Source organism: Thunnus thynnus, chromosome 6, assembly GCF_963924715.1.
Source record: "Thunnus thynnus chromosome 6, fThuThy2.1, whole genome shotgun sequence".
Lineage (NCBI taxonomy): Eukaryota > Metazoa > Chordata > Actinopteri > Scombriformes > Scombridae > Thunnus > Thunnus thynnus.
Window position 1 is genome coordinate 27508103 of NC_089522.1, and position 132064 is coordinate 27640166.

The following is a 132064-nucleotide window of genomic DNA, read 5'->3' on the forward strand; positions in this document are numbered from 1 at the left end:
AAAGTGCTTCTGTTTGGTCATGATATTTAGTCATGCCTTCTACTAAGACATCAAAGAGCTACAAATGCGGCATCAGAATGAACCCAGAGAGCCACAGGTATAATGACAAGTACACCTCCGCATTACTGCAAATAGCTGCAAATGTGATGATAATTGCAGCCAATTACTTTCATGTTGCCCCTTGCTGTTTTGTACAAGCTAAATATATGGAGCCTTTAGCGGGAAGGCAAAATGGCATGACTGTAATGTTATTCATCTCTGTGGCTGCAGCAAGCAGCAAAGGTTTAAAAGACAAAGACAAAAAAAAAGACATCTGGATGGTGGATTATCTTTGTTGCAACCCAGTGGATGTCATGAATGTGAGATCGCTGCATTACAAGTAGAAGGAGAAGGTGAAAAGAAGGACATGAGAAATTCGAGAACACCTCGCTTTATTTGAAAGACGTGATCTAATCTGACGCTAATCTCATATTACACTCGGTTATCATGTTTGTTAAAGGAATTGTTTGACATTTTGGGAACTTATTTGCTTTCATGCTGAGAGTTAGATTAGAAGATCAATATCACTTTCATGCCCAAAGCAGCCAGGAGACAGTTAGATTAGCTTAATTTGGCATAAAGATTGGAAGCGGGGGGAAACAGCTAGCCTGGCTCTGTCCAAAGGTTAAAAAAATCTATCTACCAGCAGCTCTAAAGCTCACAAAAACTTGCATCATATATTGTTTATTTAATCCAAGTTTATGTGCTACAAAGGGGATCCTTTTTGGTTTGTCTGTTCTGAGCTAGAAACATGGTGGTGCAACATGTCGGCCTATGTGGAAGAGGACCCACTCTCTATGTAGATATAAAAGGCTCATTTTATGATAATGAAAACACAATTATTCTTATTTTCAGGTGATTATACACTAATTAAAATGTACTTATGAATATTATATTCCATATCTGCCTATGGATCCCCCTAAATATTACACACTGGTCCTTTAAAGGTCCCCTCTAGGCATGTTTTAAGATTACTCTTCTTTGAATAATAATTTGTGTCTGATATGTAATTTTTAAAATATCAATTACTTTGTTAAAATCCTTAAGATTGCATCTCCTCTTTCTCTGTCATTAAAAAAATCCAGAATCTATGAATATGCAAATATTGTTCATTTCAAAAGTTTAACTGCCGGATACAAGATGTCTCCTACTTCACTGTAAAGTCAATTCTAACTGTATGTTTACTGGAGGCTTCAAGTTTCCACCTCACACTTGTTTAAGTTGCATATTTGACCACAATTGTCTCCAAACTATGTGTGATGTCACCAATCATGCTCATAGGTACACGTCTTTAACTCAGACTTAAGATGAGAGGAACTTTCCCTATGAACAGGGGCATTTACTGTACACCCACCTAAAAATAGCTACAGATACGTATCACTGCACATTTTGCTGAGCAAGGCTGCAGCCAATCATTTCACAGTGTTTTATGTAATCTGTGCTGTTTACTGCACACAAGAGATTTGTGTTGCTTGACTTTAGCCAGAGAACAAGCAACTATTTTCCATTTTCAAGCCAGGAGGCCTGGCAACGTAATAAACTAACTATAAAACACTACCAAACCTGGAGAGAAGTGCAGCCTTAAGGACAAACTCTGCTGTCTTTCAATAACCCCTGAGCTTCATGAAAGGGTATGAAATGATGAGTGGCTACTTAAAACACTGGTAGCTAGCTGATCAGGTGCACACAACTACATATATGAAGCAAACACATCAATGCACATTATTAAAGTGTGTCAACAAGCAAAAACTGTCAGTATCTCTAAAGACAAACATAAATGTTAGTTAATGACGTTAATCACAGCTCCACAGGGGGTGTTTGCATTGAGAATGTCATGTAAATACAGCAACATAAGTATTATTAGCAAAATTAACTTAAAGTATAATTTATACATTTCAAAAAAATCACTTTAATATAATATATCATTGGATTACTGATGCATTAATGTGTAAGTGGGATTTTTATTGTTGTAGTTGGTCAAGCTGGAGTTTTTTTTATAGATACCAACCTACCAAAACACCTCTACACCATTGGATATGTATAGTCTTCTCTTCATATTCTACTCTTTAGATCCAAACTTCTGTTTTGCTGTCAACGCCGGTGATGTCAGAATGCAATTACAGCAGTCAGGCTCAGCATACATCACAGGTATCAGACAAGGTTGATGCGGCGTGTAACCGGATCTCACCATTTCAATCAGCGAAGCAGCTGACGCACAAGCACAACAACCACAAAACAATTTAAACAGACCCCCACAAGGACATGAGCTCCAACCGGGTGCCATAAAAGAACACTTTGAAAACACAAACGTGTGCTCTCAGGTTATTGATTTTATAATTAGTCTGTGTAATGGCTTTCTGGTGACGTCAGGGGACGACAGATACGTGTAACCTTCTGCAATCCCCCGGCTCTGTAGCCTGTGGTAGAAAGACATCAGGTGGTGGATGACAGGGCTATTAAATTTCCTCATGTAGGCTTTACGAAATTATGTGTTCCCGTTTCTGTAACATCATTACAAATAACCTTTAAAGAGACTTTTTCCAATTTTGCAAAGAGTAATTTAAATAGGGTTAATAGTGGAATAGCGGTGAGAAGAGCAGGGAATATCCTCTGTTGCTCATTTTCAATAAACCCAGCAGCTAAAAAGTGTGCAGGGATGAGCAGTAAAGCTGACTGAAACACTATTCAAGACTGCAAGATTCAGTCGTTTCACCACCATAAATTTAGCTGCAGTCTTTTGCCTTGCTACAAAAAACATGCACTGTTCCAAGGAGAAAAGAGACGACAGAGATGTTATTCACTTTTATGAACAGCATTATTAAGCAAAATTACATTTCCTGAGGTGTGATTTTTCTTCTCAGACTTCTTCCCTGACAATTTTGGCATTTCTTATTATGTTTTTACAAGATAAAAGGATAAACTTTTGATGGCAGTAACTAATCCCTGATTCTCATGAATTAGTTAGCTGTATAGTTATGCTCACTGGCACTCAAGGTTTTTTTTTTTGTTTTTTTTCTGCAGTCTGGGCTTCAGTTTACACTCAACAGCTCAGTTGTGGCCCCAGGAGATTATTTGACAACTTATTCTAATGAGTTCTCACTCACTTTCAGAGCATGTGGAGAAGCTGTGCCGTATAATATTCAACACAAAGTATTTCAGTCAAATGAAAAACAAAAAAAAAAAATCATGAATGTGCATTGCTTTGCAGTTTGGTTGTTTGCACCAACAGGGAGAGCATCTTCTGCCTCGGTGTTATTTTGACAGTGTTGCTGAGCAGCAAAACATACGGCATCTCATTTGCAAATTGCCAGGTGTGCGACTCTTTTCTCAGAAGACTCTATAAGATATGCATGAGATGGAAAATGCTGCTTGTTAGCTTTGATAGTCTGATCATTTGAACTTGTAGCTCAAGTTTTCTCCTTCGACTGTAACAGGATAGGATCATCAAATGATGCAAGCAATGAGGTAGGTAATATGTGGAATAAAATCTCTGTGCAGTCAGCAGCATTAACATACTCAAACACACAGATAACCACGTTTCTACAATGTCTCATTTATTCACAGTCTCCTTTTCCCTGCATTGACTGTTCTTCCCCTTTGCCATCCTCACAAAGAAAGCTTCTTTCTCTTGTTGTTGTTGTACAATTCTCACTGGAACTAAACGGACTGCCACCTGCTGCCAGCTGCTCTGGGACACAACATTTTGTTCCTCCGCTCCTCCTCGTCGTGATGGAGACGAGCCGGCCTGTGGTGCTGTCACTCACCTCGATCCCTCTGTTTGCTACACAGAAGCTGCGTAGGGACAAGAAAGCCTTTGAACAGCTGTGTGCAGACAGAAGCGGCTTTCTTGGGGGGCTCTGAAGACGCCCTGCTGTCAAATGGCACAGCACTCATATTTGACACTTGACAGGCCAGTGTCTGTCAGCGCTGTGTTTGATTAGATTCGGTGTTCCTCTTAAAGCGTCCCCTGAAGCTGACGACGTGACAAAACAAAACAAGCTTGTGATCACGGGCTCGAGCCCTTGTTATTCTGGATGATGACGGTGATGTAGCCCAGCGTGCACCTTGCTATTGCCATCTGCTCCCTCTTTTCTGCTTGCCTGACAGGAATAATGTTTACATAAAAGCACTGTGGCTCCTCTGCTAACCACTCCATATTAACGTGGCGTTGGCAGCATGTCAGACACAAAGCATTACAGTGCAAACAGTGTGACTTTATCACATTGTGTGACTGTTTATCTATGCAGAGCAGGAGCCTATCGAACTGGCTGAAGATTAAAATGCAGGAGAAAAATGTAACGAAGCAATATAATCACAAAGGGTTTCTCTTCAGATCTTGCAGTCATCCTTCCTTTGAGTGGATTTGACAGCTGTGACAAGGACACGGGAATCCTTTATTATCTGTCTTCTGACATTAGATCCTGTTCTTCCTCAGTGGTACTTTATTTGAGGAAAAGATAAATATTGATCTCAAAGGCTCCAGCTGAAAGAATCCCTTCAGAACAATCCATCTCAGTAATTCAAACCAAAGTAATTTGTTTTTTGAAACGTCAACAGAGCAGCACCTATTCCTCTTCAAAAGCAGAATTCCTAATATGGACTCTGTACTGTCAAATCAAACAGCTTTTGATGTTGTTACGTAAGACAATTAAAGGGAATGTATGAACAGTATCAACATAAATAATTTCACGGAGCATTAATATATTTATAGCACTGCGGTGTAATATTGTGATGATATAATGGTGGTCAATAAAAGATTAATTCATTGTTGTTCAAAGATGTTGAAGACTGTAAACTGCCCCATTGAAAAAAAAAACCCACAACGTGCTTCAGTTATAAATATTTCATTGTTTTCACTTGCTGATGTGTGATTCCAGTAAAGCAGCTTAAAGACTCCGTCATCACTAAAATGGCTGATGTTAGCAGTAAAATGGTTGATGGGTGAGTCAACTTCCTGGTCCCCGTTTTGGATCACTCGGTTTTGTCAGAGCCTGACAGCAGTCCTGCCCAGGCAGGTGCTTTATGTTCATTTCCCGAATAATTCAATCCGCTGATTAATTGCTCCCCTCAGAGTAAAAGGGTTGGGACGTCAGCACAAGGCCTGCAGGAATTCAAATCAAACCACATTAACATCTACTGAGAGTGACTGCCAATTTAAAGTTGATATTGTCTGTCTTTCCTTGTGGGGAAAGGAAGCAGATTATGCTGGTGTAAATATGTCGTGTTTTTTTTTCTTTGAAGTGTAGGTTACACATATTTTCACATCTGAAACATGCAAATGCACACTAGTGGTACGCAGAGTTGTGTTGTAGTCATTTGAATACTCTCTTTGATAGTATCTAGAAATACTCTCCCTCTGAGATTCAAGAAGGAAACCCAAGTGAGGGTGATTTTTATTCATCATATTTTGAAAATAAATATTTAAATCGCGTCATCCAATAATAATCACAATGTATCTTTAGACATCGGCACAGATATCATCAACAGAAAAATTAGCTTAAGTCATTTTGTGTTAAATTGTGAGGGTCCATCTGTGTTTTTGCACAGGCTGATGTGGAAAAGCATTTGCAAAACTTTGCTAAAAAAAAAAAAAAGAAACAGAGCACAGCTATGGGAAATTGAGATCAGGTTGTTTTTTTTTTGTTCTGGAAAACCAGATGACAAAAAAATGCATTACATAAATCAGACATTGCTGCATGAACAGCTGTGTATTTGTCCCTGGTCACACATTTATCACAGTGTTCATTTTAAAAGCTGAAGGATCAAAGATGTCACATGAAAAAAAAGACAAAAGCTCAGCATGAAAGGTTACTGCTGACATGTCATGCATAAATGATAAGGACTGTAACAAATGGCAGCAATAAACATGTCAACTCAATGGCTTGCTTCCTAAATTATAGCCTTATTCATTAGTCGGCCGTGATCATTAGTAAAACAGTAATAAACTTCTTCGCGATTGTAAGCATTCAGAAAGGTCAGTCTGTGAACAACATTAGTGAGGATTGTCATATTAGAAAAATTACACAAATTTACAAAGAGCCTCCCTTAAAAAAATATTACAAGTCAATCCGAAAAATGTCCCTGCTGGCAAACACTGCATTAATTATACTCACAAAAATAAGACATAGAGGACTAATAAACACATCCTAGTTGGTGCTGTGATCAATATGTGACCTGCATGTCAGTGATCTCAGCGTCAGCGCTCTGGTGTTTTCTGAAACCATTGTCCTCGTTCGTCATTGTGCTATCGTTAGTCTGTGCATAACCAGCCCTCTTTGTAAACACGTGCACAGTTTTCCAAACTGCTACAGTCAATCTGGCAAACCAGCATCTGAGCCATCTGGCCAGAATAGAAATTTACTCCCACACAACGATCGTCTGTCTTCTCTCTACCACCCGGCAGTGGGAGAAGTTTCTGGTAAACACTTCACATTACATGGACGGGGAAGGAGGGAGCCTGAGTGGGGTACCAGTGAAGGGCAAAGAGAGGAATGTTTTACTGTAGTGTTTTTGCAGAGTCGCATTCTTTTAACTGCGTAATAGTCACACCAGAGAGGTTATAAACGTAAATGTGTTGTTGTTGCTGTCACTGACGAAGTTGATTTGGCACTGCTCCAGTCTGGCAATATCCCCGAGGTCCAACTCTGATAATAACTGAGTTGGGTCAGTGTTTGTTGTTAAAACCTTCTGTTTTTCATGCTGCTCCTCCACATCCTCCTCCTCCTCCTCCTCCTCTCCCGCTGCCTTCTCATCTTTGCTGTCCTCATCATCCTCCTCCTCTTCCTCTGTGATAGAGCAGAGGCGGGTTGCACACCCGGTGTTGTCGGCAGGCGGTCTATAGTGGCACTGCCCGTTCAGCAGCCTCCTCAGGGGCATCAGGGGCACCGCTTCCTCACCCAGCAGCTGCTGCTGGCAGTGCCGGAAGTCACTCTGACGCTTCAGCCGTTTGAACTCGCTGAAGGCAGAGGTTGCGTTCTGGTAGAGGCTGTGGGCGATGGCCTGGGCCTTTTCCGATTTGCTAACTAGGACGGCATGACACCGAAGCACCACCGCCATGTTCTTGACCTGGTGTCTGTAGATCCAGGCCAGTATTTTGGGCCGGCACGGGTCAGCACTGCAGTAGGTGATTCTGTTCAGAGAGTAAAGATGGATGGGTTTCTTTTTCCCGGATTTGTCGGCACTCATCCGGATCCCTTGTGGTCCCACTGTTAACCTCATCTTGACACTCTCTTCCCCATAGTTGCTCCTCGCCCAGATCTTGGCCACTGCCTCCTGGGTGCAGCCGTCTCCCTTAGCCGTGATGGTGACCACACTTCCCAGGTAGCGCACGTTGTAAACAGGCTCCTCTTTGTTCAGTTCCACCTTCTGCCGTTTGGTATGAAAGATGCTGCCCACCCAGTCGAAGGGGCAGTCGGGCAGCAAGTCAGGACAGGAGCGCAGCAGGGAGGAGAGAATGGATTGGTAGGTCAGCCCCGTCCCCAGGCTCTTGGGTTTACTCTTGGCCTCGTCCTCCACCAGAACAAACTTATTCCTTCTCCAGGGCAACATGGTACGAGAGGAGTTGGAGCGAGTGAGCCCCTCTGCCGCTGCGTTTGCTCTCGTCAGTTCAGGCAAGAAGAGTAGGAGAGCCGGTGTGCGTACGAGAGTGAGAGGAAGAACAGAAGAGAGAAGCTGCTTTGTGAAGCACAGAAGAGAGACTGAGGGCTGCGAGCCTCAGCCTGTCTGTTCCCCTGCTCGCTCCTCCTTCCTCTCCTCCTCCTCCTCCTCCTCCTACTCCTCTTTCTCCTCTGCTGTCTGCACCATGCAGCGTTGATCAGTGCAGGAGCCTTAGCCCAGTGTTCAAGCACCCTCAACCCCCTCCCTGCTTCGTTGTTTTGCTTCCAAATGGCTCCCTACCAAAGCATTATTTATCCGTCCAGCTTTGCACTGATGTATCACTGTATTGATGTTTCTGGTAAATCTGAGGAAGAGGGTACATCGCCCCGTCATTCTCTGTCAGGGGGCTTATGTGACTACTTGTAAATTCTGGTAAAAGTCAGTGAAGTCCACAGAATTTAATTAAGTCTTCTTGTTTACTGCAACATTTAAATGTCCATAAAATGATCTTGTTAGTAGTGATACTTTTACAGATTGAACATATTGGTCCTCACTGTGAATTTACAAATTGTCTTCATCTTTAAAGAAGTTAAAGGCACAACCTGTGATGCTGGGCTCTGCTGTTAAAAGCCAAAACACAAGCTCAAAACCTGGTATTACTGTAAATTTGCTTGATTGGATTGGATAACACTGGATAACAAGCAAATCCAAGTTTCTACTGTTCTCTCTAATGCTCTAAGAGGTTTGTTTACACCAGTAATTTCACTTGTGAAAGACACAAAAGGCAGAATTTACATATGTGGTACAATTTCTTGAAATATATATGTGATGAAAATACTTTGAATATGTGGTCAGAATAATTACAGATTGGACTTCCATTAGAGATGGATGACATTATTCAATAATTCAAGAGCAACTCAAAGAGCAAGTTACAGCTAAAGAGATTCAGAGGATGAAACATAAAATATGCATTCGAAATAAGGAGTCCCAGTGTATTTGTAACGGAAAATGTATTCTACACACTTCTAATTTTTTACTGAAGTCATGTACCTCGTTGTGATGGTGAGCATATAAGTGTGCTGGCATTAACATTTAGCCTCTAGTATAGCTCTAGACTCTTGTTTCATATTTAACCAAGATTTAACCAAGATAAACAGGTTGAACCATAGACTGTTAATAAAGATATAGCAAGATGTAATGTCACCCATTGGTTTGTATTGGAGCCAGTTTGAAGCCGAGAGTTGCAGCTTGTCTGTTTGAGCTTCCAAATAAGGAGTGCAGGATGTTGCCATTCACACTCTGGAAACATGCCTGCTACTCGAGACTGAAGTGACTGCTAGCTTACTGGGAACACTGAGCTGTGCACATTTGGGCTTGTTAGCTACTTTAGCTAAATTGTACCAAAAGGGCAGGCATCATAATCAAGTAAGATTAAACTTACTGAAATATTGCGTCAATAGTCGGACTCATTACCAGGCCTGGAGCCGGGGAGAGCAGCAGGTGAACCAACTGTCAATCACAGCTGTCAATCAATGCCAACACTGCAGACATCAACACTACTATTAGTCTTCAAATCTTATTAACGGTGCAATAATTTCCAAAATGATCACCAGCACACCTTTAACAGGGCCTGAATTTAGTGATTGAGACCATAATGACTCATAGAAAACAATCATTGACTTAATATTTCTAGAGAGAAGTTGTCAATTGTGTTAATTGGAGCCAGTGTTCATTTCATTGATGAATAATTTTCGTCATAGTTTTCGTCAACAACATTTTTTCAAAATGAGACGATAACTAAATAAAAACTCATTTATGATATCTTTCGTCAAACAAATAAAAATCTGGATGAAAATGTTTAGGAGAGACGAGTTGGAGATCAGTCATATGAATAAATTAAAAACAACAAAATTGAAGCAACATTTGCAGAAAAGTCATCCCAAAATTCATTTAAAGGTAAGTGCACTTTAATGTTTTTTTTCAAGCTAACGTTATTTTATCAGCTAACCCGAGCTGGTGTGTTTTCACTAAACTTGTAATACAATACAAGCTAAAAGAAACCACTGCTGTCCTTTACTGATAAGAGAAGTGAATGACCCAGAGTTGCTAATCTTAGATAATAAATTAAAATATTGATTGACACGCTAAAGATAATTAAGTTTCACTGTCCTCAAATTGAAACAAATATGTGACAAACAGAGCTTTAACACCAACACACCGACGTGTCCAAAAAACATAATGTTAAACTTAATGTTCATGTTAATGTTACTTAATATCAGACATATGAGGGAGGGGGCTGGGGTAGAATAGAGACAATTTGGAGTCATGTGTGCTTGTGTATGAGTGAGAGAAGGGAGGGGAGGGGAGGTTAGGCGGTGAAAGAGAGAAAAATTAGACAGAAGACCTCCGATGACAAGAATGGGCCACTGATTGCAAATAAAGCTAGTGCATCCCAGCAGAATATTTCAACAGCTCCTCTAAGTGCTTTTAAGTACAAAAGTGACTCTAAAGAACAACATAGAAAGGAGGAGGGCATAGATAATGGATTGAGCGAACAGGATTACTGGTCACGACTGAAGACTGAAGACTTTGTTCTAATGACGGAGACAGTAGAGTATATCTAATTACTCAGGGAGAGTAGGCCTAATGCTCATTGGCGTTATTTCGTTATTGTCTGAGATGGTCTTTTGCAAAAAGCAAAGCCATATTCATGATTCTTTTATATGAGACTTAATTTTATATGTTTTTGATTTTAAGACAAATAAATGCATGTTTCATATCATAACAGTTAAAACCGTCTCTATATTGCAAATTCAAACCTTAATATTATTCCATAATAACATGAAAACAGATGTTTCCTATCTGTCTATAATGAGTTTGTAGAGCAATCTGTTTATATACAGAAAATTAACTGGAAATTCTAGAGAAAAGTTTAATTAATGCATTTAATTTAACCAAACCTGTTAGATTTTGGTCAACTAAACTATGATTATGATATTTATTCAACTAAAACTAGACTTAAACTACACAATTCAGATGACTAAAATATGACTAAAGCTAAATGGCATTTTAGTCAAAAGACCATGACTAAAATTATTATGATTCAGCATCCAGTGGCCTTCAGTGGCATTACACTTTAAAGTACTTCCACATTTCAAACCACGGTAATTACCACCTGGGTTAAACATCACCAGAAAAAAAGCTTTATGTATGCTACATGCTTCAGTTACTGTACTACTAGCAGATTTATTGTGGATTTATTGCAAGAGCAGATGTTTTATGTAGGAAAACAAATCAAATACATTGTCAATGAACATTTAGCAATGTGTTCTTTAAGACAATCCATCATTATGTTGTTAAAAAGCTGGACTGCATTACATTTCCCTAAAAACATAACAAATTAGAAGTAGGCAATATAAAAGTAATTTCTAGCAGACTTGGTTGAAAATCTACAGTGCAATGTGCTCTGGAGCACGACTAAGAGAACATCAGTGAACATCTTTCGTATATATATTACTTTTTTTGTCTACGTGACTGGCCGACACCTTATAACGAGGGCAGATAAAAGGCGGCTGCTCTTTCAGTGGAGAATTCTGCTGCAATGAATCAAAATAAGTATCATATGTGTCTCCTACCGAGGCTGCCGGGCAGCATGTACTGAATTGTCGTGTGTAGATGGTGGATGAAGTTCTCTACCGAGGAAATGACTAGAGAGAAATGGAAGTTAGTTACTGTGGCAACACTGAAGAGTAAATGTCTGTTTTTTTTTTCTTTTTTTTGGCCCTGATGTGTGCTGTGAATGAAAGAAAAGCATGAATAGGAAAATAAATTGAATCGCTTTGGAGGCACTATCTCATATGCAGATATGATTTATTCCAATTATTATTAAGGGAGAGAGCAAATCTGGGTGCAGAACTATTTTGCATTTCTTTTCTGTTACTCTTCCTATATATTTAAAATCTCAATTGTTCTCGATGGCTCAGGATGCACACTGAAAAGGGCTTCTTAGTAAACCACGCACATAGCCAGAGTTTATGTGGCCAAACCAAAGATTGTTTGGAAATGGTTAAATCTGATAAAATGCTTTGGGAATAGTCTGGGCAGTAGCCATAAAAGAGATGCTACCCTGTAAAAAATGATGAAGAGACTTTTGCTTATAGTCTAGTTGGAGTGAATAAAAAATGGGACCATGATATGGTCTAGGATGAGCCAGCATCTTCTCAAGTCTCCAAAGATAGTGTGATGGAGAGGCCTTATGCAAACAGCTGTGGTCCCATAAATCACCTCTGTGATGTGAGATAGCTCATCTCTAACCACAGAAGATTAACGCAGATTCTGATATGCTAAATTGAAAAAATCCATCATGTTTTGGCCTTTACAGAGATGGATGCATGTATTCAGTGTTGACTTATCTGCCATTCGAGTTATCAGCCTGTATCAGAGGGTTGTTCAATGAAATTAGGAAATGTCTCGAGTCTTACGTGTAACGTGTCCAGTCGTTTATCTCCTGGCTGTCAGTTTAATCTGTGTCTATCTCAGCTTTAATGGGGACATATCAAGCGTTTTGTGATTTTCTGTTATTTTATACTGTTATAATGTTGGATTAATGGATTTCTGTGTTAAACATGGTTACAAAACTTGAGGTTAACAAATGTAAAAATGCTCCCTGCAAGTCAAAGCCAGGGCTTCAAACTGCTCTAAACACTTCATTTAAAAAGTTACCTCTACGTCCTCCTTGTGACAATGTCAGATTGTTCATGCATGCCTACAAATGGCCGTCCTTTCCATGGTCTATTGGATTGGGGCTCAAACATCGCATTACATTGTATTTCAGACGTTTATATTTCAAGTAAGAACATGAAAAAGAAGTGAAATTCTTATATTATAGTTTGTTTACATAGCTTAAAGAACCGCCTCGGCAGCCTCCGGGGAGCTGGTCAATTATAACAGAGAGGCTCCTCAGGAGGGGGCCTTAAGCTGAAATTATAGTTTCCGTGTCCGCGAGCTTGTGAGGGTCCGCTAGGGTCCACTTGACGTAGGCTCTGTGCGGACATCCGCGTACCTGCAATTTGTTGTGTCCGTGTGGACCTGTCCACACCAATCCACGCAGTCACAAAGCTGTGTTCCTGTAGACATCGATCTACTGCACATGTGTGGAACACGTCCTCCAAGTGGACCCGAGGAGGTAGTATAAACACATTAACTACCCGTCCGTGGTGTCCGCAGCTGTCCGTGTGGGCATCGATTGGGAGTATAAATGAAACTTAAAAGAGAAAGGAACTAAAACAGCCTGTTTCAGACAGAGGCTGAACTGAGGGGCTGCATAAATAAGGACTTTTTTAAAGGTAGTCCAGAAGAGCCCCTGAATAAAAATAAAGACCTGGAAATGTGCGTGATTTGACCCCTTTAAAGGGGTGTGAAAGTATGAAACAACGTGTATGTAACAAAATGTTGGAGCTGTCGTAAAAAGCAATACAATATAATTATCTCTGCAAGCATTCAATTAAGAGTATGTTGGTGTGAACAGTGAGGACTGAGGAATATCAGGAAGATCAACAAAATTATTTTTTTATGAATTTGTTCTCTCAGACAGAGAGTTTGGTGCATTTTAATAAATCTTTCTGGATTCAAAGTGAATGTAAGTAAGTTTTAAAAAAGTTCGAACCACTTTCTTATGTATACGGTTCATATCACCAACAAATAAACATGTTTAATCCTGTTGGAGAACTAGCAGTTCCTAAATTAGCATGGTAAAAACATACTCATTATACAGTCCAATCTCGTGAAGTGTTCATCAGCCTTTTCCATTGGAACTAATGTCAATTTAAAGCACTCAGCAAATGCATCAGTGCTTCATCATGAACTCATCTGTAAAATAGGAGGAGGGGGGTATGAAACAAGACTAAAAATCTCCATCCATGTTATCAGCTCTGTGAGGCTATACTTAAATATGGTGTTGCTTTGAGTTTAATGCTAACACCAGCCTGCTAACATGCTCACAATGACAATGCTAAAATGTGGATGTTTAGCAGGTATATTTCCCCTCGTCACTATCTTAGTTTAGAGTGTTAGGCTGCTAAGTTTGCTAATTAGCACTATACAAGCAGTTGAGGCTGATGAGTTTTGATCAGTTTTGCAGTATTTGGTCATAAAAGTATTAGACAAATTAATATTTTGAGCTCAAAATGGTGCTATATGAAGAGTTAAGTTATGTTTTGATACATGGTGAGGGGACATGAATTTCTGTACCAAATTTTATGACAATCCACCTGATAGTTGTTGAGATATTGCACTCAAAAGCACAAATGTCAACCTCATGGTGATGTTTGTGCAAAAATGATGGGATCACCAAAGTCATTAGGAGACATTGTCTACTGTTGGAATGATAAATGTTTGTACATAATTTTGTACCAATTCATCGAGTAGATGTTTCACTGGCTGGTGGTGCTTGATAAAAAATCAGAGGATCACCAAACTCATTAGGATTCATCCTCTGATGACCATAAATGTCTTTAAATAATTTCATGGCAGTTCATGTAATAGTTGAGATATTTCAGTCTGAACCAAAGTTGTGGACCGACAGACTGACTTTACCGTCACTAGAGATTGTTTTCAGATGAGCAACAGTTTTGGAAACAGTTACAAACTCATTTCCAGCTCACCTCTGACTCCTGATTCATCCTCATTCGCTGTAACTTCCTCCCTCCCTCGCCTTTCCTTGAACATGAACATCCGTTATCAACTCACACAAGCAACCCAGGGGGCAGAATGTTATCACAGCGATCCAATTACTTTTATCTAAATGGCGCCCAACTCTCACCTCCCAAATTCTTCTCCCTTTTCCTTAGCTTCTTTCCGTTGCTCTTTAAGACATCCTTTTTAACCGGGGCAGCGTATGCTACATATTTCTGTCTTGCAAGGCAGCCTAATTGAATTGGGTTCTCTCTTCATCACGCTACAGTTACCCAGTGCAGTGTAATCAATGAGAGGGGCCTGGCAGAGAGGGTCCCAGCTCTCAAATGGCTGATTTATGGCTGTACGTGAGGGCAGCAGCGAGGCAGCACGGCACACAGTAAAGAACGAGAGAGAGGGAATGATGACAGAAAGGGCTACTGTGCTCATACATCAGACTGCTGCTATAGATAACACGCCTACACCCAATCACAAAAAAAAAGATACTAGTTTCACAAAAATGATAAGGGAATGTCATGAGGAGTTTGAAGAGCTGAAGTCATTTCTTTGTTTACAAAAAGAGGAATTATAAGCCTCAAGGGATGGAAATCAATACCATCTCATTCCCATCCTATAGATTCCCATCGGCTTGACCGAATACATAATGCAGTTCAACTGAATCATAATTTAATGAACAGGGAGAGCGCAGGACATTAGGTACAGGAGCCTCATTCCCTTCCTTAATCAGGAGAACGATACAGTCGCAGGAGACCAGCAGGTCAACTCCCTCTCATTTATTCTTATACTTCGGCACGGGGAGAGTGCTGCTCTACACTAAATGATTTATTAGTTTGCATGTAAGGTCAAAGAAAAAATAACAGCCAATTAGCTAAGAGAAATTAAAATGAGACCCAATTAGAGCATGTTAGATTGAATTATACATAGCTGTAGTTTTTGATCAGGATCTGGATTTGGAACGCTTGAAGGAAAAAAATAATTAAAACATTTTGGGGAACACACATAATCACTTTCTTGCTGAAAGTTAGATACCACTCTCATATCTGTTTGTTAAATATGAAGCAACAGCCAGGAGCCGGTTAGCTTAGCTTAGCAAAAAGACTCTGTCAGCTCTGTCTGAATGTAACAAAATCCTCAAAAAGCTCACTAATTAACACGTTATATCTCGACAATTTAATCTGTATAATTTGTGGTTTAAACAGGGTTTATGCGCAAGAAAATTTCATGGCCAGGTGCTGTGACTCCCGGTGGAGACTCCAGGAAGTCATGTTAATTCATGAGCCTCATTTGCACGTATTTGGACTGTTTGTGTTTATTCGCCCCAAACAGCCAAAAACATTAGCTGGATTGGCATCATTTGGCATGGATGTGTTTTAGCATCAGTTCACATCACCCTGGGCAAGTATGCGTCTAATTGCGTCAGTTGCTTGTTGCTTTTGGACAAAGCCAGGCAAGCTGGAAACAGAGCTACAGTTAGCCTTTATGCTAAGTTACGGTAGCCATTCCCTGGCTCCAGCTTCATATTTAATGGACAGATATAAGGGTGGTATCAATCTTCTCATCTAACTCTCAGCAAGACAGCTGAGAGTGTGCTGTTTAGAAGCACATTTTGGATCTATGCTCAATTTCAATGCTTCATGAAATCTACAGTTTCTGTGCAGTAGCCCTTAGTCACACAGTTCATGTGATAATAGCAGATTACCCTACATTCAGTATGATTGGTATTCAGTGTTTCATCATGTGTCAAATGTAAATAAATATGTCAAGTTTTGAAAGACAGAATATGACAAACCATGATAAAGTCTGTGCCAGATAGCTTCAGTATACATCCTCTGCTCTTGTTGGTTAATCCTCAGAGACAATCCTCCAAGCTGCCAGCTGATTTCAATATCTTCAGGAACTGGGACTTTTGCACCAAATAATATGCTTTTCAGTGGGACAGTAAGCAGATTGCATGCTTGGATATAGCTAAGAGGTATGAGAACTGAAATAAAAATCTTCAAATTATTCCAAATGGATTTCACATGAAATAATGTGCTTTTGAAGTTTTTTACCTAAAAGACTTTTGATGCATACTTGATATTGAAGGTTTGAAAGGCCTATATATATATATATATATATATATATATATATATATATATATATATATATATATATATATATATATATACATATACTCAAGAATGGTATTAGTCAGATCAGAATGACCGAAAAGTTAAGAGTGTGCAGAAACTTCTGGAGAGTTATAGCCAACTTTCTCTGCTCCTTCATATGAAAGAAGCCAGATAATCAAATGTGACATTTGAAAAGTTAATCCTATGCATGCATAATAATAACAATTTCTTCTGGTCTGCCCTGAATTACTTTGGCATTTTAAAAAGGAGCTTACACAATTTGTAATTTCAGCATCTGTGTGGTAAATCTGACAAAATATTACACTAAATGTATGCGACTGGTGTGTGTTTGGGTTCTTACTGTGTACTGTGACTGCATAGACTCTACAGGGAAGAGTGTTTTCCGGATGTTGCACATGCAGACGAGGGTCTGGGCTTATCACAAGCAGTCAGCAATTTCCAACTGTCATCCTTTTTCGACGCTACAGGATTCAGAGGACACATATGATGTTCTTCTCGCCTCTCGTACTCCTCCCATAAAGCTGTTGCCTCCATCTGCTGTCGCTATTTCTGTCTGTTTGAAGTACACGTGAATGCGTGTGAGGCAGACATTTGAACGGAAGTCATTATGTGACAGACACAAAGAAAGTAAGGCAGTGGGAGGTTTACGTGGGCAGGGGGGTTACTGGGTCTGCAAGGTACACTCTGTCCACAAAACAAGGTGACTAATGTTGAATAAAAGCCCCGAGGACATTTCTGTTCTTTTACCGGGGTTGAAAACAAGGTTGCACCTTTTCCCATCGGAAGCAAGTCTCGTAGGCTAATCATTCACATGTCAGGTTGATTATGTCAGACTGATTCTGCCAGAAGAGTTTTTTTTCTGTGGCAGCTATTCCTGTTACATTATTGAACATCTAAAATTTTGAAGGATAGCTCAGAGAAGATGGAAGTAAAAATTTACAATCCAGTTATATTTTCTCTTTACATAAAACATTTCAATGGCAAATCCTTTCCAAAACAAGTAGACTTACGGTGTTTTATAGTGTTTTTGTGCACGTAATTGAAGGCAGAGATATCAGCCAAAAATTTAGAGGCCCTAAAGTGAATGCAATGATCGTCCACTGATTCCTATTCTTAAACACCTGTGATTAAATAAAATTTCATTCCTTTACATTTGGCAACCTTCCTTCCTTCAAAATTCTCAAAAGGTTTACATCTGCTGCCTGCTTTTCAAGGTATGTTTCCAACCACCTGCGTTTATATGCACATTTTGAATTTGTGCATCATTAAAAAGAAGAAATGTTGGCATCTCCATTAATTCAATTGTGTAGCATGCCATCACAGGCCCCAAGCATTGACGATTCTGTACAGCATCATCAACTGAGGTAGACGTGGACAAAGCAGATTGAGCAAATATGACTACATGAAAAAGTACATGTGCAACTTCTTAATGGAATAGTTTAAAGTTCTGGGAAATATGCATATTTGCATATTTTCCTCGAGGTTCATATGAGAAGATGTTTTCATCTCATGTCTGTGCTTTAAGCTCGGAGCCTGCAGGACATGGTTAGCTTAGCTTAGCATAAAGACAATAGGCAGGATGAAAGAAGCCCGACTCCTTCTAAAGTGAAAAAAAGACACCCACCAGTACCTCTAAAGCTGTCCTATTTACATGATGCATCTCAGTTGTGTAATCCTTAACCACCACATGTGAAATATAAGAATTACAAATAGTGATTTTAGGGGGAGTTATTGTAGCTTTTTCTTAACATGAGTAAAACTAGCCAAAATTAAGTGCATATAACCATAGTAATAAGTACAAATTCAACATTTTCATCTACCTCCTGAGCTACAGCCGCCCACACAGTAACAATGACAAGGACATGATGGAAACCTTGATGAATTGCTGCAAATGGTAGATTCTCTTTTATTCCACCTTTTCATCCATTGTTGCTTATTTAATGAGCAAACTGTCGTTGTATAACCGACTGCCGTTCTCTGTAACCTTACTAAATGTAAAAACTGTATGCTGGCTTCAGATGAGTGAGGAGTACCTGCAGAATACCACTGAAATCAAGACAAAACTCAAAGCAGCTCTGCTTGCACTGACGCAGGCTATTATTGACTGAAACTGGCTGCTGGTTATTTGCTCCACAGTTCACTTGTGGGTAATTCACTCACAAACACTGTGCAGTACCAGTGTTTTAATGGACTTCAATAGGACAGTTTTGACAGCTGGAGATTCTAGAGCAAACAAACAAACAATCTGAAATGGTTTGGGCTATATGTAGCCAATATCATCTGGATGTCTCTGATTCCTATGTAAAATCCATATCATGCACTCAAACTCTCAAAATCTGTAGACCACACCTGGTATTAAAGGTAGATTCAATCAGTGTTAGAATTGCATGAATTTTTTAGTAAAATAACATCTTAATTTCAGCATTTGGCTACAACTCTGAAGAAATACGCCATACACATGATACAATGCGCAGAGAAGCAGTATATAAAAAGGCAAATTCAGTTGAAATAAGGAGGAGGAGGAGCAGACTATCAGAATGAAAGGCTGTTTTATCTACTGACTCATACACTGCTTTATTCTGTCTGACAACAGATTTGTTTTTTATCCAAATGTAATTGTGTGGATGAGTGTATACTGGTGGGGATTATAAGTGGACCTAAAGTCATGGTTCGGGTTAGAGTCTAATGTAAAAAAGCATAATTTGTATGCAGCCTGGGTTGAACCACTAGCTGAGAAGGTCAACTCAGGGCAAGACAACCCTCATACCCTCCAGGTGGCTTATGGGTGCTCCTTCACATTTCTATGGGTTGGAATCTGTTTTAATTTTACTACAGCTCTGGCTTTATGTCCTCTGCAGTGGCATAAGAAGAATGTGTGCATGGTGCAGCAGGCAAATTAAATGTGAGATGGAAATGAGGAAAAGGAAAACACTCTTAACACCAATACAGTCAAATTGGAATTCTCATTTTAAGTCTCCGGCATAAACTGAGAAACTAATTTACTGCTTAGACACAATAATGAATAATAAATTCTTGAAGTGATGGGCGGTTTACCAATTACTTAATAATAACTTTATAAATGGCAGTTACCCAATAATTCATTAAAAACAATTGGACTGTTCTTTCATATTTCTGTTGGCACATACTTCAGAACACAGAGGTGGCTTTTTATATGAAGCATGCTGATTTACGCAGGTGTAAGTAATAACATTAATAATGGGTGCATGGCTGAATGGCCTTCCCAAAGGCAACAGAGCTATCATTAAAGATAGTAGTTACATCTGTGTTTTTCCTACTGCGACACAAAAAATTCCAGATTGCTAAGGTGCTTGTACAGTGTGCCAGGTCCATACTACATACTAATGTGTAAAGCTATGTAGTATATACTAATTAAGTCATGGACTACTGTCTATGATAGAACGTCACTCAAACTGTGACCTTGGAATAACCATAGACTGTATAAAAATAATGAACATAGCTAACGTGACGTCACCCATTGGTTTGTGGACTCGTGTTTTAAAGCCTCGAGTTTGGCATTTTGACTGTCACCATTGACCGTCTTGGGTTTTTGGAGCCAGAAGTAACCATATTTGGATGAGAGGGTGGAGCTGACCCTAATGCTAGCTGCTAGCTTGGTTAGCATGGTGCATTTACAGTCTATGCTTAACTGTGATAATGCTAATGCTAATTTTCACTAATGAAAAACAGGCTTAAAAACATTATAACAAAATGTACTTATAGGAAAAGCTGAACATCTGACTCCTTAGAGGCTCTTTTAGTACAACCAAATGCTGAACAATACTTTTTAGGCAAACAAAATGTTACAATTAACTTTCATGAACTGAAAACACATTTAAATAGTGGTAGCTACACTTATACTCTTTGAATCTGGGATTATGCCATGGTTACGTTACCTAACCAACACTGTCATCGTAGTAGCGAGTTGTCAAACACAACGTTAAAGCAAAGCCTTAAAGCATACCCTGCTTTATCGTCAAATTTAAATTAAATGGGACCATAATTTACAAAATGAACATCATGATGTATCGAAGAAGACTTGAAACTAGCGATTGAGACCATGAACTCATTAGGAAAGTGTTTACTGAGGTAATAAATCAAATGAGAAGTAGGGTCATTTTCCCATAGACTTCTATACAATTGGACTTCTTTTTGGAGCCAGTGGAGTCGCCCCTCAATGGCCATTAGAGAGAATGCGAGTTTAGAGCACTTCTGCATTGGCTTAACTTTTCAGACTGGGTACTAGTATAATAAATAGCACTTCCAGTTATATTTGTAGCTTGTCTGCAGATGGTTCAAAATGCTGCTGCCTGTCTTCTTATTAAGTCAAAGCACAGGGAGTATAATTACTCCAGTGTTGGCCTCTCTCCACTGGCTGCCAGTGGAATTTAGAATTAAATATAAAATTTTAGTAATTACCTATCAGACTTTATACATGAAGCCCTCGAATACAGCTCTGAATTGTTGTGTCCCTATAGAAACGTGCGGTCTTTAAGGTCGGCCGACCAGGGCCTTTTGAATTTTCTCAGAGCTTGTCTTAAAATGAAAGGAGGTTGTGCATTTGCCCCTAAACTTTGGAAAACTTTACCTTTCACCATTAGATCATCCAACTCAACTGGCATTTCAATCATTAGAGACAAGTGAATGAAGCAAAAAGAATTGCTTATTATACAGATGACATTGATGATTAAGTCTTGTCAAAAGTCTTTGCTGCTTAGACTCTATGGGGAGATTTTATAATCGAGGGACATCAGTCCTGAGCAGCAGCAAGATAGATCCCCCCATGGAGTCCAGACACTGGTGGTGGTGGTGGTGGTGGTGGATGATGACTTCTGCTGAGACAGATAAGGCTGATGAGTTTGTGATGCACTGATGAATCTGCAAAGACTGGGCGGTGATGGGGAGGTGGTGGGGCATGCATAATGGCAGCATGAAAAGCACCAGAGGCAGAGAGGGAGAAAACATATTTAAAAAGACAGCTGCAGGATGATAGACTGACAATAAAGGTGTGTCGTCGTGCTATTGCTATTGACCAGCTGATGTGAAAAGCTGACGTCTCAATTGATGACCCCGGGCAATGACATCAAGGAAATTATGAGTGAGCATGCGTGACGGATGGGAATGATAGATGGTTTGAGAAATAAAACTGCAGACATGAGCATGCAAGAGATAGCCTTCCTCACTGAACTTTCATTAAAACTCCATTTAAAGAAAATTCTCAAGACCCACTTGTACTTGGTACCTTGTTTTTCTTCAGTAATGGTTTTGCATTTTATTTTGTTTTGTTTTGTTTCTTCATTTTTGCTTGAATCCCTTTGTGTGTGTGTGTGTGTGTGTGTATGTTGAAAAGTGCTATATAAATAAATCTTTCTATAGCTGAATTCCTTGAAAAGAGTCAAATCTGGAAGGGGAAACATCAACATACACCACAAACAAATCTGACATGTTGCACCCGCAGACAGACAGACATATTTTGGGAAATTTTTGTGTCTGCTGGGTGCACAGACTGATTCTGCACCATCATTCTTACCTGTTGGACAACTTGCAAATAGATGTGTGCACAGTGCCACAACAGAGAGGAGACGGTATCCATTATACACAATGTTTTCCTGCAATTTCACTGCAGATAGTATCGAATGTGCTGTTACTCTACATCATGAATGTACCAACAGCTGACTTTAGTCATACAGTTAACCATAAATAGACCCACTGTGAAGTGGTGTGAATGTGTCAGCTTTGGTGCTAGTATTGATTAACTACTAAGGTTTGTAAGTGGAGCCAGTGCTTTGCTGCAATGTATGGATTTGGATTTATCTTTTTTATTATTGAATCTACCACTTTTCCTATGTTTAACAATGCTTTGTATGTATCATATATGTCATTTTGATTAAATGTGAAGACACTTTCTTTCTTCTTCATCTCAACTCAAGTGACTAAAAACAAACTGATATACAGTTAGGTTCACAGTGAGCACAAAGTAAACAACTCAAAGTAAAATATATGGCTCTAAATTCAAATGTGATGATTGCATTTCAGCTTTGCTTTTAGGGAAGTTATTACACCGTAACAATAAAGATCATTGTGCTCAACCAAAAATAAAAAGGGGTTTGCTTTTTAATTCATCCAGTTTGAGCACAGGGGAAATAAATGCACATATTTTTATGCCTTTTTTTAATGTGCAATACACTAAATAAAACTAAATCAAATGAGTAATCTAACTGATTTGGGTGTGCAAAAACATTTTTTTGTGCTTTGAGATAAGTGATTACCACCTAAATATCATCTAGTACTTGGTGGTAAATAAGATCTTTATGCCTTCAAATGGCTAAAAGGACTAACACCTTTAAAGCATTTTTAACATTTAAAGATTTAGATGATGTATGTTAATGCACCTTTTCAAATCGAGTGCACAGCTGTGAAATCACTAATATTTGTAGTCTTTATGGGAAGTTTAAGGCAAAGTACGCAAAGTTCAGACTTGCGTACTTGGGAGTTTGAATTTGGCAAGTTCAACTCTGGAGTTTGTTCTCCTGAGGATGGGAAGACACAATACAATCATTTGCAATTGAAACAGCAGTGTTCTTGCTGACACCACCAGCTCAGCTAGGCTCTGGTTATTACACTTAAACACAACTTAATTACTTAACTGTGACAATCCCTACTCAAAGTTCCACTAACCAGGAAAAAATAAGAAAAAATAACCTCATGGACAGTTTTTTTTAGTCAACACAACACATATGGTCCAAAAAAGTGAGCTTCCTCTTTCCACCATTCACAGTTTATTTTTATGTTTTGCAGCTGTGAGTATTCAGTATGTCCTCAGTTTCCTCTGTGTAATGCATTGTGAGACATCAGCACCCCACTCAAAAATCAAGCATTTTTAGTACACATTCTGCCTTTTTATGAGTAACTTTGGCACTTTTCCAGTGTGAACACACTACAGTTCAAAACCTGCTTTGAATTAGTATTGAATTAGAACACAGCTATGGTTAGGGTGGGGGTTTACAGCAGACATTTTGACTTTAGAAAAGCACAGGTGTTACTAATAACATTAACAATGGTTGTGTGTGTCCCAGTAAGCCCTGACAGCTAATGAGCCAGCATGCACAATACAGGACCCTGAAACAGAGGCAGCTAAATGAAATCTGAATCAGCTTTTATGGACAAGTATGTTTGAACACACAAGGAATTTGACTCTGCTTTCCAGTTGCTCTCAATCTCAATGCATTCACATACAATGTACCCTGACATATACATACAGAATACATACAGCTATACAAGTGCAACAGGCTAACAGAGATAAGCAGATATAAACATATAGCTATTATATATAGGCAAGTAGGTGGAAAAAGAAGAAAAATATCATAAATATGTATATAAAATATAAATGAAATAAAAAGTATATACACAAAACAATGGACAACAACATACATACAATGTCTATATGGTCAAACTGTCACTGTAAACTATGTATACAGTAGTTCAAATAGTATTGGTGATGGAATAAGTTACTTTAGGTGCATACAGTGGGTTTTGTACAGTATATACATGTAGATATATACACATATTGGTCATTTACATTTCAGCCATCATTAATTTAATTTACACCTGTGCTTTTACTTCACTGTAACATGTCAAATATCTTCAGCCTACCATCCCTACAAGTTTTTTTTTCTTTATTGACATATAAAACAATTACAATTTCTTCTTCCACAAAATGATCATATACAAAATATCAAATTATTCATCTTGTGGTTTGCAAAAGAAAAGTAAAAAAAACTCAGAGCAGGGGGAGTTACAGTTCATACAAAGATTTTTAACAAAAAACTGGAATTGATTGTTTTACAGCCTTTGGATTAGAGGAAAACAGAACTGAATCAATGTGTTGTATTTTAAAAGCTTGTTATATTATCCATTGTGTCAAATCTTAATCTGAAAAGTAACTAAACTTGTCAAATAAATGTAGTGGAGTGGAAGTATAAAGTAGTATCACATGGAAATCCTCAAGTAAAGTACAAGTACCTCAAAATAAAAAATAAAAAAGTACTTGAGTAAATGTACTTAGTTACTTTCCACCACTGGTAACGACTTGACAGGAGCCAGCCACGCTTTTTTCCGTGTCAGATTTCAGTATGAGATCACATATGGTAGTGTGATGATGTCTGTTTGAAAAAGCTATCTTATGGATTTATAACCATCCTTGCAAGTAGCTGTCTTTTTTTTTTTCTTTTTTTCCAGCTTCAGATCATCAGACAGGGCCCCTCTGGCTGCTGGCTCCAGACTAAAGTTGATTGGGCTTTTGCAGTGAGTGCCCCTCAGCTCTGCAGCTCCCTGCCTGAGGATTTGAGGCTTGAAGAATCAGTGACATCTCTTAAATCACTTTTTTCAAAACTCATCTTTGTAGAAAGGCCTTTATTTAATTGATACCGCACAGTTTTACTGCCAATATGTCTATATATATATATTGTATAAATAGCTTCTGTTGTATTATTTGTTTCATTATTATTATTATTATTATTATTATTATTATTATTATTATTATTATTATTACGTGGTAGCTTTCTACTATAAGTGGTTCTACAGCGACACCTGCTGGCAGGGAGGGGAACTGCATGTCTACTGGTTTTTGTTTTGAATTGAGGAGACGCTGCTGCTGTTTAAGCTCTGTTGACAGAGGGACGAGTGAAAATACAGGTTTGACCAATTTTGATGTGGTCTGTAGAAGCTTTTAACTGTCAGCTTGGGGGGATTTTTTTTGTACCTGACGTACTAAAGCTACAATATCTTCAAAACGGATGTTTGAGTCGTGTTGCCTTAGTTAGGCTGAAACATTGCTAGCAGAGTGCTAATTTAGCTAGCCAGGAAGCCCAAATCAAGGAAGTGTGTGACACTGCCGGAAAGCTAACATTACTGTAGCTGTAATAGTAACTTACAGCCACGGTTTGACGTGCAAAAACCTTTATATTTTGATTTATATCTATACATATATATGTTTCTAGTAACTAAGGCTGTAAACTAGCATGCAAGGTCGTGACAGTTAGCATTAACCTCTGAGTTATCTTATGATGAATCATCATGTCGTGTCAAATATTGAACACCAAAAATCAAAACTTGTCAATCATGTACAGGAAGGAGAGTAAAGGTTATAGTATTAAAGTAGCCACAGCCAGTGAACTTATGGATATTTTAGCACTGTGTCATTCTCTTTAAGCTATTATCAAGGTAGTTCAGTTACTTTGTCAGTGTAGGTTGTAGAAAACAGGTTGATTTTTAATTAAAAGCTCCCTTAATCACCTGGGCTCATTTACATTCTGTATACAGTGTTGTAATGAGTGTTTTATGATGTGATGGAAGTATTCAGACACTTTACGAAGCTAATAAGTAACATAATAATGTTAAAAAAATACTCTGCTACAAGTTGAAGTCCAGCATTCAGAGTTTCACTTCTGTACACAACTGCAGCAACACAGAATTGGCCTTGTCAAAGTATTGTATTGTATCATATTAAAGGATGGGTTGACAGTTGTTCAAGTCTGTCTCAAAAAATCTTCAGGTGCCTAAATGAAGATTGAATCAGGTTTTGCTTGCTGTAATTATTCTTCCTTTTCATTCTGGTGCTCCCAAATGCTCTTATAATGTAAGTGATGGGGAACGAAAATCACACACAATCCTTGTTTTGAGCAAAAATGTATTTAAAAGTTTATCTGAGCACTTCAGCTATCTGAGTAAGTCAAATAATAATTCAACAATTACAGTCATATTAGTAAAAATAAATAAATCCCTCTTTTTGCCTTGACGAACAGTGTCTTCCTGTCCAGGTGCAGTAGAAGGATCATAACAAAAATAGGGAATTTGGCAATAAGAAGACAGTAACTTTGAAAAATATTGACTTGATTTGACTAATTTGGACAACTGAAACCTCATTTTTGCACAGAAAGAAGGCTGTGGATTTTGTTACATTGTAAGTGCATTATGAAGGGATCTCATAATGGCCAGTATGAACAGGAGGAATGATAACTGCAAGATAAACATGTCGATGTTCATTTGGGCTCCTGACTATTGTTTTAAGACGGATTTAAAAAACTGTGAACCTATCCTTTCATGGCCAGTTACTGTCGATGGATTAATATGTAAGCAGCATTTGAGAAGAAGGTCATTTTAACTACTTCACATTAGTTGATTAATCAATTAGTCAATCAAAAGCACATTTATTGGCAGCTATTTTGATAATCTATTAATCTTCATCAAAGCAGAAATATCAAATATGCCCTTGTTCCAGCTTCTTAATTGTGTGGATTGGTTGCTTTTTTCTGACATATTTAATAGAAATTAAATATTTTGAGTTTTGGACGGTTGTTCTGATAAAACAAGTAATTAGATAATATCACCTTGGGCACTGTGATATTTTAATTCACTATCATATCTCATTTCCTAGACCAAACGATTAATCGATTTGACATCAAAATAATCAGCCGATTGAGTGATAATGAGAGTAATTATTAGTTGCAGGCCTACTTAACATACTGTTGAGCAGTTTTAAATTAAACAGTGCATCTTATCTTGTAAGATGATCAAATGGTTCGTATGTAAACTCTTCAAAAGTGACCATACTGCAGCTGTCAAATATATGCAGTGGAGTAAAAAGTACAATCTACCTAAGTATCAGGTAGCAGAAATGGAAATACTCAATACAAATACCTCTAAATTTTACTCAAGTTCAGTACTATTTGACTCAGAATTAATTTAAAGACAGCTAAATCTGTGCTCGTCATCTCTTTCCCAACAGCGCTGCATGCTGAGGATCGCAGGATGGACTCCGGCGGGAAACCATCAACCGCACAGATCGTGGTTTTAGCCACCAGCTCAGCCCTGACTGCGGTCTTCTATACAATCTACAGGAGCAGAGCTACAACAGTGGCCAGATTAAAGGTCAGCCACATTTCAACAAACAGTCCATCTTAGTAATGTGAATGTCAGGAGTGTGTGGATATAATGCATATATGTGACAAGACTGTAATGTTACAGTTGTTAATCTTGTTTTGTTTTGTTTTTTTCCATGCAGGAAGCCAAGAAAGTAACTATTGACCAGGATTTGAAAAACATCCTGTCTGAAACTCCTGGAAGATGTGTCCCATACGCTGTCATAGAAGGTCTGAATCCAGTTTTACCCACCAAAACCTAACTTAGACTATATAATTTGTTCATGATGACTAATATTTATCTTGCATTATTATATCAGTGGTTTCATACATGGTTTTATTTATTGCACGTTGCAGGTGTAGTGAGATCTGTGAAGGAAACTCTGAACAGCCAGTTTGTTGATAATTGTAAAGGCGTCATTGAAAGACTGACCCTGAAGGAGGAGAAGATGGTGTGGAATCGCACCACTCATCTCTGGTAAGTTTGATTGATTTATTGATTCGTTTCGGTCTTTAAGTTATAAAAACAAGACAAAAAAATAACAAAAGAAAGAAAATAATAAGACAATAACGCCCTTCCCCCCCCCAAAAAAACAGATTACAGTAAAATAAAGTCAGTGAGAATGTTAAAATAATGAGTTAAAAGTATTCTAAAATACAGTCAGAAGATATGTGAAAGCTTGCTGAACTGTATATTACAATTTTTGCTGTTGTGTTTGAAGTAACAGACAAAAGTAAACATGATATTTATGAACAGGAACAACACAGAGAAAGTCATCCACCAGCGCACCAACACGGTTCCATTTGCCCTCGGCTCTCACGATGAAGACATCGCTGCCACGATACGAATTGTACGTCCACTAGACGCTGCGGAATTGGACCTGGAAACCACCTACGAGAACTTCCACCCCACAGTCCAGTCCCTATCCAATGTTATCGGCCACTTCATCAGCGGGGAACGACCCAAGGGCATCCACGAAACGGAGGAGATGCTGCGGTTGGGAGACAGCGTCACAGGCATAGGAGAGCTGGTCCTAGACAACAACCTGATCAAGCTCCAACCTCCCAAGCAGGGCTTCCGTTATTTCCTCACTCGTCTGGACTACGACTCCCTTCTGAGGAAGCAGGGGAAGAGCGTCAGACTGTGGAGGATCCTGACCGTCGTCTTCGGCGTCGCCGCCTGCTCCACGCTCCTCTTCATCCTGTGGAAGCGATACGTGCACCACAGGCAGATTAAGAAGGAAAGGAGCCTGCTTGAGGAGTTCAAGGAACATCAGAGGAAACGTATGCGTGATCTCAACATTGAGGAAAGCAGCGTGTCCCCCACCAGCTGTACTGTCTGCCTGAGCCAGGAACGGTCCTGCGTGTTTCTCGAATGCGGTCACGTGTGTGCCTGCACCCAGTGCTACGAGGCCCTGCCAGAGCCAAAGAAATGCCCCATCTGCAGGGCCATTATAGACAGGGTGGTGCCTCTTTACAACAGTTAATGTAGGGACTGTTGGAAATATAGAAATGAAAATGTGGAGAAGACATTCTCAGTCATGGAGAACTTGGAAATATATCATTCAAAATGTGTTCTTTCAAGCTTGGAAAGGGTTGCGTCTGTACTTTTTGTACTTTGGTTGGAGTTTTTTTTTGCTTACTCTTGCTTACTACTGATGAATGATGAATAGTAAGTATCTCTGTGCTGAATCACTTAATCGCATTTCCAATCAAATGTTGAAATCAGATTCGGAACCTGTGATTCATCTTGAGAGAGAAAATGAGATCTCGTCTTACTTAGACGCTGACAAATATTGATTGATCTTGGCCCTGTTTCCTGATAACGATTGATCTTAGAAGTTAAAAGCATTTCTACAAACACTAAAAAATGTTCTTCTTAATGTGACGCCAACAGCTTTCAGCTTGGAGCTTTCTCTCAATAATTTATGTTACTGGATGGAAGAAAATAAACTTTAATCGATGCAACTGTTGCTTGAATTTGCTGCTCTTAAGCACATATTATACCTAAAATAAAGCAGTGGCTGTTCACGTTTAATGAAAGTACACATCATTTGTCAGGAATGTCATTCTGTCATGGTTTCTGTATTTGACCTTAAAGCAGCTATAATCAATATTTTTAATAAACAATGTGTCAGATAATGTGTAATATCAGAGGTGTCGCTCATAGTGGTGAACCTGCAGAGAATTATCAGCGACTCTGCAGCTTCCCTCGGCTTTACGGAGCTTTATAGCGAGTTTCAGCTCATTGTTTAGCTGTCTGGCTGACTGTACTGTTTTGGTTCACTCTCAGTGCTCTCATAGTGTCGTTTTTGGCAGCAGCAGGCAGCTGTTTTCAGAGAAAAAGCTCCAAAAAACACACTTTACACTACCTATTCAGCACCAAACAGCACACAGACACAGTTAGCAACTAGCTGGTAAACATAGTGGAACATTTAGTAGCTGAGAGATATTTCACTTAACTCAACAGAGCTAAAAGAGAGTCCATTTTGGACTCATATTCACCAGGTGGACAGAAACACAACTCCACATGAATGATAATGTTGCTCTGTAACATCTGGATGTGTCAGTGTTGTGTTTACAACTTGTTTCTGCTCCCCACAAGTAGTCAAAGAATCAGTTAATGCAGGTTTAAAGATGAACATCTTCAATGAATCATTGAGGTTTTCAGTCCCTTCTACAGGTTCAAGAGCTCCTTAAGATGCTCTTAGTCTCCCTTAAGTGCGTTTTAAAGTTGGAAAAACCTCATGAACTTAAGAGGGTTCGTTCGATCTTAGCCTTACGATACTTTTGGGAAACAGGGCCCATCTTGTCTAGTCATTACATTTAATTTGGGAGTGTGTACAGACTGTACATGTGTCTTTTCATGTCTTAATGTTGATTATTTTAGCTTAAAGAAGGTCTTGTGGTTCATTTAAGGTTAATGAAGGTCTTGTGGTTCATTTAAGGTTGTGTTTTGTGCTACATAGTGGAGGCAGACGAAAGGTTGTGTGGTTCACATAAAAAAATTCTGTGTGGGAGTTTGAAGAGTGAAGTGGAGTGGTGGGGGGATAATTGTACAACCCTTTTGTCAGATTGTGTCCTTGTTCTGTAGAGAGAGCAAGCCGACCCTGTCCTGTTCTTACGTCCTCTGGGTGCCTGCTAATAAAGACATGTGGAGCAGGTGCTCAGGCTCTACATTCAGCCACAGTAGCAGACAGAAGCATGTTAAACTTGTTAAAGAACACTGAACAGAGGCGCCATCTGAACCCTCGATTGTTGCACTTTGAAACTGTTTTTCTCGGGAATAATGGCAGAAATGTTGAACCCATTGTCTACTTGCAAATGAAACCGCATTAAAGACAAATGCAATGTTAAGCCAATTATTGTTGGAAAACTGAATTACTTTAATTATGTCATTGTGTAAAATTAGACAAAAGGAGAACGCCTTGTTGTTAGAGGAAGATGGAGATTGCTGCCAGGAGAGGGAGATGTCTGCCTGTGAGGAAATTCAGAGATTCAGGGGCCGGAATAGACATAAAAAGGTAACGCCACATGCTCCCTGAACACGAGCAGTTATTTTAAACTCCTTCTGTGTTTGTTGTTCCACTTTAAGCTGCCTATACGTAGTCAAGTGCTTCACCCTTAATTCGGCTTTGTTTCTGTGAAATGAAACGAATCAATTAATGATTCAAGCCTCTGTTTCACTGTGACACACTCACGTTTTTCATTGTAAGGCAGCAGACAAAGTTTAAAACCTTTATTGAATCCTTTATTCTTGAGAAAATAGATGATCATTCAAGCACATTTTTAGTCAGACAATTGGACAGCAAAGGTGGAGGCAGAAGGAAATGCTCCAGCACGATTCAATTTTAGGCCAGCAGGGATGCACATATGGCTCCAGAGGAGGCATCTTAAGGCAATTTGAGCACACAAGAATGTGCTTTGTATTCTCAAATTAAACTGAATTATATAAAAAGAAAAAAAATCACATTTTATCACCCCACATTATGCTATGAAATCTCAGATGTATTACTTAACGTTACATTGGGATTTTGGCATTATCATCACATTAGTATTCAGTGGCTGGCTCACAGATTTCCAGGACTGAGCAGATGTCGGTTTGTCTCTGAAGGAAACTTGTGCTAAATGTCAGTTATACAGTGTAATCAAGGAGGAAGAGCATTACGCACTAACTCCTGTTGGATGTATTGATCCCACCGTAACTAACCCTGAGCTACCTACAATCATTCCTAGTTCTTATTTCTATCATTTACATGTTTTTTGCCATGATAGCAACGGATGTGATGATTGTTCAGTTGGTCCACCACTTTGGTTCTTACTGAAATATCTTCACAACTATTGGATGGATGCCATGAAATGTTGTGCAGACATTCATGGTGTCCAGAAGACGAAGCCTACTGACTGGTGATCTGTAGCACCACCATGAGGGTGACACGTGGTTTTGAGCAAAACGTCTCGAGAACTATCACACGGTTGAAATTTGGTGCATGCATTCATGTTCCCCTCAGAATGAATTGTAATAACTTTTGTTATCCAGCGCCATCATCATGTTTTAATTTGTCCAATACTTTGGTTTTCAGGAAATACCTGCTAAATTAATGACAGTCCCATTAGCCTCAACTGTACTTTGTGCTAATTAGCAAATGTTAGCATGTTAACATGCTAAACTAACATGATCAATATAAAACTTTTAAACATCAGAGTTGTAATATTGTCATTGTGAGCATGTTTCCATACTAACATTAGCATATAGGACTTAGCTCAAACCATTGCTGTGTGTTGGTGCCTCTCATACGTTAGCTTATATTTGGGTCACAGAGTTAAGTGACTCTTTGTTTTTTACTTAAACAATATCTACTAGTACATTATCTTTTAGAAACCTGGTTACCTCGGTGACCCAAATGTATGCTAATGCATGCCGAGCCTAAATACAACCTAACATAGCTGCTAGTGTGGCTGCAGACTATTTTAGTCGTGTTAAATATTGTTGTTAGGTGTATTTTTGAGCAATATGTCAGAGGCAATTATGAGGCTTTCAGATCTTAGTTACCAGATGTTTACCATACACTCTGACTTGTAGTGTGGCTATAAATCAATATGATACCAAATGATCTCACTTGTGAAAACATCACTTGTTCAGCCACTAGTCACGTATTAACAAACCACTCTTTCTCACTGTGCTACGAACATGAAAGCAGCAGCTCTGGTCCAACACCATGGAAACCCTTCAATCTGTTCCTGCAGTGCTTTTAGCAGCAGGAGCTGTCACTGTACTGACATTGAGTGAACCATCAAAGACATTCCCTCTATTATTCCCCACTTAAGAGTTTTGAATTTCAATCCCACATGAGGACTGGGCAAGAATTGGATGATAAGAGCTACACACAGGCCTAATGACGGAGGTGAGATGTTTACTGTGCAGCGTTTAGCGTGGATAAAAGCACGAATCAGCCCTGATTCAAATCTTCAGAATTCACACATCAATCTGGCCTGAACTTCAAAACAACAGACGTGTCAGAGATGTTTTTCTCAAACACATAATTTCAGACAGTCAGTCAGTAAGATTAATCAGACAAATAAAACCTCAGACAACACATTGATATGAATAGCACTTAGGATTACTGTGTAATTTGCTCTGACAAACCATCAAGACTGTCTGCTAATTCTTCACATTAATGTATAATTGTAAATGTGAAGAATCTACAGTCTTGTTTTCACTTTGGGCAAAATATGCTAATTTAAATGTACAATTCACTGCTCTTTAAACATAGTAATTTAATTATTTTTGACAAGAATGGCATCAGAGGCAGTTAATATATATCAAATTTGTTATATTATATTTTGTTTTTGACTTCACTCAAAGCTCATAAATGTTCTTTTATACTACAGGATATCTGGAATTGGTAGCATTTTCTAACAAGCACCCTTTATATTAGAAAGTGGTGCCAATTACAGTGGTATAAATCACTTCAGTAAATCACTTGAATCACCTCAGTTATTCTCTTCTTTCATCAGAAAAGTGATGTTAGCTGTCAAGGCAAGTGGATTGATTTTTTCGATTCAATTAAGCTGCTGTGGTGGTAGCAATCTTTTGAAAGCAAGTGCTTGAGAGTCTTCAAGTAAACAAATGTTCACAGCTACAGTATATTTCAATGAAAATGATTTCTTAAGAAGCCACACAGTTTGTTTATTGCACTTCTGTGTGAGACAGATTTTCAATCCCTTGAATAAAATCTTTTTGAGTATTTGTGGAAGGATAATTCATGTTAAATCCTATCATTAGTTTCTATGAATACTTCCAATTTCATAGTTTTCAAGATAAAGTTGATACTGCTGATATAATACAGTTACAATCTGGATACATGTAGTAGCAGAAGAAGTATACAGTATATATTTTTTGAAGTCAGTATATCGAAACCACAATGTAAAAACACTCAATTACAAGGAAAAGTCCTGCCTAATTAAGTAAAAGTATGTTAGTATTATCATCAAAATGTAGTTAAATCATCATCAAGTATCAGTTCTTATTAGGTAGAATGGACCCTTTAGTATTGTGTTATTATACATGTATATTAATTTAATGTTGTAGCTGGTGGAGGTGCATCGAATGTAATTATTTTACATACTGCTGGGTGGTTTAATATACAAGATGATCATATGTGTTGTGTGCAACCCATTAATCTGTAAAGTAATTATAACTGTCATAAATGTAGTAAAAAGTACAATATTCCCCTTTGAAATGTGAAGTAGTAGAAGTACCATAAAATGGAAATACTCAAGAAAAGTTTTCAAAATTACACTTAATTATAAATCTTTAAATATTCCAGCGCTGCATAAATGTAAAGTGTGAGCTTGGCTAATAGTGTATAATTAATATGATTCATATATAATAATTTATCAGCAGTGGGGAGCCAGTCGACTGCTCCCTTGATTCTTCTTAGCTTTTGATTATATTTCTCCTGATGACATATGGACATGCAATCATTGAAATATACATATTACAATGTCATTTTCTGTCGAAAACACTGAAACATAACATTAATCTTCAGTATATATCATATCAGATATTAGTGATGGCTATTAGAGCCTGTTTGCTCATCCCTAAACAACATATTTAGTATTATTGTCTGTTGGCATCATACCATTATAACTACATGCTTTTTTGATCAAAGAACAATGACTTATTGTGAGGTATTATATTGTTAAGATTTTGTGACTTAATCGAACAGTGGTGTCCAACTTTATTGGTTTGTAACTATTTAAAGCAAAGCAACGTCTAACTGTGACTTCTTGTCATTAGTAAAGTTTTTTAGAGATCTGAAGAGATAAAACTAGAACCAGAATCTTAACTTCAAAGTTCATCCATAACTTTGGAAACAACAGCTGACAAAACATTCACACTTCAAGGTTCGTTTAGTAGCTTTTCTAGGGCTTTTGTCATCATCGTATCACATGATCTTTCAGTTTGTCTAGTTGTCATACAAGCGTAGATGTTCAAATTTCTATTTTATTCTGGTTACAAAAAAATGAAGATCATGTGATGTGATGAAAAGCTCAAGAACAGCTACTACATGGTGCTAGAGGTGAGATTTTTTGGTCAGCTACGTAGAATTTCACAGTGAAAAAGGGAAATATAACAGAAAAGCCAGAAAACTTGTAATTTCTATATAGCAGACATACTTTAAAAATCATCTCACAACCCTTCAGATTTATATTGTGGGGGGGGTCCCGATCCCCAGGTTAGAAACTCCAGTGGGAAACTACTTACTGGTTCTCATTTCATGATCTGGAACAGATTAAGCCTCTACAGGGCCCCTAGGTAAAAATGAGCCATGGTCCCCCCTCAAGGCCCCCATCAATTCAATTGATACTGTGATTTAGAGGAACATATTGTTCCCTGTTGGTAACATCATTATAACTGAATGTTTGGCTAAAATTGAAATATTTGCATCTTTTTATGATGTTACAGGTCTATGAAAATGCTAATTTTTTTATCACTGCATTTTAAGTGCCCTTAAGTGTTGAAATTTCCCAACTAGCCTCCAGTTGTATCTCTCAGGTAGAGAGTGTTCTGACCAGAGTACGCTACGAAAAGAGAGTTTTCTCACTTTGGTGTTCATCGTGATCTTTAGTCAGTTTATTGTGGCTTTGTAGAAGAACTTTTCTCATCTGACTTTTCTTTTTCTTCTCTGTTGAAGTCCACCTCTGCAAAGTTGCTGTATTCTTGATTTTAATTTAAACAGACAAATATGGACAATAAGATACAGTGACATTTGTTTACAGATTAAATCAATATGATCATCTACAGATAGAGTTGATTTTATCATTTACACATACAGTAGATAAGATTAATAAAGTACCGTTAAAGTTAAAGTAAAACAGATGAGAGCAGCAGCGGAGGAGTGGAGACATTTTGGAGCAGAAAAGATCCAATTATTTTGGGGGAGAGAGAAATACCAGCAGGACATACAGCTGCAGACTTCAGGATGTTGACTCTGATGTGTGACAGTAAGTGGTGTCCAGCGTAGCTCAGGAGGAACACAAATAGAGTTAACCGGATTCATGCACTGGCTTTTACAGAGAGGATAATTATTCATTAATATCCCGCCAGCGTTTGAGCCATCCTAACTATTTAGGATCTCGGTTAGTTACACCGGCAGGAGGATTCCAAGTAAACACATTTATTTTTGTGTGGGAAGAGACCAGATCACCTTGAGAAAACACACAAAACACACAGGGAGAATATACAAACCGTGGAGCCCTTGTGAAGTTTGAACCCATGACTTAATTTCCGTGAGGATGTAACCTCTTGCCCAACATGCTGCTCTAGAAACGTCCTTGATGATGAGCATCCTGGTTTTGCTAAATGTCAATGGTCCCCCTTCTCTGCTCCACTGTAAAAATAAAAAAGAACCCATTTAACTCCAGATGCTTTCACAGGTTTACTTGAAGGCTCAGTCAGGGGCCCTTGAGCAGTTACAAGCTTTTCCCAGTTGGTAATCTGGGCCGGCCTCAGGCATGATTATGATAATTTTGATTGCGTACATTTAAATAAAGGTGGGGCCTTTGGAAAATGTAAATGGTTTGATTTACAAGATATGGAAATGATTCTCGTCAAAGATTCAGAGGTGGTTTTATTGTAGGGAAGTGCAGTGGACAAACATATATGTATGTTCCAATAATAGGATGGCTAAGGGGGTATGTTTGTGGTCTACAAACAGAAAATAATAATACACGATGTGTTATTACATAAATGTGAATTAACATAATATTTAAATAACAAAGCTATTTACTGCAGCCCTGAAAAGCATAAACAATCATCATAATTCTTCACACACTTCATGGATAATCATGCAAATGTAGGAAAACTCCATTTCCAAGTACTGAAATTAACTGCACATAAATTAGTAGACATTAATGTACAATATTGTGCCTTACTTCACATTACTACAGTTTACTGTTTATAAGCATATTTAAAGTTATAAAACAAGTAGTTAAAATATGATTTGATTGGTTGATAACCATAGTATACCACGGATATGATGTTTAATGTCCTTTTATAGTTCTATTTTTAATTATTCCTCCGCACCTACCATTAAAACTGTTAGCTACGTTCTAACCTAAAAACCATAAACTTTACATTCAACAGCCATCAGTTATAAAATGGATGAATTTAACATCAGCTTTGATCTTCATGGAGGTCTGACTATGTAGCGGTGGATAGAGCAGTGCTTGTCACGGGGGAAAAAATCCACCTGCAGAGCCCCAAAAAAGGACAGCATGCAAACCTTTTAAAAGAGGAGATAGACGACATGGGAATAAAAAACAAAGCAAAATTAATACAGAGAAACAGACCAAATGGGCTGTAAAATGCTTCAAGCACTGGTGTCCACAGAAAGGCATCATTTTGGTTTTTAAGATATCATCAACAAACCATGTTAATGATATTTTGCAAGATTTTTACACAAATGTGAGAAATAGTAAAGATGAAATATATGCTATAAGCAGCAACATTGGTCTCCAAGCTGGCCTAAACCATTATATCAACAGCCTACGGTTTAATTGGTCATGGTGCCAGTCACAGCCAGTCATGAGATATTGCTTAGTCATACAACCATAGAACATCAGAATCAGTTTTATAAGCCAAATATGCAAGCGTACAAAGAACGTGTCTTGCCACTTGCTACTTCCCATAAACACAACATAGAAGAATAAAAATAGAACATAAGTAAGGTAATAATAAATAATGAATTTAAACAAAATACTATTAAAATGTTCAACCTATTTACAGAATGGCACAAAAATAGTTGTGAAATGGGGTATTAAACTTGAAATGAAATATTGATTGTACAAAGGAAATATGGACTGTGCTATGGACAAAGAAATGAAGTGTATGAAATATATGAAGGTGACAAGTGCAAAAATTAAATGTGACATGTGCAATAAATAATTAAATTATGTACCAGTGGAGGTTGAATGCAATGTGCAATGTTAAGTCTAGTTTGATGAAATATATGAAAGTGACCGGTCCAGGGATTAAGTGAAGGATGTGATATGTAAAGTTCAGTTTGATAACAGTACAGTTCAGCTATTTATTAGGGCAACTGGAAAGATATTCCTGTTCCTGTGTCTGCTAGTGGATGTTTTTATGGATCTCAGGGGGGAAGAAGTTCAAAGAGTCTGTGTCCGGGGTTGTATGGATCAGAGATGATCTTGCTTCCACGCTGCCTTTCCCTGGAGGAGTGCAGCTGATCGATGGGGGGGGGAGTATGCAGCCGATGATCTTCTCAGCTGAGCGGATGATGCACTGCAGCCTATGAATGTCCTTTTTGGTTGCTGCACTGTGCTAAACATTGATGGATGATTCAGCTGTCTCAGGAAGAACATCCTCTGGGCCTTCTTGGTTATGCAGCTTATGTTGATGTCCCATTTAAAATGCTTGGAGATGGTGCCAAGGAAATTAAATGACTCCACGGCTATAGCTGTGGTGCTGTTGATGGTGAGTGGAGGGAGGGTTGGGGGGGTGGGGGGCTCTCCTGAAGTCTATTGTCAACTCTGTTATGAGGGTGTTTAGCTCCTGGCTGTTATAGCTACACCAGGACTTTAGCTGCGCCACTTCTGTCTGTACACAGACTCGTCCCCGTTCTGGATCAGACCAATGATGGTTGTATCACCTGCAAACCTGAGGAGCTTTATGGAGGAGTTTGTGGAGGTGCAGTCATGTGGAGTTGTTGTATCCAGACAGTATATCAGCATTGGTCAAAACATAAAATAGCAATCATGCTGTGTCCTCCACACTAATCAGCCATTAAGATGCCAATTAAGGCTAAAACAGTGAAACAACTTCAACTTAAAACAAGCCCAGACCATAATTGCTGGATGACAATTCCATGGAACCAAGAAGACAACTTACATTATGGTGATTCTTGATCAAACAATGGGAAAAACCTAATGAAAGTATCCAGACTTCTCTGCTGTGATGATGTCAGGGCTAGTTCATGGGGCTAGTCAAACTCTTTAAGATCAAACTTTGATCTAAATTTAAGAAATAATACATTTTAAACAGTTTTTTCCCCACAAAGTCTCCCATTATCACCATCCTTACTGTGATTAAATCATATCTGTGAAAGAAATTGGATATCTCGCAGCTACAATGTTGGGGGAGCAAGTAGTGGTTGTACTTGTCTTGACTTGCTGTGAGTTTAAGTATCGAACAGTCTCACACACTTCAGCCTCCTACATAGATCTAGACATACAGTATAATTATCATCAAGAGCCTCTTGTGAAATTATCAAGTACCCACGGTTAAATAAAATATATATCAGTTAAGAGATAAGTACAGTAAGTCAATTGATATGAAAATAACTAAATAAATAAATGGACATGTTTAGGGACCCTTTGGACCAAAACAAAATAAACATTCCTGAGATCATTTTCCTTGCAGCACTCCAGACAGACCTCAATGGAACAAAACACCAATGGTTTCCATGGGAACTGTTAATCATCGTCTTAACTCCTGCAACCCCAAAGTTGAGACAAGATTCATTTGTCGTACCCCACGACCTACCTCTGGACTAGCTCTCAGCCAGACAATGCAATTACTTATGTTTGTTCTGGCCGCTGTTTATGTGCACATTAAACTATTTTGATATAGTGGGCTGGATTAAATTAGAGACACCAGCCTCCGTTCTGCAGCCAAAGCAATTTAAGTAGCTGTAATGTAGGAGAATAATTGTCAGTGAGGACACAATGAGAAAAAAAAACATGATCATGGCTGTGTGAGTCGAGCTAAATGAGAGATTTTATGTATTTCAACATAAATCTAAATTCAAATAGTGGTTCAAGCAGTGGGAAAAGCTTACTGTCAGTTTGTTAAGCTTTATTATACTGTACTATACATAACACAGTATATGCTATAAATGATATTTGTTCAAACAATATATTTTATCATCTTATAGTCAGTAGCCTAGCAACAACAGAATATGGTTAAAAGTTCCTATAATTTTCCTTTGTCAGTGTATTGAGGAAATTAATAGCCCTGCTTTGTTTGCTGTTTCCACATATGATATCACAATGTACTGGAGTTTGCAATAATATCTGTATAAAACATCTCCACAAAATCTCTTACTTTGTTTTGTTTTGTTTAGTTTTTTGGTATGCATGTTCTCTTTAAAGCACTGTATACTGTCAGGAACTGTTAGAGTCTTGTGTGATCTCTGAAGCAGGGGTGGAGTTGGTTAATAGCAGTACAGTAATGAGCTATCGTTTTTCCTACACCGCTGTCTGTTTTCTGTCCCTCCATTCCTCCTTCACTCATCCTTTTCAAATCTCTGTCTCTCATGCTGTGTATGTTTTACCATGTAATAGGCTGGCTAGTATAAATTATGTCTTGTCATCCCAATTACTAGTACATCTTTCATTTCAAGGAGCCATACTATGGCAGCTTTTGTTGTTAATGAGGCATGTTCCATGTCAGTCTGGGAAGAAATACAACCAATACAGTTGATGTTACCTTGACATCACATCACCTGCTGTGCTAGATGGGATTATATAGCATGTCTTTCACCATGGGACCTACTTGAGAAGACAGTGTTCATTGGGAATTACAGTAGTAAGTAGATACGGCGTGTACTGTATGTGTAAAGGATGGAGCAAAAAGTAATACTTACAAATGGGTTGTATACATTAACATTTTATTGTCCTTAGCAATGCACAAATGAGGTACAGTTCAAGCCACACTGGTTCAAGGGGAAGTCACTGAGAGTAAGTGCCACAAGGCTCCGTTTCAAATGCCACCCAACACAAGGGCCACAAGTAGGAAATGTGGCATTACCAGGAATTCAGTCTAAGCCTTTTGCTACTCCACCAGAAAATGGAGTAGCAAAATTATACAATGCAACCAAGCAGTCTGATTGGTCAACTAGACATTTAGAACATGATCAAATCAGCATGACAGCACAGCTAGCCGTGCTCAAATGAAAAATGCCTCATCACTATAAATATTACTCCACCATTGATTATAACTATAGACTGTGACATTGCACTAACAACAACAGTCACTTCTGGGTACACAACTGGTGGTTGATTTGAATTGTGGAGAAATGTGTACTTGGCAAACTTGTTTATTTCTGTTGTCATTTTCAGCCGTAACTGCAACGTTTGAAGATATATAGTTAAACATGGTGGTCAGACCTATCTGACACTTCTGCTGTCCTTATTTTATGTACTGTGTTGCCTTGTAAGTCTTTGATGTTTTGTTTTGTGGGGATCAGCAGTAAAACCCAGAGCAGACCTTTCAGTTGTATTTCTTTTCTGTTTGTGAAACTGGATTAAACTGAACTGATTTAGGGTTGTGGGGAAAAATAAACTGATCCTTTTCTGAGTGGATTGAACTCTGAGACTGGTACGAGTTACACACTCACTCTCTGACACACACTGAAAAACCTGAACCCTGCTCTACTTTTTATCATTACCTGGCACGCCAATACACAACAAGACTCAACTATTTTCTCCTCAGTTGAGAGTAGATCTCAGCTCCCACTCTTGCATCCTCCATTAGATGTACTGGTTAGTTGGAGGCACGGCTCAACTAGCTTAAAAATGAAGTTTGTGGACGTAGTAACTAAATCTGTCCATGGAAAAAAAAATTTTCAACAGATATCTTAGTTACAACAAGATTGAGCTAGCAAGGCAGTTTTGTGTTTATATGTGTGGTATTTATGCAGTTTGGGAACTCCTACGATCTCTAGAAAGCATAAGCTCAAATTGGCTGGCTGACTCAACCTGGACTAGAAATCGTCTCTGTTGCTAGGTCGTTAGGGTCGGCTTACTTGCTGGAGTAGTAAACTCTACTGACGTAACAACAATGATTATTTTCCGCTTTTCCTCAGACCCCATGTATTTAAATGGATTATATTATATATATATAGATTATATGTTTTATTTTGTTGGTAACCGTTGTATAATCACAATATTATACAATATTAGGTGTACTACACAGTGTTACCTGACTCACAGTTAGAGCTCTTCTACAGCTTGATTCACGATAGTCTCCTGGTTAAGTACAACAGAGGAACAACTACATTAGAAAATATCTGGTTCTTTGATTAAAAAAGTTACAAGACTATGTACATAAAAACTTTGGAGTAGATGTTAACTACAACTCCCAAGGTGCATTTTGGCAAGAAACAACCAATCACTGAGCTTAAAATTCTGTCACACATCACGGAAGCCAAAGATTACAGTGTTGAGATAACTGATTTTATAATCTACAGTATAAATCATTTCACTTTTAATTTCTGGGTCACTTTCAAGTTAATTCGGCAACTATGACATCATGTGTTGTTTACAATTTCAACAATGACGCTTTTTGAATTCAGTACCGCCCTGACTCACACCTATCTGATTGGCTTTTCTCCATAGCAACAGCAGCCGAGGCTTTTGGGGGTATTGTTGTATCTTTAGCCATCCACCATGCCAAAATGATGGACAAAACATGATTTAACAGAAATGTTGTTGAAATAATTGAAACTGTTGGTCATAACACCAACCAGCAGACCAGTGTGTAAGATTTAGTGGCATCTAGTGGAACGGACTTGGCAGAAATGGAATGTAATATTCAAAAATATGTTTTAATTGGTGTAAAATCCCATGAAAATAAGAATGGTTGTGTTTTCGTTACCTCAGAATGAGCCCTTTATATGGAAATGGGAGCAGGTCCCCTTCCATGGAGGCTGCCATGTTGCTGCAGTAGCCCAGAACAGACAAACCAAACACTGGCTCTAGAGAGGGCCTTTCGTGTTTTTGACGAGTTTTGCGGCCACCATAGGTTCTCCTACACACTTGAAAGGGGAGGGTGAGGGGAGTAGTATTCATTTGGTTGCAATCTGCAACCTCACTGCTAAATGCCACTAAATCCTACACACTGGTCCCATTATTGAGGATATTGTTTAATGGAAATATAGACCGGGGCAAAACACTTCCCCAAAATTGAACCCAAAGATTTTCAAATCTATTGAATGCAGCAATTTCATTGAAATGAATTGATTGTGCGGCAAAATTAAGCTGTTTTAAATGTTGGTGTGACCAGGCCTTTACAGAGATTTTGTTGAAGGTGTTGTTCAATCATCCATTTTGAGATACAGGCCAAGATCCATGACAAGAAGTAGTGTCATCTGGCTAGAAGAATAGATAGAGCTAGGTATCATCAGCATAGCAAGAAAAACCATGTGATCAGATAATCACACCAAAGAAGGTGGTTGTATATTAAGAAGGGGTCCAAGCACAGATCCTTGAGGTACCCCTTGTTGTTATTAGTAGGGCAATAATAGCTGTACAACCTTTTATTGTAGAATTATTTTTATTACATGCACCCGCAGAGCACAGTTATAAAGACACTACAGAAGCTTTCAACAGCCTCAAACAGTCAACACTCATTTATAAAGGCACACACAGCAAGTTGAAAGATACTGCACTATACAACTGACCCAGTACATAAAAAATACAACTTATTACAATTACAGCTGCACTTACTACTGCAATTACAGCACAAAAATATTACTATATGACATCCACTGTATTTCTCATTTCAGAGAGCAAAATACTGCACTATTGGCTCCAATGTGGCAATTCATTCATTTAACATCATAACATCAACATCTGTGTTCATGCAGAAGGATTTATGCAACTCAGCCTGAGTGAAAAAATGAATAAATACCTGAGTAAAGCAACACTGTAATGGAATAAGAAAGAGAAAAATCAATACTGAAAGATACCTAAATAGGCCACAAAGGGAATCAAGAAAAGTTCAAACAAAAAAAGAAAGGGTACCTACTATATATTTAAGAAAAAGAACCAATCAATATCCACACTAATTAAACTGCAGTGAACAGATCTACATTTTCTGCGAACTTAAACCTTGGATAGGCACTTGCGGTACATGAGCTGTGGGCATGACAGAACTAGCAGGGCCCCTTTCCTCTCTGGACTATTGATCGCTGCTTATATTCTTCAGGACTCGCACCAGCTGTAAATAAATCCATTCTAACGTTTTTGGGGCTCGTCCTTAATAAGTTCCTTGTAACAACTAGCTAGTTTCAAACTAGTGATTTACTAAATTGTGTCGCACCATCATTACTTGAAGAATGTTTTAGCTAGTAAATACTTCAATAATGTGTAAATTGTTTGCTAGGAAATCTGTTGCACTGTCAAATACAAAATCATGGTAGCATCAAGAACTGTAAATAACTTCTAACAGTTTTATGGGGTCAAGAGACATCTTAAACTTAACTGCCAATCTTTTTTAAACAAAGATATGACTTTATTTTATTTATATCTGCATATATGGAGAAATCCATGTTAGCTGTAGACAATTTAGAATGACACAGAAACACCTAATTACACCAACCAAACTGACTGACAGTATTTGGCTAATGTTAACTTTGTCGGTTGGTAGTATATTAACAAGCTAACATTAACTTTGTCGGTTGGTAGTATATTAGCAAGCTAACATTAGCTTTGTCAGTTGGTTGGTAGTATATTAGCAAGCTAACATTAGCTTTGTGGGTTGGTAAGTAGTATATTAACAAGCTAACATTAACTTTGTCAGTGGTTGATAGTATATTAACACACTAACATTAACTTTGCCAGATGGTAATATATTAGCAAGCTAACATTAGGTTTGTCAGTCGGTTGGCAATATATTAGCAAGCTAACGTTAACTTTGTCTATTGGTTTTTAATATAGTAGCAAGCAAATGTTAACTTTGTCAGGCAGTTCAGTTAGCAATAAAACGGTTAACAACTGGCAGTTACTGGTTTTTAATATTTAGTAATCACTAAGGTGTGTAAGAAATAGTTTGTGTGGTGCAACCTGTTTTAAAGGAGTAACAGATAAATCTCCTCTTACTAAACACTTCTAACTTGGCAAAGTTTGAACTTACGAATAGCTGGCCCAACCAGCTCCTGGTCTATGTTATTCTTGCTGAACCCAAAAACTAATGCATGATCAAAACCTCTACTATAAGACAGGTATACTCAGATAAGTGAAAAAATATATACTGTGTATGTATCATTAAATAATAAACAGTAAATAATATGTCAGTGGGATACGCATTCATAGATTCCCACCCAAGCCACATATTTTTTAAACCAAATCCATATGTTATCTTTAGCTTTTTGCATATTTTTCTGTTTCTGCTATAATCAAACTGCAAAAATGAGAAATATTAATAACACTGTAATGATAACAGGCATTAGAAAAGACTGGCAATACTGCTAGCAAGTACCCAGTTGTTTTCATGTAACATATACACAATACAATCAATCCAGAAAAGGCTGTAAAGATCTAAAAACAGTATGTGTCAATCAATGGAACAGTTTTGCAGCATTCCCCCCATAACATCAATATGATGACAATAAGAGCTTTTCTCAGATGGGGATGATCAGTGGTCCAGCATGCTACTAAATTAACACTAACATTCTTCTCCATGAAACTCAAATCTGTGGCATAACTTAGATCCCTTGCTAACAAGGATCCAGCTACAGTATATGGCACCAGCGAGGTAATAGCTTGCACATAGTGCCTCTGAAGAGCCTGTGATATGTTTAGAGGAGTAGCACACGGAAAAAAAAAAAATACACATTGTTCACAACTGCAACAACCAGATCAGACTTCAGAGGACATACTGCTGAACAGAGAATAGTACAGTCTCAGTTAGCATAGTATCATATGGGGTTAAGTACCTTCAGTGATCTGTATCACACTAGCAGGCCTCAGACACTGTTAGGGTTGTAACAGAGCATGTTCAGTTGCAGGTTTTCATCCCAGTGTCTGAGGATGATGAAGAGCTGGTTGGCAGCAGCCTTGACGGAGGCCAAATCCCGGCCTTCTGGGATGTCCTGCGCACTCAACCACATGCTGGCTTTGGCGGCAACCAGTTCCCACTCTATGAAATAACTGGCAGAGCTGTGCTCCAGCCAGGCGAGAGCCACAGCTGTGGCCCACACCATGCTCTCCGGATCTAGCATCCTCTTTAGCACACCGCCAGGCGATGCAGTTTCCAAGCCTCCGGACCCAGAGCTCCGTCCGCTGTCCGCCTGGGAGTTCGGGGAGAGCGGAGGCTCAGCAGCAGTGGATGGACTGCCCAACGAGGAAGGGCCAGCATCCGCCCAGGCGCTCCTGGACAGATGAGAAGGGCTGTGGATGCCTACAGTGTGCTCTGCAGGTTGTTGATATGTTTCTGGTTCACATGGTGATCTACGTCCATCATCAGCACTCTCAGCACGCCGGGTGCTGGAGTGAGACAGGTGGCCCAGGCTGCTGCGGTGGCTGGTGAAGGGGGATGTCCACTTCAGCTTGTTAATGGGCACATTAATGGCATCACACAGAGCTATGTCCAGGAGAAATGCACCACTGGCCAACTGCAACAACACCTGTAGAGATGGAAACAGTTCAGTTTGACATAAAATACAGAAAAAGTTACAGCTATTATTTTGGCAACCCTTAATCAGCCCCCAAAATTAACTGCAGTAAGATTTTTTTTTCTGCAGGACAAACAACAAAATAAGAAGTGAGGGAGCAACTGGCCATCTGATTTGAGTGTATGCTGCTTCTATGCACTAGTGTGCATAGTTTTTTATGGTTCATCACTTACTGCTCCAATCAGCAGCTGGACGTGAGGTGCCTCGCTAAAGGGTACCTCTATGGTAGATGGTAAAGGAAGGGAAAATCTTTTTCGAGGCAGCTATACTGAACACTTTTGTCAGATATTTTCTATCCATTGAATTATTTGCATATTGATGAATAATACATGAGCAAGGTGGTATGTGCTGCATAATTTGCAATAAATAAGGACTGATTAAGTGGCTGGAACTTTGAAAGCCATTCATCGCCTTTTTCATTATTGCTATATTACTTAATTTTTTCTTTATTTCTGTCTTTCAGTGGGAGACGGGAAGTATTTGCAAAGGAAGAGGTACTACATGCAAAAAAAAGGTACTCGGTTTGATTTGATAGGGATTATTTTAAGCATTTTTAGTGGCTCAACAGATTGTGACACATTCATCTCTCCAGAGAAATCCACAGTCAGTTCAAATTAGTGTCCATCAAGAACATGCAGGTTGACAGAGCATTCACGTGTATAGATCCGCTGCCTACCAGAGGAATGTAGTCTTTGTTCTCGTTGTCACTCTCTCCAATTGAATCACCGGACTTGCTGTGAGATCGACACATGAATCCTTTGGCAGCCCGAGTCAGGAGACGAGTCCTGCTGAGGGCCAACCTTAAAGAGGAGAAGGAGACAGCAGATGTAAATCACAGAGTGATTCACAGAGTACACACACTATTAGATTTAATCTACTACTTCTATTCTACTTCTGTTCTCTAGCCATGCTAGCAGTGTGGCTCTGTGGATGGCAATGGTTGTCTGTGGGTCAGTCAGTCCACCACTTTAATCACAGATGAAATATCTCTACAACTATTGGATGGTTTACTGTGAAATTTGGTACATATATTCACAGTGCCCAGAGGATGACTTCTAATGACTTTGGTAATCTGACTTTTCATCTAGCGCCACCAGCAGGTCAAAGTTGTTATCCAGTGAAATCTCCCAACATTTACCAGATAGATTGGCACCAAATTTTGTACAGACTTTCATGGCTTTCAGATGATGAAGGCTTCTGACTTTGGTGATCTCTTGACTTTTCCTCTAGTGCCAACATGAAATTTGAGAAATGGCTTGACAACTATTGGATGGATTACCATGAAATTTGTTAAACAAATGTATGAATTATAATAACTTTGGTAATAACATAACTTTTTGCTCGAATGCCATCAGTCAAATTTTCAATTAGTCCAAGCAATACTTTGGTTCATTCAACACTAATGACATTCCTGTCAACTGTAGCAAGCAGGCTCTCATGCTACCAGCGCTTGAAATTAAGAATGTCCTGTTGTCCCCAAAACAATAAAAATAGCACCTGGGACACAAAGATACAGTGTCTGGGACAATTCTGGGACAGTAGAGAAACGTATCACTCCAAATGAAATTATTACATTTGTTTTTATTTCATCATGGATCATTTTAATTGTTAGGTGTTCAAATTCGAAAAATGTGAGGTGGCAAGAGCACAAGCTATATGCTACGTCACATGAACGCTTATACACACAAAATTAATCATAGGGCCTTTCTCTAAGCAAAGTATGCCAAGTTCGGATTTGCATTCTTGCAAGTTCAGACTTGGCAAGTTCAACCTGGGAGCACAAACTTCTGAGGACGGGAGGGCGCAGTACGATCATTCTGCAATTGGAACAGCAGCGTACTTGCCGACAGCAGCAGCTCAGTTTCAGTTTCAACTTCAGTTTCACATCTACCTGAAGTTACTGTGACAAAATAATCTCAATTCAAAGCTCCTCTAACACTTCTCACAAAAAAATAACCTCATTGACGGAGAGATGCAGTAAATTATATTATTCAGTCTGTTAATGAAGCTATAATGAAAATCCAAACTGTTATGTAACTCAATAAGATGAAATTTAATATAGACTGATCTGCTCATTTTAATACATTCATATTTATTGAAACGTGGTGATATCTGTTCATATAGAGCCGCAGAGACAGCGCTGTTGTTCTGTCCAGTAAGAACATGAGTATCACTTTACGTTCAGACAAACTAATGTGGCAGCTACAGTTGTTAGATTTCATCTGTGAAACCAACATTTATATTCCAAAAGGAATTATATCATATATCAAAATCCTTCAGAGATATTAGAGCCAGAGGTAAATTACCAAAGAGCTGCACAGATCATTTCATCGGATCATGTTCTCCCCAGGATGATGACGGACGGGCTCCTCACATCTCCGAAAATGCAGCAAATTTTCAAATAGGTATTATTTGGATAAACTGACCACATATTGGGAATCTAAGATAATGATGAGCTAGATGTACATATGAACTCAAAACAAATCGAACGTCGAAATGTTAAACTATGAAGCTAACATGTCTCTAGACTTGTAGTCTCGTTTTTGAAAGGAGAAGAAATTGTCAATCATCACAACACGGTCATAGTTAAGATGGAGATGAAATATTCTCTGCTTTGTAAGGCAGACATTAGACAGAAGTATAATACTCAAGTCCCTGTGTTTGGTCTCGCACTGGTATCACAGCTACAGCATATTTATGCAACCAGCCAGTCTCCAATCACCCACCTGGCAGAAAAAAGGCTCTCCACTGATTTCTGTGATTGGTCAGAAGTCACAGACGGACTCCTCTGGAAAACTTAGAAACACAGAGGCAGATTTATAAGCAGTGTTAGACAAGGAGAGGAGAGAGAGAGAGAGGCAGTGGCATTTCTGTCAGTGCAGTCTCCCATAATAAAGAGCTAAAACACACACACTGAGATGTAACAGTGACAGCTGAGGACAAACTATATTCCAGCAGCTGTCCCTCGTATCCGGGCGAAACACTTCTTTCTCTGTGTGTATGTGTGTGTTTGTGTATTCAGCATGTGCTCATTGTTTTATGAAAAGGTCCAGACAGAGTCTGTCAATACAAGCCACAAAACTGTGTCGACTCCTGTCATCACTTACAAGAAGAAGGACTAAAATGTCAATAATCTCATGTTTCACATTTGGAACAATGCACCGATGTTGCCCAGAAAACAAGAGACTACCGGGCAGTGTGTGTGTCAAAGGTCTCTGTGGAGAAAATTGATGAGATACAGCAAAGTCACTGACCGGTTGATTTGCTGCTCTTACCCTCTGTGAAGTTACATCTGTCCCAGCCGGAGGAAGAGGGCGTGCTGCAGGGAGAGACTCCGTCCTCTCCACCTGAGACATTAATCAAAAAGATTAATAAGATTAAAAATGTACTTTATTTTTCCCTCTATTTTCTCAGAGCCTAACCAGACATTATTGCTTTAAAAAAAAAAAAGACTGCATTATCAGGCCACACTGATGCAACCCACATGTTTTTGTGCCCACTGAGCACCACTTCTTTAACTTGCCATGCCAAGCAGATGCTTGAGCAATGTGCCAGTCTTAGCTCATGCTGTTGCTATGCCACCGCTGCAAACCAATTTAAAATGTTGTGCCCTTTTGCTGAAGTTGGAGTATTTTTAATGTAAAGCATACAGATTTCTGAGCGCTCAATATCTCATAGCTCCCACTTGCTGGTGATGCAAGGCTCCAACCCTTTCATTTCAAATAAAGACAGATTTAAATAAATATAAATATATAAACATCAGTCTTCTTTCATATGCAGGAATCTCATATCTCTGATATTCCTTCAATCATATACTCACTTCTTGCATTCTCAATAAAAGATCCCCTCTACCTTTCACTGCAGCGTTTATCTTTCTTTCTACTATATTTCTCATTGTGATTGACATAGAAATTAAAGCTTCTTCTGCTGTGTAATTATTTAATGTAAAATGCGGCCTACTGTTGGGCAGCAGGACATCTTCAGCTTCCTCCGTCATGCCGCCAGACTGAGAGCGACCCAGTCCAACGGAGTAACCTCTGTTCTTCCTGCTTCCTGAGCGAGAGCTCGAGTGTGAGCCCCTCTTCAGACCTTCACCTGAAAACAGTACATTGTCTTTTTAATGTAGACAGACTAAAGCAAATTTCAAGCTGGCCTGTACCTTTAATCAACATTTGAAAGTGTTTCCAGATGAATATAATTTTGGATCTGGGCGTTGAACCAAAAACAGCTGAGTGTTTCGAAGCCAAAAGCTAGATAAGAGAGCCAAGTCAATATTGATAACTTGTAGAGAGATATCATCAGATTGCTACAATGAAAATTAAAAGAATAGTTCAACATTTTGGGAAATATGCTTATTCACTCTCTTGACCAGGTGCAGTATCTTCCCGGAGTATCAACCAGCAACCTCAAGATCATGACAAAAACTCCAGAAAGTTACCACTCTCAACCAAGAAATAGTCCAGCACATACCGCCAGCACATAAAGAGCAACTTGTCCTTACACTTAGATCATTGTACGGATTAAACAAACTAAATCTAGCATGTTAAATAGTGAGCTTTAGAGGTATTGGTAGGCAGATTCTTTAGCTTTGGGCAGAGCAAGGCTCATTTTTGATCTCAGCACGCCCACCTTACTGTGTGATTTAGTTGCATAGTGTTCTCTACACAGACCTCAGGGAAAAATACAAATCCAACAGTGGGTTGTATCTTCAAAGGTATTTCTGTGATTCCACAGATGCCCACTGTCTGCCTGGTATGATAAAACATTAACTTGGAGAAAAAACAACATTTAAATCAAATATCTTTACAAATTGTGCTGCTCGGCTCTGCTCTTCTTCTTCTTTGCTGGAATTTTTCAAGTCCACTGCACAGGCCACAGCAGGCAAAGTCTGTAGAAGTAGTAAATTTAAATGTTGGTTTCAGGTTGCCCAAACATTTCATCATTCTGGGCAGAAAAAAAGACATCTGTGAGATTGTGAAAATACTTTGAAGCCACAACCCTGCTGCTGGCCAACTGTCATGAAATGGGTCTGCCCCAGCTTCATATTTAAGGGACAGATGTGAGAGTGGTATTCATCTCCGCACCTCTAGAAAGTGAATAAGCATATTTCTCAAAATGCTGAACTGAAGAAGTTCAACTGAAAGAAGTTGCTCCAGGTTATGTTTGATGACAACATATTCTATTCAAAAAATGGGCTGCATAAGGACCTCTTCACATAAAATCCATACGACTTACCGGGGTTTATGTATTCAATACATGTCTGCAAATATTCATTAGTGTCCAGGTCAATGGGAACAAACGCTGTGTGTTTGCTCAGTATATTGCAGGCCTTGCTGGTGTGAATAGCGTATAGTTGGTATTTCCTGCCAGAGCCTGTGAATTATAGTATATACACAAAATGATTACATGACATTTCATAAGATTACGTAACATGAATATGCATTACATGATATAAGATAACATTTGTCAATCATACATAATGCATGCATAAATCATGCATATGTATGAAAGGAATCTTAATTAGAGCTGCAAACAGCGATGAATGGACCCTCACACGCGTCAGAGAAAGCGTTGGTTGACACGGCTCTGAATTTTCAGGATTATCGGACACTGGAATTGGAAATTGTGTATACATTTAATGAACTGTGTGTCATTTAGGCTTCACTTCCTGTTGCCTGTAGTCTGACTAAATAAGTGAAATATTAATGCAGAAATACATTTAACATGTAACCTAGCACCTCAAAAATGCTAAAAGTAATTTGGGGGCGCTATAAAGCCGACGTGCCACACCCAAGCCCAATTACAATATCAAATCAAAATATTAGGTGGTCAAGTGGGCGCAAGTTTTGTGCATTTTTGTGCATCCTAAAGGCCTCAAATGTGTTCCTAAAATTAAAATTGATGCATGAAATCCAAAATGGCTGATTTCCTGTTGGGTGAAAAAATTTCAGAAAATGTATTGTGTCCAGAATGATGAGAACAATGATCCCACTGAATTTCATGAACATCCAAGCAACTTTATCCCAACATGGCCCTGCATTTGGGGGTGCTATGGAGCCCGCTGGCCACGCCCAATCATTACAGAACTTTGCAATTTTCACCAGTTCTGACATGTGTGCCAATTTTCATAGGTTTTTGAGCATCCCAAGCCCCTCAAAAATGCAATGGCGGGGGAAAATAATAATAATCTTTACAAAAACAATAGGTTCGTTGCACTTTCAGTACTTTCATGCTCAGGCCCGAAAGATATAGTTTGACATTTTGGGAAATACGCTAATTTGCTTTCTTGATTTAGATGAGAAGATCAATACCATTCTCATTTCTGTTAATACGAAGCTATAACCAGCAATCAGTTAGCTTAGCTTAGCATAAAGACTGGAAACAGGGGGAAACAGCAAATGGTAACAAAATCTGCCCACCACAACCTCTAAAGGTCACTAATTAACATGTTTGAATAATCTGGCTGATTTTGTTACCTTTGGACAGAGCCAGGCTAGCTGTTTCCCGCTGTTTCTAGTCTTTATGCTAAGCTAAGCTAACTGTCTTCTAGCTTTAACTTCATATTTAACCGACAGACATGAGAGTGGCATTGATTTTCTCCTCTAACTCTTGGCAGGAAAGCTAATAAAAGTATTATCTAAAATGTCAAAACTATTTTTTTTTTCTAATAATTCAACAGCTATGTGAAATAAGCAGATGAGAAACAGAGCAGCTGAATGCCAAATTGGATTTGTCAGTAGGCCAACTCCTGACTCCTGTCTTTATAATCTTAAAATCCTCATAATTTAGTCACCACACAAACACTTAAATCCCCGTAGAGCTCACCGTGCTCAATCTCACACTCCTTATCCGCCATGTGCTCAAAGTCATGTATGATGGAGCGTCCAGCCAGGTGGTGGAAGGTCTCGTTCCACAGTTCCTCGTGAACCTTCTCCTCACGTTCCCGGCCGTTCAGGAAGGGCTCGACATCAAAGACCACCTCCCACTTCACCGGTTTCCCACACAGCAGTCCGGACACCACAGCCTTGCAGTCACCTTTTTGCTGGCTGGCAGCACCCAGATCTGAAGTTTTGGACTCCTGTGGAGTTTCTGCCTGACATAACTGGTGGCCGTATCCATCTGAAATATTACAGGAGCGAGATTTGACACCTGAATGTGCATTTATCGATCACTGTGTGTGTTGTATTCAGATTTCACTGAAGTTTGTTATCTGCTACTGCTCACTTGTGATTGGATTTATGTTAAAGAGGACATAACATGCACATTTCCAAGTCTGTGTTTATTTTCTGGGGCCCTGCTAGAATATCTTTGTATGATTTACAGTTCTCCTTATTTATCTTATACTAGCCCTTTATACAGCCCCCCAGTTCAGTCTCTGTCTGAAACCAGCTCCATTCTCTTTATCCTGACAAGCCCTCTTTGGTCTGATTGGTTAACTCCCAGAAGCTCGTCTTTGGCAGACTTCCACCAGGTCCAGAGCCTACATAAACAAACAATAGTGGCTGTATTTCACTTATTTTTCCCATTATTTACTCAAAATCTAATCTTGTCCGTACATGTTTGAGCCAAAATATACAAGTGGACAATGCAAACACCTGTGGAACAACTTTAGTAACAAAGACAACAGAACGGACGGCTGTTTGTGGGCATGTGCAAACAATCTGACGTCAGTGTGATGGGGAAGTACACGTAACATTGCAAATGAAGCATGAAGCATTCAGAGCACCTGAAGATTATGTCCCCTTTAAATTAATTCATCATCTGTTTTTAAACCTTTGAGTTCATCCTGCTTGAATGTACCTCAAATAACTGTTTTCTAAAATACTGTCTCTTTCATTTCTTATTCATCTCCTGTCTAATTTTCAGTATTGTCCACTAATATAGAAAAATTATTTCCTGTCCTCCCCCAGAGCTACCTTTATGCTCGACCATTTGCCAAGACTCAAGTGCAGCCTTTCTTATCTTAGATTAAAGATGTACGCCATTTAAATCAAACTTTTCAGGGACTTGTCACATCAGACTGAATACACACACTGTGGTCAGGGCTCAAATTCAAGGGTTTGTAATTTTATGGCCACAATAATTTTACATCATATTCTATCATATTAAAGGAATATTTCAACATTTTGGGAAATATATTTATTTGCTTTCTTGCCGAGAGTTAGATGAGAAGATTATTACCACTCTTGTATCTGTCCATGAAATATGAAGCTACAACCAGCAGCCACTTAGCATAAAGATTGGAAACAAGGGGAAACAGCTAGCCTAGAGCTCTCCAAAGGTAACAAAATCTACCTACCAGCACCTCTAAAGCACACATGTTTGCTTATTTCAGCTGAAGTTGCTTCATATTTAACAGAAAGATATGAGAGTGGTTTCAATCCTCTCATGTAATTCTAGTCAAGAAAGCAAATAAGAGTATTTCCCAAAGTGTGGAACTATGCCTTTAAAGGGAAAATCCTAATGCATGTGACAAATCACAAACACAAAATTGTTTTTTTCAATGTAATCAATTCCAGTTAATGTAACAAAGTATTATGCTCTGATGTCACTCATAATACTACATGTCTTTATTATCAAGTCCCTCCAACACTATGGACTGCTAAATAATTTCGGGGCAAACATCATTACGACTTAAAAATCTTTAGTTTCTTTAAAAGATGTGTAAATATATTCAACAACTTCTTTGCATTTTCAGTAAAACAGAATAGTTGAGCATGTGGTCTAACCTGTATCTCCGACGCTGCCAACAGATGGGCTGTCCGTGGAGGATCTGGATCCGTCTTCCCCAGCGGTGTTGCGAGCTGCAGGCGGCACGCTGCTGCCGGGCAGAGGGTTGTCCTGAGGCTGGGGATGCAAATGAAGCTCTGAGTCGGCTTCCTGTTGCAGAAGCGCCTCCTGCTGAGGGACCAGCCTGTGACAGCTGGCAGGACGCCCTCTGGAAGATGTGGCACACAGGCTTGCCAGCTGTGGCTGTAAACAAAAGAAAGCTGTTTTAATTTACCTGGTAAATTTACCTTTAATATCCTGGTACTGTCACAGGTTTTAACAAGATATGAAACCTTATCTACTAATTGTAATTCTGGTCCTTTCGGTGTGCTCACTCAAAGTTGTTTCACGGTGATGAGTGACATACAGAGTCTTGACTATGTGTTCAAAAGAAATATCAAATAAGACCATTAAAATGCATCATTTTTTGGTGCAACAGTGAAACAGACACATTTAAACCAATGTAGATTCCCAAACTCATTCAAATAATCTATTAGTTGCAACTCTAGAGAAAAAAGGGCCGCAGCTTTTCATTATCAAATGTCTAACCAAGAGACCAAAACACAAAGATGTTCAGTTTATTTTCAAATAAAACAAAGAAAAAGCAGCAAATGCTTACAAATGCAGGGAATGTTTGGCCTTTTTTTTGATTAAAACATGATGTAAACCATTAATTGATTATAAAAATAATCTTAATTAATCTTTTTTTATGCCAAAATGACTAATTGTTATAGCTATAATTGCCAAGATGAGATTAGATTTGATTTGTGCATTACCATGAAATGAATGTGATGGAAGAATTGTTTATGCTCCTCTGACTTTTAGGAGAGATATAAAAGCCTTCATCTTTCACCCCTCTTGCACAGTCTTTTTAATAACTTAATTTTATTTCTTTAATTTATGTGCAAATAAACAAACAAATACATAGAAAGCTATTAAGAAATAGATTAGTCATAGCAAATACAATGGATCCTCAGAAGGATTTGCAAAGAGAGGACACCATTTCTTCACAGCCCGCTGAATTCTGGTTAGTTATACTAAGATGATCTCTGAGCAATATTCAAACCTAATTACCATTCATAAATTTTGCCCCTCATTACTGAGGAGAGCACATTATTCTGTTCTTGATTATACTCCAGTCCAGACAAGGGTCAGAGGGCTGTTTAATTTGTCAACACAGTCTGAATACAAATATTCATATATATGAATATTTCATTCATATATAATTGATACATTGTTCAAAATAAGATTCACTAACCTTTACAACCATAATGGATTGTGGTTTATTTCATGTGCATACGTGGACTTAAACATACAACAAGTGTATTGTTATTAGTAAAGAAAGTTCAGTTTGAAAAGTACTGGTTTGACACATGTGAGGCAAAATTAAATTACTAGACTAAATTACAAACTGAATCAGAAGTAACTGCTGACCCATTTTAAAAACTAGACCGAAGCAGATCATTTTAAAAGCAATCATGCAAATGTTATTTATTATTTTCGTCACAGTGTGGGAACACACCTGGTAGTCGTTCTTCCACTGCGCCTCATGTTCAGGGCTCATCTGGCCAATCAGTTCCTGGACTTTGGCTCTCCTCAGGGGATTCTTGGTCACCACAGAGCTGGGGTCACTGGGAGTGTAGACCTTCTTCGCTGGGTTGAAGTCTATTATCTGGTTGGTACTGTATGCACGCCTTCTTGGGGATGTCTTGCTATCCAACCCTAATATTTTGTTGAAAAAAAAAAAAAAAAAAAGTAAAAACCCAAACATTTTAAAATAACAATCCATGACATTTTCATACAATGTTTATTTTACCAACTCTGAATTGCTGATCTTTGACACAATAGTGACTATGTATTAGGGTTGGTTCTTTCCTGAATGGAGAAAATCTTCTGCCAGCACAAAGTGATTCATTTTACATTTTCAAAAGCATCATTTTGTTTGGAATAAATACAATAAGTAGCTAGTTGGCATGTGCAATGACAACCACTATCACAGATAAACAAGAGTGGACATTCATGCCAGCAACGCTGTACTTATGCGCAGTGGTGCTCTGAGCTAGATGCTAATGTCAGCATAATGCTAACATGCTGATGTTTAGCAGGTTACTTTTACCATGTTCACCATCGTAGCTTAGCATGCTAGCATACTAATTCTGCTAACTTAATTAGGACTAAACCATTTTAACACCACATTAAAATTTTGACCTGATGACGACGTTCACCAAAGTTATTACAATTCATCCTGAGAGGGACATGAATGTGTGTATCAAATTTCATGACAATCCATCCAATAATTCACAAGACAAAACCACAAATGTCAACCTCATGATGGAGAAAAAACTCCAGGGGATCACCCAAGTCAATGGGACACATCAACTGGGAACCATGGATGTCTGTCAAAAACTGTGTGCCAATCCATCGAGTAGATGTTGATATTTCCCTGGATATGTGAAAATTTTGACCTGGTGGTGACTAGAGGAAAAGTCAGGAGATTGCAAAAGTCACAAAGATTCATCCTCTGGGTACCATGAATGTCACAATAATCCACTGCCATCTCTATGTAATGTTGCTAATCCTGACCTAAAGTACCTTTAAACATCCTTTGAATCCTACCTTTAACCAAGGAAATAGGAGAAACTCTGCTGCTTAATCAGGCCTTATATATACACTGTATCTACTCTACTTCTACATTGGCTGGCCCAGCTGGTTTGAAATGCAGTTGTTCAGCCGCCAATCAATGTTACAAAAGACAAGTGTAGTGAAGTAGTAGTAAGAGCACATAAATTAACATTTTACAACAGTAATCTGAGCAATTGAAAAGCCCTCATTCAGGAAGTATTGCGGGTTCTTACCCATAGTGTCTTGTTCTGTGGTGACAGGGCTGCTGTCTGTCACAGAGTCCTGGTAGGAGTCATACAGAGCACCAGAGGGTGCTTCCCTGTAAGACCCCGAAACGTCCACACCTGTCTTCATCGAATCCTCTTCTTGAGAGTGATAAAACACTGAGCTGGCTGACTCAATGGAGCGCATCATGCTGTATCGCCTCCTTTTATCCTGTTGAGATTTTGAGTAGGTGACACATCCGTGACAAGTGCTTCAATGAAAACCCACTCACAAGATTTGATAAAGAATTCCTACGCTGTGTTCAAGTCATACGTCCTGGATGGTACAAACGGGAAACGTTCCCATGTTAACATTTTGCAAATGTTATGATCACAGATTTGGTTGTTCCTCCTCCCATTTTTGATTGATTGAAGAATCTCCTGCATTATCTTTTTACTGAATATTTATTTTTGTAATGTTATAATTTAATTCCCTGGCACTTTGTTTCCTCTTTTTGTTCTTATACGTGTTAGTATGTTATGTTGTGTTTTGAATTTGATCGTTGTTTTCAATAAAGTCAAAGAAAAACATGGAAACAATAACTCTGATATGACTTGAATGCAGCATTAGCCCTTTTTATATGATTTAAAGGGGACATATCATGCTTTTTGTGATTTTCTGTTATTTTTATATTGTTATGATGTTGGATGTTTATGTTAAACACAGTCAAAGGTCCAAAAATTGAGGTGAATGTATGTTTAAATGCTCCCTGCAAGTCAAAAACCTGCCCTTAATGCTTGGTTTGCTATGTGACCTCTACTTCCTCCTCGTGATGGCATCAAATTGTTCGCGCACGCCCGCAAAAACAGCCGTCCTTTCCGTAGCTTTCCTTGCTGAGGTTGTTTATGTTGCCCACTTGCATATTTCAGATAGGATTCTGGCTCGAATATTCAAGAAGTTTCAATTCGAAGGTTCAGTGGGAGGGGAGCCTTAAAGAGACAGGAGCTAAAACAGTCTGTTTCAGACCCAGGCTGAACTGATGGGCTGCATAAACTGCCATTATAGGATAAATTATCTTTAAATAATGCAAATTTATTCCAGTAGAGCCCCAGAATTGAAATATAGACCTGGAAATGTGCATGATATGCCCTCTTTAACTGGAATTATTGAGTGATTTATCAAACTGAACATTAAAAATACAACAAAAAAACATGTGGTGTAATTTGAGGTTCCTTTACAGAAATGTTCACAACACAGAAAGTCATGCATGCAGTCACTCATCACCTTTCAGCAGGTGTCTTGCACTTACAGATTTGGGGTTGGCATGGTAACGGGTGGTGTCGCAAACCACACTGTAGCCAATCAGACTGTCCCCTGGAAACAGGAAGGTGTTGCCCACAGGGGAGAGCAGCACCTCTTTGGTCTCAGGAAAGAGCCACTCGATGGAGATGTCACTTAGCACTGGAGACATGGTTTTCTTCAGGGACTTTATCATCTGTAGAGTTTTTTAAAAAGCAGATAAATAGACTGTCGTATATAAAACACAGCTTCTCTCTAACCGGTACGTAAAACAAATGGCGTCTGTGAGATATGATTTCCTAATTGGTATCAATGGCAGACACTCCCTGCTTTGAAACCACAGCATAATGGCTCTCCAGTGGCCCTCAGAATAGCTGGCTGTCGTTAAGAGAGATACACAACACTGAAAACGAGTACCTTAGGTTGCAGCCTCTCGCCGTCGGCCAGAAACTCTGCTGTTCCTTTGGAAACTGTTGCCAGTCCTTGCACCAGCCTCCTGCAAGCATTCTGTCCTATGCCAAATGTAAAACATCTGCACAAACAGATTAAACACTGCAGCTCCATGGACAGATCGAGACATATATGAGCATGATAACAGGATGTGCATACATTTCGAGACACACTCTGGATTTATATAACACAGAGCAGAAAGGTGCAACCTCTTTAAATAATCTAATTTGTCATATACAGCTTTCTGGGGAAAAAACAGAGCCAAACAGGAAATTATCTTTCCTGTTGAAAAGTTGAGTCATGTCTGCTGTTTCTCTGAGTCCTCCAGAGAGATTGGCTGATGCTTTGTTTTGCCATTTTTGTTCAATTTTCACTGAGGAATGAGATGGCTAATTTCATTGCACCTGGTAAGTCCGTTTTTGCATTTTTAATGAGAGCTGATGAAAAAACGGAAATGTCACCTTCTGCATAGTTAAAAACCTAACACGGATTTTCGAAACAGAGGTTCATCGTTGTTTGATCTTGCCTCTGACCGGCTGCTCTGATTTGTAAGCATAGTGTGATAATGACTCAGGAAGCGTCAATGAATTGGCCAAGCTCTGTGTACCTAATGCGATCGTCTGGGGGCAGTCATCCATTAAAAGGGGAAAGACAAAAGTCAATTATTTCCAGAGTGACTAGGGAGAGGGATTCACAGTATGAGACTCAGATGCAAACAGCAAAATGAAATGATTTCCCTGTGTACTGCAAATGTAATGTGCTATCAGCTCTCATGCCCAGTTGACAGGTGGTGTTTGCATCCTGCAGGGTGTTTTCTTATTTCCGTATTCTTGATGTAGCTCTAAAACAACATACTTTTTAATCAAACCTGCACAAATGTTGCCCTTCTGACAGATTCTTTGCAGAGATATACAGTTTATCATGTTAGACACAACATTTGATTCACATTCCTAGATTTCATTTTAAGAGGATTAGAGCTCTATAACCAGGTGTTGTATTAAAGCCCCTGAAAATCCCTTGATGTTATCAGGGAGCTCTCCATTTGCTATTTGCATAATAAGCATAAACACAAGATGAATTTATTATCATTTGCTTTGACATACAGTAGTTTCTCGGCCAGTGATGCTTCTCTAAATTCATTCTTAACTCTTAAAAAACAAGCAGCTGCCTCAGACCTAACACATCCACGTCAGTATGGGATACTGCAATAACCTGCAGATATGAATCACATTTAGTAACAAATGGGTCATTCTGTAATGCGTTTAGAGGCCATAACAACAAAGATAGCTACAAGACAATAATGACAATATCCATAACAGTGTCAAACAGTATTGATCTTTCTCCTTTATTTTAACAGTCAGGACAGAGCTCAGTTATTAGCCAGAGTGTGTTAACAGTAATACTTGCCTGATGTAGCGTGCATGGCTGCGGACAAGCTCGATAACCCTGCCTGTGTTGCTGACGGCCCCGTCGGTGAGCAGGAAAAGCAGGCGGGGGTGTCCGCTGAACATCGGCTGCCTCAGGATCCAGTTAAGCGGTGCCAGGATGTTGGTCCCCCCCATGTCGGCTCTGATCTTCCTGACATACTCACAAGCCAGAGCCAAAGCTTCCTGGATCATGAAGATGAGGAGGGGAAAATATAATCTGAGGTTTCTTGAGTTACAGCACTTTCACACTAACAGGTTTCACACTATTCCGCTGATCGACAGGTGGCTGTAATGTGCTAAGAAAGTAAGCAACTAAGCTTGTAAACATGGATGTAATAGATTAAAATACTGCTTTGCAAATGTTTTTTGAGGAAGGAGATGCATTCGGCGCTTTTGTTAGACCTCAAGGACACACACAGTGTGTATTGTTGCGTAATGCTGAATGTATAACCTCTGTTTGTTTACAAGAAAACCACACAGGGACCTTTCAGGCACACAAAATGAAAATAAATGAGGTAATACATCATGGGGAAAGGTATTTCACAATGATTATATGTCATCATTCCTCATGATTATACAAACAGCAATGGGAAAATATGTGAAATGTATGCAGAAGAAAGTATTTGAATGCTGGAGAGTGAGACAGACTTTTGAAAACTTTAATGTTATTCATTGAAGATGTTTTACTTTTTGTTTTACATTGAGTTCGGCATTCATACAAGACACATTGATGATTGTGTTTCACTGCATCAATTTACTTTTTTTTTTTTGGATGGACCACAAAGTTTGGTTTTATCCAAGACACCGAACCTCTGATGTTTCAGTGACTTGTATGTTCAATTATTCAAACTACAGTAACCTACAGTTCAACCCAATCACCAGAACAAAACATTGGCATTGAACGTTTCTGCGAACCACAGATACATTGAATATCTATATTTCTATGTTGGCCGTTATCCATTGAATAATGATGTTTTATGATGTGACAACGCTGTGGTTAAGGTCTGGTTAGGTTTAGGCACAAAGACCACTTGGTTGGGGTTAGGGAAAGATCATGGTTTGGGTTAACATAAGTAAAAAATAAAATAAAACGACATCTCACTAAAAACACCCGGTTTTGTCGGTTGAAACAGGAAGCAGGCATTGGTTTCAAGGTGGTTTCGAACTGTACTCTGTGCTGATTTCCAACTTTCTGCCAAGAAACTTCCTAAACATCCACCGACCCCTCCTCCTCCTGATAAGAAAGTCAATTCATATAGATCTCGTGAACTACATCACTTTAGAAATGTTGATATGATATGTATTGTTAAAATGTTAATATGCTACATATTACACGTGTTGAAACATAGATAATCAATGTTTCTGTGGTTTGCAGAAACGTATGATGCCAACGTTTTATTCTGGTGACCAGGCTGTACAGTTACAGTACATGGTAATGCTAGAAAATAATATTATACCAAATTTTACACACTGAGTATATTTTAACATTTTGAAATTAATTAAAACAACAACAAATACATTTCCTTATCCTTTTTTTCATTTGAAATGTATGGCAGTGGCGCGGTAGTCATTAGCAATTATGTTGGAATACTGCTCACCTGAATAGAAATGTAATTAATTAAAATAAGGAGAAATGCTTATTAATAAGGACTGAAAATTGTGCTAACAATGAGATGTCTGTATTTTGAAGACTGAGCATGTGATGTGATGTTTGGCATTTTGTATGCAAGCACAGCATTCTGTGTTTAAAGTCAGTTTGGCTCTCAGAGTTTTGCACATTGAAACTCTGTTATGAATCATAAAGTACTATAATGTAAAGAAGTTGAAAGCAAAAACATTTATACAGTTTAAAACATTTCTCTTAATTATACAGAGCTGCTTTACCTCCTCATAGCTCTGGCTGGTTGTGAATAGTGATTTAAATGTAGAGCCAAAGCCTATTATGTTGAAAAGGCAGCCTGGCACAAGGCTCTTGAGAATCACCACCATGGCATCCTGAGAAAGACACGGAGAGCAGATTAAGTTCTTGGCCAAAAAAAAAAAAAATGGAAAAGAACAAAAAGGCTATGAAATCTGAAATTCTTAAAGAAAAGAAAACACTCTCCTGCTCAATAAGAGCTTAATATCCTGTTGAACTAATTGATTATTTTCCACTGCGACACAACTACATCTGCTGATGTCTGGTTGAATGGAAGCATGGTCCTGTACTCGGCTGGCAGCACTGTACAGCAGATTTTTCTGAGAAGAGTGTCATTTTATCCATCACTGCCTCTTCTCCTTCAGAGGGGAGTTTCTAAAGGAAATACCGCTTATCTCGTCCTTCAATTCAAGTGAACAGCACACCAGCCAGACAATCTATAGTAAAAATGCCTGTTCGGGTGCATTAACAAAGCAAAAATTCAATATGGTATGTGCAAGAATTTAGAGGATTTTTTAAAAGGTATTCTGAAGGATTTCTTGAAAGATCAGTGATAGACAGTTATTACATCAGACACATCCAATAAAACCCCGAGTCTGAGTCACAAATGAAACATCAGTCAGCACCACATCACAAGGCAGAGTCAGTGCAACAAGCTGGCAAATAACATACAAAAACATCAACCTTAGAGTCTGCTCTGTACTATAGGTATTTCAGAAACCCCACATGAAGTCTGATATGACCTCAAAGACTCATGTCTGGAACCTAGCAACTGGAAGACATTTGGTGAATGGTGAATGATTTGTCTAATCAATATCCCTGTGTACATGCCCTTAACACAGTTGGCTAAACACGTCTGTAATCTCCACAGATTGCACAGAGAAACCGTATGGCTGTGAGCCTAGAACGCAGCCATGGTCGTCATGTTTTTTTAATGAATTAAGGTGTTTCCATTTAATCTGTCTAAGAATTTGTATATTTTAATGTGCTTTGAGCGACTACATAACAACACTTTCCATCAAATTCATTGTATTCTGCAGATATTATTTAAGAAAAAACTGTAAACTGGTGATGGTATGTGATATGTTTATATAACAATCTATATGTAAATCAGTTTGTGCTTTACTGTATGTTTCCATCTGCATCTGTACAAGAAATACAACATATTACACCACACTGAGACTCAAATACCTTTACACGGTTGATATTGACCCCACTCATGCTGCCGCTGCGGTCAATGAGGAAGACGAACTCGCCGTGCACCTTCCTCAGATCTGAGCTGATAGACTTGAGGTCAGGACAGAAGTTCAACATGACCACAGGGTTGTGGAGGATGTCTTTATGGAGTCGCCTGTGAATGATATCTACCTACACAGACAGAGGAATCAAAAGGAAAAGCATGAATAACAGCGAACTGAGCACCGTGAGATAACTGCACCGACTATGAATCTGACATTCATTTAACACTTCAAGTAGGCAAAAAAAAGAGGCAAAAAAGAGGCGAGTGATTAGGTCAATAGAAAGAGCACATCAATTGTTGTTGTGCAGGAAATTCCAGGCAGAATGTGGAGCCTTTGGAGTGTTTCCATAGAAACCCATTTTTATAGTGCTTGCTCTCCTCCTGTTTAGGTCTGCTTGTCACTTAACAACCTCATCGTAGCGGAGATGTGAATGGACACATAACCAAATGACTCTCTTAACTGAATCGACAACGCTGTTCAGCCAGGCAGATTGAAAAATAATACTGCCGAACTGGTGAAAAGATTCATTTACAACCTACAAAGTCAAACACGCTGCAACTATAACTGCATACAGTATTGGGTCAAAATTGAGTAAAGGGAAGGAAGCTGACTTTTTGACATGTTTTACCATATAAAAAATGATTGTGCCATAGAAGAGTATAACGTCTCTGGAAACTGCATGTAATTAAAATTTTCACAAGCTAACTAGCTCTCAAATGAAGGCTAGTTTGTGAGATAGCTGTAGCTAAAGCTAAAGCAAAAATTTGTCTCTCATTACTCCCTACCTGTTATCTGTAATTGTATAATATTAATTTTGATGAAATTCCACATCTTGGAAATTCAGCTTGGTATTCCACATAACTAATTTAGGGAAGTAGCTACATCCAATCATGACAGAGGAAAAAAATAGCTTAGCTAGCATTAAACTGATTAGGCTAACTAAGTTAGCTTAGCAGTAACTGCCATCTGAGTTTTTGACTCCTTTGATTTCATGCGATTTGTTGAGGTTAACCCACTTTCAAATCATATATTTAAATGTATCAAATTGTAATGTATTTATTTCAATGTAAATATTGAGGAACACATTATATAGCAGGCATGATATAGGCTATTGTAGTAGATGGACATACTGACACCTTGCAAAACAGACATTTAACTAACTATGAACTGTAAATGATCAAAATATAGTTTATTCTCTTAAATAAACTAGTTGGAATGGAATTTTTTTTTTTAAAAAACACAGTTTGCTTGTAAAAACTGCATTTTTAGGTGTTCAGTAGGTTGTATGGCATATTTTTGGGCATAAAAAGGCATAAAATTAAGGCATAGCAAACTTTACTTTACCAGTCTGAAAACTTGAATAGCTTTGCAGTCACTGCTTACTTTGTAGGGCAAAGAGTAGAAAATGTACTCTTAACTCTTTCCAGACTTTTAAGTGCAATTTATAAATGTCCACATTTCATGAAATATGGACATACAAAGGGTGGAAACAGTGTCATAAACACCTGGAAAAGCTAGCAGATAATTTGAGTAAAACGTTACCTTTGCAAAGATCATAGTGTTCATTTTTATTGAGACTTCTTCCAGACAGCTAGGAGCTAATTTAACACCTATAGTCATTTTTATAGCATTACTGGATCACATCACATTATAAGATATAACAAAGTAATGTGCAAAAATCACTGCAGCTTCACAAAAATAGCATTTGTTGCAAGGCATTGTTCATGATATTGTGCAGTCTTTACCAGACTGAAAATGATATTATTGTCATCAGTTCAGGTACATGGTGCAGAAGGACACACTCACTTTCCTCTCATTGCTCGAGTCCTTCTTAGTGGCCTTGATGAAATCGCTCCGACCGTGAAGATACTCATCATAGTCCTCCTGCGTCATGTCTCCGTTCTCAATGAGCACATGTGGCAGATGAGGCTCTGAAGTGACACAATTGGTCAGGACAAAGACATTACTATAAACATTACAGACTGGTTATAAAGAAGATGGATAATGCCTGAAATTGACACCAGATGTAGCACAGAGGGAGAGGGAGTATAGTGAATAGTTATTCCCATACTGAAGTGAAAATTAAGAGGTGATTGCATATAAAGACGCTTACTCACAGCTGGGTTTCAGGAAGACAAAATGAGCTCAGAGGATTGAATTTTGATTGAAACCTGGGGATTTTGATTCTTATTTATTTTCTTCTCTTTAGTAATTCATATGACACACATCCTGTGTTTCTGGTTGTTAATCTGCCAAGATGATGATGAAAATAAACTGCTCTGTTCGTGTTTTTATCTTGGTTTTGTTTGTTACAGCGCAGTTCGGTTCCCCTCATCTCTCTGTTCGAGCAGAGCATCCATGTTGTGATTGAAACTGCAACACTGGTCTGAGCTGAATTAAATTGCTCAGCGCTGGCCGCGGGTTTGTTTGTGAACAAAGCCTTCATAAGAGGCCTATTGGATCAGCAAGGCCGGACCTCATTCCTGCCTCTGGGAGACAACTGGCTTACACATACTGTAAGTCAAGATGGCAGTGAGGGAGAGACGAGAGCACAGGAAAGAAATAAAGACCTGACACATAGTGCACACCCACACAATGGCTGTCTGACTCCACAGGCATGTTATACATTAATAACAGGGGGACCATTTTTTTTCCTTTTGACTGAGATACTCACATCACTGATCTGATCAAATGCTTAGCACAAAAAAATGAGGTAAAAGAAGCTTGACACAGCTGAAATAAGCAATTTCAAAATATTGCTATTGAGAGGGGAGAAAAAAAGTAATTGCACAGCTATACTGTAAGTGAGCGTTTAAGCTGTAGACCTACCACTGGGGTAGATGAGGATTTTAACAGGACAGTCATAAGTGTACTTGTCAGCCAGAGTGATGACGACGCTGGTTGCAGAGCGAGCCAGAGGGTCTGCATCAGCTCGGATGGCATGAGACGGGCTCTCCACACCTACACAGCAACCACCACAGCAGATCAAATAACCAGAGGCTCCACCTCCAGTAATAACACTAACACAAACCAGCAGGTCCCATTGCAAATTGTGCACGGATGAGAGCAAGGCTGCAATCAACGAATATTGTTATCATCGATTAATTCGCCAATTATTTTGTTGATTAATCGTTTTGTCTATATAAAGACAGAAAATTGTGAAAAAATATGATTTATTAGAGCTCATGGTGACGTCTTCAAAGGTCTTGTTTGGTCTGATAAACAACCCAGACCATCCATATATGACACAAAGAAGCTTCAACTCTTTACATTTGAGAAGCTGCAACCAGCAAACATTTGAGATTTTTGCTTAAGTAAATGAGTAAAATGATTACTTGATTATAAAAATAGTTGCCACTGAGTCGATCAACTAATTGATTAATTGAGTAATTGATGCAGTTCTATATGAGAGCACTCATTTCTAAAAGATATAAAGAGCCTTCAAATGCTGCTGCAGCTTGACCAAACATGAAGAATAAGCAATCAATAATTATGTAATATTATATGAAAAATTCGATGATAATCAAATCACCGAGTTGTTAAGGTTAAAGGAGCTGTTTCCACTTGTTAGCAGTCTTTATGCTAAGCTAAGCTAAGCTAACAGTCTTCTAGTTCCAGCTTCATATTGAAAAGAGAGATAACAAAAAGAAAGTGAGAAAACAAATCTGACTATTATTCAAAATGTCAAACTATTCATCTGAACTTGACAACTTGATGATTGGAGTATGCTGGTTTGCCTGCTGGCCTGCTGGTTTGTCAAAAATGTCATACTGTTCATTTAACATGTTTTGTGTTGCCTACTAATGTTAGAAAAATATGAATATAATTTGTAATCTAGTGACATAGTTACAACGCACACATACACATAACTGCAAACACACACAAAAGAATAACACTGGAGCAATGTTTTTACCTCTTATTCCTTAAAACAACAATGTCTCATTGCAGACATGAGAACTTTCCAGGTGCACTGAGGTGTAATGCTTGCTTACAGGATTGCTGAAGTGATCATAAATCTTATATAGACACTGAAAAAACAGTATTTCACTGTCAAAAAGTGGTTTTGCCCTAGGAGTAATAGTTAATTTTCTGACCTGCGAGGAGATAGGGAGCACGTATCTCTAGCTGGAAGTTAAACTCGTAGTCCATGGAGTTGATTGCCTCCTCCTCAAGCAGTGAGGCCAAACACAGCTGAGGGGAGTTGGGAGGCTGATCATGAGGACTGGAGGCACAGGAATGCCTGTCCCGCCTAAAAGTAGTCAAATGGAGCCAATGTGAATGAATATGCAAAATGTTGGTATAGTCAGTTTCCATCCATCCATACTGTACAATATGGGGCTCGAAAAGCCAGTTTACTTCCTTTTACTGATAAAGAATTATTAACAATGTATTTAAAAACATTACTTTTGCAAAACAGGATGACTAAATGTGATTTCAGTCAGACTTTGAACACAATGTGATGAAATATCAACAAGACAGTGCTTTGTTTTATTGTTTCCATGAATTTATCTATTTATTTCTTACGTTCTGGAGAAGTTTGGGGATATTCCCTGCTCCTCGTTGATGGTCCTCTGAACCCGAGGTGTACACACTGGTGGGGATGAGACCCTGATGCCCCCACTGGGCAGGGTGGAGAGCTCAGAGGAGGTACTGACCAGAATATGGACCGTCTCCATAGGAGGGATGATCCCAAGGTTAACCACTAACACTGTCCTCTCCAAATCCTCATCCATCACTATTTGTCCTGTAATATCAGATTAGATTAATTAACAACCAAAATTTTAAAAAATTTACCACAAATATTATCTCTTAAAACAGACGCCACTCTTGCTCCTCCGATTAGTAGCTCTTGTACAGGACTCTGGCATGACATTTTGCTGGTTTAAGATTTTACTGAAAACATCAATTATATCTCTGACTTTCTAACCTCTTAGAAGCCTGCGAACAACTTAGAGCAGGAGTCTTTCAGGGCATTTCTAATACTAGACTTAAGATTAAAGCCGGCTTGAGAAGGCGGTGGCATTTTTAGAAAGACTGCAGGCTGCCATTCTCAGTGCTGGCTTTTACAGATTATGACTCAAAGTTCATTCTACAGGCAGTATTTCTATGTCTTTAGTATAATGTTATCATTATATCACATCTGGTTGTTTAGTTTGCTTATAAAAAAATACTTTAAAAAAATGGTACTCCTCTGAAACCTAAAATATTACTTCATTTTTATCTAACTAACCCCAACCGATATTTAGGTCTACAAATGAAGTACAATGGATGAAAATGTGTTGGATACTCATGTAACAGAGGACTTAAAGGAGTACTCCAGCAATTTAGTATTACACTTTCATAAAGTTGGGGGACTCATGAGAGACAGATTAAAATAAGAATGATCTAAATCAAAACAGCAGAGGCCAAGATATCCTGACTCTTAGTTCTCTAGCTTAAAAAACACTTCCTATATGTCCCATAATGCAGCTCTACAGTGTGTTTTGGGGTTTTTCCTAAAGACCCTCTGTGTCTGGTAAATGTCCATGACTTTCAAACCCAACACTCGCAGTTTGTGACAAAGGCTTTCTGTAAAAGTTTTATAGTCAAAAGCCCGATACGAGATAATGACACAGAAGACATTATACATCTGCTAAAGTTGTAAACACAACATCTGATATATTATCACCTTATGAAGTTGATATGGCAAATGAGTTGGCAAATAGAGCAACATCAGCATTCATTTTGAGTTGTTTTCTGGCCTCTTCTTGAAAAGTCCAATATTCACTCTCCTTTTAGCTCTGTTTTGATCTCCACCAACTCCTGAGAGGAAATGTGTGGCTTTTTAGCTGCTTCACCAGCTAATTTCATCACTGTGTCATTTGGCACTTGCCAAGTGGTGCACAGTGGGTTTATTAGAGATTTTTTTTTAGGTGAAAACTGCTGCTGACAGCGGTGAGAGTGAACCAAAACAGTAAAATTGGGGGCTGGAAAACAATGAGCTGAAAGACCCTAAATCGCTTTAGATAGCTAAGTGGAACTGCAGAGTCAAGTCATAATTTTCTGTGAGTTCATCACTAGAGGCGACCCCTTTCATAATACAGATAGTCTTTTGATCCATTGCTAGTATAAAAATATTGATTAGAGCAGCTTTAATCTTACCGCTGCCACTCTGGAGGCCTCCATTAGATGTGTTGCAGAAATCCAGATAACAGTCGTCAATTTTTGCCTTGTCTTTGATTTGCAGTGTTATAATCTGACTGGATATCATCGCCTCAAACCCCACAACAATGGAATTTTCCTCCAGTGGATAAATAAATATGCCTAAAAAGCAGTACGAGAGGAAGAAACAGAAAATAAGTGCATGAGCCAGGTGCAGCAAACAAGCAATTACACATATTCGGTCGATAATATTGAATTTTACAACAGTGTTTGGGAGCATAAAGTGGAATTAGATTTGTTGAAAGTGGTCACGTAGTAAACTAAAGTAAACAAATTAGTCTTCTGTAGTGTACTCACTTACCCTCGATTGCATGATCCTCGATATTTTCATAGGTCATAGAAGCCGTCAGGGCCAGAGTATAACCTCTGACACAGGAAGTGATGTCAGAGACACTGAGGGGCAGAGCGCTCCGGTTCTCCTTGTTAATGAGTCCAGGCATGGTGCTGGTTTTAGGATTCTGGTTCATTGCCAGAAACATGTAAAAAAAAAAAAAGTTCAAAGAAAAAACTCGTCAGATAACGATATGTCCCCTATGTTTTGCTTCTTTTCATTACCCAGCAATAACATCAAACACACTGCAGGGTCTCATTACTGACTCCAAAACTACATGAAAGCTGTTATTTAGATGTCAGTTCAGTGCGTCAGGTTTTATAGGTTTTCCAACATCAATAATCTTCAAGGATATAATGGAAAACCAGGAGCCTAAGGATGGGTGACACTGGTCCCTTGAGGATTTGAGATAAACGTCACAGCAATAAAACAAATTTAGGGTGGTATTATCATTACAACACACCAACCACTAATATAATAGGATAGAAAATCAATACTCAGTGTCATAGTGAGGGGAAAAAAGAAACTTAAGATACATTTAAAATGCTCGAGGTAAAAAGCAGCATCTCTAACTATGTAAGATATACAATAAAATTATCTGTCGCTTCGGGGCCGTGCTTTATTGTTAATGTCATCTCCTCCACCAACAATCTTGGTTATGTGCTATCAAAGGTCTGTGTGTGCGGCACGACCAGAGCCCCAGCACAGGCTTGATAGGAAGTGTTATGACGAAAGCAATTTCCATAGAGACAGCTCTGCTTGCTTGCCTGCTTGCTTGCTTGCCTGCTTGCCTGCGCTGACCAGTAACGGCTCCAAAGTGTGCCTTTAATTGTGATACAGTGACTGATTGGAATGAAAACACCAGGCGGTTTCTTTCTTCTGCAATCCACAAAATCATATTCTCTTGGATAAATTCAAACAGGTTGCACAGACAAGATGAGACAACTCTCTCACTCATATTCCCCGGCTACATCAGGGTCAATAACAAATTCGATCAGTCCCTCTAATAGTCAAACCGGCGTTTTAGGCACCACATGGTTATTTATGGTGAGGAAAAGGTCATTCAGATGCAATTACAGGCTATTTTGTTGTCTGTCTCAACAGTGCCATCATGTGTCCAGTCAACCACAGATTGCAAGGCAAACTGATGAACACATCCCCTTTGTCCCTCAGTGGAAACATAAAGCCTTAAATGTAAATAAAGAAAGACTTAACATAAAAATGCAAGCACAGCTGGACTGCAAAATATCCATATGCTAGCAAAAGTGATGAGATACAGACACTGAGCATCAATAAATAATTACTAATTCATGTGAAATCAGAGATCTGTCTCATATAAAAGGTGATAAGAAAATAAAACTAAATTTCAGTGAACTGCATTGTGAGTGAGTGCATCCTTTTTCTTTACAGTCTTTCAGCTTATAGTAATTAATGTTAATAGTGTCAGTCCCACGGTGCTTTTCTCCTGGTTGGCTCAGTCATATGAATCACCCTACCTCCCTCAGGGTTTGCTAAAACACCACCAAACCATTAACTCTCAACATTTTCTACCAGCATTGCCACACTTCTTTGCTCTCATTAGTGTCAAAACAGAGAGCAGATGCTGTGGTAACCACCTGTTGAAACACGGTGTCTTTATATCTGTTAACAGTGCAAATCAAGATGCATCAATTGGCAGTTTTAATCATCATCTGGCTGACCTTTTCCCTCATTCTGAACAAATGACAGTGATGTTTAAACATGCATGATCAGAGAGACACACTGCGGCATTAAAATGCATCTGATATGATCACAGTATCAGCCTGATTATCTTACCTTTCATTTGTGTCAACTGGGTATGCAGCGAGGATCTCTCTCTGTCAGAAGTCCACTTACCATGAAAGATATCCTCCTCCTCTCCGACCTCTCTGAGCTCTTCTTTTTTGTTCTCTCTCTGTGGCGTAGAGGGAATAGGAGTGCTGCCACAGGTGGCAGAAACTACAGATGCAGCAGCCACATTGTTAGTTAGATGTACAATGCAAAGAAAAGGAAGGTAGGTAGGACCTGCTGCAGCAGTTCAATCAAGCACAGCAACATGTGGTTACAAAAAACGGTTTCATTTATTGTCTCCTCCTCCTCCTCCTCCTCCTCCTCTTCCCCCTCCTCCTCCCTGTGGCTGCTGGAGTTGGAGGGCTTTGAGAGAGAGAGAGAGAGAGAGGGGTTGAGACAGAGGGTCCAGTCCTTCTAATAAATATCCCCCCTTCCCATCCCCTATGCATGCAAAGCTTCAGCACCACCCACTCACTCCAGCCTTCCCTGACATCGATGACAAGAGAGGAACTGTTCAGGTACCCTATTTAATAGCCAGGGATCAGATTAAATGACATGTACTGTAACACCAGGAGAGTGAAATAAAGGCTTGGAGCAACATATGATTGGAAGTCTCTCCATCATATCACCTCTCTTTTCCTCCCTCTGGGGGGATTGGAAAGACTTTAATGTTTTAAACCTATAGTGGGTGTTTGGCTGTCTCTATGTTTTGTTATCACTTGGTTTGATCCATCTGTTTTCTTGCTGGGGTTACCATGACAATTAATATGTGTTTATAAAGTCATCGTGGTAGTGGTGATAATGTAGATGATGCATGTTTCTCTCTCTCTCTCTCTCTATGTATGTGTGAGTGTGTGTGAATGTGTGTGTGAGCGTGTGAGTGTGTGGGTGGGTTGGCTGAAACTCAGCATCCGCCTCCAAATTGAATTAACCTGCAGCCAATAAAACTCCCCCATCCCCCCCCCCCCTCCCTCTCCCTGCCTATCTGTTTCTCAACCTCCCAAACACTGTCACACACACACATACACATACACGCACATACATACACACACACGCACAGATGTTTGCACAGCTATCCTTGTTAGGACATTACATTGACTTCCATTCATTGTGGACAGCCGAACCCAAACCCTGACTAGGACCTCAGAAATGATGCTTTGCCTCATTGGGACTGGGCCTTGGTCCCCATGAGGACTACTGGTCCAGACAAGATCGGTGTTGCTACCGGAAAAGGTCCCAATGAGGTAACAAAAACGTGCGTGACACACACACACACACACGCGCATTCTCTCTTTCTCACAACAACCAAATAGGGTTAAAGGCAAATTCCACTTAAATTTGGAGGTTTTGTTTTAGTAACATATGAGACTTTGAACTGCAGCTGCAACTAATGATCATCTTCCTTATCAACTGATCTGACTATTATTTTCTCAGTTAATCATTTAGTCAGAAGATAGTGTTAATGCCCTAAAAAAATCCTGAAATTCAAGGTGATGAATTGAAAAGTGGAAACAAGGGAATGTTCTGCTTTTTTTGGCCTGAGAAATGACTTCAAAGCTAAATTGATTATCAAAATAATTGATTTAAGCTTGACTAATCAACTAATCACCTCAGCTCTACTTTGAACTAGGGCTGCAACAAAAGATTGTTCCTATTATTGATTAATCTGTCGCTTTCCTCGATTAATCGATAAGCTGTTTGGTCCATAAAATGTCATAAAATGTTGATCAGTTTTTCCCAAAGCCCAAGCTGGCGTCCTCAAATGCCTTCTTTTGTCCCAACCAATCAAAATGACAAGAAAATGAAATCAATTAATTGATTTAAAATGATTAAGTCATTGATCATGCAGAAATTCTGAGATCAAAGTAAAGTGAATATCTTTTGGTTTATGACTGTTGGTTGGAAAATTGTGATGGGCATTGTGATTGACATCTTATAGGCCAAATGATTAATCAATTTATCAAATAAATAATCAGTAGATTTATCTATAATGATAAGAATCATTGGTTGCAGCCCTACTGTGTATCGGAAAAGAGCTATGATAATACTAATAACATGTTTCATATAGAGCTCTTTTCCAGATACTCCAAATACATAAAATATAAACTATAAATATAAACTTGTGACTATACACCTAAAATTAGACTTGAACTGATTTAAGCTTCAGCACATACATATTAGTAAACATTAGGATTACAATAATCAGTGCTCTGTGGAAACTTAATCACTGAACTGTTATAAAACAGATAAAGACTGTTTTGATTTGACACATCATCTGCAATATTATTGCAATTAGTTTGTTTTTCACAGATTTACATAAAGATGAGAATAACCTACTGCCTTTAACTGATTAAATACTCATCATGTAGTAGTTTTGTGGAGAGCAGATATGTGATGGATGTGTCCAGGGGTGGAAAGTAACAAAGTACATTTACTCAAGTACTGCACTTAAGTACAGTTTTGAGGTACTTGAACTTTACTTGAGTATTTCCATTTGATGCTACTTTATACCTCCACTCCACTACATTTCAGAGGGAAATATTGTACTTTTTGTTTCACTACATTAATCTGACAGCTTTAGTTACTTTTCAGATGAAGATTTGACACAATAGATAATATAACAAGCTTTTAAAATACAACACATTGTTAAAGATGAAACCAGTGGTTTCCAACCTTTTCAGCTTTTGACGTCTTACAAAAAGCAGTGTGTAGTCAGGGTCACATTTCACATGTCTATGAGTTGTTAACAGCTCCACCAAATAGTATTTTTTTTCCTCTAAACTTCTGACACGGTTTCATTTCAATAAAGATTCAAATGATCCAATATTTCACCAAAAATCAAAGATGAGAGAAAAAGTCCAAGAACTGAAAACAGATTTGTGTATCAGAACTTTGTTTTTTCTTCTTTCCTCTCCCATTAATCATCTCACAACCCCTCAGATTTATCTGGTGACCCTTTGGAGGGGCCCGAACCCTAGGTTGGGACCCACTGGACTAAACTAACTGTATATAAAGTGGTTCAAACTAGCTCCACCTCCAGCAGCTACAACAGTAATATGTAACAGTAACATGCTGCTTACGCACTGATGCTTCAGTATTAATAATCAAATGATGTCATATATATATAATAATATATCAGTCAGAGGGACCAAATCACTAGGCTACTTTTACTGCAATACTTTAACTGCATTTTGCTGCTGATACTGATGTACTTTTACTAAAGTAGGATTTGTCATGCAGGACTTTTACTTGTAATGGAGTATTTTTACATTGTTGTGTTGGTACTTTTACTTAAGCAAAGGTTCTGAATACTTCTTCCACCGCTGCACATTTCATATCATGTGAAATATTATTGCAATTATTTGTTTTTCACGGATTCCCATAAAGATGAGAACAGTTTACTGCCTTGAACTGATTAAACACCGCATTATGTGGTAGTTTTGTGGTGAACAGATATCTGTGACGGGTGTGTCCGAAAGTTCCCTTTGCAAACAGGGTGGGAATACGATGGTGCTTTTAGGTTTCCCCCATAAACTTCGTAAACATTAAGTTGAACACATTTAAGTGTTTACATTTTGTTTAATCCTAAAAACAAACGGTTCTACAGTTACGTAAAGAAGATAGTAAACTAATGTGAGAAATGTCTGACACCAACCATCAAACAAAGAGAGAAACAGCAACCTAACAGTAACTTTAATGTAGTCGACAGAGGATCAAATTAGCCGTTTCGTAAAAGTTATCCTTCAACTTTTCACCTAAAGATACAGATATAAGGTTAACAATAGCTGCCGTCCTAAAATGACCAGCAGGTTCCCATTTGTAGGCTATTTGTCGATTCGATTGGTTGCCTCTGATGGCTCAGGTGTTAAAACGTGCTATTTTCCGATGGGACTGAAGGCAGCATCAGTGGTGTGGTCCAGCGGGTTGCGGTTGGCTCAGGTCAGCACAGCGGCACGTCGTCACTCTACTGTCACGCACATCATTCACGCTGACACCAAACTTTTTTGATTAAAAAAAATAAAAAAGTCTTGCTCGTCTAGACAGAAAATAAGCCCTTTAATGTTTGAAAATGTCCGGAGACTCCTGGGCGCTCGCTGTCGACGTTCAAGAAGCAACAACTCCATCCATACAGGTGAGTTTTAGAGGTGACAAACGGCTCAAAAAGTAACTTCAAACACAACTAATCCGTCCCGTTAGCTAGCAGGCTGCTAGCTACATCTGCTGCTACCACCTAGCCGCGTTGCCGTCTGCCTCGGTAATGTTTCTACGCAGTTTGTTGCATCAGTCAGATTTAACCGCTAATAATGTATAAAACTGTATTTTTTCTGTTTAGTTTGACCTCTCAAAGAAACTGGAGCGAGTCCGTGGTCCGCGTAACGTGAAAGGAGACATAAATGGTAAACTAAATCAACCGTTTTTTCTCTTTTATTAACACTTCAGCTGAGGAATAAAACCGCTGACTAACGTGTGGTGGTGTTTGATCCTCTCTGGTGTGTGTGTGTGTGTGTGTGTTTTTTTTTTTTCCTTCCTCCCACCTGTGCAGGAAACATTTTACCGGAGAAAGCTGAAAATGGAAGCTGCAGAAAAGATGTGGACAAAGTGGATCTGGCCGAGCAGTCCCTGCTGAATAAACTGATCCGCCGGTCTCTGGTGAGGAACAGAAACCAGGTGGAGGTCCTGCAGCGGGACCCCACCTCTCCTCTGTACTCCGTGAAGACCTTTGAGGAGCTGAGACTGTGAGTCTGCAAGGAAAACCGTTATGAGAGTGACTGAGCTCTCAAACAAATGAGCACATGCATGGTCATTTATGTTTTTTCTTTCCTTCCTCAAAACACTTGTTTTCTTGTTATTTTGATTTGATGATCAACAGGAAACCCGAGCTGCTGAAGGGTGTGTACGACATGGGTTTCAATAGACCATCCAAGATCCAGGAGAATGCTTTGCCCATGATGCTGGCACAGCCGTGAGTTCTGTTTTTACTCTTCTGGAGTGGTGCAGGAAGACTTAATTGATTAATCAATTAGTGGACCAACTTAAAATTAACTGACAACAATTAGCCAGCTGGAAATCAATGTGGTAAGGACAAAGTAATTAATTATCTTTAGAAAACAACATTTAAAGATAGAGCCAGTTTCACTTGATGGCCAACAGGTTGAAACTGTGGAAAACTTTAAATCTACAGGTACAGTTTTTGATTTCCAGGTGAGTATATTTTCAAGACATGCTCATAGCGACTTCATCTTTTCAGAAGACTCAGCAGCCTCAGTGTTAGTCAGGGAATTTCAGAACCAGTTTACAAAACTTTTGGGGTTGATAGTGTTTTTAACTTCCTGTCTGACAAGATCACTTAAATTGTAGGTCTGAGAATAAACCTTCCAGGATTGTAGAGCTGCAATGATTAGTTGATAAATCGATTAGTCATTTGGCAGAACATTAATAGGCAACTGTTTTGATAATCGAATAATCATCTTTGTAAGTTTTTAAGCAGAAATGCCAAACAAACTGATATTCTATATTATATATGACATCATTAGATTATCAGTACAGAAGCATCAGTGTTAGAGCAGCATGTTTCTGTTGTAGCTGCTGGAGGTGGAGCTAGTTTCAACTACTTTATACACAGTTAGCTAGTTTAGTCCAGTGGTTCCCAACCTAGGGGTTGGGCCCCTCCAAAGGGTCACCAGGTAAACCTGAGGGGTCTTGAGGTGATTATTGGGAGAGGAAAGAAGAAAAAACAAAGGTCTGATATTATGTATGACATCAGTTTTTGGACTTTTTCTCTAAGTTTTGATTTTTGTTAAAATACTGGATCATTTGAACATTTATTGAAATGAAGCCATGTGAGAAGTTTAGAGGGAGAAATCACTGTTGACTGTTGTTGACTTCCAGGTGAGTATATTTTCACAGCGACTTCATCTTCTCAGGAGACTCAGCAGCCTCAGTGTTAGTCAGCAAATTTTAGAACTAGTTTACTAAACCTTTGGGGTTGACAGTGTTAACTTTTCATCTTCCCACCTGGCGTGATCACTTAAATTGTAGGTCTGAGAATAAACATTCCAGTAGTGTAGCACTGCAAAGATTAGTTGATAAATTGATTAGTCATTCGACAGAGAATGAATCAGCAACTATTCTGATAATTAAATAATCATTTTAGTCATTTTTAAGCAAAAATGCCAAATGTTTGCTGGTTACAGCTTCACAAATGTGACGATCTGATGCTTTTTTGTTTTGTTTTTTTCTTGGTTTTTGGACTGTTAGTCCCACAACACAAGATAATTGAAAACATCACCTTCCACTCTGGAAAACTATAACCTTCATTTTTCACAATTTTTCTCTCATTTCTGACACTTTGTAGGCAAAATGATTTAATTGATTAATTGAGAAAATAATCGTCAGATTAATTGATAATAACCGTTAGTTGCAGCCCTACAGGTTTGTCCTAACAGCCAGCAGAATAGTTGGCAAACCCCAAAAGTCCTCGATTCAACTCATTACGGAAAAGACGAGAAAACAGTATCCTAGTAGATGGCTCTCATCCTCTGTTCAGCCAGTTTGAGCCTTTGTGTTCTGGGAGGTGCTATAGAGTGCTTCTGGCAACTAAAAATGTGTTTAACAAGTCCTTCATCCCAAGTGCCATCAGTATTCTGAACTCTGCAAAGTGACTGAGATGAGAGACGACACATGAACTGTTTTTAATGTGTAATGTGGCTCATAGATGTAAGAATCATCTATGAACCATTTGATGACAAAGACCAAAGACAATTTTCCACCCAATAAAGATCTATTCCAACTGTTAAGTCATTAATTAAGGAAACGTACCAAATATTTGCTGGTTCAAGTTTCTCAGATGTGAGGATTTGCTGCTCTTCCCCCTTTTTTACATAATGAAAAAATTAAATATTTGGTTTAGGACTGGTCTCTTGGACAAACAAAAGCAACTTAATGTCATCATCTTGGACTCTGGGAAATTTTGATGGATGTTTTAACAATTTTCTATAATAGACCAAACAACAATTGATCAATTATTAATTTTTTAAAAAATCCATAGATTAATCTAATAAAAGTAATCTATTGTTGGGTTAAAGCACTCTTGACCCAGTAACCCCTTTTTGCTTATTTAAGGATTATTCTGTTTAGGGCGCAAACAGCTATTATTACTCATCATTGAGTGATCTGTTTTTGTTTTTTCATTTAACCTTAAATGTTTATTATATTAAATGTCAGAAAATAGTGACGTGTCCATCATAATTTCTCAGGCTCCAAAGTCTTCAAATTGCTAGTTTGATTGAACCAACAGTCTAAAAACTCAAAGATATTTGATTTACAACAATATAAAAATGAAAGGCAGGAAATTCTCACAACTGAGAACCTGAAACCAGAATGTTTGAGTTGTAATTGTCTTATCTAATTCATTCAAATGCAGTTCAGTGCAGAATTTGGCTTAATGACAAAACTTTGTTCTTTTCTTTTTCTTTGTTGTTATTTTTATGCCACTTCTAACATATTCTAATGACTAAAACTTAAAAACATTGTGCATTTTAAAACCATATCACACATCATATCAGTGTTTTTACTGTATCAGTGTTAGTCTGGACAACTAATTGTAAGCTAGGTTTGAGACTATAACATACTGTAACAAAAATGGAAAATAAGTAAATGTGAAAAGAAAATTGGCATGAAGTAAATGTTATGTAACAATTGTCCTTTTAATTTGACAAGGAGAACTCACAAATGTACGCATTATATCTCATTTTAATCTGTACAAAAACCTAAGTATAAAAACAGTAATTCACTGTTTTTATCCCTCTTCTCTAAGATCTAATTAAACATTAATCTGTTTTGATTCATTCAGTTTGTTTTTCATGTTTTCTTTGGTTCCAGACCTCAGAATCTGATCGCCCAGTCACAGTCTGGCACAGGTAAAACTGCTGCATTTTCTCTGGCCATGCTCAGCCATGTAAACACAGCCAACAAATGGACTCAGGTAAGCATAACATGTAATCTGCACCGCCAGCCGGGGTTCACAAATCTGTAGTCTGAAATGTACTCACCCATAAAAACTGTTTGGTTCTTCCAGTGTCTTTGCATCTCGCCAACATACGAGCTCGCTCTGCAGATTGGTCAAGTAATCGAGCAAATGGGGAAATTTTATCCTGATGTGAAACTGGCGTATGCCATTCGGGGCAACAAAGGTAAGAACATTACCGTAATCGTAATGACGCCTGATGGGATCGGTAGCAAAATGGTATTTCAAGTCATTTGGTCGCCGCTGTTGGCTGTATCACTCCATAAATTTCTGCTTTATGTTCAGTGGAGCGAGGCATCAAGTTGCAGGAGCAGATTATCATAGGAACACCAGGCACCGTCCTCGACTGGTGCACCAAGTACAAGCTCATTGACCCCAAGAAGATTACAATGTTTGTGCTGGATGAGGCTGATGTGATGATTGCTACGCAGGGTCATCGGGACCAGAGCATTCGTATCCATAGGTGGGCTCCTTTCAGATAAACCTACAAGCATCTGATGATGATGATGATAATAGAGGATGCAGTTTTCTGTGTCACATCATTCAACAAGCTTCTCCTGTCCTCATTCTCTTCATTCTGGTGCAGACTGCTGAATAAAGACTGTCAGATGCTCCTTTTCTCTGCAACCTTTGAGGAGTCTGTGTGGAAGTTTGCTGAGCAGGTGGTTCCCGACCCCAATATCATCAGGCTGAAGCGCGAAGAGGAGACACTGGACACCATCAAGCAGTTCTATGTGGTCTGCAAGGAGAAGGAGGACAAGTTCACAGCACTCTGTAATCTATACGGGAGCCTTACCATCGCACAGGCCATGATCTTCTGCCATGTGAGTCAGTTACTGTAGCTATACACAGCACACATGTCATTACAATGGTTGTTATTGTACTGTTGGACTCACCTGGTATCTCAACTATTAAATGAATTGCCTTGAAATTTGTTACAGACATTTGTGTTCCCCAGAAGATGAATCTTAATGACTGGTGAAGTAGATCAAACCATTGTTGGTTTGGCTCTGCATATGAACATGTTAACAATAAGAAAAATACAGAAAATCACCAGTCATATACTTAAAGTACATCCATTTCCCCAGCAGGGCTGCTATTAAATTCACAGGAAATGGAAAGCTTGGAGAAAGAGCACCTGCTTGGGATTTCACTGCAGGTTTTCATAGATCACCATTGTCCGTTTCCTATCACCAGCTTTAAAAAGGCTGCAGCTCAGGAGAGAGAGAAATGATGTCGTTCGCCCTCAGCAGAGGTGTCTTGACTAAATACCACCATCATTCACTGACATGACTAAATCTCAGAGGAATGCTACAGATACAATCAACTGTGCTGTAGTTGTGTAGTGTTAATATATTTGGCCTAAGCACCCACGTCAGCAGCCAAGGGATGACGATGGCAGTCGGTCAACCATTTTGGTCCAGACTGAAATATCTCGACGTACATTGGATGGATTGTTTTAATTTTTGCACAGGCATCCACAATCCTCAGAGGATGAAGCTGACTAGAGTTGCAACAATTACTGGATTAGTAAATCGAAAGAATATTCACAATTATTTGATAATTGTTTGTCAGTTTTCAAGCAAAAATTCCAAAGATTTGATGGTTCCAGGTTTTTAATGTGAGAATTTACTGCCTTTCTTTGTCTTACATTATAGCAAGAAGAATATTTTTGGGTTGTGCACTGTTTTTTGACAAAACATGTTTAATGATGTCACTTTTCGCTCTAGGATATTGTTATGGGCATTTTTCAGGGTTTTCTGATGTTCTTATTTAGCTCTAGATTTAGTGGGGTATCTCAACATCTTCCAGATGGATTGAAATAACATTTTGCTACAGACATACGAGGTCCCCAAATGCTAAATCCTACTGACTTTGGAGACTTAGTATGAGCTGTTCTGTTAGCTAATGTTTTTAAATGTTTTTTTCTCTGCAGACTCGCAAGATGGCCTCTTGGCTGACTGCACATCTGACCAAAGAGGGCCACCAGGTGGCGTTGTTGAGCGGGGAAATGACAGTGGAGCAGAGAGCTGCTGTCATCGAACGCTTCAGGCAAGGCAAGGAGAAGGTGCTCGTGACCACAAATGTGTGCTCCAGAGGTAAGAGATTTTAAAACCTTCACTTAATGTTGAGAGGTGAGTATTTATATCTCAACTCTCATTCATGGTTATGTTGATCACAGGTATTGACGTGGAGCAGGTGTCACTGGTGGTCAACTTCGACCTCCCTGTGGACATGGATGGGAACGCTGACAACGAGACTTACCTTCACCGGATCGGCCGCACCGGACGCTTTGGCAGAAGAGGCTTTGCTGTCAATATGGTTGACAGCAAACACAGCATGGATATCATCAACCAAATTGAGATGCATTTCAGTATGTTCCTGTTTCTTCCAGTTTGATCATGTAATACATCAAATATAAGGATCCAAACATGATTTTTCTTCTCTCTCTCTCTCTTTCTCTAACAGACAGGAGAATCACTAAACTTGACACTGACAATCTTGAAGAAATGGAAAGCCTGATGACCTGAACGCTTTGTTTACATGCACTACCGAATACTGAAGCAGTTAGACGTGTTACCTCAAATGTGACTTGAGTTCTTTCAAGGGTTTATTGTTTGCATTATATTGTTTACAAAAGAGAGATGCATGCTAATGTTGACTATGCAGACTTCTTTCATAGCAGTAACTTTTTCACTTAAGATTTGATTTGTCCGACTTTTTGATTTTATTTTTTTTTTGATCACTGAAGTCACCTTAAGCCTTAAAATGTGTCTCCCAGAGACGAAAAACTAACCACTAGCTGTTAAAACAGCATTTTGGAAGGGTGGTGCTAATACTAGAGTTTATGGTTTGCTGTGTCGTGTTTTTGATTATCTGAAGTGAATTACTAGTGTGTCTCATCTATAGATGTTTGCACGGCTTGATCAAGGTTGATTTCACATAAAATATCCATGAGTGACTTGAAGCATTTGAAGGTTTGAAAAATGCCTGTTTGAGCTTAGTGGTAGATGACTTATTACTTTACTGATCATTTCATTTGATGCTTTATCAGACTGTGAATCCAGAGCTGTTGCTCAGTTTTTTTTGTGTGGACAAAAAAATAAATATAACTATCAAATGTGAAACCTGTTCAGACAGTTTATTGCTGCTGAAATGCTGTTTTTTGCAGGACAGCTTTAGCTTGTCAATGGACAGGTTTTTGAACTTAACAGTGTGATTGTTTGTTTTAATAAACCTTCCAGAGTGAGCAGGTGTTTCGTGTCTCGTGTTTATGTTGAAAGACGTTTGATTAGTTTTGAAGTGTTATTTCCAGTCTTCATCACACGCGGAGCTCTTATCCATCCAGAAATAATTTTGTGACTCAATTCAGTAGGGTACGATGTAACAGTTGAGTGCTTGCTATTTTCCTGTTTGATGTGCATTAGTCAGCTTCCTTTTCTCCTCTTTTGTGCCGCTTGTTGCTTCTATCTCGACGTATGACTCAACAGATGCCAAGCTAAAAAAGCACAGGATAAAGGCTAACTTTCAATGCACTCATGTTTTTACACACTTGAGAAGCAGGGCAGTAGTTCTAGTATAAAAATAGTCTGATGGATTCACCAGCTATTGACAACCTTGTAATGAGCAGCTGTGCCTCTGCACCCTAATGAAAGACTTTTATTTGGCATTTAAGAACATTAACTTTGAAGAAATGACGTGGAAAATGGCAAATAAACAGTTTGTGGCTGCATTTGTCAGCAGGCCTGGTGAAAATACAATAATCTGATTACACTTTGCTATTGAGTGCCAGCACCACTGCCAGTTTCACATACATAAACCAGACTTTTATGTCTAAATCAATATCTGACACCATATCCGAGTGCTTACTTTGCTATTTTGATTAAAATCTTGTGTAGTCTAACTGAAATAGAACATACATGTCATATTAAATGTCCTCATGCAGCTGTGGTTATATACAGACATACAGGTTACATTTTAATGCAGTTGTCTGGAGTATTATAGGGCTGCAACTAATAATTAATCGATTAGTTGTTTGGTCCATAGAATGTCAGAAAATGGTGTCACCGTTTCCCAGAGTCCAAGCTGACGTCCTCAAATGTCGTCTTTGTCCCAAACAATAGTCCACACCCAAAAATATTCAGTTTACTATCACAGAAGACCAAATAAACCAGGAAATAATCGCATTTGAGAAGCTGGAATCAGAAAATTTAGACTTTTTTTCTTAAAAAATGACTTAAAACAACTGATTGACTATCAAAATAGTTGCTGATTAATTTAATAGTTGGCAACCAATCAATTAATCGACTAATCATTGCAGCTCTAGCGTATTATGTGCAATAGTGCAGCAAGACAAGTTACCAAAATTAATTATTGGACCTATTTGTACTGAATTAGCTTTAGTCAATAAAAGTAACCAGAAGAGACAACCTTGTGTATACATAAATACCACCAGGCAGCCTAATTTCAACTGGAAAACAAGACTTTAAAGTTTTTTAGGCTCTCTCATGCTCCACCTCACTGTCAGTCTGAGAGATGCACAGCACTGATCTGTTCAAGATGCCACACTGGGCCAAAGTCATATCCATGTCTGTGAAGGTCCTGCGTGGCACGTCCATGGTCTCAATGGAAACCTCTCCATACCTGGTTCCATACCTGGCCTCTGCACTGGCTCTCACCATCTGTAGAGCGTCTGTGGGGTCAAAGTGCTGCTGAAACCTCCTCCCACATGGTGCTCTGATAGCTAACAGCAAGTTGCCAGTGGTACCTGCAGAGGAGCTGTCTTCTTGTAATTCTCTGGTCGTTTTTGACTCTGGATCATGAGGCTGAGGCCCGTCAGCCCTCTTGTCCACCTCAGGGCTGCTGGTCTGGGTCACAGCCATGGATGAGGGGAGATCTGGCTCCTCATGCCTCTGCTGCAGGAGAGCATCATCAGACAGGTGGAGCTTTGACATCTTCTTGTCCAGGTTTCTCCCAGGACTCACCTCTGACCGCCTCCTCTCGATGGATGGAAGCACCTTGTATTTGTTTAAGGACTGCGGGGGGGCGGCAGGTGCTTGTTGCAGCATCTGCAGGACTTGATCCTGGCTCAGCTGGCTGGCCTGCCACATTATTGGCTGGGACTGGGAGCGGAGGTTCCTGTCCGGCCTGCTGTATCCAGACTCAGGCGGCCTCTGGATGCTGTCTGTGTCACTTGCATATAGAGAGTTGTTTACAGCGGGTCTGCTTCGCCCTTTGGAGGACTTTGGCCTTGTTAAATGCATTAATGAGCAGCTGTTGAGCCTCTTTCTTGCTATTAGAGTTGAAGACAACAGTCAAGATTCACAGTTGTTTCTCGGCTTCAATCCTTCATGAAAGGAGCACAGAAAGTTACTACACAACACTAAGACAGTGTTAGAAGCTTGTCATACAACATGGAAGTCTAAATACACACTACTGTCGCTTAATGAAAGGTTAAGACGTTAAAATGCCGTGTCTGCGCATTACTTTTGTGTCGCTTTCCATCCAGTTTCACGGCGTCAGCAGGAAGTGCCGCTCGTCAGCGTCAGCGCGGTTACCATGACAGCCTGGTTGCCTTGACGACGGCCTATAGTTGAAGGCAGGGAGCCTCCTGCTGTTAGATGTACGCAACTGTATATAACGCAGGACACTTTATTTCTAATCTCAAGTGAAATTTGTCAAGTGTGCAAAAATAAAAAAACAGAAATAAAAAAAGAGTGATTAAGTTGAGTTGATTGAGGGCATCTGGAGTTCTTAAAAGTTTTTATTTTTCCATGTGTTTGCTCTGTTCAGCTGATCAAGTGTAAGAATAGGAAATTAATTGAAAGCTGATTAATATCACCTCTACGTTACCGTGAGAGCAAATCATTTCTAGCAATGCTGGAGATTAATTGAATCTGCAGTTGCATAGATGTAGAGATTAATATGTGGATTTCAATCTTCATTGTCAGTTTATTTGGTCTTAATTAAAGGTTGGCTCTCACAGATTAAGCCAATTAAAAATGCAGGGTTTCAGACTTCAAGTTCAGTTTAAATTTGCTTAAATGTGGTCTGTAAATAAATGAGTTGAATCAGTTTTCTTTAGATTGGACTCATTCCCTAGCTAAATTTAGATTTCATCACTGATAAATAAGATAATTCAGCAATTGTAAATAAGCTCTACAATGATTGTGCTGCAGTAAATCTTGTTGATCTACAACTTTTTGTACAGTAGATGTGTGTACTTTTGATGATTTATTAAAAAAAATAGATTCTTAAAAAAATATATACACCTGCAGCTAGATGTAACTCTGATTTTAGGGTTGTGAGGTCCCGGCAATGCCAAGCCCTCTTTAACAGCTCAAAAAACATACCTAATATTGATTAATTACCTCGATGCTTCAGGGCTTTTCCTAACTTTAATGAGAACTGTTTGTAAACCTGATTTTGAACTGGTATCCACCATAGAAAATGACACATTAGTTCTGTTTGTGGTCTCAGAAACCTGCTGAAAAACATGGTTATATACAGTTATAGCCAGTGGTGGACTGTGACTAAGCACATTTACCCAAGTACTGTACCCAAGTTTCAAGGCACTTTTATTTTACTTGAGTATTTCCATTTCATGCTACTTTATACTTCCACTCCACTACATTTTACAGGTAAACATTGTGCTTCTTACTCCACTACATTTATTTCACAGCTATAGTCACTTTTAAAGGGTCTTTTTCTGTTGATCAGTGTCAAACAATCCATATTAAATCCTCTCTGATTTGATGTTTTAAAACAAAACAAATTCCAAGAGAGGTGAATACAGTAGTCTATATACAGTATACTTACTTACTTTCAATACTTTAAGGACATTTTGCAACTAATATTTTTATAAATTTGCTTAAGTAGTATTGCAGTATTGCAGCATTTTATGCTGCTGTATTGCTACAAATGAAGTCTGTTTCTGTTATTGGGGTTTTATAACAGTTTATTCATTGTGAATAAGTAACAACTATGTAGGATTAAATACAGTACATTTCTTTGTCTGTGAAAGGCTTTTAGAGAACAAAAGGAACATATATTTGTTTATGCATGGTCCATATAGCATATATAACATGACATATTGTACAGTGTAAGAAAATGATCCATGGTTATTTTAATATTTTGCCACCCTCATAAAAAATGCGAGTTGTGACAAATGAAGAGTCACCACTTCATACTTCTCTACATATTGGGTTTTAATAAAGCAAGAAGAAAATGGTAGATTTTGCAATTATTTTCACTTTTTCAAAATTGTTTTTATTTTTACAATGAGGGAGTAAATGTCAACAAAACACATGGATTTAAATATTCAACAGTAATGTACTGTGGACATTTGATGACCAAAGTAAGATTTAGGGGAATCACAAAACTCACAAACATCAGGACACGATTAGTTTTATTAGTTAAATTACCTCCTCATTTACTTTAGACAACAGGTAACAGGCCACTGGGCAAAATGTTTCTCAAATGGATCAATAATCAGTGTAAAAAATACACAAATTCACGACAATCAGGTGGACTTTTTTTTTATTAAGCTCCACTGTTTATGTAGCCGACAATTCAGTTTGAAGTGATATCATGTATATATACACACAATATATATATTTTACTGTAAAACAATACACCATTCACTTCAAATAATGAATAACCCATTATCAATACATTTACTTTATTGTTATACATGGACATACCATATACCTCAAAACCATATACCATATCCTTAAATCATTAGCATTAGCTATAAATATAGCATGTTTTATCATTTATATGTAAATGAATAATTACATGGAGATCATACACAGTGGGGTTAACAATTCTGAGTCCACTACTAAGAACTTTGTTTCATAATTTACCAAAAACAAAGACATTACTAAAGTGAGATTACATATTTTTACCACAAAAAATAATACAATAAAACTAGTGAAAGTAAAATTTTCTCAGTATATTTTACTTTGCTTTTGGTTTGTATAATTTTGGTATTTTGGCATGTTTAGACTTTTTTTTGTTGTTGTAGAAGTGGTTTGGAAACTGCTACTCTCCCATTAAGGCTGCAGTTTGCTAATTTGTATTTTAACTGTAGTTTTGTTTTTTTGTATTTTTACTTTTCTAACAAAATCAGATCATCTAATATTAGATAAGAGCAATTCCTACTGTGTTACAAGCGCATAAATGTGTTAATATCTGTGATCTTAAGAAACTTATAGAGTGCAAAAATATATTCCTTCATCATTTCATACGTGGATTTTTCTAATATATAAAAATCATGAATGGCAGCAGTTCTACATAATGTGTTCCCTAATAAGAAGTTTCAACTTTGTCAAACAAAGGAACTTGATTTTTTGATAAATGGTGAAAACAAGCAGCTTTTAGCAGTGAGCAAAGACTTCTGGTCCCCACTGTTGTTCCTTTCATCTATTAAAAAAAATCTACAGGATGAATTAAAAAGATCAATCACATGTGCCTCATAAAGAGTAAAGATAAACATCAAGCATTACAGTAGTTTTATATTAAAAAGTGGGAATGCAGTAGGTACAGATTAATGTAAGTGAAATTATATTTGTGCACAACACTGTAGCAACAACACACAACCCTCAAATCACCAAACAGTAGTAGCAGCTAGCTTGACAGCCCATCATCAGGAGCTTAATCACGTCATGTATGAAGTTGCAAATCGCAGCACTTCTTCCTCTCTAAGGTAAGTCAAGCAGGTTATGTTGAGCGTAAAGTTCCTCTGTGATCTGATACACCTCAGAGACCAGAGGCAGAGCTTCCCCCAGCATGGCCACGACCTGCTCTGGCTGGCCTACGTTCATCACTTCAAAGAAAGCGAGGCGTCCGGGGAGCATGCAGAATGCCATACCCGCGGCTTTACGGACCACCCAAGGGTGGTGCTGGGAGAGGGACTCATTGTAAGCCTCTGCGCACATGACAGAGGTCTTGCAGTTCTCGGTGCTGGTACGGAGGCGCTCCAAGAACAGCTCCAGCCACCTCAGTGCACGGTGGAGCCTCAGCAGAGTACGGCAGCCCGACTCTGGGTGGCTGCCTCTCTTGTTGAGGTCCACCAGTTCGTTCTCCAGCTCATATTTTACCATGGACTGGAAGGTGATATACTGGGACCCGTTCTCGCCATTCAGATAGTTGACCAGGATCTGGATCTTGTTGACAGCATCCTTAGAAATGAAGCCAAAGACGCTTCCCAAGCTGTTCAGAAACCTGTTGATGGGATAAAGGAAAACAGGCTGTTGATGTATCTATGACATCTGGTGGACTGTTACAGCTGAGTGTAGCACAATAAAGCTGCAATGATCAGTCGATTGATCAGTTAGTCGATCAACAGAAAATTAATCCGCAACTATTTTGATGAATAATCATTTGAGTCTTTTTTTTTAAGCAAAATGTCAAAAATTAGCTGGTTGCAGCTTCTCAAATGTGATGATTTGATGCTTTTCTGTGTCATACATGATGGTAAACTGAATAACTTTCGATTATGGACTGTTGATCAGACAAAACAAGACATTTGAAGATGCCACCTCTGTGTCTCAGTAATTAAAATTTGCATTTTCACTATTTTCTGACAGATCTCAGATCAATTGATAATAATCATAAGTCGTAGCTCTAACTGAAAATCAGTGCCACTGTCTGCCTTCACTTTAAGTTAAGTGTATTTATTTGACATGGACATCACAATAACACTGGAACTGCAACATACAATTATGCAACAGGCACCAACGCTAAATTACAACATTTGTCCACAAGAAGCTTTTTTTTTAAGTTAGAATATAAAATTTAAAATGTAAAGAAGAAAAGAAAGAAAGATGACAGGAAAAACAAAAATACATACATCAAAAACACAGGTGTGTCTATACAGGGGTGTTTGATGTGAGAACAATGTTGTTTCTCTTTTAGCCATGATTTAACACTTCTGCTGAAAACATTTTATATTGTGTTGCATTTTCAACTCAGTGGGTTTACAGTTCCATAGTTTTGCTCCTTTAACAGAGAAAACAGATTCTCCAAATGAGGTTTTACACATTGCAATGTGACAGTTACCATTTGTTGAGGCCAGTACTTTACAAAAAAAGCATTGAATTCATTTGCAATTGTTGCATTATCAGAAATATGTTTGTTGTTTATTCTGAGCTCCTTTATTCTCTGATGCTTATGGGTGTTTGAGTTGGTTAAACTATTGATGTGCTTCCAGGGTTTGGAGCTACTCAATTAGCCTCTTCAATACGTTTTGAGAAGTAATTTGTCTTCAGCCTTCAGTTCAGAGACAACTATGTTTCTAAGCCCTGTGTAAATGAGATGATCAGTATCAGTCTTTGTGACTAGAAACCTTCTGAGGGCAAAGTCACATTTTTTCATTAACTGCCAGATATCTTGACTAAACCCTGGAAGTGACGTCCTTTTAGTGCAGCTCTTCCATGTTTTACTGTATCTGTCTATTAAACCATTAACTACTGTCATAAAATGATCACAGCAAGTGTTTCTGTTAGTGTTTCCCAGTTCATTTGCATTGGTTCTCTTTCAAAATCTGCTAATTTAAATTTTAGTATCCTTGATTTTACAGGTTTGGTGTCATTCTTGGTGTGATGAACTAATTGTTTCTTGGTCAGTTTTCTAACAGCCAATGTCATATTATGATCTGATAGGCCTCTTATTCTTTTTCTATCCTGTCTGTGAAAACAAGATCAACCAGTTTTACTTTTCCGTTATTCTTGTAGGTCAGGTCAGATCAGGGACCGGTTTCAGAAAGCGGGTTTGGTGAAAACTCTGAAAAGTGAAAGTTTCTTAATCCTGAGAAGAGGGAAACTCTGGGTTTTCAGTTTCAGAAAGAGAGCTAAATTAAACTCTGGGTCAGTTACCGCAGTAACTGACTCTGAATGCTGTTGAGCTGTGATACAAACAGATGTCTAAAAACATAAAATATTCTGCATTTTAACCTCGACATCTTTTCAAGTACAAATCACCAAAAACATTATTACTGGATCAGATTGTGAGCTTACAGTCATGTCTCTAAGTCTTTGATCTATATATGATTTAAATCTTTTAACTATATTTTCCATCTACAGTTGCTGCTTCTTGTGTTTTGTCCATCAGATTAAAGCTGAACAAATATATTTAAAATGTAATGTAGCTGCAGCCTGATACACAGTCAGGTTCCACTTTATCATCATTAAGGAAATGTAAGTCTGGTAAATGATGCATTAATGGACAACACTGAATAAAACTTTATTGTGTTAACTTATTGACACTTTTCAAGCTGACACAGGCTCTTTTTTTTAAAAAGATAAATGTGCAGCATCCGCATACACATGCATTAATATCTCTCTAATAATCTCTACGTCCACTGGATTAAAATGGAGACTCTGCCTTTTATTTACCTGTTGCCATAGTGACTCATTGTATCAGAGCTCCATTGATGCTTTTATTCATTCATTAAGCACGCGCTTAACTCAGAGTTGATTGAACTGATCTCTAATCAGCTGTTCTGAAACCAAATACTCAGAGTTTCCTAAGTTGTTGGTAATTGAATTTTGACGTTATTGTTTCAGTTTCTGTTTAGCATCTTTCTCCATCCAGTTGATATTGTTCCCCAAACAAAATACTTCCAGAAAAATGATTACATATTGTGAGGAGTCTTATCAGTTCATCATAAAAACTGATATTGTGTGAAGGTGGGTTTTACAAAACAACAATATTAAAATTCATTTGGGGTGAAAGAGAAATATTCAGTCCCAGACATTCAAGATTGTTGGGTGTTTTTAGATTGAAGCAACTAGATGTAAAATTTAGTTTTGTCATTCAGTTCCTTTGAATTTTGGGCTTTTTATTGTCACATGGTTTAATGTTTCAGTTTGTCCCACCCTCCTGTATTTGGTGAGGCGGAACGACATACTTTTCACAATCATGTGAGTCTAAACTGACATGACCGAAGGCGTTTTAGGTTGGTTTGATGCAGGATTATAAAGCGCTAAAGCACTGGTACCCAACCTTTCTGGCTTATGACCCTTTATAGACACACAGTGCTGATTAGCCATCCCTTATAACAGGATGTGCATTAACTAGAGCTGCTACAATTGGTCAAATAATCCATTAAGTCTATCAACAGAAAACTATTTTGATAATACATTATTTCGAGCCTCTCAAATGAATATAATATAATAAAATGTGGAATAATATTTTTTCTTGTTTCTTTATATTTACGTTGTGGACAAAACATGACATTTGGGGTTTGGGAAACAGTGACTGACATTTTATAGACCAAACAACTAAACATTTAATCCAGAAAATAATCGACAGATTAATCAGTAATGAAAATAATTGATACTTGCAGCCTTATAGTGAATGTACAGTATAATAATGTTGTAAGTGCCTTGAAAATATCATCAGTTCACACAAAAAAAGAGTCATATATCCAACACATGCTAAAAGGTATGCTCCTAAATAACTTACTTTATAAGTCCACGCCACCCAGCAACGTAGTGTTCAAGGTAGACTTCTTTATTTTCTGACAGACACAACTTGAAAGTGTCGAGCACCTCCTTCAAGCAGAATTTCTGGTCTTCTGAAGCCACAGTACCAGCCATGGTTTCTAATAGGAAGTGCTGTTGACAGAAACCAAGACACGATAAATTAATGAGAAAATGTTTTTAACGGACGCCAACGAGTCTGAGATCTTAACAGATGTCCGTACTGATGTAAACAGTCTGATACGAAAAACGTTACCTGCGACAAAACTTAAAAGTGAAAGGAAAATTAAGCATTTCCTTCGGCTCCTTGAAACGACTGGTCGTACTCGCTCTAATCTGCTGCTACTGCGCAGGCGCAGACTCGCGCCGGGGAAACGCCGGAAATTGGTGACGCTGCCTTCAAACTAAAAGCGTCGGTAATTAAAGGGCAAGTTCAAAGTTTTTCACGCCTACATATAAACACTGAACGTTTACATATATAATAGCTAATTAGAGATACTCTCCTAATGTGCTTTCAATGGAGAGCTGTGGTATTTGGAAAAATTAACGTTAATTGGTTAAATATGTACATTTTTTGAAAGCAAGAGACATTTACACAGTATGCTTAACTATATTGTGTTTTGACATTGTTTATTGGTGGATGTATATTGTTTAGTCTGTGTGTATTAATTATGTTGTGTACCATGAATTTTATACTAATTTTAAGTCGCCCCTTAACATCTGGCCAGAGACAACAGATGAAAATTTGGCTAACTCTGGCTCATTTACAGTTCTATGTTTCTGTTGATTAATGAGCATTGTCCCTGCCAAATAAATAAATGAATTTTGAATATAAAATTTGGATTTAATTAAACAATTTTATGCAATCCTCTAAATGGTCATATACATTTTAAAAATTTGTGTGAAAAATGGTTTAGGAAACTTGTTTATGTTATGTTACTTATTTTATGTCAATCAATAATAATGTCTATCTATCTATCTATCCATCTATCTATCTATCTATCTATCTATCTATTTGATTTGACAAATTTGGACAGCTGAAGCTTCATATTAGCTTCAGATAAACTTTTCTATTTCAAATAATGTTTTATTATGAGAATTTTTATATAATATGGCTTCAAGCCAAGTCAATTTATTTATATAGTGCCTATAGTCTGTACTCTTTAATTTACAGAGACCCAACATTCCCCCATGAGCAAGCACTTGGCAACAGCAGCAAGGAAAAACTCTGCTTTGATGGGAAGAAACCTCAAGCAGAACTGGACTCTAGGTTGGGTTTTAGAGCAAAAAGAGAGGAGGGTCAGTATTAATTTAGTTGCAACCTCAGTGCTTTATGCCACTAAATCCTACAGATTTATCCTTTAATTTGCAGGATTGGGAGTTATATCACGGAGCTAACCTATTTTGTTTTATTATCTTCTTTTTTAGAGGATAAGTATAGCTTCAGATAAACTTTTAAATACATTTTTCAGAGAAAGAGACTTGAAACATTGTGAACCTGCTCTGTAAGTGACTTTTTGTAACAGTCTTGGTACAAAAAGGGGTTTTATTTTGAATTCCGTACCCGGAAGTGTTACACTTCACTGCGAGTAGTTTGACACTGGTGTGAGAACTTAATGAAATATCCACATGTTTACAACAAGCTAGACAATAAACACTTCCTTGCAAATTTGGAGTAATTCATCGGAAGGAGTCAGTCCTTCTGGGTTACGTAACTGATCCTCATTTATCTATAAAATCAGGCTGTTCCGATGAGAAAACATGCCTGAAATAAATGTAACGCCACTGGGTGAGTACAGAGGCTACTTAGCATCTGCAAAGCTAGTTCCGTCAACATTAAATGTGTACATAACTTTGACGTTATTTGACGCTAAGTGTGTAGCTGTCTTTGAATAGTAATAACATGTGTATTTGCTGTTAACAGTGGTTGAAAACAGCTTGTAAGTGTAACCGTTTACTGTTAAACAACCGTTGTTAGCCGCAGAAGCTAAAGTCAGTGGTCCTACTGGTGGTGCATTTATGATGTGTTGTCTTTTTGAGTTTTCTCACAACTAACTTGTTCTCTCTCCAAGGTGCTGGACAGGATGTCGGCCGCAGCTGCATCCTTGTCTCCATTGGGGGCAAAAACATAATGCTGGACTGTGGGATGCACATGGGATATAACGACGATGTAAGTATGGTGGCTTCTTCTGCAAAAGAGAAACAACAACTGGGCAGTGTGTCAAGGATTATTCGTTGGTTTGGTTTAATTCTAATTAATTTATTGCCAACTATTTTGATAATCCATTAATGGAAGAAAATTTCCAGTCTATGATTCCAGCTTCTCAAGTGTGAATATTTTCTGATGTCTTTAGTCTTCAATGACAATAAACTGAATATCTTTGGGTTGTGAACTGGGCCGAACAACTAATCGATTAAAAAATAATCGACAGATTAATTGATAATGAAAATAATCATTAGTTGCAGCCCTGTAAGTAACCTACACAGAACACACATGTTCAAATATTCACTTAAAAAATAATAATAATTACAGGAAAACCTGCACAAAAGACTCAGATTAAATCAAACATGGGACCTGGACATGCAGAAACGAAAAATATGATGACCAAAAGAATTTTATGCATAAAACTGAAGCATGACACAGGATGAAGTTAATATAATCTATTTCCATAGTGGAAAATAAGCAAAGACTGCTGTGCCTCTGCTACATTACAGACTTCAGTGGACTTAAGTGTAACATGTAGATTCACTTTTCATAGTGCATTCATCCATCTCTCTTTGCATTTCCTTGAATAAAAAGGATTTCCACTGCTGGTTTTTAAAAACTACATCATGAGTCTCGTATGTTTTGTACCTTGTGTAGAATTTTTTTTTCACAGTATATTCCTAGTTGAGTGTAAATCTGTGTTGTCATTCCAGAGACGTTTCCCAGATTTTTCGTACATAATCCAGAATGGGCGCCTGACAGACTTTTTGGACTGTGTGATCATCAGGTTTGTTTGAATAGCTATAATGTGCCATTTCAATATTATATACAGTACTGTGCAAGTGTTTTAGCCACTAAAAGTAAAGTGAGAATGCTTTCAAAAATAATGCCGTAAATAGTTTTTATCTATCAGTTAATTTCATACAAAGTTCAGTAAACAGAATAAACCTAAATCAATATTTAGTGTGAGTCACTGATGATAGTCCTTTATGACTCTGGCTGTATGTTTGGGGTTGTTTTCATGCTGCAGAATACTTTTAGGACCAATCAGATGCCTCCCTGATGGCAGTGCATTACGGATAAGAATCTAAACATCTAAAGTGCCTAAAACTTTTGCACAGTACCGTATGTTTATAAAAGCAGTAAAACAATCCAGTGTTTCTAAATGACTACACTTGTTCCTCTCTCAGTCATTTCCACTTAGACCACTGTGGCGCTCTGCCCTACATGAGTGAGATGGTGGGCTACGACGGACCCATCTACATGACCCATCCCACCAAGGCCATTTGTCCCATTTTGCTGGAAGACTTCCGGAAGATCACCGTTGACAAAAAGGGAGAAACTAACTTCTTCACCTCACAGATGATCAAGGACTGCATGAAGAAAGTGATACCTTTGAACCTCCACCAAACCGTCCAGGTGCAGCGCTGATATAATTTTTTGCTGAGCCCAGATATCCGTCTTTTAATCACCTCTGCACCAGCTGCTCGTCTCTTTTGATGGCTAATAAAGCTGTTTTCTGTTGTGCTGGTGGCAGGTGGATGATGAGCTGGAGATCAAGGCGTACTATGCAGGCCATGTCCTGGGAGCTGCCATGGTGCACATCAAAGTGGGATCAGAGTCTGTGGTCTACACTGTGAGTGTAAACAAGTCTGGACTGTGTTGAAGTCAATGAATTTAACAACTACAATCTCACAAAAAGGATAACGTCAAACTGCTTTTCGTTTTCAGGGGGACTATAACATGACACCAGACAGGCATTTAGGGTAAGTGACCTTTACTGTATTTAAAGGTGGACTCTAACAATCTTACACATCAAAGTAGGTTCACAGGCAGTGTCTGAAATTAACATTTTGACTCAGCTGCCAAGGAGACTTGTAGATGAAAAAAATCAAACCGGCCAAGTATATTTTTTACTGGCCAAAGTAATAAATTGCCTTTTTTGTGTCACATATTCATTCATTTAAGTACATTTCATTGAGATAATAAGGTATTATGTTGAATATAAACTTCAAGAAGAGGCCAGAGCAAAATTTGAAGCAAAATTATTTTAATATATTGATGAACGGTTAATTAAATCAAATCAACTTTTATTTTTTGAGCACATTTTTAAAAAAAAACTGTAGTTGACCAAAGTGCTGCACTGAGTTTTACACGCTTAAGTCATTGTGACTGGGCTCTTAGCACTTCCAAAACACAGGTGACCTACGCTAAACACTGTACCTGAACGCCTCCTGTGTAGACACACAGACGGAGCACTCGCTGCTGCTGCTGCTCTCGCTATGCTTTCTGTGTAGACACACTTTCACACTGTCTCAAGAGCTCACAGTTTTGCAGCACTGTTTAGACACGTATAAAAAAAAAAAACAACACATATACTGTATACACTGTATAGATACAAACATGAGTCATTTCCTCTGAGTCATCTCACCAGATATTTTGTTGCATGACTTTTTTGGAATAAACATTTACCCACCAGTGAGGCGGATAGCCTTCAGAGATTTACTCACCAAACAGAAAATCTACCCACATTTGGCGTTTGGCGGGTGTTAATTTCACGCTCCATTTACAGGTGTTGGGAAATACTACTGCATATACTACTGCATATACAACTCTGATAAATTTCCCATAAATGTCCATTGAGTCAGCGTCGCCTGGGGTTAAATTTGGTTACAAGGAGTAACAAACCATACCAGTACAGCTTCAACGATTAGTCGATTAATTGACTAGTTGCCAACTTGTAAATTAATCGCCAACTATTTTGATACGGGATTAATTCTTTTGAGTCATTTTTTAGAAAAAAAATGTCCAAATTCTCTGATTCCAGCTCCTGAAATGTGAATATTTACTAGTTTCTTTAGTCTTCTATAACAGTAAACTTAATATCTTTGGGTTGTGGACTGTTGCAGACAAAAGACATTTGTAGCATCACCATGGACTTTGGGAAACAGTGATCAACGTTTTTCATAATTTTCTGACATTTTATAGACCAAACAACTAATCGTTTAATCGAGAAAATAATTGACAGATTAATTGCAGCCCTAGTTGCCAGACCTCTGTAGCCCACTCCTCATCTCCGCTTGAAGCTAGCAGCTCCAGGCGACATGAGCCTCTGCTAACATAATACACCCAAATCTGTAGGGCGACTCTCAACGGACGACTACGACCTGCAAGGAGAGGATCACAACACCTTCGACTGTCTCTGTCGATCACTTGATCCTCTCCTTGCAGGTCGTAGTTGTCCGTCGAGTCTCCCAAATCTGTACAGTCGAGTGAATCGAGCATTGTGGGTAATGTAGGCACCAGGATGCACGGAATGAAAAAAGACAATATCTCACCTTTTTTAAACAACTTTTTAAGAGTATACCTACATATTGCACAGTCTCTTCATCCTTATGTTGTATATTCACAGTGCTGCATGGATCGATAAGTGCCGTCCAGACATCCTCATCTCTGAGTCCACATACGCCACCACCATCCGAGACTCAAAGAGATGCAGAGAGAGAGACTTTTTGAAGAAAGTGCATGAATCCATAGAAAGAGGAGGAAAGGTAATAGTTGCAGTTAGTTGAACACTGTATTTTGATGTAAAGTTTTTGGTTTTATTTCTTTTTAATACGGCGTCACAGAGAGAGACAGTTGTACTAATTCAGTGTCATCTTTACTTTCTTATTTTTTTCCAGGTTCTCATTCCAGTTTTTGCCCTCGGAAGAGCGCAAGAACTCTGCATCCTGTTGGAGACATTTTGGTAGGGTTCATGTTTAAAAGAAGCTCCAACTACTTTTAAAAGCTTGTGAATGTGAACATTAGAAATAAGAGATGAAAGACAGCGATGTGTCGAGATGATCGCAGCTCCCTTGCTGAGTGATAATAAAGGCCGTTTTTCTGGTTTATAATTGTTGCCGTTCCAATTAAATAGAAAGTTCTTTCAATGTGTAATAATTGCACATGATTATGATGCATGATTGTCATAAAGTGTCTCGACTAAAAAATCTCAGCACCCTGTAATAGCTGTATTCATTTTGTTAAGCTTGATAGAATAACAGCGGTATATGGACTGTTTCATCATTAATTGGTGGCTCACTGGGTAGACACTTTAATCACCCGCCTCTCACTCCACAGGGAGAGAATGAACCTGAAGGCACCAATCTACTTCTCCACTGGGCTGACAGAGAAAGCTAATCATTACTACAAGCTTTTCATAACGTGGACCAACCAGAAGATTCGAAAAACCTTTGTACAGAGAAACATGTTTGAATTTAAGCACATCAAGGCGTTCGATCGCTCCTACGCAGACAATCCTGGACCTATGGTAACTCTTTTTTTTTGTTTTAATCCCTCCTCCAATTAAAAAAAAAGTTTCAGCAAAATTCATATCACAGCTGATACAACAATATGTGCATTTTCAGGTGGTGTTTGCTACGCCGGGTATGCTGCACGCGGGTCAGTCGTTGCAGATCTTCAAGAAATGGGCTGGCAATGAGAAGAACATGGTGAGTCTCTTTAAAGAAATGGAAGAATATTTATTTAAAGATTAAAAAAATGACAATATTTGATGTACAACTTCTTTTCGTAGGTAATCATGCCTGGGTATTGTGTACAAGGAACAATCGGTCACAAGATCCTAAATGGGCAAAGGAAACTGGAGATGGAAGGAAGAGCGATGGTAAGATTCTTTTTATTTTTCTTGTAACAAAGATCGTTTTTAATTTCCTCGACATCCATGTGAGTTATGAGGTCAAACAGTATTTTATGGCTTGAATGATTTCTTTCAGCTCAGCAGATAAAGTCACATATTGTACAGCTGGAACTCATGAACTCTGTCATGACATCTCATCTTTAGGGCCGCAACTAACAATTAATTTCATTATTGATTAATCTGACAATTATTTTCTCAACTATACAATGTCTATAAAAAGCCAGAAAATAGTGAAAAATGCCTGTTATAATTTCTTAGAGCACAAGGTGACGTTTTCAAATTCAAAAGATATTCAGTTTACTAACATGCACGACTCAAATCTTCACATTTAAGAAGCTACAACGAGCAAATATTTGGCCTTTCTCCTTAAAAAATTACTAAAATGATTATTTGATAATCAGAATAGTTGCCAATTTTTTCTCTGTTGCTCAACTAATTGATTAATCGACTAATCGTTGCAGCTCTACTCATCTTCCTTGTGACTTCTATCTATTAATGCAAATATTCTTTATAGAATAATTTGAGATTTTGAGACATATGCTTATTCCCATTCTCACTGAAAATTAGATGAGAAGATCAATACCACTCTAATGTTTGTCTGTTCAAAATGAAGCTGCAGCCAGAAGACAGTTAGCTTAGCTTAGCTTAGCTTTGCTTAGCTTTGCTTAGCTTAGCGTAAAGACTGGAAACAGGGGAAACTGATAGCCCAGTTTTGTCCAAAAGTAGAAAATCTGATTACTAGCACCTCTAAAGCTCACAAATTAACAAGGTTATATGCTGAACACAGTGGACACAGTGACTTCCTGGAGCTATCCTCACCTTGAGGTTGCCAGGCAACAAGCGAAAGTCACTGCGCTCAGCAGAAGAGAGTCCATAACCACTTGTAAAACCACAGGTTGTTGTTTTTACACGTCGGTTTCTGTACAGATTAAACAAACATGATATAACATGTTAATTAGAGCTTAGAGGTGCAGATTCTTTTCTTACCTTTGAACAGAGCCAGGCCTGTTTTCTATTTTTAACAGTCTTCATGCTAAGCTAAGCTAACCATCTCCTGGCTCCAACGTCATATTTAACAAAAATCTCAAATTCTGCTATTGCTTCAAAAATAACAACCAAAAAAAAAACATGAAATTGTTGATCCATGTGAAAAACAACATTAGCATAGTCACTGACTCACTGACTCTTAACCTTTCTGTGATTTCTTACAGTTGGATGTGAAGCTGCAGGTGGAGTACATGTCCTTCAGTGCCCACGCTGATGCTAAGGGCATCATGCAGCTCATACGTATGGCGGAGCCTCGTAACATGCTGCTGGTACACGGGGAGGCGGTGAAGATGGAGTTCCTCAAGGGAAAGATTGAACAGGAGTTCAGTAAGTGCGACTATCCGTCGCTTTAGACAGATCTGTAAAGAAGACCTGTCTACCATACATCCACAGCTTTAAACCCATTAAAGGAAATATGGTGGTGTATGCGTATTGAGAGTAGGATGAGAAGGAGTTTTCAGTCTTGTTATTGCTTTATGTTTTCAGGCATTGACTGCTACATGCCAGCCAACGGAGAGACGGCCACTGTGACAACAAATCCCAGCGTGCCTGTGGATATCTCGCTCAACCTGCTCAAGAGGGAGATGGCTCTCGGAGGTATGTCCTGTTGACAGTTGGGAAACCTTTTTATAAAAGGGATTTGTTTAACTTACAGCCAAATGAGTAATAAACTGGCACAAAGTGTTTCTTCAGTTATGTTGCTCGGTACAGCTTGCCTACACAGTCTCGCTTTTACAGTTCTGTTTGTTGTCATTTACATTTCTCTTGAATTTGACATTTTGAAGTGGTTGTGCAGTCTGCTTTACATAGCGAGTTGTTACTCATATATATATATATATATATATATATCATAACCTAGATTAGTTGTCATAATGATTGATGTCTTTTATGTGTCATAGTACTCTATAATCAGATACAATGATCAGTCATGTTTATCAGTGCAGAACAACTTCAAAAAATTTACTCTCAACTTTCTCTTCAGCAAGTTTCACAGAAAGTAAGTATCATTGCCCTGAAGTCTGGTGATATTAAAATATGATGGATACTTTGCTGGTTAAAGTGTTGATTTGTACTGTAGGAATATTTTTAAAACATCTTCAGTTTACTTTCATGGAGGACTAGAAAAACAAACAAATAATTCACATTTGAGAAGCTACAACTTGTGAATTTTTGACTTAAATGATTAAAAAATGATCTAAAAATAGTTCCAGATGAATTTTCTGTTGATACTGGAATAAGCCCAAGGTTAACATTTATAAGAAAATGAATGTGGCTTCTTCTTCAGGGTTACCCTTGTTATATTAGAGTACAGTATATAGAAATAAGAAAAGACAGTTGGAAAAAGACCGCCGCTCAGAACTGTGGTGCCTGATTTAGACAGATAACAGCACTGTGTGGAAAAAAACAACCTTGATGCAGACAGCTCTGTTTCAACTTTTTCCACAACACAGTGCAACACAATCTGGCGCTGCGTTGGCCAATCGAATACCTGCAAATGCATGTTAACCCAAAAACAGCCCTGTGAGCATTTTGCTTCAGATAAATGATGGAATAAGGTCCACAAATGTTAGTTTGAGTAACAGATCAATGAATTTGAAGGTTTATCAGACACCAAAACACTTCACATGGTTTTCAGATATTATTTATACTGCTCTGAAATGCTCTTGGCAGTTATTGTTTTATCTTTCATCACAACAGTCATGAAATAAATGGTAGAAATACAGCGTCCAAGAAAGTTATCTCACTTTCCCAGGACGGACTGTAATGTTTCAGTGTCGTGCGGTGCACATCACAAAAGGCGTTTTTCCTTGTGAGACTTGGTTTGTGTTTACTATTCTGTCCAGTTTTGACTATCAGCATGTGTGCGTATGTCATTTATTACTTGTTTATTTATTATTTTTGTGATCATTTTTGGGTTATACATTTGATAGACCACAGATAAAGTAAATTAATGTCATCACAAACGTTCATGCAATAACCAAAACAAGACTAACAAACAAAAATCAAGAAATAAGAGCATCTGTTTTGCTCTCTCAATCCTCCATATCCCACCCTGAACCTTATAGACAAGCAGATCAACTACATAAGGAACTGTCTGTTGTTGTTGTTCATTTATTCATGTATAAAACAATTCTTGTTGCAGGGCCTCTACCTGATCCTAAAAAACCTCGCACCATGCACGGAACCCTGATCATGAAAGAAAACGTAAGTTTACTGTTCTCACAACACTTTGTTTATATAAAATCTAGGTCAGTCCAGTTAGTGCATTTAATGTGTGAGCTGCAGTCAACAGATGATGATGATGTACTTCCTCGTTGTCTTATCCTGAGCACAGAACCTGAAGCTGGTGTCCTCGGAGCAGGCCCTGAAGGAGCTGGGCCTCAACGAACATCAGTTACGCTTCACCTGCCGTGTGCAGCTCCAAGACCCCCACAGCGACCCGGACACGCTCCACAGAATCTACACACACCTGAAGAGGTGAGAATATTAGCACAGGAAGACGAAGGTCGCTGGGCTTCCTGTTTTTATCAACTCATCTGAATTATTGTGCAACTCTCCAGCACCAAACCGCATCATCTTTGTACATTTTCCCTATATGATTCAGAAAAAGAGTAAAAAAAACCCCACTTGTCTTAGAATTGTAATTTTGACGGTAATATGTTGTGTATGAAATTTTAATGATGCACATGTAAGATTATATCTGATGGTATCTGATCCCTTTATCTTTAAATTTCCATGCTTCAGCGTGTTAAAAGGTTACACCATCCAGCATCTCCCTGACGGCACCGTCATGGTGGAGTCTATCGTCATCAAAGTGTCCTCCTCTGCTGAAGACAGCAAAACCAAGGTCATACTGCTGTCCTGGAGTTATCAGGTAAAACATTTGCATCGTCTGTATATCACTGAGTTAATTTTACGTTGGTATCTAAACAGTCTTTTAAATTACTTAACATGGCTGTTTTGATTTCAGTTCACTTAAAATCTTTATTGTCCCACGACAGGAGATTTGTTTTGCTTAATAGAAGGACCTTTGTCATCTCACCGCAGTTACATTTATACTTCTTCGTTTCCAGTTGCTTTGGGGAGAAAGTATTTTAATACGTAAGATGTTTTTAACCTTAGAAGAATTTGAAATTCAAGGTTTAAACTACACACAAATAATAGTGCAAGAAGAGCAAAACAATTAAATAAAAGAGAGAGAGAAAATAATGAGAAGAGAAGGTAAATAAAAGAAGACAGTGTGCAAGGTTGAGGTGTTGCAGGCAGTGGAAACTGTTGCAGCGTTCATGGATTGTGCAAAACATTGTGCATAAGTGCATATGCATGTCAACAGTTTACGTATTACTTATATACTTGGTTAATATACAACGATACAGAATATGAGCGCCAAGATAGTGCTCCACAGTTATGTCTTCTGACCCTCTAACATCTGAGAAATCGATAACTAGGACTGACCACCGGCCCGTGTCAGACTTACAACAACCGTGTCATTTGCAAATTGTACTGACTTCTGCAGTTGATGGTGTAGAGAATAAACAATAGAGGTGACGGGACATTAGTGTGTGGGGATAGAAAAATTCTTGTGTGACTTTCTGTGCACTTAAGGAGCTTAGGAAGGTATATGAGCAAAGTGGTTTACAACTCTCAAACTGCAACAAGTCAAGGAGACCCTCAACCTCGCTCAGCTGCTGAGTCCTTGACCTGTTTTTATCAAGCGCCTCCGAATCACTGCAAGGAAATGCGCTGAAAACTGAGCAATGACTCAAACTGCTCCTTTGTGCCATGAGAAGGGCAACTCATAATGTGACAACACCTGATAAGCATAAAATTGTAGGTTTTTTTGACAGTTGCAGTTGCAAACGAGGGTAAAACTTCATTCTTTGGGGGGGTAGGTGTGTATGCAATAACTTGTTACCAATGTTATAAATGCAAAAGCATGATACCAAAATTAATACATAGGTTAAATCTCATAATTATATTCACCAATACACCCTTTACATTAAAGACTTTGAGCAAACACAAGCAAACATTCACACAGGCTTAAAAATAAATGTACATGCAAATGAAAATAATTGGTCATTTTAACCCTTTATTTTAAACATGCTGCGTCTTGTAGTGCACACACATCAATGATGATGAAAAACCTCTGTGGCCTGTGGTCATCTGTCTGCGAAGAGCATGAAACCTCCTACTGTATGTCCCCTTAAGGCGGGGGAAAATATATTTCTTTACTGTTGCCCAGTCTTGGGCCAACATACACTCATAACGATATGAACACATTTGTCAAATATAACAGCTTAGTTGGTTAAGATGTATACCACATAACCGCAACAAACCGCAGACCTTTATTGCAGGGGCTCTGTGAAAGACGACCTGCTCATTCTATGGTAACAAAAACACAACGATTCTTATTTTCAGGTCATTATACACTAATTAAAACATATTTATGAATATATATTCGATTTCTGCCAAAATATCAACCTAAATCTTACGCACTGGTCCTTTCAATGGGACACAATACAGGTCTGTATTTTTAATCTACGGGTTTTACTGGAATATCTTTGCATGATTTACTCCTTATTTATTAGGGCTGTAGTCTGCTGGTCGACTGGTCGATTAGTTGGTCGATATGCTCTCGTCCGACTAAATTCTCATTGGTCGAATAATCTCCGTGTTATTTTCATAAGTGCTACATCAATAGCTTTCCAGGAGTAATCCATTATTTCCTGCGGCGGGTGGGACAGACTAACAAATTACCTGTTTGAAAACACCCCCGTTGTTTTCACAACTTTGAACTCGCCCAACGTAATGGAAACCTCTAGATCCACCCGTACTTAACGTCTACTGAACGTGCTGAACGTTAACTGAATCTGTGTTTCTCCATAATGACACAACGAGAACCCCCGCCAGGCTAAAAAAAATATTTTTAATATTTGATAATATTGAAATCGATAGTGTTTGGGAGTCTCTGTGCAACGCTGTTCCGGTACGTGAGTCAACCTCTGTTGTTGCCTGGGAAACCACTGGTAGCGTGGCTCCGTTAAGGAATACGTCATTGCGTAGTATGTTTGCGTAGCGAGTGGGAAAGAGCGAGGGGCAGATAAGTGACGGTGGATGTGAGCGGGGCAGAGGAAAAGGTCAGTAGTAAGTTGTCAGTCTGGCAGTAAATGTACAGTACAGACTACAGTGTGTCAGTTAATAAATGCTAAAAAGTCACGTCTGTTGTTTCCCCAAATGCTGGAAAAGTAAAGGGGGTTAGCTCCAAAGTTAGCAACAATGGGTACATAAAGGTACATGATTGTGTTCAAAATAAAAATTTCAGTCTGCTCTCACTGTGGACTCTTGAGTCAAATTATTATTGAGGCAAATTATCTTTAAGAGTGATCAAAAGTTATTTTTGATGACCGATGTTGTTGGATGTAACAGCAGTGTGGCAAAGATACAAACTCGCAGTAAATCATAAGGTTGTAAAAACATCTGTTGCCGTAGAGACAGCACGTGTCCTCCTCCGCACTCGCACAAAATCAGTCACAAACGTACCTCAGACTTCATCAAAGCAAGTGTTTTTTTATCAAGAGACCCCAGAACATCTCTCTTCTCATGGATTGTTTCTGTCTGATCAGGTTAGGACACCTCTTGAGTTCTCCTACTTTAAATATCGTCTGTGATAAGAATCATTTCCTAAGATAAGGAAGTTGATAAAACACTTTTAGTCTAAATCCTTAAAGCAGAATCAAAAAAATGTGTCAATGAGAATCTCTGGCTGTTTAGGACTGATTTTCTACTCTGAGACACTTGATAAATACCAGTCTCTGACCAGTCTCTCATTACCAGTTCATACCACACTGGCCTGAAGTCACTGAGCTCCTTTGGGGACTTTTTCCTCCCTGTTGGTATAATTATTGACTGCTTCCATATTCTAGGGACTCTCTGACAGATGGTGACAGAAATCACACAACTCACCTGCACAGACATCCAACGGTTCTCCAGTAATGTTGTCTTTCTGGGGGGATCTTGCACTTACTGATTAGATCTCTTTTCAGATTGAGGGAGCATGAGAGGACTTTGCTGGGAAGTTGTTAAACTCCGTATTGTTAAACAATCATCAAGAACCAAAGGTGTGAGCTGTACAACGCTAACGGATGCAACAAAACTAACAGAAGCGTTGAGGATTCATTCTGGAATAATTTATTATTTATATTCATGTTTATAACTGTAACTATACAGTTAAATAAATGAAAGCAGCAGCAGAGGAGGAGGGAGGCTGTTGGACCACAGTCAGTAGAAAGACAGTGGCACAAATGACAGTACAGCTTGTGGAAAGCTTAAAAGCCACACTATTTCCTGTCCCAGGTCCTTTTTTCGCCACAACACGTGAGTTAATCTTACTTGGTAAAATCCGGTCTGGCTGCAACTCTGGAGGGGTGCAAGTTTTAACAGTTTGAGCATGCTCACGTAGACCCGAGGAGTGCTAAAAGAAACGAAAACGGTTGTGTGGGCGGACAGTATGAGAGTAGGGGCTTTGAAAGTGAGAATGAGATCAAAGTTGAGGGTGGGGAAACCTGCCAGTTGAACTCTCTAAGGCTTAATATGTTCCATGCGCAAAGGGCAAGAGAAGAGAAAGAATCATGCATATTTTTGCCTCTTTGTTGTACCTTTTCCATCTTATACTCCCAAAGAAAAGTATCTCACAGATTTGATTGGCAAGATATGAAATACCGTACTTTTTAAAACCTTTTCAAAACATGCATACAGTATGATCAGCTACTCTGTAAGAATTAAAAACTGCTATAATTGGTATTTTTACAGTAACAATGTATCAAATGACAGTTTTTAATGTGTTACTCGTCGCTTTATGGAGCTCTAAAAACCCACTGTACTCTACCTGCTCAGCACCAAACAGCAAACAGACACAGTTAGTGACCAGCTGGTGAACATAGCGGAGCGTTAAGCAGCTAAAGAGCTGGTGTTTCTCTCGGGAGTCGGTGGAGAGCAAAAACAGAGCTAAAACTGAATATTAACCAAGTGGACAGAGATATAACTCCAAATGAATGTCTATGCTTCTGCTTTGCATGTTTCACTTAGTGTCTAACAATGCAGCTCAATGTGGTCTTATTCAATCTACATTTCTATTAACATTAATATCTCAATGTATTTATTGTCTTGCATATCTTGTATTATGAGCCTTTGTGTTGCATGTTTTAAGGATGTCTGAATGATGTTTAATGTATTCTTTTTTCTTCATTTTATTATTTGTTCCGCATGCTTATAAATGATCTTTTTAACTTCGTAATTTCAATTTCATTATCATATTCTGTTTTTAAGTAGACTCTGTAACATCTGTCCAGGGATTACAGGTGAAAAATAGCCTCTTGGATAACTCTGGCGCATTTACAGCAATGTTTATTAATGTGCACTGTCCCTGTTAGATAAACAAACAAACAAATAAATGTTTCTCTGTAACTGCTGGGTGTGTTATCTTCAACTAATTAATCTTGAAAAACCATGTTCTCAAGGATTTTGATTACAGCTTTCAAAAACTGGAAATTACGCAATTCTGTGCAGATTTTAAATTCATTCATCAGTGGTTTAACTGTAATGTGTAATATGTCAATACGTCTTCTTTTTTTGACTTTATGTTCTCTTTTTCTCTGTCAGGACGAGGACCTGGGAAGCTTTCTTTCAACTCTGCTGAAAAAAGGGCTTCCGTCCGGACTGTGCTGAAATATCTTTTGTTTCCGAAACTATGAACATTTGAAGGGAAATTCACACTAAAAAAAAGAATGAATGTCCTGTCACTGTTTTGATCTTGGATTTGTGGAAGCTACAAACTACTTTTACAGTGATAAAATCCAGATTATAACCTGTAAACAACATCACGGCTGAATCGGCCCTCTTTCACTCTTGGGATAACGATGTTTAAATGTACCCAGGCTCCTGTTCTGCTTTTTTTTTAGGGATGTTTCAGACTCTTTATAGACTGAATTGCCCAAGATAAAGGAACAAAAGATACACAAATTCTGATTTGTCCCTTTTTATTGTGATGTAAAAAGCCAAATTTGAATAAACACTTTTATAGGAAAGTCTCATTTTTGAAATACTTGTACCAAAGAAGTTACATATCCAATGACAAAGAAGCATATACAGAGCTATATTTACAGTATTCATGTGCTGCTACCCCTTCACTCAGCTGACTGGAATGGTATAAACACCTCTGGTCCTCCTGATTGTTCCCCACAGCCATGTCATCTTTAAGCATTTCCAGTTGCAGTGGCTGGTGGTGACATAGTAAAGCACAGGGTCCAGACATGTGTTGAGGGTGACGAGGGCCAGGGTGATCCGCCGGGCGTGGTAGATGGCATCGGCGGCAGAGCAGCTCTCGATGACACCCATGCGTCGAAGGAAGTGCAGCAGGTACACAACATGGTTGGGCATGAAGCAGAACAGCGTTATAGCCAGGATGGTGTAAATGACCCTCACGGCTTTTTGGGCTGTTTTAGTCTGTATCTTGGAGATGCGCCTCGCAGCCAGTGGGTAACACACCAGGATGATAATGGACGGCAGCAGGGAGCCAAAGATCAGGCCCAGCACGCTGTACACCCCTAAGCGCGTTTGCCACTCATTCATGGCAAAATTCTCAAAGCAGCTATGACCTCCAGATTCTTGAGTGTTGGTTTTCAGAGGTCCCAGGAGGACAAAGACGAGCATAGCCACTCCAATGACGCCCCACAGCACTGCGCTCACAACCAGAGAGCACCGTGGGCTCCGCAGCCTCAGGTAGACGTGCGGATGTACGGTGGCCATGTAGCGGTCCACGCAGATGCACGTCATGAAATAGATGCTCATGTAGACGTTGGCAAAGAACAGAATACCTGTGATGCGGCAGGTAAAGTCCCCAAACTCCCAGTTGTTTCTGTTGAGGTGGTAGTGGATCCGAAAGGGTAGAGTGCACAGGATGAGGATGTCTGCCAGAGCCAGATTGCTGATGTAAACACTGAAGGCTGTGCGGGGAGTGATCTTAAAGGTGAAGACGAAGAGGGCAGCGAGATTACCTGGTAGACCTAAAACTAAAGCTAAGATGTAAACCACTGGGTAAACGTAGTACTGGTACTCTGCTGAGGGCATACCACAGTTGGCACCCGTCTCGTTCATCGTTGCAGGTTGAGTGTTTTTTGAATGTAGTCAAATGAAAATCAGAGAGCGTGGGTTGATTCTCATAAACACTGCTGCTTTGCAGACCGTCTGCTGTAATGACAACTGTAGAAAAACAGACATGTTTCCATTTAGAGTTTTTCACACTTTCACATGATCTTGGAAACAAACCATCTACTTGACTAACAACACTTTTATTCTGCCAAACACATTATTTTTGGTCTGGAAACAGACTTGATTATTCTGAATTGTTCAGGTTTCTTAAAGCAAGATGAAAAGCTGGGGGTGAACATTTGTACGCTTCATACGATACACAGTTACTCATTTCAGGGATAATCTAAAGAAGAGCAAAGTGAAACAAAGCAGAAGAAGACTAACGGGTTATAAAGTCAACAAAGTTACACTTCATCCATTACTGTACTTGTAAGAGTGAATATTATTACTTGTGGATTGACTTTTCACATTTTCAGAAGTTACAAATTGCCTGAAATCAACAAAACCTAGACTATACAACTTCACAATAAACTATAAAGCATTTGGGGAATAAAGAAATCACTTACTTAGTTTAACTGAGACTCCTTGGTTCAATCTTCAGACGTAGAAAGCTTCGGTGTCGGTTGAAAACTCATGAGACGAAGCCGTGTTTTGCTGCTGCACTTTGTGCAGCTCCTCTCCGTGTGGCTCCTTGTGTACAGTGAGTATAACATGCTGCTCTTCGCTCAGACCTCCTGATTTCCTGTTTAAGTGAGATGTAGGTGTACGATTGAGAAGTAGGCTTGAAACTATAGCATGACACTAGATTATGCATGTAGTAGTCTATTTCTGTCACCCACCCAGTGCAGTGTGATATGTGGTGGGTAAACCCAAACTCTCCTTACTCACACCCCCAAACAAAGAAACAAGAATGGTCAATCAAAAACAAAAAAAACCCCCTGCAAATTATGTGATACATTAAAAAAAACAGCATAACTCTCATATGGAAATCAATATAATTCATTTGCTTTACCATTTCATTATTTTTCTGTCCTTACTCTGTCACCCAATCCTGTAGGTAGGCTCCCCAGGAGTCTTGCATGTCCTGAGAATAATTTGCCATTGAATCGTTATTTCTGTCTGGGTGCGATCCTTTAATATCGCAGAAAAACAGATAAAGCTTTCGTCTCCTCATACATTTCCACATTTTCCTTTATGATGAGTTTATTTATGATTTCTGGATGGTTTGCGGGCTGGCCTGGGGCTTTGATATGATTACACAGAGGTCAAACATGCTGCACATGCTCTGTTATATTTGGATTTAAGTGTCAGCTGTGTTCTGTGCAATTCTGGGTAATTAGTTGAAAAGGATACAGGGATTTGAACAGAGGTTTTTTAAAGTCATGGGCAGTCAGAGGTGAATTAGAATTCAAAGGCGTGCTGTCCTGGCTTGTAATTGTTCAACAACATAAACTGATGGTATTTCCACACAGTGTTTGACTGCTGGCTGACAAATGACGGCATTGTATACTGATATGATGATAAAGAGGACTGTGCAAAAGTTTTAGGCACTTCATATATTTAGATTCTTGTCTATTCTGCAATACCATCAGGGAGGCATCTAATCACTCCCAAATGTATTCTGCAGCATGACAACGACCCCAAACATACAGCTACAGTCATAAAGAACTATCTTCAGTGACAATAAGAGCGATGAGTCTTGCAACAGATGGTTTTGCCCCCCACAGAGCCCTGATCTCAACATCATGGAGTCAGTCTGAAATTACATGAAGAGACAGAAGCAACTGAGACAGAGTATTGTGCTGATTCTTGTCTGATTTGTGCAGTAAATTCATCAAATTCAGTGTCCTGTATCGCTATTTTACAAGCTACATATAGTACAGCCTCTATGCTTGACTCAAACTATTAACTCATAGTCCTTCAGATTTAAGGTTTCATATTACTCAAATCCAGACATCAACATAGTCATCTATGCACATCAACAAAAAGTTGACCCCGTCACACACTTTGAACGACAGCCCCCTCATTTACATAAATATATTTAAAACGGAATAAATTCAATGGGAAAGTAGATAGGGGAATTTATACAAAGGTAAGTAAATACAGAAGCAAATTGCAAAACAGAAATTACAATTTATGTCACATTTTATCAAATAATCAATGCCTAAATTTAATTGTATTATTTTATTATTTAACAATATTATTTTGGTACATTTGATAGCATATTAATTTATCATTATGAGTTATTTATAATTTTTGATTTTTGGCAGTTTCAGTCCTTTACAGCTGTTCAGGTGAACACAGCGCGTGCACGCGTACGGGAACAAGTCAGCTTTAAAACCAGTTAGGACATAACACCGGTGTATCGAAGTCGGTTCGTCTCTCGAATAATGTTCCCCTACAGTTAAAATAAGAGTTTCTCGCAGCTCCCTCCTCTGCATTTAGGGTCAAGGTTATGGTGATTAGACGTAGCTGGTTGAGTTGTGGTTCGGTTAAGTTTGAGCATCATAAAAGACGACTTGTTAAGGAGGATGGGCTTCTCACCGGAAGTTAAGTGATTACGTTTAGCGGTCGGCGGAAGAAGTATCGAACCATGAAGTTGTTCGCTAGCTAGTTGGAACCGAAGTTAACATGCAAATTATCGTGATTAAATAAAGTAAGATATGCTGCAACACTATCTAACTAAATGCCGAAACATGCCTGACATTATTGACTTAATTCAAGGGCGTATTCAGAAAAGACTGTCATGCTAACTTAGCTAACTAGCTACTGTTGTTAGCTATAAAAACAGTTTCATGCCTAACCTGGTGACCCGTTTTTCACCCTGATTTAAACGCTTTTGGTCGTTATTGTTGACATTCTCTTAAAGTAAGAGCGTCACAAAACATACACTTTTAGCCCAGTAATATCTGTAACATGGATAAGTCAGCTGTGTTAAACACAGACGGTGCAGATGCAACAGTGGATGCAGATAAATGTTATATCTGCCTGAGTCTCTTCAGAGAGCAGACTGTTGCCTCTCTGGAAAACTGCCAGCATGTGTTTTGTCTTGAATGTATTCTTCAGTGGTCCCAGGTAAACACACACCTCACCTGTCACTCCTGTCTCACAATCACATGTAGTCAGTGTGGTCCAGATGTCAACAGAAAAAGCAATAAACAGTAAACATAAACATAACAGTGTAAGAAAGAGAGGGACAGTAATTTATAAAGATCCTGTGCAGTAGGATGGACTGTGTGCATGCATATTGACACGATTAAAACTGCAAAAAAGCAGTGCAATTGACATGATAAAAAAAACTACTATAAATAAATATAAATGTGAATGCTAATAAACTATGTGTGTGTGTATTAACAGGATATCTGTGTCAGTCTTATCCACGGATACTGTTATCAGAAAAATATTTTCTCTTGCCAATGTGATGTAACAGTCCTACATGAGTGATGTCACATATTTGCAGGGATTTTTGATAAGCCCTTTATAATTTCCTTATCGATTATTTAATCGGTTCATCGCTTTGCCTTTAAAATGTCAGAAAATAGCTAAAAATTTCCAGTATGATATGAAGTGATGATTACACAGTGCTTGTTTTTTTCCAACCAACAGGCCAAAACTCAAATAAATTCACTTTACAACTGTCCTCTCTTAACAGCACATTGTTTAATAGTTTAAATGAAAATATTTAAGCACATAAAAGTAGATGTAATGACATCTTTAAAAATGTTTTTGATAACAACCAAACATTGTTTGGTTCAAGCTTCTCAAATGTGAAGATTTGCTGATTTTCTTATGTCTTATGTCTTATTTCTTACGTTTATGTTGTTGTAAATTGAATCTAAAGACTTCAGCTTCCACTATTAATCGAGAACATAACTGTCAGATTAATTGCTAAACAAAATAATAATTAGTTACAAACCTATTTGAAATGCATGAGCCTCCAAGTACAGTACCTCTTCTGTGTTCAAAATGTGAATCAAATTGTAAAACACTGTTATTTCAATGCTAAGTTGCATAATAACCATCAAGGGAATGAAAACATTTTGTTGTTCTGTCTCGATTCTCAGACAGCCAACACCTGTCCGGTGGATCGGATCAGTTTTACTTTCATCCATCCTGGAGGCAACATTCAAAAGAAGGTGACTATTTGCAGTATGTGAAGGAGGCTTTCTGCCAAGCATTTAGAAATATGTTAACAGCGTTGGTGGCTGAATTGTTTGTGCTGCTGCAGATCAAAGTGAGGACGCACAAAAAGGATGATGATGAAGAAGAAGAAGAAGAGGAGCGGAGCAGTGCTGTTATCTGTGAGGAATGTGGACGCAGCGACCGTAGGCACCGGCTGCTGGTGTGCATCCACTGTGATTCAGGGTATGATATTACAGAACAGTATGTACGGAGCCCCGGACGTTCTGAAAAATCTTGTCAGCACAAACACACGTCATTATCTTCTGTGCATGAGATGATGTGGACTAAGATAATGACTTTAGGGCACTAGATATGTATTTTTTTGTGAACAAGACCCATATCCTGTGCACGCAAGTCATTATCTTGTTCACATATGACACACTTTTATGTAGTGATGTTGTTACAGCGGATGTTTAATTTGTCATGATTTTTCTAATCTAATCTTAAATGTTCAGTAAATATCAAGTTTTATTTCAGTATTAGTAGTCCTGTGAGAGAAAGAGGGGGTTGTATTTGACTTTAACCATTTTACACTGAAACATCGTCTGCTATCAGACTCTGGTGCAGCTGTGGGAAATACACAAGGTTCATGAGGTTAAAGACATTTCATCCCAAAATTGTGGTTGTACTGTATGTTTCAGGTATCATATAGACTGCTTGACACCCTCATTAAACACGGGCCCTGAAGGTGACTGGATTTGTCCTGATTGTGCGGTCACTCCTCATCATACAGGTAAAGCTGTGTAGTCAATGATCACTCATGTTACATGTCACAACACTTGAACTGATTGTAACCCTTCTTCAAAGGACCATCCTTGGGTTTTTATGTTTTCTAACTCATTTAATTCAAACCATGTACTCACCACATTACTGCCAACCTGTTTCCAAAACATATAGCACCTCATAAATGTGTCCTCCAGGAAGCCACTGTTTTTTGTTTATGTCAATAAGGTATGGCAGTCAACATTACAGGAATAAAACCAAATCTAAATGTTCACTCTGATAGATAGGAACATTTCTCTATTTTATCAGTTTTAGACTATGGTGACATGCTTCGGCAGCCACTTTAAAGCACCTTGATCTAGCATTCTGTACTCATTCATTACTGGTGATGCTTATAACATTCATCACTGCATCCTGTACAAAAAGGTTGGGAGGTCCTCTCTCTCTCTCTGAGAGGCAGGATTTGCAGATGTATTTGTTTATTTATAAGGCCCTTATTGGAAAGCTGCCTTCTTACATTAATTCCATGCTAGTTTGGTCCACTGGACCACATTACACCAGGACTAATGATTGGCTCATGCTCCATGTCCCTTGTGTTCATACAGAGCTTGGAAGATCTACTTTTGGCTTCTTTGTACCATTAACCTGGAACACACTACAAAGCACTTTAGAAATGAATTCATTGGTAACTCTTGGTCATTTTAAATCCACTATCTCAAACCTTTTAACTTCTGTTTGTACCTGTTTTTAATGATTTTGTTGTTGCTTTATTTATTAATTGTATTTATATGTTTGTTTTATTGATTGTCTTCTTTCTTGCTCAACGTCATTGTAAATTAAGGCTTTTCCCTCAAGGATTTTCGAGTTTAAATAAAGACAAATATTTGCTCTCTATTTGGAAATTATAAAAGGAAATAGAGCATCACTACCTGTAGCCTCTCGGTCTCTGAGGCTACAGGTAGTGATGGTTCCTAGGAAGTAACCATTAAAGCACCAGTTTGCAGGATGTAAAGGGGGATAGATTTAGATTCGTATTTGTGAAATTGTTCCTGTACAGAAGGCTCAGCGGTAGAAGAAGAGATCAGTGATGGGGAACTAACAGACCTTTTAGCCGAAGTAGATGAGACGCCGTCTACCAGCAGTCGCCTTCGGCCCTCCACCATCAATCAGCCCAGCAGCTCCAGTGGACGACGACACAGCCAGAGGATCCAGAGCAGAGCCAGCAGCAGTCCTGACCCTCGCCCTGAAACCTCCTGGGTCAGTTCAGCATTAAATTACAGTACTGTGTGTTTGTCATGTGTTTATTTACCAGATATCATGAGGCGAGGTTGTTAAATATATCTATTTCTGGAGATCGGCTAATTTTTGCTTTACAAAATGTGTAGGCCTACATTCATGATGTTGGAGTTTATGTGTGGCAGAAATACAGAAAGGCTGGACGATAGGACAAAAATATGACCATATTTTTTAAGGATAAGACTGGTGATATTCTATATTTTTGTTATTTTCAACAAATACCGCCAAAAACCAACAATTTACAACCAATAATTTACTAAAACACTGTGCACTGCAGTGTTTATAAAATGTCACTCAGTCAGGAGGAAATGGTAAATTTTTTGGGGTCTATTTTCAGAGAAAATTAATACATAATTGGTGCTCTAGTGCAGTGGTTCCCAACCCACAGGGTCAGATCCTGCACATGGGGTCGTTGGATTAATCTAAGGGGTTGGATTAATCTAAGGGGTTACCCGTCACTGGAAGGGTACTTCACAATGTTGTTCACCCATACAGTGCACCCTATAGAGCACCTTAACAGCATTGTTTTGGTTCATTGAAAGGGGGACTCATCATGGCATCATGTTTTCTCACACATGGGGACACCCAAGAGGTGTTTTTTTTTTCATTGAAACACAATTCTGCACTTCAGTATGTTAGACTTAAGGGAACACTAAATTGCACTTTTTTTGTCCACTAGAAAGGCATCCATACAAAACCTACAGCTCATCCCATCACAAAAGGCAACTCAGAGGGCACCGCTCTCTTCATTTAAAGGGCACATCATGTTTTCTCGCTTTCGGGGGTTCTTTACAGGTCACTATCACACTTTGTTCCACTGAAAGGGCACCAGTGATTGTCACATGTAGAGACACTCTAAAGGGCATTTCATCCTGATTTACAGAACAGAACTTTGGTATGTTTTCTCCTTTGTGCTGGCACCTTGGGGCAGTTAGAGGTCACCTTAACCCCCTGCTTCACAAAGCCCAAGTCAACATCTTCAAATATCTTGTTTTGGCCACAACTCAAAGATAAAATTTGGACTCTTTTTTTATCAATAGTTTCCTATTAATGTAAGAGTTGGCAACTAGGCCTAATCAATTAATCGGCTAATTGTTGCAGCTCTACAAAATTAAATGCAAATCCAGATTTATGGTCCATAGAGAACAGGTTCTCATGACGTGTCGTCTGACCACGTTTGAAATCAAATGTGTTTACAGTTTCGAATGGCTTCACTCAAAGGATGGTGTGAAAAGTAAACCGTCACAGAGAGGGAAGGGGTGCGAGGGAGATGCAATATCGTTTAAACAACAGGGATAACAATGCATATTTTCTGATTGTCTCTCCTGGAAGGCAGTCATAGTGTTTGTACTCCATTGTTCACAGAGAAAGTGACAGAAATAGTTGTGTCAAGAATGAAAATAAGAGCTGGAGAGAAAAGTTGAAACCTTGGCTCCTTTCTCACCTCTGCACAGCTGGCCAATCACTGTGGGTGTGAATGTTGGCTGGTTGGTGTCAGAAAGTCAAGAGGCATGTAACCTCCGTGTGAGGACATGGTATTTGTTAAATGTCCGGGACTCCCCACCAGTCAGTCAGAGCTTTAGACACCTTTTGGATGAAAGGCCTTAACTTAGGCCTTCTACATATACCTTGACCTTTTTTACTGAGAATCTTGGCATAAACAAACTACAAATTAAATATAATTCAAATTATGGGCATTTGGTGTATGTTATTAAATGTATTACGGACATTATTCATTTAAGTAACCTCAGGTATGTCGTTAACTTGCTCAAGTAAATAGGGCAAATGAAAATAATTCAAGCAGGCATCGAGGGGAAAAGATTTTTTAAGTGCAGCATCTAACCACACTTCCTGCCATGCTGAGTGATTTTCCTTTACGTGTACTGTAAGTGGTGCAAATACACTTTCCTAGAAGATCAGTCATCTGTCTGCAGACACATTTGTATCATCTTTGGCTGCACGGTCGGTCAAACAGGGCGCCTTCTGGTGTCTGTGGTTACTGTCTGACAAAAAACATTTTCTTTGCCCTCCTGGGTTCATCTGTGTGGGTTTACAGCTGCTGTTTCTGCTTGTGTGACACTGGTTTATTGTGACTTCTGATATATTGGTGTTTAATCAGGGGTCAAGGGGGCCTTTAGTTTGCTGTATTCATCAAAAGAAGCTCTTCTTCTTAAGCTGTTAAGAGTACAGTTCTTCAGGTGGCACACTCTTTACCTGACGAGACATCTGTGAGCTCGTGAAGTGAAGACGGCTTTGTTTACTCACTCAAGGACATCCAAGCGTGTGTTTTTCCTCTTTTCAACCAAGACTTGAACTGTGGTCTTCTGTTGCTCGAGGACTCTGTGGATCATCTCCGCTCCTCTACTTAGTGTTTTAGTGATTTGCTGACAGTCAATCAGGTCATAACCCACTTTTATGTAAACTAAAAGTCTCTGGCTACTATTTTTAGCCGGCAACTGCACAATTAATTCAGGAGTATTGAACACTTCTTCCTGTTCATGTCAAAAATATCCTATCTTTTAAAAAAAAGGGGAAATAGCCAGTTTATTATAGTAATAATTATTATAATAAACATTATTTAAATAGCACTTTTCTCAACAAAGTCACAAAATGCTTTACAGCTTTTTTTTCATTCTTTAAGCTCAGTTCAGATCTTTATTGTCCCACAATAAAAAAAAATCCTTTTGCAGCATAAAAAAATAAAAACATAACATAAATACATGGAGACAGTTGAAGACTTTAAAAGTGACTATATCATACACACAATACAGAATACAATACGATGTTAATGTAATAAAAGAAAAGAAAAACTGCTACAATAAGAATAGGGATAAGATAAAATGCTAAAAGGGCAGTTTATAGTGTATTAAAGACAAACGTTCATTGTATATGGGATTAATGAAAAATTGGACCTGTTGCATCAAATTTTTGGTAATTTGTATCTCTGATTAGAGGCAAAGATATCAAATCCTTAAAGAGACGATGGTCCGGATTTGCTAATATGGATTTAGCTTTCATTCTCAATTATTGAATAGTCCTTATTTCTTTAAAAAAAACACATAATTCACATTTGTGTTGTAAATACTTCATATTTACCAAATATAAAGACAAAGTTGTGCGGATGACAGGATACAAAAATACAAACCTTTTGTGAATAAATACCAGTACACTGTTAACAAGGCACCGTGCAGGAACACCATCATGTGCCGAATGAAATCTGTCAGTTGATAATGATGTATTTTACTTATACAGCTCTTTTAAAAGGCACTCGAAGACGCCTCACATAGATAAACAAATTGACCAAAAGACATCACACAACACAAACAACAGAGCAGCAGTAAATACACAGAGTTAAAAGTAGAAAACAAATGCAGTAAAGGAGATAAGAGGACAAAAAAGACTCTCAGTTAAAGGAAACATCAGGTTTGCTTGTGATCTGTGAAACACAACTTTCCATCACTTGGATGTTTATGCCTGTGAATTATCATCACTGTTTTTTGTTCTTATTTCTCAGCACGTACCTAAATACTTGTTACGGGCATCAAAGCCGTCAGTCACAACAGATGAATCAGCTGCACCTCAACACAGCAGTAAGTTATCATCTATCAGCTCACTTCCCCGTAGCTTCAAGAGTCTTTACATGCTTTGATGTTTAACTTTTGTCTGTTTTTGTGTGTTTCACAGATTTAAAGACTAGAAAAAGAAGGAAACGTGCAACTTGAGCTGCTGGAATACAGTTTATATCGTCACAGCAGCTGAATGTGCTTCTGCCAGAAACGACCACATGGTGGCAGCATCGCGTTAGCAGTCAGACGTTAAGTTCCAAACATAAACATGATATGAAGGAAATGAACTTGAACCAGGTGCTGCTTTTTTATTCTTTTAACAGTGACGTTGATATCCTTTGTAAAAAAAACTGTTGTTGAATGTTTCTGTTTTCACTTTCCTGAAACAGTAAGGCTGATAATAATCTATATTTTTCTTACTGTCAACAAATCCTATAAGAGTTAGTCTTTGCCAACTTTACTGTTTCTTCCTGAAGATGTAAATCTTTAAAAATGGCTTAAAAATATATAAAACAGCTTCTAAAAATTACTTTTAAGAGGTTATTTTTTGTAAAGGTGGCAAACGTTCATGCAAATACAAGTAAATAGAGCATTAACTGAGGACTATTTTCAGCCATGGATTAATACACTTGGTTCTAGTGCGAATTTGCTGCAGCAGGATGGTCTATGTGGGATTGACTCAAAATAAACTGCGGTTGCCATCTTCAGCATAATGAAAGGACACGTCAGCCGCTGCAACAGCGTGACTCACTGTTGTGTTTTTAATAATTTTTGGACAACAATAGAGCTCCATAGCGCAGAGGAATAAGATATATCTGGCTTCAGCTACAAACCCTTGTCAGCAGGAACAATTTATTGTTGGTTTTGGGGGTTTTTGTTGGATTTGTTGACAATAAGAACAGTATAGAATATCACCAGGCTTATTTACTTTTAGTTGTCATATAATTTGTGTAAATAAAGTATTAATTGTTTGACATTCTTGTTCCTCTGTATGTATGTCAGCATCTCTGTGCTGGTTGATTTACTGTAGAAAACATGAGGTATCAGAAAAGGCAGTGGTTAACTTTTTAAAGAGCAGGATACACTCACCAGATGCAATATCATTTTTAAGTTGTTCGGCTTTATAAAACAGTAGAAAAAGTTGGACGGCATGTTTCTGTGGGACAAGTAGGAGCTTCAAAATATTACAGTCTTTTACAACCAGAAGCCTCCTGTTTGGGTCCTAGTTATACACAGCACAGACATTTAAAACATCTAGAGTGTTCCTTGTTATGTTTCAGGTTGGGGATTCAAATAAAACATTAATCAAAGTTTCTTAAACGTGTAATCTGAAAGGAAGAGAAGTACTTCACATTCACAACAGTGGAGGAGCTCCCATACAAGGTGCTGCCCTGATCATCTGGAGCAATTCTGGAGGTTCAGTTTCTTCCTCAAGGACAATTCAACATCTGGACAGGACAAGGCGAGGATTGACCCGCCAACTACTGGACGACCTGTTCATGAGCCACAGCTGCTCGATTTTTTTTTTTTTTTTTTTTTTAATGTGACCAATATATTATTTAATTAAATAAAACTTAATGAACCATTTTATGAGCTGAATTTTGTAATACACCACCTTCATCTGCAAAAGAAATCATAACTTTTGGCAAATTTTTTGACTTTTACACTGAAAACAAGTTTGTCTTTTCAACAAACAAGTTGTGAAACATGACCGTCTACAGCCACACTAGCTGTGTTTTGCTGATGTTTAGCGGGTATGTTGACCATGTTCACCATCTTATTTTAAGGTACTAACATGCTAACATTTGCCTCATAAATCAAAGTATTGGACAAATTAAAAATTTGACCTGATTATGGTGCTAGATGGGAACTGAAGAGGTCACCCAGTTATTATAATTCATCCTGAGGGAAACATGAATGTGTTTACCACGTTTCATTGTAATCCATCCAGTAGTTATTGAAACATTTCATTCAAACCCACAAACATCGACGTCATTGTGGCGCTACAGAGAAAGTCAGTGGATCATCAAAGCCAGCAGGCTTCGTTCTCTGGGGGTCATGAACGTCTGTACAAAATTTCATGCAACAATTAATGATCGATAGGAAATCAATCGCCAACTATTCTGATAATCGACTAATCATTTTGAGTCCTTTTTTAAAGAAAATGACATTTACATTTACATGAAGAAATTTGGCGATTTTGTCTTACGTGAGGCAAAGAACAAACACATCTGACCAACTGGTGAAACATAGAAGATAACAGTGTTTGTAAGTAATGGGTTCAAACAAGTGGAGAAGCACAGGGGTCCAAGTGGAGCCTTACCAAAAAACAAAATAGTAAAAAAAAACAAAAAAACAGTACCAACAATCAATATTGACAGAGAACAGTATTACTTAAAGGACCAGTGTGTAAGATTTAGGGGGATCTGTTGGCAGAAATGGAATATATTCATAAGTATGTTTTAATTAGTGTATAATCACCTGAAAATAAGAATTGTTGTGTTTTCGTTATCTTAGAATGAGCCCTTTATCACTAAATAGAGAGCGGGTCCTCTTCCACAGAGCCCGCCATATTGCACCGCCATGTCCCTACAGGAGCCCAGAATGGCCAAACCAGACGCTGGCTCTAGAGAGGGCCCTTCACGTTTTTCACGAGTTTCGCAGCCACCGTAGGTTCTCCTACATGCTAGAAAGGGGAGGTTGGGGGAGGGATGTTCATTTGGTTGCAATCTGCAAACTCACCGCTAGATGCCACTAAATCCTACAAACTGGTCCTTTAATTACAACATTCAGTTGGACCTCTGAAAATTAGACCAGATATATTTATCAAATGAGCAGATTAAATGCGATGTCCACATCTGATCTGTAGTTATTTTGGTACAAGGATCACAGTGTAGATGGATGCTGGCTAAAGAAAGTATGTGAGGCGACAAAGGTGTCACTGAATCAAAGAGCAGCTCTTGTGCTCGTCTGCAGGATTTCCTCATCCTGCCTCTCAGCAGCACTGAGCCCATCGCCTAGCAACACCAGCCTCTGTGATTTCTCAGGCTCTCGTCCAGCCATACCCAAGAGGAGGCTGCCTCAGACAGACACTCTCAGATCTGTTGTTTCCGGTCTTTTGATATTAAATCCAGCCTTTGATGTCCAAAAGCATCACATGCTGAAGCAGAGAAATCAAAACTAGTTTGTGGGAGATGCAAGAAAATAAAAGACTACTGTGAGGTCAAGAAATCATGTGTTCAACCATCAGTGTGATTCCTGATATTATAGTGAAGTTATTATAGTTTATATGTATATATATATATATATATATGTCCATGCTCAGTCGATGTGTGTGTATGTGTGTTTGTGTGGTTATCAGTGTGATTCAATGGGCGGGGACTAAACGAGCCTGCAGCTCATCTTGCCCTACTTTCCCCAAAAAACAACGTGCGCAGAAAAACAAATGTTCACCTTCATTGGCCAGACATGTTTGCTGAGCAGAACTGTTGAAATGAACAAAATGTCCTGGCTCAGACATCATAGGGTGTGTAACACAAAGCGCACACAGTAAAGCGCTCACAGTTTCTTGTTTGTTGGTTTAGCCTTATTTAAGATTATTGGAGAGCAGCTCTTTGCATAATTCATCTTCTATTCTGACATTTTTGTTTCTTTACTAGCGGCTTTCCATTTTTAAAAGCCGTTTTAAGTATTGAATAAAACTTCTGACGGGTTGTTTTTGATCAGAAAAGAACTATGGAAGGTTTAATGATTTTATGATTGATACTAAAAATCACTTTTCATTCAGAAACCTTTGCATTAAATTTGTCCAAGGCTTCATTATAACATTAAAAAAACATTTCATGACTAATGTAATTGTTTTAAATGATCAAGTTTTCATTTTTCTCTCACATTCTGTTTTGTTGAGCAGATTGTAACACCTATTTAACGCTGCCATTTTGGCCAGCTCTCCCTTGTAAAAGAGATAATGTAACTCAAGTAGACGCCCCAAAACTCAAGTACAGTCGGCAGAGCCCTGGTGTCAGTATTCGTGTTGTAATTTCAAATTTCAAAGTATGACATTTGCAGTTTTTAATTTACTTTTTTAAACTGCAGGGTGATAAAATTCTACAAAATTCAAAATGAATGTTGACTAAAGGCAAATCATCTGTGTTTACACATTTTTCACTGTGAGATACAGTATTTTCTGCTTTCTTCTCCATTGATGGTGAGTTGTAGTTTAAAAAGAATAGTTTGACATTTTAGGAACTTTTTTGCTGAGATGACAAGATTGATACATCTCGTCAGGCTTGGATGAACACATTGTTCTTTTTGTTGATAGGGTTCAGCCAAACAACTTGTTTTTTGGAAGAGGCCAGCTGCTTTGTTGCTGTAATGATGTCAGTTTCACTCCCAGTAGTCCTCCCCTGTGACCCTAGTTGACCTTGTTCCACCATTCATTGAATCCTGTCGTCCTCACATCTGGTGGTGGATGGAGATTTGGATTGCTTTTGGGCATCTGAATATTTGATACTACTCTAGCTGACACAGCTTCCTGAAAAGTACTTTCCTTTGTTTTTGTTCCAGCTGTTCCAGTGCTGACCCAGTACTCACCCTATCCACTCTTTATGGGATCCTGTCACTGTTTCCTTCGCAGGAATCACTGACGGGAACAGCAGCCATTTAAAGAACCTTGCAGTCGATAAGTAGCTGCCGGTGCTGGGGGGCTTAAAGCCTGTGACTCCTTAAGCAATTAAGCTTACCCTAACATGATTAACACACAATGGAGCCAAGGTCAAAAATACTTCTAATGACTCAGTGCTCCAGAGGAAGTCTGATACTAATCAGTCCTTCCAGGAAATTGCGATTTTGTGATCGCAATAATTAACACAAATTCAAGAAATCTCCACAATATTCGCGAGAGCTCTCAGTTTTGCTAAATTACCACATTTTTTGGCATGAAATGGCCAAATCAATAGACCGCCCATGATTTGGACCAGTTGTCGCCTTTTTGTGTTGTGGAAACTTGCGTCATTGTAGCGCACATTCAGCAAGGATTCAGGCCCACATTCAGGTGGAAGATGGACAAATCTCACCTGCCAAAAAAAAAAAAAGACTGCCGATGATAAACCGATCAAAACAACTCCAAAATGTTCCCAAATGAGGTTTACATTCAGTTAGTCGAAAGAATACAAGTCCAGCAAAGATGGACATAATCTACCTCAAACATAAAAATGATAATTTTTAATTAGCGAGCTTTAAAGGTTCTGGTAGGCAGATTTTTTAGCCGCGCTAGCTACGTCAGTGATCCCAGTGTGATCTGACCGTGGAGATCTCCTGACGGTTGGATTGATTACTGTGCAGCTTGGTTGGAGACATTCATTCAGGCATCCAACAGTTACGGTTTTTATTTTACAATTAGCTTTACAAGTAGCCTCACAGAGCCGCTAGCATGGCTGTAGACTCTTATAAGTTGTGTCCGGTTGGACAAAGCCAAAGCTTCCAAATCTTTATGCTAAACTAAGCTAACCGCCTTCGGGCTCTAGTTTTATTATTTAGCCTACAAACACGACACGTTATTGATCTTCTCATCTGACGGCAATATAAGCAAATGAGCATGTTTTCAAAATGTCAAACTAGTCCTTTAATTCCCTGAAGCTATTGCTCTTTAGCTAACGTAATATCTGTTTGCAGTAATATAAAAGCTTTAAAAAGAGTTTAGTCCATGTGTTTGTGAAATTCTTTCATCAGTTTTGAGGAGGTTTCACATTCCCCACATTTATCATTTATTTATTGGGACCATGTCAGCACACAGCTAAAGTAAACGCATGAAAATCCCCTGAAGTTATTTTTGCTGCAGCAGCAGTATCACACCCAGGAGTGACGCTTTGAGCTGCAGAGGCAGAGAAGCACTCTGGCTGAGACATTAGCTGCACGGGCTAATCTGCATTGGCAGACCTGCTAAATAAATCAGCAGTGATGTTAGCATGACTGCAAACAGCTTCTGGTAATGGGTGTTTCAAACTTACAAAGGTCATCCGTCAAGGGCTTTTGGAGGTGACCCAGTATGCAGAACGAGAACATAATTTATGAAGGTTATTATCAGAACATGCAGTTCACGTTAGTTCAGTGGTTAGCTTGTGGCCTGTCTTCACTGGTAGCATCTACTGGTTATTACCAGTTAAACCATAGAAAACTAAAAATTGTTTTATTTGAGTAATTTTGGGTCCGGTAATGCACAAGAAAAAAGCATATTAGAGAAAAATCTGAAAAAATAAACATCATTTGGTGCATATCTCTTTTTCTATCCCTTTTAAAGTCTTGTGAGTCCTCACAATTGTCTTGTGACCCTTTGTGAGGAAACCACTGTTTTATTTATATGTAGTAATAACACACATCATAATTAGGTATTGAAAACTCTTATTTATAGGGTCAGTGAAGAGTGGATCTCATAAACTGTGCACACTGTGCAAAACCCCAAAATCCTTCCCCAGTTTAGTAAACAAAAGTATTTTTTTCCTGCAGTACTGTGTATATGACTTCCCTCTTGGTCAGTTCACTAAAACACATCAGTATGATGGTTTGGTTGAAACTGAAGAAAACAAAACAAAAACCAGATATTACCATTAAAAGTTGAGCAGAAAATAAGCACTTTTTTTTGCAGGAATGCAGCACATTTTTCATAAATTGATCTCCATACCATTAATCTCTACTGAATTAATACATTATGTTGTCCTTTCTAATGTTTTAAATCCTTTACCAATCATTTACATTTTCTAAATAACAAGAAATTACAGTAATTGTTAAAGACTTAATTATTTTTCTCATTGTTTTACGCCGAACAGAAAAGTCTGCTGACTGTCTAAAACATTTTATACTATGAAAGTATACATGATCATAGTAATACTATAATAATAATAATGATAACAATAAACTTTATTTGTATAGCACCTTTCATATAAAATGCAGCTCAAAGTGCTTCACAAAAAAATAAACAAAAGTAAGAAAATAAAAATGTCATGTCACCAGCACTATGTCATGTCAGTATTTCATTATATCTCTATCTACCTTTCAAGTACACTTAGCACACACACACATCTCCACCAGTGTGAGCACAGCAGTCAAGAAAATTCATTTAAAATAGATTTGGGAATGCATTTTGGAGTAAGTCATATACATGCATAATACAGAACATTCATGCAGCATCTGCACACGCCTCATTGGTAGTGGCTTGTCGAGCCTTGCACCTGCAGTCAGAAGGGATAACATTACAAGCTGTGTGCTCAGCAGCGCAACTCGCAGCTCTCTCCAGCAGACCAAAGAAGGGAGCAAAAGTAGGTCACCCTCCCAGAGACCCACACATCTCTCCCAGTGATTCCACGCTGCAGTGCTGCTCACGTCTGCCATGAGAGGGCCTCTGATGGAAGCAAAAATGGGAGTCGACAGACGCCTTCCTCATGGTTTTCCTACACAAAGGCAGGGAAGCCTCATCCTCGCTCCTGGTAGATGCCACACAAGCAAAAGCAGATGCAGGAAGCAGCTCATGAACAGTCCAGTAATGATATGATAGCTGGGCAGTCTCCTCTGTAAATCATCTCATTGTTAAGCAAACCAGTCTCATTCATCCCATGACTAATAATCATCCCAAGAAACCTCACTGATTGCCTTCCCAAATTTTAAAGAGTAAACTAGTATTTTTCAAGTCTTTAAACAATATTCATATGCCCATATGTAAATTGAAAGATTTGTCAGTCACTGCAAATGTTCCTCCTGTCCATATTGGCTCTAAAGAGATCCATCTCCTATTGTGATTCCTATGTAAGTGACGGCAAAATCTGTATAAGTCACTTCAGCAAATGCCCCAAACTTATTATGTTTACATTGAAGTATCAAAGACTTAACTCTAGCAGCTGTATGTGTTGCCCTCTCATCAGTGTGTGATGATGAGGTGCACCAAATAAGGGCAGCAGACAGCTTGAATATAGTTAAAACAAACTATTTTAATGAGAGTGCCTGCTCTGCATTACACACTCTTCTCTTTCTGTTCTTCCTCTGAGATACATGTAATATATTCCAAACTAAATAATAATACTACTGAAATAAACATGCTTGTACACATCACATTAACTAACAGGTTAGTTTGCTAGGCTACTAACCTCACATTGAGTGACAATCTCTTTGAACAATGTCTGCTTTTCTAATACCAACCTCACCTTGAATATAGTTAAAACAAATGATTTTAATGAGGGTGCCGTCTCTGCGTTACACACTCCTCTCTTGCTGTTCCTCTTCTGAGGAACTCAACAAGGAAGTGTGAATATACTGGCTTGACAACTGCCTTGTGGTGAGATTGAGACACCTATTGGTGCGATATACGACATTCAGCCCCACTAGATGTCAGCAAACAACTATTTGCTATGTAAAGATATAGTGGCGTAATGGCATCCTGAGCAGAGAATGAAGTCATGCTCCCTCTGTATGTGTTGTAATCCGAGCCTCTCTGTTCTTTGTTTTGATAGTCGGTCTGGCCGTGCATGTTAGTGCATGTTAGTGCATGTTAGTGCATGTGAGTCTCTCCGTGTCCTACATGGATGTGAAAAGAGAGCTGGATACAGCATCAGAGGCGGTATGCAGTAAGAGAATCTTGATCATATTTGATCAGCACCGCCTGGTTTGACTGTTTGAGCTGAGATTCGTGAGCTGTCGGTTCGAGGATTGCTTTCTTTCTTTTTTTTCCAACTTTATTGAGTAAACGACACGCACGTTTGTTTTGGTCTGAGGTGCTGGCGCTCTAGTGTGACATCTAGTGGGGCTGAATGTCGTATATGTGCACCTTTAAAGTGTAAAGTTAGTAATCTATGCAAAATAAAGAAAAACAATGGGTATAAAACCGTGTTCAACCTAAATTCAGATGAACTGGTATTATTACCACAAATTAAACATAAATCTTTCTCATACTCTCCCCGCCTTGAAAAAATGTCATCCCTACATTCAACTACACCAGTACAGTTTTTTTTTTACCCCTAAATCTATAGAGTGGTATTACAATGAATGGGCAACATGTTATTATTCAACATATTACTTTTTTTCCTTTAGCACCATAACCATCAGGCACTGTGATCATGATTGACTCTGACTTTGTCACTTCACATACCCTTTACCCCGTATTTCACATCACTACCAAACTATTAGTGCTTGTACCTTGGTGGGTTTCTCTCTCTGACAGTCCAACAGTCCTTATACCCACTCAATACTTTTACACCATGACACACTTCGGCCAACAGATTGTGTGCTTAGCTCTTTCCCCAGGCCAAAAGCCACTATAGAGTCTCTTTTCTCAATCTTTTATTTTAACAGTCCATGAGGTGTATCAGTCCATTTCCATTACTGAGGCCGCCAGTGGCCGTTCACAGCTGTTTCTCTGGTGGACACTGTTCTCTGTGTGAAACTCCTCCAGTATCTCAGTTCACACATCCTCCTCGATTCCCAGTGTCATCCTTGTAGTCTGTATCATCCAGTTCTCCCATGTCAGCAGCCAGGTTTTCATCCTGTTCCTCATCAGCTCCATGGAGCAAGTGTTGTCTGTCTGAAACATCAGATGTGCCCTGAGGATAGAGTTCCTGTGCTTTGAGATTCAGTGCCAGTGGACCTTGACCAAGAGAGTAGTCCTGTGGGAAACTCCTCATCTGATTCCTCATCAGCGTCTGTTTGCTGGGTGTGTTGTGTTACGAGTCCCTGTTTGAGTCTGTTATTGTCTCTTGTCCTTACTTGCTCTGTGCCCTGAAGTGGTTTTGTGTTTTCATGTACAAACAGGAAGTCACATGGCAACAACAGATTTCAATGGAGGACTTTTCCACTCTCCAGTTGGACAAACACTGGACTGTTATCCCCTTTCCGTCCTCTGATGATGTAAACCTCCTTCCCCCAGTGCAAGCGGAGTTTGCCTGGCCATCCCCTCTCTGTCATATTCTTCACCAGAACTCGGCTGACTCACTCTTGACCATATATTCTTTTGTCATATTGTTTTTTTCCACTGTCGGCTGACTTGCCTGCATGTTTAAATGCTATATCATGGGCCTCTGTCATCCTCTTTCTCTATTTCTCATGTTTATGATGTTTATCCTGTTTACCGTGCCATGTACTTAAGCATGTTAGCATGCTAACATTTGCTGATTAGCATTAAACACAAAGTACTGTAAAGCTAAGGCTAACGAGAACGTCATACATTTCGCAGGTATTTGAGATAAACTAAACTATTGGATAAATCTGATGATGATTGCACCAAATGAAAAGTAAAGCGATTACCACAGTTTTCCTGAAGGAGATATGACTGTCGGTACTAAATGTCATGGCGATCCATCCAATAATTGTGGAGACCTATCACTTAGAACCACAGATGGTCACCAAAGTCAGTAGGATTCATCTTCTGAGGATCATGACTAGCTGTACAAAATTTCACAGCAATACATCAGCTAGATGTTGAGATATTTCAGTCTCGACCAAAGTGGTGGACCAACTGATTGGCATCTCTTAGCCGCTGACTACAAACAACTGCACAGTTGATCATATCTGTATCGTTCCTCTGACATTTGGTTGTGTCAGTGAATGATGGTGGTATTGTCAAGACACCTCCGCCGAGAGTGAATGAGATCATCTCCATTCATAGCCTGAGTGGCAGCCTTTTTAAAGCCGGGAATAGGAAGGAACAATGGCGCTCTATGAAAACCTGCAGTGAAATCCAAAGCAGGCGCTCATTCTCCAAGCTTTCCATTTCCTATGAATTAATAATAGCCCTGCTGGGGAAATGGATGCACTTAAGATCCCCTCATTTAACAGCTGCATTGGAAAGTGGTAGATTAACTGTAGGATGTGTTAAAAAGCTATTAGTTTCAGTGAGTCAGGCCTTTCCAATGAATACATTTCACAGCTTGCAGCAGTAAAACATGACATGCAGGACGTATCATACAGAATCAAAGGTGTGAAAAACATGAGATGAATCTGACTGTTAAGAATCAAGAGCAGTAACTGAAGCTGTCGTGGGTGTTTGCTTATTCACTGCCGTAGTTAACACTCCAGAGAGTATAAAAATACCTTCATCACACTTTTCTGATGAATATGTAGCTGAAACATCTCAGGCACAATGAAGAGATGAAGATCTGAGAGTTAATCAATATAATCTGTACAAATTATCAGCACTAATGAGTTAAACACAATATCATCACCAATTCCTGAATATACTTATTTATTCTCTGTCTTTATTTGTAGAGAATGCAAAGAATAACAGAATAAGACTGATTAACCTACAGACCTTCCAGTTATTTTTATCTTGACCTGTAGTGACTAAAACTTAAATGTTCTCTTTTTTTGGTGTTTTAATCGAAAAAAACAATGAAAAATGTCAGAATGACGTTAATCCCCGGAGAAAATACTGTAGTATTCTTCATATGTGCTTAACATGACAGCATTGTTCAGAGAAATCACGTTGTATTCATTCAAATGAGCTGAAATGTGACGTCAGTGCTCTGCGCGCTCACATGCGGAGGGCTGAGCATGTGTTGCTTTCAAGTGCTGTCGGAAATGTTGAAGTCATTACGAGTTCTGCGACATAATGCAACTGTATAGAGTCGGAATTTTCTATGATCAGCTGTAGAAAGTAACAAAATACGTTTACTTACCTGTACTTAAGGTTAACAGTTTTGAGGGTCTTATACTTAACTTCAAAACTTTAATTTTATGTTACTTTAGCCTATATTTCTGCTCACAACATTTCAGAGAGAAATAGACTGATTGTAGGCTGCTTTTTTACTCCACTACATGTATTTAACATAATATAAGTACGGGATTTTACATACAAAACACATGTTAAATATATAATATATGGTGCAGTATTGTAGATTAATTTGCCCGACAATATGTAGACCTCGTCAAAATGAGCTCAACCTCAACATTAAAATGCTGATTACATGCTAATGCATCAATATTAATAACATACTGTACAACTATTCTGCATAATGAATAGGCCTGCTTCTTCTTTTGATACTTTAAATACATTTTGCT

At 38.6% G+C, this 132064-nt stretch overlaps 9 protein-coding genes across 11 annotated transcripts; 4 read left to right on the forward strand and 5 right to left on the reverse strand.

Annotated features, from left to right (window-relative positions):
- Nucleotides 1-5244: 5244 nt before the first annotated feature.
- Nucleotides 5245-8852, reverse strand: fam43b (family with sequence similarity 43 member B). The gene has a single exon (XM_067593131.1). The coding sequence runs from the start codon at nt 7585-7587 to the stop codon at nt 6583-6585; it is 1005 nt and encodes a 334-aa protein (XP_067449232.1). The 5' UTR covers nt 7588-8852; the 3' UTR covers nt 5245-6582.
- Nucleotides 8853-25061: 16209 nt separating this feature from the next.
- Nucleotides 25062-29763, forward strand: mul1 (mitochondrial E3 ubiquitin protein ligase 1). The gene is made up of 5 exons (XM_067593135.1): nt 25062-25172; nt 27265-27407; nt 27541-27628; nt 27755-27875; nt 28155-29763. Exons 1-5 carry the CDS (start codon nt 25091-25093, stop codon nt 28882-28884), a joined length of 1164 nt encoding a protein of 387 aa, XP_067449236.1. The 5' UTR covers nt 25062-25090; the 3' UTR covers nt 28885-29763.
- Nucleotides 29764-42974: 13211 nt separating this feature from the next.
- Nucleotides 42975-73597, reverse strand: vwa5b1 (von Willebrand factor A domain containing 5B1). Of its 2 annotated transcripts, none has more exons than XM_067593134.1 (21): nt 70813-73597; nt 70452-70613; nt 68835-69054; nt 68405-68559; nt 67140-67271; nt 66117-66241; nt 64261-64437; nt 63036-63146; nt 61132-61334; nt 59692-59806; nt 59285-59470; nt 58005-58206; nt 56672-56871; nt 55110-55353; nt 53206-53499; nt 51616-51753; nt 50341-50475; nt 49656-49727; nt 49107-49176; nt 47057-47180; nt 42975-46332 (listed from the first exon to the last, which is right to left on the reverse strand). In XM_067593134.1, exons 1-21 carry the CDS (start codon nt 70988-70990, stop codon nt 45673-45675), a joined length of 3903 nt encoding a protein of 1300 aa, XP_067449235.1. In that variant the 5' UTR covers nt 70991-73597; the 3' UTR covers nt 42975-45672. The 2 variants fall into 2 exon arrangements, with proteins under 2 accessions (XP_067449235.1, XP_067449234.1); XM_067593133.1 differs by having other exon boundaries at nt 49635-49727.
- A 2954-nt stretch (nt 73598-76551) lies between these two features.
- Nucleotides 76552-83927, forward strand: ddx19a (DEAD-box helicase 19a). Its single transcript, XM_067593136.1, has 11 exons — nt 76552-76783; nt 76985-77048; nt 77195-77387; nt 77522-77614; nt 80533-80635; nt 80729-80843; nt 80963-81140; nt 81264-81501; nt 82614-82776; nt 82860-83051; nt 83147-83927. The coding sequence occupies exons 1-11, from the start codon at nt 76721-76723 to the stop codon at nt 83206-83208; spliced, it is 1464 nt and encodes a 487-aa protein (XP_067449237.1). The 5' UTR covers nt 76552-76720; the 3' UTR covers nt 83209-83927.
- A 1215-nt stretch (nt 83928-85142) lies between these two features.
- On the reverse strand, nt 85143-86314 carry ubxn10 (UBX domain protein 10). The gene is made up of 2 exons (XM_067593137.1): nt 86165-86314; nt 85143-86024 (listed from the first exon to the last, which is right to left on the reverse strand). The coding sequence occupies exon 2, from the start codon at nt 85939-85941 to the stop codon at nt 85174-85176; it is 768 nt and encodes a 255-aa protein (XP_067449238.1). The 5' UTR covers nt 85942-86024; nt 86165-86314; the 3' UTR covers nt 85143-85173.
- A 1754-nt stretch (nt 86315-88068) lies between these two features.
- cptp (ceramide-1-phosphate transfer protein) lies at nt 88069-93540 on the reverse strand. Its single transcript, XM_067593138.1, has 3 exons — nt 93419-93540; nt 93146-93297; nt 88069-89902 (listed from the first exon to the last, which is right to left on the reverse strand). Exons 2-3 carry the CDS (start codon nt 93277-93279, stop codon nt 89380-89382), a joined length of 657 nt encoding a protein of 218 aa, XP_067449239.1. The 5' UTR covers nt 93280-93297; nt 93419-93540; the 3' UTR covers nt 88069-89379.
- A 1191-nt stretch (nt 93541-94731) lies between these two features.
- ints11 (integrator complex subunit 11) lies at nt 94732-108852 on the forward strand. Its single transcript, XM_067593139.1, has 17 exons — nt 94732-94951; nt 95235-95332; nt 96082-96155; nt 96559-96787; nt 96906-97004; nt 97100-97134; nt 98781-98919; nt 99052-99116; nt 99491-99680; nt 99778-99861; nt 99945-100034; nt 101279-101441; nt 101601-101711; nt 103258-103319; nt 103450-103592; nt 103860-103989; nt 108774-108852. The coding sequence occupies exons 1-17, from the start codon at nt 94924-94926 to the stop codon at nt 108837-108839; spliced, it is 1806 nt and encodes a 601-aa protein (XP_067449240.1). The 5' UTR covers nt 94732-94923; the 3' UTR covers nt 108840-108852.
- A 448-nt stretch (nt 108853-109300) lies between these two features.
- LOC137184975 (lysophosphatidic acid receptor 6) lies at nt 109301-113482 on the reverse strand. 2 transcript variants are annotated; one of them, XM_067593141.1, is made up of 3 exons: nt 113354-113482; nt 110828-111003; nt 109301-110372 (listed from the first exon to the last, which is right to left on the reverse strand). In XM_067593141.1, exon 3 carries the CDS (start codon nt 110265-110267, stop codon nt 109302-109304), a length of 966 nt encoding a protein of 321 aa, XP_067449242.1. In that variant the 5' UTR covers nt 110268-110372; nt 110828-111003; nt 113354-113482; the 3' UTR covers nt 109301. The 2 variants fall into 2 exon arrangements, with proteins under 2 accessions (XP_067449242.1, XP_067449243.1); XM_067593142.1 differs by lacking the exon at nt 113354-113482 and having other exon boundaries at nt 110828-112385.
- On the forward strand, nt 112612-121002 carry LOC137184976 (PHD and RING finger domain-containing protein 1-like). Its single transcript, XM_067593143.1, has 7 exons — nt 112612-113336; nt 114326-114397; nt 114490-114626; nt 115085-115176; nt 116224-116423; nt 119977-120052; nt 120147-121002. The coding sequence occupies exons 1-7, from the start codon at nt 113178-113180 to the stop codon at nt 120182-120184; spliced, it is 774 nt and encodes a 257-aa protein (XP_067449244.1). The 5' UTR covers nt 112612-113177; the 3' UTR covers nt 120185-121002.
- The last annotated feature ends 11062 nt before the right edge of the window (nt 121003-132064 follow it).

Excerpts from the sequence above, each read along its gene's own strand:
- LOC137184976 (XM_067593143.1), top strand. The coding sequence starts at position 113,178 with ATGGATAAGTCAGCTGTGTTAAACACAGACGGTGCAGATGCAACAGTG. Across the intron at positions 116,424-119,976 it reads CTCGCCCTGAAACCTCCTGG|CACGTACCTAAATACTTGTT; the intron begins GTCAGTTCAGCA and ends CTTATTTCTCAG. Across the intron at positions 120,053-120,146 it reads AGCTGCACCTCAACACAGCA|ATTTAAAGACTAGAAAAAGA; the intron begins GTAAGTTATCAT and ends TGTGTTTCACAG.
- cptp (XM_067593138.1), bottom strand. The coding sequence starts at position 93,279 with ATGGCTGGTACTGTGGCTTCAGAAGACCAGAAATTCTGCTTGAAGGAG. Across the intron at positions 89,903-93,145 it reads GGGTGGCGTGGACTTATAAA|GTTTCTGAACAGCTTGGGAA; the intron begins GTAAGTTATTTA and ends TCCCATCAACAG.
- mul1 (XM_067593135.1), top strand. The coding sequence starts at position 25,091 with ATGTCTACTGGTTTTTGTTTTGAATTGAGGAGACGCTGCTGCTGTTTA. Across the intron at positions 27,629-27,754 it reads CCCATACGCTGTCATAGAAG|GTGTAGTGAGATCTGTGAAG; the intron begins GTCTGAATCCAG and ends TGCACGTTGCAG. Across the intron at positions 27,876-28,154 it reads AATCGCACCACTCATCTCTG|GAACAACACAGAGAAAGTCA; the intron begins GTAAGTTTGATT and ends ATTTATGAACAG.
- ddx19a (XM_067593136.1), top strand. The coding sequence starts at position 76,721 with ATGTCCGGAGACTCCTGGGCGCTCGCTGTCGACGTTCAAGAAGCAACA. Across the intron at positions 76,784-76,984 it reads CAACAACTCCATCCATACAG|TTTGACCTCTCAAAGAAACT; the intron begins GTGAGTTTTAGA and ends TTTTCTGTTTAG. Across the intron at positions 77,388-77,521 it reads ACCTTTGAGGAGCTGAGACT|GAAACCCGAGCTGCTGAAGG; the intron begins GTGAGTCTGCAA and ends GATGATCAACAG.
- vwa5b1 (XM_067593133.1), bottom strand. The coding sequence starts at position 70,990 with ATGTTTCTGGCAATGAACCAGAATCCTAAAACCAGCACCATGCCTGGA. Across the intron at positions 50,476-51,615 it reads TATTGAATACATAAACCCCG|GTGAAGGTCTGAAGAGGGGC; the intron begins GTAAGTCGTATG and ends TACTGTTTTCAG. Across the intron at positions 46,333-47,056 it reads ACAAAGACTACATTCCTCTG|GTGTTGTTGCAGTTGGCCAG; the intron begins GTAGGCAGCGGA and ends CCATCTCTACAG.
- ubxn10 (XM_067593137.1), bottom strand. The coding sequence starts at position 85,941 with ATGCATTTAACAAGGCCAAAGTCCTCCAAAGGGCGAAGCAGACCCGCT.
- fam43b (XM_067593131.1), bottom strand. The coding sequence starts at position 7,587 with ATGTTGCCCTGGAGAAGGAATAAGTTTGTTCTGGTGGAGGACGAGGCC.
- ints11 (XM_067593139.1), top strand. The coding sequence starts at position 94,924 with ATGCCTGAAATAAATGTAACGCCACTGG. Across the intron at positions 99,862-99,944 it reads CTGGCAATGAGAAGAACATG|GTAATCATGCCTGGGTATTG; the intron begins GTGAGTCTCTTT and ends TTCTTTTCGTAG. Across the intron at positions 103,593-103,859 it reads ATCTACACACACCTGAAGAG|CGTGTTAAAAGGTTACACCA; the intron begins GTGAGAATATTA and ends TCCATGCTTCAG.
- LOC137184975 (XM_067593141.1), bottom strand. The coding sequence starts at position 110,267 with ATGAACGAGACGGGTGCCAACTGTGGTATGCCCTCAGCAGAGTACCAG.